This window comes from Phoxinus phoxinus, assembly GCF_949152265.1.
Source record: "Phoxinus phoxinus genome assembly, chromosome: 23".
NCBI lineage: Eukaryota > Metazoa > Chordata > Actinopteri > Cypriniformes > Leuciscidae > Phoxinus > Phoxinus phoxinus.
Window position 1 is genome coordinate 12,993,943 of NC_136898.1, and position 144,179 is coordinate 13,138,121.

At 37.2% G+C, this 144,179-nt stretch overlaps 8 protein-coding genes and 1 long non-coding RNA gene across 19 annotated transcripts; 2 read left to right on the forward strand and 7 right to left on the reverse strand.

Moving 5' to 3' along the window:
* Positions 1-6,595: 6,595 nt before the first annotated feature.
* tmtops3b (teleost multiple tissue opsin 3b) lies at positions 6,596-11,180 on the reverse strand. The gene is made up of 4 exons (XM_079599028.1): positions 10,631-11,180; positions 9,294-9,622; positions 8,052-8,282; positions 6,596-7,976 (listed from the first exon to the last, which is right to left on the reverse strand). The coding sequence occupies exons 1-4, from the start codon at positions 11,175-11,177 to the stop codon at positions 7,791-7,793; spliced, it is 1,293 nt and encodes a 430-aa protein (XP_079455154.1). The 5' UTR covers positions 11,178-11,180; the 3' UTR covers positions 6,596-7,790.
* A 2,131-nt stretch (positions 11,181-13,311) lies between these two features.
* Positions 13,312-19,819, reverse strand: LOC306991461 (uncharacterized protein). 2 transcript variants are annotated; one of them, XM_079599320.1, is made up of 4 exons: positions 19,557-19,686; positions 18,156-18,344; positions 17,670-18,068; positions 13,312-15,324 (listed from the first exon to the last, which is right to left on the reverse strand). In XM_079599320.1, exons 2-4 carry the CDS (start codon positions 18,337-18,339, stop codon positions 15,281-15,283), a joined length of 627 nt encoding a protein of 208 aa, XP_079455446.1. In that variant the 5' UTR covers positions 18,340-18,344; positions 19,557-19,686; the 3' UTR covers positions 13,312-15,280. The 2 variants fall into 2 exon arrangements, with proteins under 2 accessions (XP_079455446.1, XP_079455445.1); XM_079599319.1 differs by having other exon boundaries at positions 13,313-15,324; positions 18,156-18,340; positions 19,557-19,819.
* A 2-nt stretch (positions 19,820-19,821) lies between these two features.
* htatsf1 (HIV-1 Tat specific factor 1) lies at positions 19,822-26,314 on the reverse strand. Its single transcript, XM_079599318.1, has 10 exons — positions 26,180-26,314; positions 24,544-24,708; positions 24,259-24,442; positions 23,944-23,991; positions 23,598-23,752; positions 23,080-23,243; positions 22,860-22,956; positions 21,478-21,567; positions 21,204-21,341; positions 19,822-20,344 (listed from the first exon to the last, which is right to left on the reverse strand). The coding sequence occupies exons 2-10, from the start codon at positions 24,706-24,708 to the stop codon at positions 20,078-20,080; spliced, it is 1,308 nt and encodes a 435-aa protein (XP_079455444.1). The 5' UTR covers positions 26,180-26,314; the 3' UTR covers positions 19,822-20,077.
* Positions 26,315-26,347: 33 nt separating this feature from the next.
* Positions 26,348-36,520, reverse strand: adgrg4b (adhesion G protein-coupled receptor G4b; the record flags this gene model as incomplete). The annotated part of the gene is made up of 24 exons (XM_079599076.1): positions 26,348-26,763; positions 26,850-27,014; positions 27,090-27,191; positions 27,274-27,554; positions 27,646-27,751; positions 27,834-28,102; positions 28,297-28,418; positions 28,584-28,687; positions 28,796-28,841; positions 28,920-29,045; positions 29,133-29,279; positions 30,498-30,666; positions 31,132-31,336; positions 31,661-31,770; positions 33,379-33,502; positions 33,595-33,743; positions 33,869-33,891; positions 35,118-35,151; positions 35,249-35,331; positions 35,433-35,506; positions 35,595-35,726; positions 35,816-36,013; positions 36,141-36,289; positions 36,486-36,520. 24 exons carry the CDS (start codon positions 36,518-36,520, stop codon positions 26,609-26,611), a joined length of 3,108 nt encoding a protein of 1,035 aa, XP_079455202.1. The 3' UTR covers positions 26,348-26,608.
* On the reverse strand, positions 36,506-49,432 carry fhl1b (four and a half LIM domains 1b). Of its 3 annotated transcripts, XM_079600137.1 has the most exons (9): positions 49,343-49,424; positions 45,722-45,907; positions 43,481-43,660; positions 42,389-42,563; positions 41,770-41,939; positions 41,435-41,621; positions 37,818-41,318; positions 36,893-36,990; positions 36,723-36,802 (listed from the first exon to the last, which is right to left on the reverse strand). In XM_079600137.1, the coding sequence occupies exons 3-7, from the start codon at positions 43,634-43,636 to the stop codon at positions 41,164-41,166; spliced, it is 843 nt and encodes a 280-aa protein (XP_079456263.1). In that variant the 5' UTR covers positions 43,637-43,660; positions 45,722-45,907; positions 49,343-49,424; the 3' UTR covers positions 36,723-36,802; positions 36,893-36,990; positions 37,818-41,163. The 3 variants fall into 3 exon arrangements, with proteins under 3 accessions (XP_079456264.1, XP_079456263.1, XP_079456262.1); XM_079600136.1 differs by lacking the exon at positions 45,722-45,907 and having other exon boundaries at positions 49,343-49,432; XM_079600138.1 differs by lacking the exons at positions 41,435-41,621; positions 41,770-41,939; positions 42,389-42,563; ... (1 more) ...; positions 45,722-45,907; positions 49,343-49,424 and adding an exon at positions 36,506-36,639 and having other exon boundaries at positions 37,818-38,421.
* Positions 49,433-49,893: 461 nt separating this feature from the next.
* slc9a6b (solute carrier family 9 member 6b) lies at positions 49,894-59,774 on the reverse strand. The gene is made up of 16 exons (XM_079600527.1): positions 59,329-59,774; positions 57,414-57,613; positions 57,226-57,303; positions 56,992-57,068; positions 56,580-56,692; positions 56,384-56,489; positions 54,214-54,355; positions 53,999-54,104; positions 52,688-52,776; positions 52,478-52,591; positions 52,272-52,383; positions 52,047-52,200; positions 51,917-51,947; positions 51,680-51,765; positions 50,869-50,974; positions 49,894-50,764 (listed from the first exon to the last, which is right to left on the reverse strand). Exons 1-16 carry the CDS (start codon positions 59,600-59,602, stop codon positions 50,435-50,437), a joined length of 2,118 nt encoding a protein of 705 aa, XP_079456653.1. The 5' UTR covers positions 59,603-59,774; the 3' UTR covers positions 49,894-50,434.
* A 660-nt stretch (positions 59,775-60,434) lies between these two features.
* synj1 (synaptojanin 1) lies at positions 60,435-92,915 on the reverse strand. Of its 7 annotated transcripts, none has more exons than XM_079600786.1 (34): positions 92,760-92,880; positions 91,743-91,890; positions 91,433-91,519; positions 90,761-91,028; positions 90,365-90,590; positions 89,549-89,632; positions 89,293-89,370; positions 87,450-87,511; positions 85,690-85,786; positions 85,359-85,534; positions 84,585-84,666; positions 84,346-84,498; positions 82,395-82,560; positions 81,778-81,801; positions 81,230-81,421; positions 80,665-80,749; positions 80,314-80,454; positions 80,030-80,222; positions 72,362-72,520; positions 72,111-72,267; positions 71,872-71,989; positions 71,381-71,593; positions 70,506-70,584; positions 70,211-70,379; positions 69,927-70,112; positions 69,375-69,413; positions 69,073-69,204; positions 68,837-68,872; positions 68,528-68,575; positions 68,093-68,131; positions 67,777-67,823; positions 67,511-67,700; positions 66,426-66,697; positions 60,435-63,948 (listed from the first exon to the last, which is right to left on the reverse strand). In XM_079600786.1, exons 2-34 carry the CDS (start codon positions 91,864-91,866, stop codon positions 63,049-63,051), a joined length of 5,022 nt encoding a protein of 1,673 aa, XP_079456912.1. In that variant the 5' UTR covers positions 91,867-91,890; positions 92,760-92,880; the 3' UTR covers positions 60,435-63,048. The 7 variants fall into 7 exon arrangements, with proteins under 7 accessions (XP_079456912.1, XP_079456913.1, XP_079456914.1 ...); XM_079600790.1 differs by lacking the exon at positions 89,293-89,370 and adding an exon at positions 65,819-65,842 and having other exon boundaries at positions 63,798-63,948; positions 82,395-82,551; positions 92,760-92,887; XM_079600787.1 differs by lacking the exons at positions 68,528-68,575; positions 69,375-69,413; positions 89,293-89,370 and having other exon boundaries at positions 92,760-92,887.
* Positions 92,916-96,358: 3,443 nt separating this feature from the next.
* On the forward strand, positions 96,359-105,161 carry LOC306991510 (lysosomal proton-coupled steroid conjugate and bile acid symporter SLC46A3). Of its 2 annotated transcripts, XM_079599419.1 has the most exons (6): positions 96,362-96,537; positions 96,715-96,920; positions 99,753-100,617; positions 101,831-101,914; positions 102,179-102,335; positions 103,790-105,161. In XM_079599419.1, the coding sequence occupies exons 2-6, from the start codon at positions 96,732-96,734 to the stop codon at positions 103,884-103,886; spliced, it is 1,392 nt and encodes a 463-aa protein (XP_079455545.1). In that variant the 5' UTR covers positions 96,362-96,537; positions 96,715-96,731; the 3' UTR covers positions 103,887-105,161. The 2 variants fall into 2 exon arrangements, with proteins under 2 accessions (XP_079455546.1, XP_079455545.1); XM_079599420.1 differs by having other exon boundaries at positions 96,359-96,920.
* A 25,488-nt stretch (positions 105,162-130,649) lies between these two features.
* Positions 130,650-136,722, forward strand: LOC306991847. Its single transcript, XR_013796172.1, has 3 exons — positions 130,650-131,075; positions 136,097-136,192; positions 136,267-136,722. It is a non-coding gene; the product is annotated as an uncharacterized lncRNA (long non-coding RNA).
* The last annotated feature ends 7,457 nt before the right edge of the window (positions 136,723-144,179 follow it).

A 144,179-nucleotide genomic window follows, 5' to 3' on the forward strand; every position in this document is an offset into this window, starting at 1 on the left:
GTAAAATAACAGAAAAAATACTGGCAGCTCATTACCCGGACTTTGTCATATTGGACAATTTCTGTAAAAATATATAGTAATACAACTGTTAATAAACAGATATTTCTAAGAGTGATATATATATATATATATTTATTTTTTTTGGTGATGAATGAGTGCATCTACGCTTTAGCTTAGTCATATTTTATTCTGTGTCATAAAAGCTTTGAGTCAGACCATCAGGAGAATCTGAAAGCTTAGGGCTTCTATCTTATAAATGGAGAGAGCAGGTTAAAAATGCATGTAAACTCTGTAAAAAAAAAAAAAAATCAAACCTTGCGTTGTTTGCTTTATGCATCTTTTAAAAGCTTGGCAATGTACAGCTTCTTGTCTCAAACTCTTATCTTGGGATTTCTACATGCGCACACATACTATCATGTACATATGCTGGAAAACACCTCAATAGCCCCGCCAGAATTTTTTTTCCCATTTTTTTTTTTTTTACTGAGGCACAGCCCCAAGGTGAAAAAAGCTTACAAATAGTTACACACGGACTATCAGTGCAAATATGACAACAATATTTTGTGCCAATTTAATATCTAAACAGTTGGGAATACTCTATCTCCATACAGGGTTTAAAGTAGACATGAAACAGACGTTGCAATAGTCTTTTCTTCCTTATTGTTATATTGTGAAGCGGCCTCACGAATGAGAAAAATGTAAGGCGAGACTTTATTTTGTCCATTGGGAATTGATTGGAAGGTTGTTTGCTTTTGCAGTGATCTGAAGTAAATGATGTCTTGTTGTCTTGTCCATGCACCAGTAAACAAGTCATCAGAGAAGAGTAAGTGAGTACTTATAGCACGCCACAATGAACACAGTGCAAGCCACGCTGTCTGATTCAAACGGCTCTTTTGAACTGGTTTCTTCTTAATGAGTCAGTCAAAATCAGGGGCGTTTTCAGTAGCAGAAATAACATTAAATGGCACATTAAACATTGCCACATGCCATTTTGTTTAGTGGCAAATCCGTTTTTCTGTGCCATATGCCACTAAAATTGTGTCATCATGACTCATGCATGAGCCCCAGTGAAATATCGATGCGCCCTAGCAAAAAACAATGGAGATTATCATATGCCGACCTGATAATGACTTTCCAAGATAATATTTTAGCAATCATGTCATGCAAGGCAATGAAGCAGCTCTTTATTGCGCATGCAGCTTGTTAACAAGCAACACATTTTGTACTGCTTGTAAAGAAAATTGATATCCATATATCCAAAACAGTATTAAAAATCGAAATGCGGGGACACTTTTTATGGGTTTCCTACTTATGAACGGCTAGAAACGCTTATTGTAAAAATGATTCACGTAAAAATCTCAAACTCGTTTAAAATAATGAGATTATTGTTTAAAATAGTGAGAATTAACACAACATCTGTAGTGATAAAAGCTAACCAAACACCCATGCACGCATAATTCACACATACAACACTTTTTACTGCATAGGCTTGTGTAATATCACCATATATTCCAAGGTAACCAAGGACACCTCCATAAGACTGGCAGTGATTTATAGATTTCTTGGACTCTGTGCTTGGCTCAAGGTTTGAGCGCTGTGTGTGTATGAGCTCGGCTTTGGCACTCATTTCACCTGATCGATCAGAAAACAGTGTGATTTCAAGGATAGACTGATCTCTAGAGCAAAAATGACAGCTTGATGATGCTATTTGATTTGATGATGTCATTCTATCGAAATTGGAATAGAGTGAACATGACCAAATGGAAAGCAGTTGAACATGAATACAAATGGGAGAATGCAAAAGCCAACTCCTTTTAAAGAAATATAGACAGGTACCTCCTATTCATTAAACCACAGGGTTGCGGATTGTAATTATAAGAGGTCCATGCATCATTTTTCTGCCGAAGCCGTGTTTACCACTGTGCTGAGATTGAAATACCGCCATAGATTATCTGACATGACAAGCCAAATGAATGTCTATCGGTAATCATGCATGTGAACCTTTGCCTTGCCCTGTATAATTAATGACAATGAGGTTCATGAGATTTGTGTCGGGATAATGACGTCCAGAGATGAATACAGAGGATATGCTTGATATAATACACAAATCACTCACATTATGGATTTAATTATGGCAAATACACCGATTGCTTTGTGATGTATTGAAAGTAGATGTTAGGGAAAAACCTAGGACCACCTAATTTTGCCATTAATTTGGTGCCCTGATTGCACTCGCTAAGTGCGAATACAATGCAGGCTCACTCTAGCTCGTATCCAAGGTAAATCATCAACAATATCCTCCCTTACGTGTGTTTTATTTAATTATGTTTTATTAATAAAGTTTGGGAGAAGCACGTTCAGATATTTTAACGCAAGTGGAGAGCACTCAGCAATCAATGGTAAGAGGTATATATACACTCTCAACTCTTCCCATTGACAGTTTTGCAGCATCCCTCCACCACCCCTTCTCCACGCTTCTAGTCCTAAGCACTTACATAGGGGGGAGTACTCTAGGTTCGGGCCGAACTCCGAGCTCGGAGCCCTCCCCCCGGACAGCACGCCAAATATGCATTAAACTTTATCCCCTCAAATTATATGTACTGTAAGTGTGAACTCGTGAAACTAAATACATCGTAATCGGCTAAAACGCATGTTACTTTGCTTCCTGAAAAAGCGTGCACGCGAGTCCGTGTTGCGTTCACATTTATGTGAATTGCGCCAAAGTTCGAGTGCAGCCGAACTCAGACCATCTCCTTCAGGAGGTCTCGGGGTTCAGTACCCGGGTCCGCATGACAGCTTTCACATAAGCAATGTTTTATGCGAACTGTACCCCGTTCCGAACTAAACTGCCAGTGTGAGAATGCCCTTATAGTTCACTTGTTAGTTTCCCTGGTTGTTTTCCCTCTCCCCCTCACAAATGGACCTGGCTGCTGTCCAACTACTATGTCTGGAGCAGAAGGACTGTTCTCTAGAGGACCACCCAAGAGATTTTTTTGGATTTGACGTGCCTAGCGGTCCAAGGCACACCTTCCAAGGACCGGTCCTCGAGAGGATTTTGACGCTTTTGTGGAGTGGGTGCTGGTGAATAATGGATTGGCTTTCACCATCTGCCCAGCGGAGGACATCACTCTGGACCCAGAGCCCAACCAACCATCACCCCATGCATGGCTAAAGACTGCAGCGGTGCACGAGCCAGCACCAGTAACGAGGACTGAGCCAACCATCGCCCCGGAGCCCGAGCCTCATGAAATGCCTGACCAGGTGTGTGAGCCGGCAACATCATGTGCTGCCGTGGAAGTATTAGTGGAGTACGAGGGAATGGAGGAGGGTGAGCTGAAGCTGACCTCTGTAATATATAATTTTGAAGACAATATTTGCATGAATCCCCCGTCCCCGCTGGTCCTGTCCAGCTCAAAAATCTCCTATACCACTGCTGGTTCCGGCTAGCCTCCATCTCCCACCTCCTCTTCCAATAACCGCCAGTTCCTCAGCCCCGCCTCTGCTTGTTTCCTTCAGCCTCTCGGCTTCTCCTCTGATGCCCCTTCCAGCCTTTCCAGAATTTCCTCTGGTCTTCCAGTCTCCAGCTCCTAGTAAAGAGGATCCCCCAGCTCCGTCTCTAGCCACTGATGCCGTCACTTCACCTTAGCCCGTTGCCTGGTCGCCTCCGCCTTGGCTCCTCCCTCCCTCGGCTCCACCTGGAACCATCGTCCTTACGGCTCCACAGGGTTCCCTCATCCCTCCGGCTCTACCTTGGTCAGATATCACCCTGTCTGCGCCACAGACTTAAAGACCTTAAGCTACGCTTTGTCCCTCCACCCCTTTGGCTCCATCTGGCTCCGCCTTCCCTCCAGCTCCGCCTCAGTCCTCTGGCAGTCTGGCTCCACCTCGGACTCTTGCAGTAGCACCTCACTGCAGTACACAAGATCCAGGGGGCGGAGTTGGATCCAGATCTAAGGGGTGGAGATTGGTAGGTTTAGGGATCAGGGGGTGGAGATTGGGAGATCTGGATCCAACTCCTCTCCCTGGATTTCGTGTTCTGCAGTGAGGACCATCTCAACTCTTGTCACCATGGCACACAGTCTCGCTGGCTCTTCGTTTGTGCCCAGGGCTCTACTTCCATCGGCCTGATCTCAATAAGTTGTCCCCTTGGAGTCCTCTGTCGAGTCTCCACCCTCCCTCAACTCCATCGTGGGCCATCATCCAGGCTGCACTTTGGGTCCCCCCTGGCTCCTCCCACCATCATCACCACCCTGGTCTCTCCTGTCATTTTCCCTGGTTTTCTGCCCTCCACCTACTCTGCATCCTCCTCCACAGTCCCCTCATTCCCCTTGGACTTTTATGGCGCAAGGACGCGTTTTTCTCCTACGATCTCCTGAGTATTCCTTGTGGATTTATTAAAGACTATTTTTGTCCTTGTCCGTGTGCTTCATTACAGCTACTCGTGACAATGTTATTCTCACAGTGGCAGTACATTTTTCATAATTCATAGATTCTCCCTACTACTTTTTTTATCTTTTAAATTTTCCTTTCTATAAAAAAAAGCCTCCTGCTTGTATACATTCAGAAGGTCATCCAGGTTTGTGAAATTGCACAAACAGATCAGCCACTAGACATGCACCTGTCACTGAAAACTGAGACCTACACAGAATTTGATCATTTGTCAGCAATTTTTTGTCAGCTTTACCTCTTTGATCTAATGTATTTACTTGAAGGAGCCCCCGAGATTTTAAAGGACAAGTTAGGTATTTTACACTTAAAGCTACCACAGAAACTGAAAATTCTCGGGCCAGCAGCATGTGTCCAAATTTCAGTCTTAACCGTTCTATTTCATCAGAAACGATCTGAAAACAGGACTTTAAGTGTAAAATACCGAACTTGTCCTTTAAGTTAATAAGTTTGATCAATAATACAATTAAGTCAATAACAACAACAACAATACAATTAAGTTCACCAAACCTTGTCAGCACAGATAGGGTTTTCCAGATCAACTTGCCATTCTCAGAGCTGAAGCTATTTTCTCATCAACTGGATTGCTGGCTAATTAGAGAGTGTGATATGCAGTTCTATCTCTGTCAGGTACAAGCCCATTTCAGAGCCAGTCATTCTGTGATGAGAACCAGGAGCACTATTAATGAAAGCCTTCCTCACATATATCCCGTGAACTTAATCAGCCAAGGCTAATCATAGAACCTGCACCATCTATCCTGACGAGCAGTTAAAAAAAGTTTGAACCTTTTAAAATAGTCTCGATTTCTGTCAGCAGGCTCTCAGCGTGTGATCTGATAGCTTCCATTTAAGTCAATATTAATTAAATTCTGTCATTTGACAATATTTTACAGTGCCACAAAAGTTTTATGTGAATATTACTTATATTTAGTACATTTAGGGACCCCAATTGCTGTCAAATTCATCCTATTGTTGACATGCACAGGAGGCATTTTGGTCCTTTCCTCTGCACAAGCTGTATCATAAATATTTTGGGATATCTTGCATATATTTGGGATGCCTCAAATGGCCTTGAACAGAAATCATGCCACAGAATATCAATGAGATTGAGGTCAGGACTCTGACCTGACCACTCTAATATATGGAATTTCCCCTGTTTGGACCAACTCTGATGGTGATTTATTCCTTTGTTTAGGAACAGACTCGTTGCATGACCCCCTTTCTTTAAAGTTTCAGATCACAAACATCCTGGCAATGTGCTATGTAAAACAATTATATTCAAATGCCTGCAGATTTATACATTTCTCTCTCGCGGTACATTGTCATTTAAAGAATCATTTGACATGTCTTTACACTGACCTTTGAAAGGACAGCCAAGGCACGACTGGTGCTAAATTTCTATTTGTGATCTATCTGCTTCAATTGGGACTGATGAAGCCCGAAGTCTTCAGACATCCTCTGGTAACCTTTTCCAGACTAATGAGCCTGTACAATTCTTCCTATGTGGTTTTCTGAAATCTCTTTAGGTCATGCCACATTTCACTTTAACAAAATTTAGTGGTAACCAACTCTTTCATGGGGCAGGATGAGCATGTGATAGGAACAACTGACTCAATTATCATTGTTCATGAGGCTGAGAAATTCACATTATCAATTAATTAGCTTGACTGATTTAACCTTTTGTTCAGTAATAATATGGACATTTTTTCAACATTTTCTCATAATTGTTAATATTTAAGTTCATGGGTCAGATTGACATTTATGGCCCTTTTACAAAGTATTGATTTTGTGTTTGAGGTGTAGCAGAATATGTTTACATGCTTGGTTGTTCAAAAAACACATTATTTTTCACACATTTTACATTATTACAGCACATATATCCCCAGTCTTGAACGTGCTGTATGGTTCTGGTTTCGATGAAGCCCCTCCTTCCGAAATACAAAATGAGCTGTGATTGGTTAGGTGGCCCAGTGTGTCGTGATTGGCACGATTGTTCAGGAAATATCCCACCCCTCCATAACTGAGTTCTGCTCAAGTGTAAATATTATGGATATGGAGTCAATTTCAAACCAATTCAAGCCTGATTCAGACCCTGACAATGTTAACGAACAAGAGGATCATGCAGAATGGCATACACTTCTTTTTTTTTACAGGACGTTTCAGAGTGGTATCCATTTTATACTTTTCTTATGCATTATAGATACGATGTTATCCACCATTTAATCGTGATTTTTGTCGGAAAACTAAGGTAATACAAAGAGTTATCGGTAATAAAACTATAGTTAGCCTACTTTTCCTAAGGAGCAGTGAACCATCTTAGAAATCTGAGAGCTTACAAAAGCAACAGAAAAGAAGCTCTACATAAAATGTGCAGCGCAGAGATAAATGTTAGGGTTATAAAGCTTAGGAACAGACAAATTCTATTTGAACCCCTCTAAGTTTGTCTGCCTTAAGAAAGCCAAACAAAGGTGTTTTGGAACCGGGGTGGGGTAAAGAAGGCGTCTCTTTGACATAGCGGCAGCAACACTCTTCATCTTTTCTAATCAGCTCAGCCAGGCCTCGCCCCCCTTTTTTTAGTGTATTCCGTGGGCGCGGATTATTTAAACGAGTAACATGGTGACTTCATAAGATTCGGAAAAAACCGCATTGTAGTCCAAACTGGAGGGCTGGAGGCTCTAGCAGTTCATTGTAATTCTTGAAAAGGGGATTCTGTTAAATTAAATATCTCCCTTTGGAGTGGGAGGATCCCTTTAAAAACATTGAGAAGTTGATGATAAGTGATCACTGAAAGCAATGGAACATAAAATGAAAGATTCAGACCTTTAGATCATTTGCCAAGTCAAAATACTCTGTTGAAATCTGTGAGAAAAACATCTCTGGTGTAACATTATGGGTACTAAATGGATTATAGTCACAATCCCTGTATTCAATAGGTAAGTGGGTTTAGTTGTTGACAAAAACAATATACTCAAAGAAGATTCCAGATAGTATGAACGATAGATTCTAATACTTATTTTTCATTCCTTTGCACACCATAGGCATGACCTTTAGATGCTGCCAAGCCCAAGTTACATTGTTTCACGTTTGAACAAATACTGACACCTGGTGGCAATACTTTCATGCAACATTTACAAGAAATTTAAACAAATTAAATAATATCAACATTTCACAAAAACAAAACTTTGATATAATATATTTCTTATAAAACACACATTGAGTTATGTATATGGCAGTAAAACCGCACACAATGTTATGTCTCTTAATATGGTTTTGCACGGAAAGTGCTTTCATATCCAGCACTTTCAGGGAGAACAGTGCACCACAGGAACCAAAGTCTTATTACCTCACTGTAGTGAAGCCCTTTGGGTCATTGTGGGGGTCCCAAACTTGTCTGGGCTATCAGGTGGAGAAGTAACACCATATGACCCCATAGGGATGCAGTCCTGTTGAGCACCTTCTTCTGTGTGAAGGGTGAGATGGGCTGGAGGCTCTGGACCGCATCTTACTAAAGCTATAAAGCACCTGTAGAACTGGCAATGAATTCAGAATTGATACAAGTCTATAAGCATAATGAGGACACAAATACACCTATAAGAAGCACATACCTGATTATTGAACAGAACGTAGACGATGGGATTCAAAACAGTGCTGCTCTTTGCTAGTATGGACGACACGACGCTGGCTGTGGGGCTGACAATGCCAACGCTGAATGTGCCAAGCAATGCCATGACCCCATACGGCATCCAACAGAGCAGGTAACAGGACACCATGGAAACCACCATCACCAGCACGTGTGTTTCCCTCCTCTGCGCAGCTGTCTGATTGATCTTAGCAACCTGTGGGGTGACGAGACATGCTTTGAGGTTTGCTTTTCAAGAACAACAGCATCAAGCTGTACATTTGCATCTGGTTTGAAACGCCACATGGTGTCTATGAATGTTTGACAGAATTTAAAGCATTTTATTTTTAACATGTATGTTTTGATTTTCAAAATGTTTTTGTTGCATTTGTTAAGGCCTACAAGAATCTGCTAAAATGCTCAAATCTGATTCTGCATAGCCATTTAAAGGGATAGTTCACCCAAAAGTGAGAATTCTGACATCATTTACTAACCCCCCATGCCATTCCAAACCCATAAACCTTTGGTTAATCCTCGAAACACAAATTAAGAGAGGTTTCTGTCCCACCATTTAAAGTCCAGGTAACTTAGAATATCCAAAAAAGTTCATAAAGGCATTGGAAAATGAATCTATATGGATCAAGTGGTTTAATCCAAGTGTTGTGATGATGATCACTTTATATGATGAACAGATTTAATTTAGGCTTTTATTTAGCCAACCTCTAAATAATGATCTACACAAACAACGCATGACACAGGCACAAGCTCCTGTTTACAATATGTGATGCACTGAATATAAGCCTAAATGAAATCTGTTCATCATATAAAGCAATCATATCTCCTCACAAGACTTTGATTAAACCGTTCAATTTAAATGGCTTTATTTTACGACACCTTTATGGCCTTTTTGGATCTTTTAGGTTTTGGTTATATAGACTTTCATTGGAGGGACAGAAACTTCTCAGTTTTCATTTAAAAAGTCTTGTGGGTTTGGAATGACATGAGGGTCAAGTCAATGATGACACAATTGTTTTATTTTTGGATGAACTAACCCTGTGAAAAAGACTTTGGTTCTGGACCGTAGCATGAAAAATGCTTCATTTATGGCAAACAAACATTTGGCTAGAAAGATCGATAAGTCTTACTCGAAGAGAGCTCTTTATCAAAATCACTGCTTCCACTCCCACTCTCTCTCTTTCAACCTTTTCCTCTTTCACTCTTCCCTCACCCCATGAATGGCAATGAGGATCTTCCCGTAGCAGTAGACCATGAGAAGAAGAGGCAGGAGCAGGCAAAAGACAAAGAGGCAGATGACGTAAGAAGTCGTTTCTGGGGAGCGATGGTTCCACTGGACTGAACAGATGGTGCCGGGACCCTCGGGACCGTAACTGCTCCAGCCGAAGAGAGGTGGCGATGTCCACGCGAGAGAGTACAGCCAGCAGCCTGTGATGAAGAGCCAGGCCTTCCTATAGTCAGACACGTCCACTTTCGTGCAGCAGAGGATGGTGCTGTAACGCTCGTATGACAGTACAGCGAGGGAGACCAGTGAAACAATACCTGTTGATGTTGGATAAAGGGTCACCGTGATTCTGCCAAGTAAGACATGTTCCTGCATCAACATATTATAACATTCCTGTCCCAAAATGTAGTCCTCACCCTACCCCTAAACCTGACCCTACCCATAACTTTCCCCTAAAATCAGAGGGAAACTATAGGTGAATAACACTGATGTTGAAGCACCTAACCCTGGTTCTAAGCCTAAACTTGACATAAACTGTAAACTTGTCCCTCAAATATGATTGGTTGATTGGAAAATTGTTCCAGGATCAACAAAGATGTTGATCCAGGAACATGTTGTACTTGGTGAAATCACGTTCACCTTGAATCAATTAGGCCTATTATCAACCTAAATTTTTATTTTACCTTAATTTACCTTGATAGTTGCTGCCAAATTCTCTTATACTTTTATTAAACCTTAAATCTTAATTTACTCGCCCTCATGTTATTTCAAACCTGCATAAATGTATTTCTTCTGCTGAACACAAAATAAAATATTTTTAAGAATATGGGTAACCAAACAGTTGAGGGGCACCATTTACTTCCTTAATGTTTTATTTTTATTGTATACCATTCTATGGAAGTCAATTGTGCCCCACAACTGTTTGGTTAACTTACAATCATTATTCAAAATATCTTATTTTGTGTTCAGCAGAAGAGAGACATTTATAGAGGTTTGGAACAACTTTATGATGAGTAAATTATGACAGAATTTTACATTGGGTGAAGTGCCATATATATATATAATATATAAATATAATTATTTTATTTTTTATTTGATAAAATACGGTTTTAAAACAACTTCACAGTAAAATAAACAGGATAATAACAACAATCAATGATGCAAACTCCAATTGTAGCCTAATAATTAACCAATCTGACACAACTGAACCGCATGCTAGCTGAAATGAACCAACAGTAATATTGCATATTTTCAATGTGATAATCCATTACGATTTTTTATTTATATCAGTATAATGTAGAATATATTAGTTAATTAAGTCTTACCGAACATTGCATTTGCAAAACCATACCACCTGCAGCCGTGAACTCCCGTCAGCCACCGGCCGTATACAGACGCGACGAAACTTAAAGGTGTGCCAAAAATACAAACAAGCATGTCGCTCACACAGATGTTCAGCAGTATCAAATTAATAGGAGTCCTCAGGACATGAAATCGGGCGAAGACCAAAAGAACAAGAAAGTTATTTAGGAAACCGAAAACGAAGATTATTCCCAAACACACTGCCACTACAGTGTGTCCCGTGCGGCTGAATCCGGGCTGATCTGGAGTCGGTGTGTCCAGCTGGCTGCCGTTCTCTGAGGACTCTCTGAGGAACATATAGCGGACAGTAACCATAATAGACTGGATAGAGCACCTGTATGCTGGAATGGAGAAGCTTAAGAATGGGGAAGTAAGTTGCACTCTCAGGCTGTTTAAATACCCCGTAGACCCACAGATCCCGTTCATTATGGTCCCTCTGCCCCCCTCCTCAGGAGAAGAACGCGACCATCCCGTCTTTAATCTATCAGAACGCCACTCAAGCGCGCACATCCTCAAAGTGGGCTATGGCAAGCCATTTATACCTTAAAAAGAATACATATTGTGTTATAGGCTACATTTAATTATTGGTAAGAAATCCAGTAGTGACCAGGCCTTTTATTGTTGAATTTCACTATTAAGTTCTACACTATAACATTTTGTAACGGAAAATGTAGCCTACTGGTAGGCCTTTCAAAATACAGGTAAAACACATGTAGGCCTATTTAAAAAAAAACTTCATATAGTAGCCTACATTGTGCCCTATTTTTACATACTTTTTTTTAACAGTGTAGTAAGATTTGCAGTTGAACTATAGGCAGCATTCAATCATTACACATAGCCTAAGTAAAAAGGCAAATAATGAGTGAGAAATGTGACTAACAAATGGGATATATATTAGTGTCATAAATACCTGCAGTGTTCAATAGGCTATTCATTTGGAGTAGATACTGGTAAGATATTTTGTAGGGAATATTTTGTTTTATTTGGTGAAACTGAAAAATATACAATTTACTACTGCATTTTATAAATTATTTAAAAAAATAAATACTAGTAGTATAAAAATATTCGAGGCAGTTTAAAGAAATAAAGGTAAAGATGGCTTGCCACAATACCCGTGCATGCACCTATATACAGTGCTATGCATAAGTTTAGGCACCCATGCTAAAGTTGACTAAAAAGAGGAATAAAAAATCATCTTTTGGAAATTGAACTTAATGCCTTAATTTAAAAAAATAGGAAAAATCCAACCTTTAAGGACACCAATTTTCTTTGTGAATGAATAATGTATCGTAAATAAATAAATGTTCTTCCTTAAAATACAGGGTGCATAAGTTTGGACACCCCTATGTTAAATTCCCATAGAGGCAGGCAGATTTTTATTTTTAAAGGCCAGTTACTTCATGGATCCAGGATACTCTGCATCCTGATCAAGTTCCCTTGGCCTTTGGGATTAAAATATCCCCACATCATCACACACCCTTCACCATACCTAGAGATTGGCATGGTTTTATTTCAGTTAGCCTAACAGCTAGTTTGATTTGCATTGAGAGATGATCTTATGGAAAGTACTCCATGCCAATCTCCAGGTATGGTGAAGGGTGTGTGATGATGTGGGGATATTTTAATTCCAAAGGCCAAGGGAACTTTATCAGGATGCAGAGTATCCTGGATCCATGAAGTAACTGGCCTTTAAAAATAAAAATCTGCCTGCCTCTATGGGAATTTAACATAGGGTTGTCCAAACTTATGCACCCTGTATTTTAAGGAAGAACATTTATTTATTTACGATACATTATTCATTCACAAAGAAAATTGGTGTCCTTAAAGGTTGGATTTTTCCTATTTTTTTAAATTAAGGCATTAAGTTCAATTTCCAAAAGATGATTTTTTATTCCTCTTTTTAGTCAACTTTAGCATGGGTGCCTAAACTTATGCATAGCACTGTAGGTCTAGGGCCTTTTGATATTGGTCTAAAAAGAGAACTATTAATAAGGACTGACATATATGAGAATGTCTCACGTCTCTAAAGGTTTCAGAAATTGTCATTGGGATATTTAGTTTCATAGTCCATTTATTAGAAAACAAACTATTTTAACGCACTGCTCATTTCCTGAATTAAACAGTTTAACAGTCAGTCTGTAATTCAGTAAACTGCAACAAAATTGTTTCTCAAATGTGTTGAATGTTACATGACAGATTTAGATTTAATGTGCCCCTGTTGTCCTCTTGGTTAGGCATCAGCCTGATTTATTTACTTCATAAGAGAGCAGAAAAATTAGGGCAGATGGGGGAGAACTTAAAATGTGTCAAGGCATCAATAATCGAATAGTGAGCATGCCGAAATGAAAAGTTCCACCATCTGGTCCACTATAATGTACCCATTTTTGCTGTGAGATGAGCATTGCTTTCCACATTGTTCAGTCAAAATGAAACTAATTTACTTTCTAAATCTAATTCCCATTGCTTAAATTTACATTCTGGCCTGCAGATTGAATCCTGTTTCATTTGTACTTACGTCACATTATGCTAGTAAAATGGGTTACAAATGTTGCATGCTTACTAAAATAAGAAAATAAACTGAGCATCCTATAGCATGGTTGAGATTACTGCTAACAGTTAAATCAAATAATAAGATCATTAATTTAGTGTTCATTTCAATCTTTATTAAACTAGGGTAAATGCTTTGAGAACATCTCAAATTGCATTTTCTCATTCATTAACACACTCTAGGGATGTGAGAGGATGATGGGAAAGAGAAAAGCACAATAAGAACATAGTATACTCACTGTAAAAAAATCCCATGTTGGGGTTATAAACCACTGATTGAACCCAAGAGAGTTAAAAAGCCTTCAGTTCTTAAAACGATTCTCATTCTCAAGTTACATGTACCGTAGGCCTAAGTGAATATTTCTGAATGATTTTACATTTATATTTATGTATAGTCACATATCTTAAAGTCTTGGTTACAAAATAAGCTATTTAACATTTCCACCACTTCTTGCTCAAAAAGAAATTAAGCATATACTTATTGAACACACTCCCATTCACACTATGAGAATGGTAACTTTTAAAAATTGCCTCTATAGTATCTAGTATTTTTGCTAGTATGTTTGCTAGTAGCTTTGCAAGTATTAAAGCAAATATGCTGACCTAAGATAAATTATTTATAATTTTGCTCTAATTTTTTTGAAAAATGAGCTAAAGTTGCAGTTAGTGGCTCTCTATATGTCCCTTTAAGGTTTGTGGACGGGCAAATGAATGACTCTGTTCTCCTAGAGAGAGTCTCCCACGGTCTTATTAGCAGTAATTGCAGTTTTGCGGAGATGTGGGAGTGAGCGTGAAAAGCTGTCCTCATGTGCATGTTCATACCCCACACCCCCTGAATACATGCAGGGCAGAGAGCACTACAGCCGTCTCCTGCTGAAGCTGGTGTATTTATGAATGAGTGGAAGACGAATCCCCCATTGGCACCTTTGCTCAGCAGACATTGTCTCCCACTTCAGGAGCAACAGAAACAGCAGCACGTGAGCTCGCAAAGATGTCTTTATCCTCAAAAAAAGATCTCTTAAACTGCAAATCAATGCTTTAAACAGGAGAGACGGAATGCAGTTGACTTTGAAAATCAGTAAATTGCCTATAAAAAAGTAAATATAAAGTAAACGTATAAGTCTAATTTACTAACAACAGACTGTCAAAAAATGTAAAGCATTCATAATTCTGACAGGTCATTCTGTCAGTACAAAAAGTATGTAAATGTGTAAAGTAGGTACAAAAGGACTATATTTTTGTGGGATTTATTAAACAAAGGGTCACATGATCATTCTGAAAATAGACTACTGTATACTATTCTTGGAAATAATTGAGGAAATTCATCATAATTGTGCAAAGGCTTTAGCTGTTTTGTCATACTCGTATATCAAAAGTGAGGGACTGTGGCAGGGAAATACATCATTGCCTGAGGGAAAAAAAGTGTGAAACGGGTTTTGAGAAAACAGGTTTGTAAAGATGATATTCAACAACATTTGAGCAATTTAGAGGAAATTTATTTTTGGTTTGCTCATGTCACTTTCAACATTGCATGAATTATGCTTTGCTTTCTGTGTAACCTGCTCTAAAGAGTCGTAACAATTGTACATTAAGTTTTTAAAGGTCCCCCAAAGTATGAGGAACTTTTTTTAGAGAGAAAAGTAACTACATTAAATATATTTTTTTTTGTCAAATGACAACAGTTTTTTTTACGACTTACAGTAAAAATATGAACTTTCAAAACAGCATATAATACAAAAATAAAGTTTAGTAAAACTATGATTGTATTACAAATCATATTAATAGACTTTACTTCCTCATTCATCCAGCTAAGAGAGAAGTGAACTATTTCCAATCAGGTTTTCTCACGTATGCCCTATTCTAAGATAGCGTATTTACATGCTCACGGCTAAAAGAAGTAATTAACTGCCAGATTTATGAGGAATGTCTGACACCATGAATATAATGGTTTGAGTCACTGTACAGAATGTCCAAAAGCATTTTTAAGCTAACATAATAATGTAAACACAGGCAGTCTTATGCTGAAAATGTATTTTCTTCATAGTGTAAAACCAGAAATCTCTTCTTCAATACCAGTACAAATCCTTATTGATTTCTGAGACGGGCACACCTGAAAAACACAAAATAATACAAATAATTTATGCACATAAACAGACAGTAAACAAATACACTGCATGTTAAGCTGTATCCGAATATGCATAAATCCCTACTAAATAGCTGGCAGTAGTGTTTCCAAAGTGACATCGCCAACTACTGGCCTGGCATACAGTCAAATAGTATGCGTAATATATAGAACATACTTTTTTAACAGTCATGAAATTAGAATAAATAATTACTTATTCAAAGAAGCTACTCAGAGATTCAGAAGTGACAATCACATTTAAAGCAACTGTATATTTTTCATCATAATATATCAGTTTCAAAATCATTCTTATGGTGGCACTGACTTCTTTCCCACGCTACCCCCCAAAAGTCTGTTCTCGGAGTAAGTCTAGTGAGAGGGTACGAAATTCTGCGAAAAGGGGGGATTGATTTACGGCAGTACCTCACACACAATATGTCACACCAACATATCAATACGGACATCATGGCAGAGACTTAAGGGCACGTTTACACGACAACTATGTATAAAAACGGAAAGGTTTTTCCTTTGCGTCCTTCACATACAGACGACAACATTGTCAAAACGATCCTCTTTCACACGGATCCACGAAAACGACAAAAAATGCTGTATTATGTATGCCAGGCCAGTAGTTGGTGATGTCACTCTGTAGAGAAACACTATGCACCTAAAGAGCCCTATCTTGCACCCAGCGCAATTGACTTTGTACCGACGCATGTATCATTCATATTTTGCACCCGCGCACAGCGGACTTTTCCCTCCACAGACGTACGTTGGTAAATTAGGGAATGAATGAACTTGCTCTCCCGGGGGTGGTTCAGCGAAAAGAGGTGGCGTGTTCCGGTGCAAACGTTGGTTATTTTGCAGTTTTAGAAAACAATTCCGCCACTGACCAGGAAAAACCCAGTCTAAAGTCAGTGGCGCGTTGCGCGTTAGTCATATGGTATTTTAAGGGCGCATGCTTGGCCAATATGTACCGTGCACAACGCGCATACACTTTGTTTCTCTAATCTAAACAGACGCAGCAGTTTTCATTTTCGCAAGTCATACTTTTTTACAAGGAAAAATATTAACACACGAGGCAAATCATTGTTGTGTCCATAAGGATGTGAAAAAAGAGCCATATATCTAGCTTAGGCTACACATTTACCCAAATTATTATACGCCTGTTTAACCAAAGCTAATTTGGGTGGGTTTCTCCCATACAATGTCACTTCTCTGTCTTTTACGGCCCTGACGAGAACGTCGGTCTCCTCGGCTGTGAACCGCTCCTGGCGTGAGCTGGCAAATCCGTCATTATAATAGCAATCCGCCATGGAACAAGCGCGCCTGCTAAGGGAATGTGAGAGGACGCTCTGATTGGTTTATTTCACGTTACGCCCAAACCACAGTAATGAAGCTACTTCAGACCAACCCATTTTAGATTTGCGTCGGGTGCAAGAGTAATTTATCCCGCCGGTATAATAGCAACAGCACCCACAAAGTTACTTGCGTTTCGCGTTTGATACTTGCGTTTCAGATCGTTAAAATAGGGCCCATTGACTGAATACGCAATACAAATGTGCATGGTGTCACCGTTTTTGCAAATTCGCATTTTTGTAGTTTACACAGAGACGCTAACTGAATAGTTTTTAAAAACTTGCACTTTGAAACCCATTTTGAAACTCTAAGGGGTTAAACTACAGTTCTCAACTAAAAACTAAAACATTTTTGTGCGTTTTGGCCATTCATTTACACGACAATAGCGTTTTGGGTCCTGAAAACACAAACTTTTGAAAACGGGTTTCAAAGTGCAAGTTTTTGAAAACGATACTGTTATCGTTTACCTGTAAACTACAAAAACACAAATTTGTGAAAACGGTGACGTCATGCGCATGCCTATTAGGTGTTCAGTATATATATACGCGTAGTGTTTTATAAAGTGACATCGCCAACTTCTGGCCTAGCATACATATGCAGCTGCAGCATTTTTAGTCGCTTTCACAGATCCGTGTGAACAGGGATCTTTACTTTACTGTTTATTTTTACAAGGACAATGCACTTTATAATAGGCCTAAAAAATCCATTAAAAATAAATCAATATTTCGTGCCTATGTAGGCAGGCCTATTTATTAATTTTTGGTGAGTAGCCATTTAATACTGATAATGTACATTTAGCATTGCATTATCACAAAACAAACCCCTTCAGGGTTCTAAAGGCTCATCTAATCACATGTCTTAGCTTATTTTGCGATCAAGAACGGCAGACTGTTCATTATCCCTTAATTTAACGATGTATACCCTATTAGATGCATCTGTGAACGAACGGTTAGCAATGGCATAAGTTGCAGTACCTGAATCTAGGCCGATCCTGCTTCCAGAAACGTCTTTAAAGCCCGTCCCAGAATTCCACTCCGGTCTGGTCTCTGATTTTGAGAAGGGCGGCGAGATCATGATGCCCCCTGTAGGCCGATCCATTTGTAAAAGATTCAGGTAAGAGCTGCCCTCAGCAGCCACGGGCGGTTGGTAGAGTATTTGAGGCAGTTCAAAGGCTGTGCTCTGTCTGGGTGGACAGTGCCAGAGGGAGGATGAGGATGATAGTCCTGAGGGATTCACGATAACTCCCTGGGATGGAGGTGTGGCTTCCATGGATGTCAATTGGGTCAACTTTGAGGAGCCAGAAGAGTGTGTGGACTTGGACCATGTTAGACCAGGAAACACCCATGGTGATGATGATGATGATAGGGGGGCATCTGGGATAAGAAAAGCATTTATTTAGATGATTGATTGATATAGATAGATAGATTGATAGATAGATAGATTTGCTGGCATTAACACACCAGATTTGGGAGTCCTATTGCTCTCCTTGGCTTTAGTGCTGAGGTCTTTTGGTATGTTGGCTCTGTTCAGGGCACGGAAGAAGTGCTCATCCACGGCAGTGTTGATATCACCCTGATAGTATGTAAACAGCTGTGGAGAATCTTTACACTCCTCTGAGTGCTCTAACAGTCTGTCCTCCATCATCCTGACTTAGGGATACAATATATATTATTTTACAAAATGGGTTTCATTTGTGTCCCCCATGTACATATGTGTAAAGAGTACTTAACATTGAAATAAATCTAGCATTTTGTCTTTATTCTCACTAATTTAATCATCATAAAAAGAATGAAGTTGTGCATCCACCCTATTATATGTCCCCCTTTTAAAGCAATGCATACATTAAAATAAACAAAATGGTAAACACTGTAATAACACCAATCTTTCAAAAATGATCTCTCCAGTTAAAATCTTACGACGTCAACCCTGTTACAATGATTTTGTATTGGAAAATTAAGTGGATATTAATATCAGCATTTAACTTTTCTTCTCTACCTTGAGCACAAAGCTTGTACTGTTAAATCAAACTGTAAATCTGTCAACCCTGGTACCTTTCTAAAGGCATGACTTTGATCCAATATTACCGTTTGAAAGTTTGGAGTCAGTGAGAGTTTTTTTTTATAATCATCAAAAGTGATGGTAAAAACATTTACAATGTTACACAAGATTTCTATTTTATATAAATGCTGATTCTTTTGAACATTCTATTCATCAAAAAATCCTGAAAAAAAATGTATCATGGTTTTGGACAAAAATAAAACCATGATCGCACAACTGATTTCAACATTGGAGCAAAGCAATGTTTTGTGAGCAGCAAATCAGCATATTAGAATGAATTCTGAAGGATCATGTGACACTGAAGACTGGAGGAATGATGCTGAAAATTCAGCTTAGCCAGAATAAATTAAAATTTTAATTTATTAAAATCAAAAAGTTATTTTAAATTGTACCATTTCATGACAATTTTTACTTTGAATTTAATTAAATAAATGCAGCCTTGGTGAGCATAAAGCCTTCTTTCAACAACATAAAAAAAAAAACTACCAACCCCAAACTTTTGAAAGGTAGTGTATATTAAAATGTATGAATGTAGCTTGAGATGGCAAAGTACAGTTTATTAATATTTAAACATTACTTATTTGATAGAAAACTGGACAGTGCAACAAAATAGTTTAGGAAAAACAAACGAATAATAATCTCTTATTTAGACTAGTTATTATAAACAGAGAACAGCAAAAGACTTGCAAAGATGAAAGCCACATTTCTAAATCCTCTAAAGCACTCCTTCCTCAAACTGAAACAGGACTTCAACTGCATTCACAAAAAACCCAAATCCCTGAAACAATCAACACGCTGCTTACCGAACTGAATCCAGCGCACATCCAGCCACCGATCGCACTAAAACAAAACCAATGTGATACTTTGTGCGGGAGGTTGTGCACTGAGAAATGTGCCCGAGCGAGTTGAACAAGGTCATCTCAAACAGATAACATCACAGCTGTCATTACGCTTACACGGAATTACACTGGGCTTGTTTTTTTTTGTTCCCATTTAAACCAAAAATCTTTTCTGTGACAAAGTTGATAAGAAACGTCTTTTTCATGAAAGCAAGAAACAATGAAGAGGTCACAAAATGTGTTTTTACTATAAAACTATTAACAGAAGTTCAAAATGATTCAGACAGTGACACACATTAGCATAAAAGGAAGTGATGATCACACAAATTATTATTTGCAGTTAAATTTCCATCATTGTCCCCCAAATTTTGAAATGGTGAAATGCACTGGCATGTCGTGGGAACGATAAAAAAGAAAACCACTGTATATTGGTGTTGAGATGTTTGAGCAAGAGACATTAAACAAGTTCTGTTTTCTCTCCACATCTACGCATCTTCCTCATCACTTCCTGCTAAACTGCTATCGGTCGACAGCATTCCTCCTTCCTCCTTGTCCTCCTCTTCATCTTTCGCCTCCTGTGGTTTTGCGGTGCTTTCGTTTGTACCCTCCTCCTGTGGAGTCGGTTCTGCTGCTTCTGGTGTGCTGGGATTCTGTTGTTCTGCTGCTTTTGAAGGGTCCGCTTTAGATCCGTCACCCAGGAAAGAGGACCAGCTTTTCAGTCTCTCTTCTCGTTCTCGTGAGGTTTCCTCAACCTGTGTAACCAGAGCCAAAAAGTGAGCCCAAAAAGCAGAACCGATTTTAAAGTTTACAATTTTTTAAATAATTATATTTCATTTAACATTTATTTGATCTCAAGTAAAAATGTACAGTTCAAGTTTTCATTAGCATTTATTCATATTTTGTACTACTTTATTTTAAATGTAAAGTTTTAGTATTTTTGTTATTTTTATTAGATTTTCTGTCTATAGTTTTTAATAAATTTTAGTTTTGGTAATTTTAGTACATTAAAATAAATGTCATTGTCATTAAAATAAATGACAATTAAAAACATTGCCTTGGCAACTAGCTGAAATAAAACAAGTTGTATTTTATTTCTAGTAACATTTGTTGTAGTTTTAGTTTTCATTAATATTTTAAACTAATTTTAAAGTTTTAGTGATTTTGTATTATAATATGTCTGTATAGTTTTTAATAACTTTTATTTCAGTTTTAGTTTGAGTAATTTTAGCGCATGCAGTTAAACTAAATTACACTTTTTTATTGTTTATTTTATTTCAAGAAACTTAACTTTAGTCAACTATACTGACCCTTTTAACGTTCTTAATATACATCTCTAGTCTAATTGTGCATTTGATTACAAAATAAAAAATGTTTGTGTTGGTTTAGTTTCCTTTTCTGATGACATCATGTAGGTTTTAGCAAACCCACATTCGGTTTGTATGCAACGCCCACTTCTCGTGATTCAGCAAATTCCTGATGGATAAACTAATGTCCCTCGCTATATTTTTTTTCTCTTCAAATATCCTGATTCATTCAGAAAAAATTTGATCGAGGAACTACTCTGTAGCAAATTACAATTCTTCATAACTTAAAACAGGCTGAGTATTGTACCTGGTAGTCAGTTACACCGTCCCACGGCTCTGCTGATAGTTTCCTCCCTCCAAACCAGCGTCCATTCAGAGCCGCCTGACACATGTCCGCCTCGTCAGGTTCCTTAAAAGCCACAGATGCCACTCCATCAGGGTGCCTCTGTTTCCAATGGAAGAAAGCAAACAGTTGAGCATAAGAAATAGCAAAAAAAAAAGAAGATACATTTGAATGCAGACTTGTGTAAACACAATTAAGTTATCATCATAATTGTGGACAGAAGTAAAAAAGGACTTACATCAAAGATAATGACCTTCTTCACTATCCCGAATTTCTCACATTCTGTCCGCAGATCATCTCTGTACTCATTCAGAACCAAAGGATCCTCCTGCATGACACATAAGGTGCAGCTCTTCAACACATTTTCAGTTAAATGCTTGGACACATTTGATTACATTTATATTCTTCATTATCTTAAAAAAGTTTGATCTAAAGGCTTAAAAGATTGAAATGGGCTTAGTATACAAATATAAATGGTCCCTAACTGTTACTAAAATAACTGAATAATGAAGGACAGCAGCCAAATAAGTTTCTAAAATACATGTGACCCTTTTCAAATGTTTCAAAAGCATCCCAGGATGCACTTCATGATGTTTGTTGAAGTTTTAAATGTCCAGAGTATGCGCAGAGCTGGAATCTAGTACACTCTTGAAGAAGCTACAGTATAACATGGCTTTGATTTGTTTAACTTTTGCAGTCAATTCCTATTACTCCTATTAGTGTTACTTCACACGTTTTAATCATTTGCTATTATTTTCTAAATGTTTAATTGGTAGTATAAACTACTGTTCAAAAGTTTGGGGTTGTAAGATTTTAATGTTTTTGAAGGAAGTCTCTTGCTCTTGCTCACAAAGGCTGCATTTATTTGATAAAATACAGTAAGACAGTAGTATTGAAATAATATTACAATTTAAAATAACCTAATTAAAATGTTTTAATTAATTTAAAATGTAATGTATTCCTGTGATGGCAAATCTGAATTTTCAGCATCATTACAGAAATTAAATTGCTTTGAAATACAAATATTTTGTAACAATGTAACAGTATTCACTGAGACTTTAAACTAATATCCATTTCTTTAAAAAACAAAAAAAACTTAAACTTTTGAATGGTAGCTAGTTAAACTAGCCATATTAAGTTGAATCACAACATAGTTTTAGTTCAATCTTAGTATCAGTCCCATATATTAAACAGTTAATAGATGTAGAAAGCATGAGGATCCTAGATTTGCGGATCCACACCTTCATTCCTGCTCTTCTCCGAGCCTTTCGGCTGCACCTACTTCAGGAATGCAGACAGACCTGCCTTGAGCTCTGACTCAAAGGTACAGAGAAACTAAACTGTTACTAATCAAAAGCATTTCTGTAATTAACTTTACACATCTTGAATACCAGTGCCAGGCTAAACATATTCTGAGCTGTGAAAAGAAAATTCTGTGGATCTGGTTTTTAGCTGCAGCAAAAGACATTTGACAAATGCTCTGTCACAAAACAGGAGGTACTTTTTCATGCAGATGTCACTCAAAGTAAAGTGTTGCCAACAAAATGTTCTATTCAATAACATCTACAATATGAAGTTTTTCTTCTGGGCGTGTCGGTATGTTCTGAGATTGACTCTTACCTCAAAGTCACTGGGATGAAACATGTTTTGAATGATGAGAACTTTTTCATGCCTTTTGCGAGCGTCCATGGCCTTCTCCGGCCTCCAGTCCAGCTGCCTGACAATCATAAATGACAGAAGTGTCAGTCATGTCACAAAAGATATTATGCTGAATAAGCAGAGCATTGTTGCACTATAAGTCAGAATTGAGCCACAGGATTCAGCTAGAAAAGGTTTGTACTTTTGTTGCATCTGGAGCTTTTTGCGGTACTCTTTGTTCTTTTTCTTCTTCTTGTTGGCGTCATATTGTCCTTTGAGCTCGAATCGCGCCGCCTCCACGTGCAGTCGGTAGCCCCGAATCTCACTCTCATCCAAGAGCCGCTCGGCAAGAGCTACAGACTCTTTCTGCAGGGAATAATCTAATTAAAATGTTTCTCTACAAATTATATAAATACACATGTAGAGCATGCTATACAGTTTTAAAACTAAAACTGTTCAAAATAGTATTTGTTCATTGAAATCAAGCTGAGATAAAATGAAATATAAATATTAGATGAAAAACTAACTAAAGCAATATAGGTTGAAGATGAAGTGAATGACAAAAGCACATAACAAAATTGCTTAAACTTTAATTTATAAAAATAAAGGCTAACTATAAATAATACTAAAATAACTGCACGTCAAACATGTATGTGTTTTTATTTTGAAATATATATCGAATATTTACATGTACATGATCATAATGTTATAATGACCGACCTTCAAGTAGCAGCAAAGTCCGTCTCCTTTTTGGTTTCCATCCTTGTCCCTGTAGAGCTTGATTTTATATTCTTCTGTGACAGGATCACGCATGATAATTCCACATTTGGACATAATCTCCACAAACTCATCAGGAGTTATGTCTAGAGGAAGACCTAGCAGAAAGACACATGCACTGAAAAACACTTCATGAACTGAATTGTTGATGATCAGTTCTTGGATCAGACCAACCGACTGATTTAAAAACTAGATACGGCCTCTAGAGGGAGTCATACCAGTATTTACAACATGATATTAATATTAAAGACATATAGTAATCTAATCTAATAATGAGGAAATTATTTACCTGTCACATAAACATTTGTGTTTTTGTCCTGTTCAACTTCAAACCAGCCTGTAAAATACAATAAATATTTTTTTATTTGTTCATATAGTTAGAATACAAAACATTTATGTCAAGTCACCTTGTTTTATTTAGAGCTTTATACAATACAGATTGTGTCAAAGCATCTTAACAGTGATAACAGGAAAGTTATGCATTTCGACTGACCAGCTGAAGTAAATTCAGTGTTGACTCAGTTCCATTGTAAAGATCATCAATTATTAAACTAGTTAATCTATACAGCAGTTATTAGGTAAATAATCATGAATATCTTCTAACCTGGGTCTGCTTTTCTTTTCTCTCCTTTCTGAGCGCCCTCCTTAGTTTTGTCCTGGTCCGAGCTCTCCTCCGTCTTCTTGGGCTCCTCTGGATCGGCGGGAGGGGCCGCAGCAGAAGGATCAGGGGCCCCTTCCTCATTGAATCCATAGTTTGCTTGATATGCTGCGATGAAATCATCATTTATCTATAAAGAAAATAAAAACATTTAATGCAGAACTGACAGCGAATCAGCTCCATTAAAACAGACATTGTGTAAATGTAGTATTTTGTTTGGTAATGGGAGACCTTTGGAAACCACGCTCTCTTTTCATGGTCCCAGTCGTACGCAGTGCCGTCTTCGGGGTCGACGTACGTGAATGGATCATCTCCACCCTCTTTCTTCTGTTCATAAAGCTGCTGCAAACGGAGCTGCTCGTGAAACTCTTTATTACCATCCGAGTCCCCGCTCATCTACAGAAACACAGATAAGGCAGAGATACTTTACTGAAGTGTGTCATTTGGGACAGGGCCATTCTGATGGGTTCATTCAAGGATTGCTTTGCTTTGAACTTAAAAACTGACAAAATGCACAATAGTTCACCATGTTTTCCCTTCTAAAGAGATGCATTTTGTAGCTTTAGTTTCACCAAGTCATCCTAAAGTTTTTAATTTGATGAAACTCCAAATAAGAAATCATTCAGTTTTTAGTTGATGCGCGAAACAAAACTTCACTAAACATTTTGTAGCGGCTGACATCCGATAATCACTATAACTTTGCACTTTTACTATTCAATGACCATAACTAGTTGGTTAAGAGAGGAGCATTTTAATAAATATATGCATTAGATTACTTTTTACTTAACCTGTTCATTATATTTTTACATATTTATCATTCATCATTTGATTATTTAATGTAGGTTATTTTTAAATAGGCCTAAATCTGTCATGAAAATAAGTTAGGCTAAATACTGCCGTCGTTGAAATCACCAACAAATTGTAGAAACATAATTCTGTTATTAAAAAGTTGATATAAAAAAATGCCTTACGTGTCATTATAATGTTTATACAACTCTGTATTATTTGAGTGTTGATTATTAAATACATTTGATGTATTAATTGATTATTATTAAAACTTTATTTTCATTTTTGGTGTTGGTTTTCAGACATCTGCATCCTGAATATTAATTTCGGTGGATCACTCGTATAAATGTATTTATACAGGAATTTATAAATGTATTTTACAGTTCATTGCTAAACATGTGATTTATATGCATACTACCTAGTTTTATGAATATAATTCAATCTGCATATCAACCTGACAAATGACATAAAATACATTTTAAAGAAAAATAGATATTGAAATAAATTAATGCAGGTTACCACTTTTCCCCCGTTGTTTTAGTTTGCCACTGCCACCCTATGATTTTACTGCCCCCCTCTGGCCAGTGGCCACCCCATTAAAAATGTCCTGGAGGGATCACTGTCCACTACTCGAGCCCTCGCAATCGCATTGATTACTCTGATCGAAACCGTTTGACGGAGGCACAAAGGCGGACGTGAGCCGAACCGTAGCGTTGCCAATAGAGACTAGCAGATTCATGATTTATTATCGAATGCCGGATTCGCTGTGGTACAATGAGCAGGCATATAAAATAATAATAATTTGAATAATAATATTAAATAAATACAGGGCAGCGGGCCAAATCAGTCGCCAGACCACCGGGAATTCTCCCGGTACTCGCGGTGGCTAGTCCGGGCCTGGACGAGACAGAACTAGCTAACCCCACATAAATCCGTAAATGCCGATCTGACGGGTGAACAACACAACTGTTCCTAGGCTTATTTAGAAAAACAGCACGGTCTACATTTAATATAAGAGGCTAACAGCAAAAATGCACACTGCTTTAATGTTTAAATTAAGAAAATATTAAAGACAACCCACCTTTTCAAATGCCGAGACTCCAAAACATAAATGTTGCACTTCCGAGGGTAACGCGCATGTCCAACACTGCGCGTCTTCCGGAATGCAACTGTCGCGCTTGTGTGTAGTTCCCTATGGTAGTTCCGCCTTAAGGTTTCTCACTTAGTTCTCAAGCTTACGATTTTCATTCAAATCCACTTGTTGACTTTATTGCAGATTTATTATGGAAACTTACAGGTCATTTCACATTTTTACAAACAAATCATACATTTACATAATTTCCGTTTAAGCTACAACATATGATATAATTTGAGGAATCTGTTTTCAACACGTTTAGCCTATTTGTTTATTTATTTTTCTGAAGAGCCAAATGTCATTTTAAAACTGATAGTTTCTAGAAAAACACGTGCTTTAGTACAGAGCAACAAACAAACCAAAAAACAGTTACATTTATTTGGAATAGATATCTGTGTTGAATCCATTCTTCCATGGCCTTGAAGGAAACTCAAGCCCACTTCCTGTGGCAGGAGAAGATGCATCACGGGGAAGAACTGACAGTCCTGCCCTGGCTCTTGGTATTACCAAACTGTTTTCATATACAAATCCTACCACAGGAAAGGTTAAGACTAGTAAATGTAAAAGATTTGTACATTATAGCATCAACAATATATCTAACATGGTAACATCTTACCCAGGTCAGGTCTTGTGATAGTCACCTGACGTTGGCTGGATTCCGAGGAAACAGTTGAGCTCTGAGTTGAATTAGACTTGATGGATCTCACAGATGCCATGAAGGGAAACGTATTTGGTGGATTGGGTTTGTGTTTGGGAACCACAGTTGCAGTTTGGCTCCATTCTGAAAACAATCACAAATTTAGTGCTTGTGCTTTCCATGATGATTAATATTGCGAGGAAGAAATTGGTGATGTACCAGAGTATTCCTGCAGCTTGAAAGCTCCACAACATAAATGTATTCTCCATTGCTTCCGTACGTTTTCCTTCATGAGACAGTGGAACACAAAAATGAAGAATCCTGGAACAAATCACAACATAGAATATTAATAGATTGGATCGTAAAGCTGAATCTAAATTAACCTAAATTAACTCTTTCTCACCTTGAAGGCTGTTCAGTATGGAGAACAGGTAGAGGAGGAACACTTTGGCAGGACCCCAAGCGAGAAAAGCCACAGACCAGGTGAGACCCAATAAAAAGGTAAGGCTCACCACAGCCCGCAGGTCTTTCCAGATCCCACTTCGGGTGCCAGCAGGTTGATTGACTTGCATGTTTCGGATCTGGATCAAAACCACTAAGAAGATGGAGCCATTGCACAGTAGTATGAAGGCTATGTAGCTCACTACTGACATGTAAAAAACCACATCATTTTGTACCCAGCAGCTGAAAAAGAAAGGCATGACACATATTAACTTACATTTGACATGCTGTTCTGTTACGATTTTCATGCTAAAAACCATCCAACTTCACTTACAACATTTCAGAATCATCCAGTGTCATTTGGGAATCATTCATGGTGTTCATGCCATATGCATCTTTTTTTATAGCGAGCACCGTGCCACATATAATAAGTGGAATCCCTGTGCAAAGAGATAATGTTTGTTAAATGAATTAATTAAAAATATCTGTCTCTGAATGTTGTAATACGCTTAAATCTCTCACCCCAGCCAAGCAGGCAGAATTTCAAGATGTATGAGGGCACATACACATTGAAAACTTTGACCAAAGCAAAGTACATATTCACAGCCCCCAAGCCCATCCAGGTAAAGGAAGTCAGTAAGAAATAGTGTAAGGTCACCGCCACAGCAATGCATAGGCCATAAATGCCAAAAGAAGAAATCCAGGAATTCAGTAGGAACACCAGGTTCAGTCCCAGTAATGCAATGGACAGGTTCAGCAGAATTTTGGATGGGTAGTCTCTTCTTAACTTCCTGTATTAAGATGCAGTGCATCCAAAGTCAATGGCAAAGAAATGTAACATGAAAAATTAATTTTAAAATATAAATGTTATTGTAAAACTGTTTGAATAGACATGACAATATGGCATACCCATTGTGGCAAATATTATAGCAATGCATGTATGCTGTTATGCCATTTATTAACAGAAAATATGAAATCATCTTACTCTAAGAGGGTGTATGTTAGCACTGTGATCCCAAGAAAGCATGAAGACACTCCACAGCCCATGTATGTAATAATAGTGAGGATTCTTTCATTATTTTCATCAATAGGAGTTCTGGACACGTCCTTAAAAAAATACAAAAAAAAAATCTTGGCTTTATACATATAATATTCAAATGCATTATTATTATTATTTATAAAGCCAACATATTTTATATATTTATTGTATTATTATTATTGTATTTATATATGATTTTTCAAACTAATAAAGTAATTGTAATTGTGTTGTACCAGCAGCACTCCAAAGTGGGTCATGTGGTCACAAAGACAGGTTGTGTAATCTTTGCTGATATTATACGTCCAGCATCCATTTGGACTCCATCCTCCATATCCATCTAAAATAGTACATGCATAAATCCACCGACACAAATACACTTACGAGACATATCACCTAATGTGTGAAGAATTATAATGTATTCATTCATTTAGTACAAGTGACTTGCCATTCTTATTGAAATCCCAGTAGACACACTGGACATTCTGGTCCTTCTGTCAATGTTAAAGACAGTTTAATTATTTCTGCCAGTGTTTTTTTAATTCCTGGACATTTCTAAGAACTCCACTTACTTTCTTAGTTGTTAGATGTCGCAGAGTGACTGCAACATATTCTTTTAGGTTTTCAATGGGTCCTGTGGCATTAGTCACACTTGCAGACACCACATACGTGTTCAGTTTTTTCCTATCTGGGTCATTCTGAGGCAAATTCACAAAAAGAAGCGTGTCAAAATAGTGTCACAAACAAACTGTAAAATGAACATCTGCCTCAGCAACTGAACTCACCTTTGTTTGAAAGAGAGTTGAAACACCATAAAATTGAAACTGAATACGGGGGCTGGTATCGTTTACGATTGGGAATCTGTCTTGTATTTCAGAGGGAAGAGAAATAAAGGCCACTGTACCATCAAAAGGCTCCTGGTTGAAATAAATCTATAGAAGAAAAGCATAAGATTTGATCATTGTGTGACTTTTAAAATGCCTTACATACAGTACAGTGCTATGCATAAGTTTAGACACCCATGCTAAAGTTGCCTAAAAAGAGGAATAAAAAATCATCTTTTGGAAATTTATCTTAATGCCTTAATTTAAAAAATGAGGAAAACTCCAACCTTTAAGGACACCAATTTTCTTTGTGAATGAATAATGTATCGTAAAAAAATAAATGTTCTTCCTTAAAATACAGGGTGCATAAGTTTGGACACCCCTATGTTAAATTCCCATAGAGGCCGACAGATTTTTATTTTTAAAGGCCAGTTATTTCATGGATCCAGGATACTATGCATCCTGATAAAGTTCCCTTGGCCTTTGGAATTAAAATAGCCCCACATCATCACATAACCTTCACCACACCTAGAGATTGGCATGGGGTACTTTCCATAAGATCATATCTCAATGCAAATTAAACCAGCTTTTAAGCTAACTGAAATAAAACCATGCCAATCTCTAGGTATGGTGAAGGGTGTGTGATGATGTGGGGATATTTTAATTCCAAAGGCCAAGGGAACTTTATCAGGATGCAGAGTATCCTGGATCCATGAAATAACTGGCCTCTAAAAATAAAAATCTGCCTGCCTCTATGGGAATTTAACATAGGGGTGTCCAAACTTATGCACCCTGTATTTTAAGGAAGAACATTTATTTTTTTAAGATACATTATTCATTCACAAAGAAAATTGGTGTCCTTAAAGGTTGGAGTTTTCCTCATTTTTTAAATTAAGGCATTAAGATAAATTTCCAAAAGATGATTTTTTATTCCTCTTTTTAGGCAACTTTAGCATGGGTGTCTAAACTTATGCATAGCACTGTATATCATTCATTATATTTTTATAGGTAGGAAAAATTATCAAATAGAAATGTAGAAGCATTCAAAGCTCAATGCTTGTGATGATAATTAATATATTATTTTATACTGTATTATATTATTTAATTTAATGTATAATATAATAAAAGCTGATTTTTCAGCATCATTGCTCCAGTTTTTAGTGTCTATTTATTAGTATTATTATTAATGTTAAAAGCAGTTGTGCTGCTTAATATTTTTGGGGAAGGTTCTAAAGTTTAAATGCACCCCTGCTAACTAAAAGTATTCATTTATTTTGTTTAAAAAATGTATACTGACCTCCAACTATTAAACGTAATTGTGCTCACCTCAGGGTTAAAGCCTTTGTTAGTGGATGAGACTCCAAAGGTGAGGTTATGAAAATTTTCTTGGTCAATATTGACCACAGATATTGCCAGGGCCGAAGCTTTTAAACTGACTGAGTTTCCATTGAGCCCTACCATCTGGTCTCCAACAGCCTCTATGATGTTCAGAATACTACACAAAGACAGGAAAGGATTTTCTGTTTACATGGAAAGTATAAAATCTCCCTGTAAAACCCTCACATAAAACATCAGACCTAATTTAATATGTAGTTACGCACAACGCATTTCACGGCCAACCACATCAATGAAATAATTCACTATATTTGTTTTATTACTTTTACTGTGTAATAAAAATCAAGCAAATATATTAAATAAACATTCAATGTCACACACACCCACTCATTTTTATAATATACAAATTGTATATTCTATCTTACACTAACCCTACCCCTAAACCCAACCTTTTGCTTTTCAAAAAACATCACTTAGTATGATTTATAAGCTGTTATCTTCATGGGGACCAAACAATGTCCCAACAAGGACAAGGATTTCAGATATTGCAATCTTTGTGGGGACATTTTGTCCCTATAATGGAGAGTTTACCAGGACACACACACAAACACACACACACACACACCTGTTGGTAAAAGGTAGCAGGTCGCTTTTAGACTCCATGATGTCAGATGTGATGTTGAGGATGACCCCTCCCAGCGGAGGTGTGATCACGCTAACGTTAATCACATCGGCTAGTTTATTCAGTATCGTTGAGAGCTCGTACTCATCCAGATATTTGTTCTCATGTATCAAGTCCTTAATAATAATCAGAATATCTTCTGCATTGTCTAATAGGGAAAATCATAAGAGAGTGTTTTGAAGAAATGTCCATATAACAATATATCAGGATGATATATAGAGGCTAATGTGTTAAAAGAGATTTCTACACTCTTAAAATTTACTTATTGGCATTATTGGTTCCATGATGAACATTTAACAGCAACAGAACCTTTCCAGTGCACAGAAGGTGCTTTATAGTGGAAACTTCACACATTTTGGTTCTGGAAATGGTTCTTTTAAAAATTGGGGAACCAAAAATGGTTCTTCTTCTTCCTTCTGTTTACTTTAAGGGAAAGCTTGTGTATCCAATATGAATTCTAAGAAGGGTTTACCATTAGTGACTATAATGTCCTCCAGATCTGACACACTCTTGACCACAAACTGGCACTGGCCCAGGTCCGGAGACTTCCAATGAGCATTGTTAGAGTTTGCATCCAGAAAACTACGGGAGACGGGTGAAACAGTCACAATCAATAAACACATCAAACCATGAATTATTTGGATCAACTTCCTCTAATAATTAGTTCAGAGCTGCCCGACTCCAAGATACACAACATTATATAATGCTCTTCAGGTTCAGGGTACCTGTCTATCCGTTTTATGGCTGTAAATAAACCTGAAACGACTGGAACATTCTTGAAATGCAAGAGATTGTTTAACCTCTGCAATGAAATCGATCATACAAACAGTTCTGACATTAATGATACCACCATATGGGTACATACATGTGATTAATTGGTTTACAACAGCCCCTGTAAATATTAAATCAAACGACTTCCTCTTTTTAGAGTTGGTGATTAGGAGCAACAACCCTGACAGTGGATTTATGGGCAGATAATATTCTGTTATCAAGGTCTCATTAAGCAAAACAGAAAGGCAACTATGAACTGGCAATGTTAAAATGATTTAATGCAATTATTGCAATATGATCAAAGATTGATGCAAGTATACAATTTCTGTGCCTCTAGTGGCACCAAATGAAACGCATTCGGTTGTTAGAGACAATGGGCCCTATTTTAATGATCTAAGCGCATGGTCTAAAGCGCACAGCGCAAGTGCACTTAGGGTGTGTCCGAATCCACTTTTGCGAGTTAAACGATGGGAAAAATGGTCGGCGGTCTAAAAGGGTTGTCTCTATTCTCTTAATGAGTAATGGGTGTGTTTTGGGCGTAATGTAAAAAATAAATACAAATCAGAGTGTAATTTCCCATTCCCTTTAAAAGCCAGTTGCTCTCGCGCCATGGCGGATTCGCTATTTACATGGCGCATTTTACAAACGGAAAGACTGAACGCGTCTCCAGAGAGCAACCGGATCTGCTCGTGCGTGAGGTTAAGCGCGCAAGCAGACCATCTACGGGACAAGCCGGATTCCACCATACCTTTATGTAGCCTACACAATATTAATGTTTTACATTAGAAACCTTTTATTTGGTATGTTTGTGTGCTGCTGCGCGTCCCTGTGTTTGTAATTAGCAGTGTGTAAGCATGTTTTGGACCCGTCTATAGGCGCACATTACTATAGACGGCACTTTAAATAACAAAAAAATAGCGCAGTCTATTTCAGTTGATAAATAGCAACACGCCAACAATGCGCCTGAACACACCACTTTTTTAGACCAGAGATGTGACGTGGAAATGATAACTGCGTCAGGCGGAAACTAGCAAAAAACACTTGCGTTGTGTTTGGCGCTGCATTGCGCCAGGTGTATGAATAGGGCCCATTGGCCCAACAGTTCCTCAAAGAACAAATTTAATATTCTGCTTAAAGTTTACATAATTAATGTTCGTATAAGCAAGGAAAATAATTCTTAAAACTTCCCAGAACTTAAAAAATATAATGTTTCATAACCAAATGGGAATGTTGGGAAAACAATACTTAGCTGGGAATGGCATGAATTATTCTAAATTATGTTTGGTGCTGTAGTGCTGCAGATATTACACACTTTACCATTAAGCTTCATGTTCTTTTGGGTTGGGAAGCAATTTATAACATCAATTTTGTTGTAGTAAAATGGAATATTTTCAAGAGATTTACAAGAGAGGCTCTTACCATTCCCTATATGCTGTCTTTTCAGGGTTTCCTTTACAGGGGAGTGAGGTGATGCGCTGAACCCCGACTTGGGGCCATTTAAAAAGCCCTTGTCTGGTGTGATGGTTGTGTTTAGGACATGGCTCTGTTTTTGGAGATGAAGAGAGTTGTACTGAGAATGAATCATGATCTGATCCCCTCATCATCAGATTTTTCTTCTTCAGATGTGGCACATACCAATATAAGAAATGACAATTTCCTGAGGTTGGGCATTCAAGCATACTGATCCACTGGTGTATGGTTGCTCCAGAAGCCCCTGAATCTGGTTTTGTGTGTCTACGATGTTTGAGGAAGTTTTTACCTGAGCATGAAAGACACAGCTATGGCTGGGAACAAGCCATATCAGATAACCACATTAAATCATGTTGTACGTTTACGTTCATAACGATTATTATTCACTATTGTTTACTTTTCTTCAATTGCTGTTGAGATCTTGTAATAAAGATCTCACCTTGTTTCTGAGAGCTGGGGATGCTGCGAAACAAATGAAGATAATAGGAATTATAGTTATTTTGTGTATCTAAGAGAGACATTTTCAATTTTCATTTATTTGCATAGTGTGTATATACATACAGTGCTTAGAATAAGTGAGGCATTAATAAATTAATAAAATACTGTAAATTAAGGCATTAAGATCAATTTCCAAAAGAAATGTTTCCACAAACATCGCTGCAAAAGATGCTTTCCAACAGGTTTTATCGTAGTTTTTCAACACCCCTGACCACTCGGTGAGTTTCGCGTCTGCTACCACAGAAACCAAAAATTCTCGGGCCAGCAGTATGTGTCCAAATTTCAATCTGAACCGTTCTATTTCACGAGAAACGATCTGAAAACAGGGCTTTAAGTGTAAAATACAGAACTTGTCCTTTAATGCCTTAATTAAAAAAATGAGGATAACTCCAACCTTTAAGGACACCAATTTTCTTTGTGAATGAATAATGTATCGTAAATAAATACATGTTGTTCCTTAAAATACAGGGTGCATAAGTCAGAACATCCCTATGTTAAATTCCCATAGAGGCAGGCATATTTTTATTTTTAAAGGCCAGTTATTTCATGGATCCAGGATATGCATCCTGATAAAGTTCCCTTGGCCTTTGGAATTAAAATAGCCCCACATCATCACATACCCTTCACCATACCTAGAGATTGCCATGGTTTTATTTCAGTTAGCCTAATAGCTGGTTTGATTTGCATTGAGAGATGATCTTATGGAAAGTACCCCATGCCAATCTCCAGATGTGGGGATATTTTAATTCCAAAGGCCAAGGGAACTTTATCAGGATGCATATTATCCTGGATCCATGAAATAACTGGCCTTTAAAAATAAAAATATGCCTGCCTCTATGGGAATTTAAGGGTGTCCTGACTTATGCACCCTGTATTTTAAGGAACAACATTTATTTATTTACTTACGATACATTATTCATTCACAAAGAAAATTGGTGTCCTTAAAGGTTGGAGTTTTCCTCATTTTTCTAATTAAGGCATTAAGATCAATTTCCAAAAGATTATTTTTTTATTCCTCTTTTTAGTCAACTTTAGCATGGGTGTGCTCACTTATTCTGCACTGTGTGTGTATATATATATATATATATATATATATATATATATATATATATATATATATATATATATATATATATATATATAGATAGATAGATAGATAGATAGATAGACAGACATACAGTAGCATGTACCTTTCCAACCACTTTGTATGATTTTGTTTCCACACTGCAAACACAAATCAGACATGCATGTTTAAAATAAAATCTATAGTGTGTCTTGGGATTGGGTCTGTTCTCTGCAATATATAACAAGACTGACTAACCTTCGTTTTCGTGCATGTGTTGAGGAGGTCACGAGTTTGAAGTGCAACACAGATATTCTTTCTCTAGAAAGAGTTTCATTAAGCTGTAATGATGATAAAAAACACAACCGGGATGTGATACCTATTTCCAGTTGTGCATGCAACACGTCTGAATAAATTCAGGTTTACTTTGTTGAGATCTTACCCAGGTTTCAATTATATTCTTAGGGTCACCAGAGCCGTTTATAGTCACATTGACGTTGACATTGAAGTAACTATCTATTTACAGGACAGAGACATTATTAAATATGCCACACTTGAAAAGAGCAGTATTGTAAAAAAAATGAATATTGTAATTCTTATATACCCTCAGGTGAAACTGTAGAAGAGCATGTAGTTGTATTTAATGTAAGGCTTGTGGAGGATAAAACTGTTGTGTCTTTAATTGTCGAGGAACTTTTTGCCAGCGTTGTTTCCGTGAATGGTGTGGAGATAGTGACTGTTGAAGACATGTAGTGAAAAACAGTCAGAGAATCCTGTGTGTATCTAGAATTGCACATATGTATATTACTCTGTTTCTGTACAGACTTGTTTCAGTGGAGGATGAAACAACTGCTGCTGTTGTTGTTTCCATTTGTATAGGTGTTGTGCGTATTGTTTTTGCAGTAGTCGAGATTTGAGTAGTCACAGGCATCGGCTGAGGAGTTGTGGTTGCTAGTGTTTCAGTTGTACGAGGCAAAGACGCCGTCGCTGTTATTGGTGGAGTTGTGTCTGGTGAGAGATCCTCTAAAGAGAGATCAGATCATTGAAAACATGCATACCTGCACTGGTACTTGTTAGCCACATCAGAAACATGCTTGACTATGGGAAATTGTTGATTTGGATGGAGATTATGCTTTATTTTCTGATTTACCAAGAGGGTATATGAAGATGGCTTCAGGCTTTGTAATTATTTCGTAGTGGTCTATTTTGTGACGCTTGGCAAGGATCTCAGAGAGTTCATCCTGAATTTTTCCTACATCAGCACTAGGAATCACATTCAGGTGAGCCAAACAGTCAAACCTATGAAGAAACACAAGAATGACATTATCAGTAGTCAGTCCGCTTGTGCTTGTGTTTTTAAAGATAATTTGTAAATACGTGATCATTTCAATATACCAAAATCAATGTACGAAAAGCACAAATGGTATTTAAAAAACTCTTTCAGATTGTGAAAATCATTTAGAGGTGAAAAAAATTAAATAGAAAATATCCTCACTGGCTGGCGCCAGGACTTGTCGCAAACAAGTTCATGGTTCCCTCCTGAAGAGAGAAATCGTGTTAGTTTGATGAGCATGCAGATTTTTATTTTGTACAGATAGTCTTAATGCTACTGACGCACCTCTGCATTTCTACTGGAGGGTGTGTGTAAGCTGTAGAAAGACAACAAGAGTATATTTAGATTCAGGCCTGAAAACTTTTGTACTGTGTTTACAGAGATATTGCAAGATCTTACCCTCCTAAAGGTTGCACCATGACTTTGTGCAAATATATGTATGTCTCCCACAAGTGTACCTCTCCCATTACATGTGTCAACTTGGAGAGAGAATGATATACAAATATTATTGACTTTTTGTCTTGTACTAATAGCAGTAAAAATTCAATATGCGTTTTGTTGTAGCTCACCCACTGATGTGCAACTTCTCTAGCATCCTGAGTGCTTGTTTTGTTTCCGTCTTCACGAAAGATGATAAACACTAATTTTACTTCATAATAACACCAGTCTGAAACGAGGAAATTGTGTGAGGCATAAAAAAGACCAATAAAGGTGGCATGGCATATATACTACTGTACATATTGAATAGGACACAATTTAGCAAACATAATTTAACATGATTTAAATGGACATCATTTCATTACTTCAGCATATACATAGCACTTTTCATAAATAGGGAACTCTGTTGTACTCCATTACTTTTGAAAACATTAGAAACAAAAACCTTTTTTGTGGCCCTATTATATTTGATAATCTTTAACATAAAACTAACCTACTATCATAAAAAAGTAGCGAAGAGACAAGCAAGTTATTAAAATTTTCTCATTTTACACAAACTGGACTGTTGATTTCATAATACACAAGCGTTCAACCTCAATTACCAAACGCTCCACATTAGGGACCTCAAGGTCACCTCATCAGCCTGTCATTATCCTGCTTATTCAAGCAAATTATTAAATATTACATGGACATTTAAAATGTAACTCTTGGTCTCTAGCGGTTAAAGAATAAAACTTCCCGAGTCTTGCGGAAGAACATTGTTTTGGTGCTGACTGCGCGCCTGCGCGCATGAATGTGACATCTTACACAGATACAGGGCATCTTATCAGAGCGGGCGGACAAATAAATGACAATTTCTTTGTTTTTACGACCAGTAGAGTAAAAACATAGTCTGGAAGATTTCTTTTTTGGACATTCCCATAAATTATTATTTTATTTCATATATATTTCAATACTGTCTTTTTTTTTTTTTTTTTTTTCAGGGTACCCTATTTGTGGAAAGGGCCATTATGTCCTATCAATAACAATTTTGGTGTGTGCATTTTTGCCCCTTACCACACTGTTGCGTACTGTCTCGTATAGGCTTGCAGTGCATATCATTGTCCCAGATTTGTTCCTCCCAATGCAGAACATCCCCATCAGTGCAGGTCAACCCTGAAATTTCCTCAGCGCTGCGTTCACGTTTCCACACCCGGAACAAACTTAAACTTCCCTTCAGTTCTCTTCCAGTTTCAATGTTCATCTCGCCATTGGAAAAATTGTGGGCCACAGCTAAAGTCAAAGTGCCACCTGTGGCCACACTGTCAGGGTACAGAGCCGTTTCTCTAGACTCTGCCTTTATGTCCACATTGGATCCATTAACATAGACTTTTGGCTCAGTCATAGACTTGGACCAGGTCATGCAAACTGAATGCCAGTTTTCCAAGGACACCACGGAAGATTTGGTCCAGACTCTTCCAAACATTATGATATGTAGGTTTGGTCCAGAGCCCTTCATCCCTAGCTCTATGCGTGTCTTATCAGGGTGCAGGTACGTGAATACGGTCCATTGTGAGTTACTGATCTTCCTCTTTATGTTCACACACACAGTGAGCTCTTTCAGGTCAGGGATTTTGTGTTCCTTTTTCAGCAGCCAGTATTTACAGTCCTTCTGCATGAAATCCACCTTCTTTCCCCACAGACTGTCATCTTTGACTGAACCTCAGGTGTAAAAATGAAATGATGTAAATCATAACAAAACAACAAAACATAACAGATTGTGAATGTTAAAATATATTTTGCGCAACAATAATACCTCCATTCTTCAATGTTATTAGAATGAGGACGACAAATAAAGCCTTAACCTGTCTATTGCGTTTTTCCATTCTCCACCTGACAAAAGGCGAGAAATAAAATTACACATAAAGATAAAACAAGGAAGCAAAAAATGGTTTATTTCTAACTAAGATAGTATCAAACTCCACTCCAAACAGTTTAAAAGAGATTTGTCAGCATACAATCCATTTATACTTTATTGAACATATTGCAATTAGATAGATTGATACATAGATACGGTAGATATATCAGTTACAAATATAAATTATTCAATCATTCTTGTTTCTTTATGAAGGCAAAACAAAATTTAGATGTAACAGAATGCAAGCAAAATGAAACAATAGTTACTCACCACATTCAATATGTGCTAGTGTCAAATTTCCATGTAGGTAATTTCTTCATTCAAGAGAGTAACTGTACATCAACGAATGTTGATTGATGTGAAAGGAATGACCATGAGAGAGATCTCGGTTTCATCTTTACAAGTTCCCCTGTCGTCCTATTGAGTTATTCATTAAGCTCATCGATCATCATTCAGATTAGCATGACATTGCGTACATATGCACTGAACACCCTCTTCATAAAGCCAAGTGCAGCTAAATTATCAGTCCGTATAGTTTGTTATATGATTAGCAAACAATAGTTGCAACTTTGAGGTTAAGTCAATTTGTACAATTTCTCTCTCATATTTGCAAAATGTCATAGCATCAATGTAAACATATGCAATAAACCTAGAAGCACTTGTTTTTGAATGCTTTAAATCACTCATGATAACGTCAAAATTACAAATTGCAATTACTCGTTACATTTTGCATGGCTTTTTGGAGTAGCATCTACCTGCAATTATACCGGAGGCTGCATTTCCGCATTTCTAAGACCCATATGTTATTAGTGACAACGCCACCGACCTACCGAATTAGAGGGCCAGCGACCGCATGTTTTTCTAGAAGATGCTGGACAACAATCAGAGTGTGAGTATCAAATGTCAATCAATTTGTATTTGTTTGAAGGATATCGGTTTACTTATGGATAGTTCACCCCACAAATGAAAATTCTGTCATCATTTACTCACCCTCAAGTTTTTCTAAACCTGTATGAATTTCTCTCTTCTGCTGAACACAAAAGAAGATATTAATTTTTTTGAAGAATGTCAGTAACCAAGCAGTTGATGGACCCCATTGACTTCCATAGTATTTTTTTTTTCATACTATGGACCTCAATGGGAAGTCATACAGGGTTAGAACAACTTGGGTGAGTAAATGATGACATAATTTTCATTTTTGGGCGAACTATCCATTTAACTGAGACTTGCGTTTGCAGACGTTGAGGCTGTTGTGTCGACCTTGAATCATTGCGATTTTGAGGTGTTCAGTTTTATTTCAGCTTAAAAAGATAAACACGTGATTGATCTCCTCACACACTCCTCGCTTTCATTCACTGGCATGTCTCTTATACTGTAGGTGTTGAGGATTAGTGCGTATGTCAGTGCAAGTTGCTTTCAGTTAAGACAGCTCAAACAAGCATTTTAGTCTAGGGCTAGGCTTAAACCCTGTCTGTAAAACCGGGCATAATACTTTTATTGGATTTTGAGACTTGTAACGAGTAATGGAGGCATTTTCAGGTACAAGGCTAACATCTAACAGCACTGAAACCATGATGTCGTATCTTGATATTTTGACACCATTAATATAACTTAATATAATTTATTTTCCTAAACTGGTAACATTGGTATTCTATTTTAAAAGGTACAGTTAAATTAACAATAGACTGTTATTTAAAAACAAAGCATATTTTGAGGGTTTTAAAGCATGCATAGGGCCTACTGATTTGAAATAATCAAACATTTACTCATTCTGAGCTACATAAATAATTCCGCTAGATGTCGCTGTTTTATGAAAAAAGAAAAACGACATGGCAAATACAAATGACATAAGCAGTTTTGTCCGAATCTCAACTTTATTTATTTTTTCTCAGATCATACAAAGGTAAAATACGTATTTTTTGAATGTTAGTCTACAGTAAGGATAATGTGTAATTAAAGAGAGCGACAAAAGCTACGCATTTTAATTTTTCCAGTATTTTGTTTTTTATGACAATTACAACATTTTTTACAATTAGTATTTCAAATTACAAGGAAGCAATCTAAAAGATACAGAAACACTTATTACTGACAAGTTCTGCAGCCACGATTACAAGCTGTTACAGATTTAAAAGTTATCAACACAAAGCTTCATTTGATACAATGAAACAAGTCGTTCTGAAACACAGATGTACCGGTCACATGTCTCAAACAACACACACACCTCTCTTTATTATCCATCTGTCATCCTGTTTCACTATCTTTCCTGAGACAAATGGGCCTTTGGAAAGAGAGAGGATAAGTTTTCCCATCAAAGCCTCTAGGTAAACGTAACATTTCTCACAGGAAATATCAAACTCCCCTCATAAAGAAGCCAGAACCAACATAACAGAAGCCTTTGTCAATACTTCCACATATTTATGTGGGATTTCTGTATAAATTCAAATGAACGCTGACATTTTTTTCTGAATTAATCTCACTCTTTTTGTCTCCACACTGAGCAGGCGCTTACAGTTTCTTGGAGCAGTCAGAGCAGTAAATGTCTCCATTGCGAGCTACAAAGCGCTTGTCTGCCAGATTGACAGAGCACTTCTTACAGTTAAAGCAGTAATCGTGCCAAGAGCCGCCTTCATAGTTCACTACGTTCGTAGCCTTGGCAAATCCTGTGGGATGAGAAAAAGTAGATTTATTTGTCACTTTAGCTCAAGTCAAATACACATTGTTCAAGAAGAATGCATAACGTGGAGAATTGTGTGTCTGTGTGTGTGTGGATTCAAACCTGTAATGGGATTCTGGCAGCTGCTGCATTTTTTGGCCACAGTGCTTTTGTAGCAGTCCACACAGAAGACCTTTTCCTCGTGGGAGGTGAAGCGGGTGCCAGCCAGAGGCTTTCGGCAGGAGGAGCACACAAAACACTCCGAATGCCACGGCTGGTCCTGGTAATTCACACCTCCTGTGGTAATGGGCTGGCGGACAAAACATGTGGAAGCAATACGATTATCATCATAAAACATCTTTATTTTATAAAAGAACATGTTTTGTGTTTACAGAATGGTAAGAAACCACTTTAAAAGTAATCCTTAAAAATCCATTCATTTCTACTATATCTTTCACCTTCTTGCAGCAAGCACACTGTTTGGCAAATTTCTTCTCGTGGCAAGGGCTGCAGTAGATGTTGCTGTTCTTTGTTATGAAACTTTTGGAGCCGATTGGCTTTTGACACTGATAGCAGGTGAAACACTCATCATGCCAGGAGTTGCCTTTGTATTCCACATTCTCAGTGCCTGTATCAAACACGTTAGAAAGAAAAATGTCAAAAATACAGTCGGTTACACATGAAGGGAGATATTATACATACAAACAAGGAAATTAATTAAACAAGAAATGTCAATTTATGTCTTTATTTTATGTTTCAGTTTATTTAATGATTTTTACATCGTATTTTTTTTTCTTTCTTTTTTGAATTTATGCAAAAAGAACATCTGACAAGAAAATAAAATCAAGTTAAACATAAAAAATAATAATAATTAACAATAGTTACAGCCAGAACTTTTTTTTTTTAACCATTGTCAATGTCCATTGCATATTCGAAAAGGAGTGGGAAGAAGAACAAAAACAAATCCCACCTTAATGTTAAATGTGTGCTGAGGCCCTGTCTTTCAATTTGCCACAGTGAAAATAAATGTATATATATATATATATATAATTTCATATAAAAAAAATAGACTTATACCTGCCAGTATGGGCTTGTAGCAGCCATGGCAGCGAGGAGCATCCTCACGTGAGCTACACGTCCCACACAGGATCCTGTCATCCTTGGAGGTGAAAGACTCCTTGGCCAGGTTCTTATAGCACTTGGCACATCGGAAACAGTCTGAGTGCCAGTACCGCCCTTTATGGTGAAGCTCCTACACGGAAAGGAACCAAGACTGAGAGATGTACACACATCTAATATAACATGAAAGTAATATATTTATATATAAATATACATTACCGTTCAAAAGTTTGGGGTCAGTATGTTTTTTTGTTTTTTTTTTCCAGCAAGGATGCAGTAAATACATTTATCATTTTTCAAAATATGTCTATTTCAAATAGATGCTGGTCTTATTCATCAAATCAAAGGATCCGGAAAAAGTTTCACAAAAAATATTAAGCAGCTCAACTGCTTCCAACATTGTGAGAAGGATCATGTGACAGTGAAGACTGGAGTAATGATGCTGAAAATTCAGCTTTGCCATCACAGAAATAAATTACATTTTAAGATATACTAAAAAAAGAAAAAAAGATTGTAATATTATTTCAATGTTACTGATTTTACTGTATTTTCTTAAATCAAATAAATGCAGCCAAAAAATTCAAACATCTTACCAACACCAACATTTTATAACGGAAAAGCATATCATTATTTTCATTTGATTAATAAAAAATATTATTCAAAATTATTTATAAAGGACCATGAGAAATACAATGAAATACAGGTATATGTATACAGTAGCCTATTTCTACTTTTATCTTGACTTCAAAACCTAATTTATATATATTATTGAAGTTGTAAAACTTTTTCTAAACTATTACATTAGTAGCCTATGATAAGTGCTCCTATCCGACATTGACAGATATGGGTCAGAGCTATAAAGCATGTCAAGTTTAATGTCAAGGGCACAAAAAACATCAGACCAAGATTTCAGCCTGGGTTTTTGTGGCATTTCAACAACAGAATCACACACACACACACACACACACACACACACACACACACACACACACACACACACACACACACACACACACACACACACACACACACACACACACACACACACACCTTGGACTCGGTGCTGATTGGCCGTCGACACTCTATGCAGGTGTTGGCGCAGAACTTGTCAAAGCATCGCACGCAAACTGGTTTCTCGTCTTTCCTCACAAACTTCTTTCCACTGAGGTCCTCGCGACAGTAAAAACAGCTGGAACGATCTGCCATAGTCCCCAATAAACCCACGAGTAACTGTGAGAAATAATAACAGCGATTACCTCATCGTGATAATAAAATTTGGTCATAAAAATACATCATGATGTATAGCCGTAGAAAAAAGAAAAGGTTTGAACAAGTCCCACAGCCCCTCATGTAGGCCTAACTAACAGTGTGCAGAGTTTCCTCAGGAAACTGAGGTAATTTATTGATAAGATAGTGTTTGTTCCGTTTTCCCTTAGGTGGAGGGGCCAAATTGCTTTGAGCTGTTATGTAACCATAGGCAACAGCACATGTTTTTTATTGTCCTCAGCTCTTATCTTGATCTGATAGCGGGTTCAGTTCAGCTGTAAAGCAGGATAGCAGACTGGCAGAAAGTAATGTCAGATCCTTCTTTCAGTATGATAGGCCTACATCTCTTCTGTATAAGAAGCAGTGCACTCATTACACACACATTCATGCCTAAATCAAATTATGTCCTGAACCAGCCAAGGAAATACAATAAAAATGTAATTTGTTATGAGATATTCGATTATAAACGAATGCCTGGTTTGAATTACATTTTGTTTCACTCGCCAAAACAAACGTCATTGGGAACTTTCCCATGTAGTCATTAAAAATGAGGGCAGAACACTTCCTGGTAATGAAATATTAACTTTTGTGCAAATGCTTCAAGCGAATATATGCATGTTTTAGTATGCGGGCACACATTTGATCGCTTTGGTTTATACGTGCTGAAGTATGTCTGGTATGCATGTGGTGAGATGAGGAATGTTAACAGTTCTTTAACAAAGTTTAAAGAGGGAACCTCTCATTCACTTTGCAGTGAGCTCACATGTCTGGTTAATTATTTAGCATGCATCAGATATGAATAACTAGGTGGGTTGTCTGAACCAAAAAAATAACACGTTTCCTACTTTCCTGTCTCCTTCGCAAATGTAAACTCTAACTAACACCCTTAATGAGTATGGAGCTGGAAAATCCCAAAGTTTTAAATTAAACTAGGCAAATTGTACTGCAGTCCATAAATATGTTTCGCTCAAGTTCTAACATCACTGCCAAGACCCGAATAAACTATCTTTCTATTTCACTGACTTATTTTTCTAGTGTTTCGTCCCCTGTGTGAACCAGTGGTCCTGCTAACACACATATCTGAAACCAAATCTCCCGTCCATGTCTGTTTTAGACAAGCAGACGTATTTTTTAATGGACACAGGAGAAGTATCTGAACTGTAATGAGGCTTAAATATGTGGGATACTGTTTACAGGACTTGGCAAAAGTGACCTTGTTTTTCCAGAAATTTCGAAGACTTCCGAAATCTGCTGTTCTTCATGATACCTTTTCCAGTTCTGTGTTTTCTGGTCAGTTAACTTTAATGACAGACCAGATAGGCATTTGGAGATCACATTTTAGCTCAGTTCCAACACAGCCACTCAGCAATGTTCAAAGATCACTGGCTCGTACGTTTTCAAATGGGATTTATGGTGTTTTTTTGGGAGAGTCAAGTGAAGACAGAAAAGAGGAGGAGAACAATGTGAACCAGGGGCTGGATCCACAAAACATTTTAAGGATAACATTTCTCAACTATTATTTTCATTGTATCCTCTAGTTTAGAATTAAGAACATTAAAGACTTTAACATATTCCTATCTTAATTTTTTTTTTTTTTTATTGTTTTTAGACATAATTTTTTAGATTATATTTTTTTATTATTATTTTATTATAAAATATGTATTTTTATTTTTTAAATGTTCTTCATAATTTTTTTGTAACACTGTTATTATTTTTTAGAATGGTTTATTATTAAAAATAACAACTTTCATTATTTTTCCTTCAGATTTGAATAAAATCCACCCCAGATCTGAACTCACACCGCTCACATAAGAACACCACAGCAGATGTGCTAACCACTAGGCCACAGATTCATTTATTTGGTTAAAATATCAAAGCAAACAGCTCAATTCAAACAAATAATGAGCAAATAAGGGAACCCACTAAATGGGTCACAGATAAGTGTGAAAGGGGGCATTTTTACAGACGCTGATGTAATGGCGAGCGGACAGACTCTTGTTTTAGTCAAATATTTAATGTGATCACCAGGGAGATGGCAGACTGTTGAGACTGGAATCTGGTTTCAGGATGACCTCATGCGCCTGCATCTGGAACACAGTCGGGCGAGCGTAGCAGCCAAAGCAAACGAGGGGAAGAATTGGAACAGTCACGCTGCTCGCGACCCATTGGTTGATGCGATATGAGGGAACTTGAGAGCCTGCGAGACTTCAGCTGAAGAGAAAAATAATATGGTGATATACGGACCATGTCTTTTCCTCCTTTATGCTGCTTTTGCATGCATTTAACGAGTTATTTTTCTTTGCAGGCCCACGACGGGGTGCGGTGCATATGATGAAGGCGACCAAATTAGAAGTTGGGCAATGACATCACCTGCTGGTTAGCTCAAAAATATCACTTTTACAATAATTACTGCATTCGCAAACCACACATGAGCGCACTTGTGCATATGCTCTGACCCAAACAGAGAAACATATGTTGGATGAATTGTTTTTTAAAATGGATTTTAAGGCACAAATGGTCCTGATTAGCAAATGTTGGTCATCTGAAATATGGCAATGGAATCAACACTGTTTTACAGCTGGTAAAATTGAGGGGGTGTTGGTAGAGTGTTATTGTGTTGGCATGATCTACTCGCTGAAGAATGTGGCAAACGCTTGGAAACAGGAAGCCAGTGAAGTGGCGGTAAGAAGAACAGGCGAGACGGCTGGCCAACTGTGTAACCCTAGTCCTCTTGATCTGCCGTCCTAAATACACTAAGAGGAAACTCAAACAAGACTACCGTTCCTCTATAGGGTTAATCTGGGGCCACATGTAAACCACCATATAATTACACTGATGCCTTCATAAATTCAGTATAATTTATAATGTTTCTCTTAAAGGGACCTGGCTGTAACAATAGGCTATTTATTACATGGCGTTCTGGAATACTTCATTCTGATTGGTCAGTCACTGGATTTTGCAGTCAAAAGTACAATATAGTACAACAGTCGTGTTCGGGAAGTAAAAATTCCATTCATTTTCTAAGGGGAATTGATTTTTTAACAATAATGTATAAACCGTTAAAGACAGACCTACTGTGAGCTATGAGGTTATTAATATGAATCAATTGTAAATGCTTTTGTTGAAGGAAGCCATCAGTGCACATTATATCAAGTTATTTTTTGAAATATTCATGTTTAACAGTGGAACTCTGGGTAAAAACTACATTAGCCTACCCATGATTCTGCAAAGAAATCTCCACCAATCAGAGAATCAAAAGCAAATTTCTCTGAAATATTTGTATATATACAGTAACAGGACATAATCAACATCTTTAAATCAGTTGTTTTATATTTCTCCATTGTTTTTGATTCGATTGCAATGCTTCATGGGATTGTAGTTCTTTCCCCCACTCAAGCCGTTAAAGGGATGGTTCACCCAAAAATGAAAACTAACCCATGATTTACTCACCCTCAAGTCAAGTTCTTCTTTCAGACGAATACAATCAGAGTTATATAAAAAAATTCCTGGCTCTTTCAAGCTTTATAATGGCAATAAATGGCTGTTTCTGATTTTGAAGTCCATAAAAGTGCATCTATCCATCATAAAAGTACTCCACACGGCTCCCGGGGCTAATAAACTCCTTCTGAAGCAAAGCGATGCACTTGTGTGAGAAAAATATTCATATCTTAAACTTTGTAAAGTAACTAGCTTCCGGCCAAACGAACATACGGATTCCACTTAAACCTAATTGTTATTTTACGTTTCCAGAGGACAATAATACAAGCCGTTTCTTATCAGCTTTAAAATCAGCCCTATGGTGTAAATATCACCATTTACACTCTACGCAAACAGTTTGTAATATTTGTTGTAGGCAGCGCTTACTGATATTCATCTGCCTTTATATGCATAGTGAAATACCTACACAGAATATCAGAGTATCAATCCACTGTTCTTACCTAAACGTTTCGACATATGCTTTTACCAACAAGCAAAAATGGGGAGGAAATGTATCACTTTTCATCTGACATTAAAGGGATAGTTCACCAAAAAAAAAAAAAAATCCTTATTTACAGTAGGCTACTCACCCTCAAGTTGTTCCAAACCTGTATGAATTTATTTCTTCTGCTGAACACAAAAGAAGATATTTTGAAGAATGTCGGTAATCAAACAGTTTTGACGGTAGCCATTGACTTCCATAGTATCTTTTTTCCATACTAGTCAATGGGGTCCATCAACTGTTTGATTACCGACACTCTTCAAAATATCTTCTTTTGTGTTCAGCAGAAGAAAGAAATCCATACAGGTTTGGAACAACATGAGGGTGACAGAATTGTCATTTTTGGGCGAACTATCCCTTTAAGGGAATGTCAAATGCTTTACAGGTCCCCGCTGTGTTCTTAGTAGCAGGAGAACACGAGATCATTTCACGGACGTTAAACTGGATCTGCATGGATCAGACGTAAACGAGGAACAGACAGATCTGTTGATGGTCCTTGTCAAATGTTTTTGATTATCATTTTTAAGAAAATCCTTTGTTTTACAGTCCGTAATCAATAATAATAATCCGCAAAGGTTTTATTAATTTTTTTAGGAAGTTTGTTGCAACTGGCTGATTCATAATCAGTCATGAGGCAGTGACTCAAAAACATGAGATCGTCCATGCACCCTTGATACAATACAATACTTGTCTTGGGATGAACAGGGAGTTTGGCTCCAATTTTAATGTAAGTTATGTCAATACTTATTGTTATTCATCTATGGACTTGGACTATTCATAAGGTATGCGACAACACTTTTGTATATTAATTACCTTAGTAATAACACGCTTAATTCAGTGTCTCTCAGGGCACATCATTTCAGCCAGCATTAAGGTGTCCGAATGGGAACATGGTATGATATGATAGCCTAATAATTTTCCTGTGCATTTTACTTCTTTGGAATGTGCAAAAGATAATGATAGAATTATGGACATCAAAGACAGATATCAGATATTAATATCATCCTCATGGGGTGAATTTCTTTCTGCAGACAATTTAGACAAACTGGCCGGCAGAGTCTCTCAGCCCATCAGTCCATACCTTAGACATGTGGCTAGATCTCTGGAGTGAAAATCTTTAATAAGAAACAGATTTCAGAGGCTGAAAGAACATGCAGAAAATCCCAGCAGCCAACGCCCCATTACTGTACTTACATTAGTGCATTTCATATTCAGACTCACTAGATCATAGAGGTTAATCAAAACAGCATACTGCACATGTAAGGTTAGGTTTTGTATTGGACAGGTTAAATATTAAACAGCGAAACCATTTTGAAAATGTGAACTTTTTTTCAAGAGTATATTGATGGATGTTTGTTAAAAGTCTTGGTGGCAGGTGAAATAAATTCCTGTTGATCAACAACACTAAACTGATTAAAATATATTTTTTTAAATAACGAAAAATATATTTTTACATTAGGCCTATATATTGAAAATATATTTGTATTATTTATTTATTTAAATATGAAAACATTATTTTGCTCAAATTTCTGCCTCTATTATTTGATGTTTTGTTTATTTGCATGTAACGTTATGCAGCACGTTGTGACTCCGTGGCCTATTAAGAAAACGTAAATTTTGCTGTTTTGTTATCCTCAGTTTTTAATCGTTGAGAAAGTTAAACTTACCTCTTTCTGCGGGACACGGTGCTCTAAGTGTCCTGTCCACTGCAGCCACAGCAAAGTTTCAATGTGTTTTGCACTTGGTTCGGTTTTGCTTTGGTGGGTTGTCGAGAAGTCTTAGCTCATAAATATTAATTAGGCAATGCTAACGTTCATTGGTAGACGTTCAATGGCGAAAGTTTTCTTCTTAATATTAATTAGGTAATACGAGCGCTGCGCAATTACCATGTAATGACGAAGATTTGGCTCATGAATATATATATTTTTTTTTTTTACCATCTTAAGATTCGTAAATCACAGGGTGCGCGGTTTTTATTTATTCGCTTCTAAAACAATCAAATTAAGATCCAACAGTTACATTCTATGAAAAAGGAGCCTTCCAATTTGCAAAAATGGACTTTAAAGCCAAATTCTGAAATATCTTCGAAATTCCATCAGGCAGTAGCTATGTCTAGCAATTTCTAGAAAGCTACGTTAAGCAATATTTACCTACCTGTAAAAATACGAAATCGATGGCAGTAGGCCTATATCTTTTTAGTAAATTAATCAATAAAGATGACTGCACTCAAATAATTTTCAACACTGGCTTAAAAAGTACATCAATCCTCATTTATTTATTATAGGGTCAAAGGGTATGGAAACACTTTGAAATAAATCACTTTTTCACAAATATGAACCTCTTTTTTGTAAATGTTAATGAGGTAATGATGAGTCAACAGTACAAACACAAGGAAAACAGGACGGAGGCACTTATTAAAATAGATTTATCCACAAGTTGTGTATGGCTGGCTTTGAAATGATCAATCAAGACACATCAATGCATTCACAATAGAAGCAGACATTCAGTCTGAGCTACACACTACTAAACACAAAATTTATTTAGAATCTTTTATGGCACATTATTCTTGAGAAATTAGGAATAAAACAGAAGGATTAGCCAACACAACCATAGTAGAACAGTGTCTAGACAAATAAATAAATATTAATGGCACAAAATAATAAACCAATAAAAGCATAAATAAACATTTAACGTAATATCTCTGAAAAAAAGAAGAAGCATCACTTAGAGAGCAAGAGGTCAGCAGCTGTCCGGCAGGCTCAGACTCTGTGGCGCAGAGGGTCCGACAGAGGCGGGGATGGTGGAGGAGGAGGAAATGATGTCAGCGGAGGAAATGATGTTAGCGGAGGAAATGATGTCAGCGGGTCTGGATGCTCTTCTGTGGGGAGGACCAGACGGGTGCCTCCGAACGCAAGCTCCCTGTCGAGAGGATCATCTGACGTTCCTGCTAGTGAGTAAAGACCAGCCTGGCCCGTGGAGGTGGTGGGCATGCCGTGGGCATCCGTGCTGATCGTCATGTCACTGTACATAAAACCATCTCCGTCATTTAGAATCAGCTCGGTGTCCTCATCATGCAATTGACCGGCGTTCTAGAGGGGGGGAGGAGGGAAGAAAATCCATGATGTGCTCATATGATTTTACACATTTCTACACTGTAGTATGAGCCAAAAGCAGCTATGGCTAAATGGGTTACCTCATAGGCTTGTGAGCTGGTAAGACAGCGCGCCATTGGCCCACAGCAGGCTGGCAGAGTGGTAGTGAGAGGAGGCCCGCTGTGTGTGAGGAAGGGTTTTAAATAACTGCACCACTTCCTTAAGGATTAAACATGATTTAAAATGACTTAAATAATTATAATACTACTAGTTTTTATTAGTTATACTGTTACATATACAGGCTGCAATCATTTGATAAAAAATACAGTAAAAACAGAAATATTGTGAAATTTAAGTATTTAAACTTAAAGTACCGGTAAATGTTTTCTATTTTAATAAACGGCAAAATGTAATTTATTCCTGTAATGGCAAAGCTGAATTTTTCTTCAAATGTGAAGTTATTAGTGAATCCCAGATGAAAAAATCTAATAATTTTTTTACAGTTGATCATGAGCGCCCTCTACTGTTTAACAAGCTGTACTAAGGATATTCCCTTTCACAAGAAAATTGCCATAGATTTGTTAAAGCACCTTCCGTGTAAACGCAAACAAACACGTCCAAGTAACATTACTGGGATCAGCCCCAGAATGCGCCCTGTGTGAACAAAAGCCAGGACCAATGCCATAAGGGGTGTAGTAGTGATGACGCGTGTGTTGTCGCAATGACGTAGTTATCCCAAGACACATTATCAGTGTATTTTCTGGACTTTCTGTGTGAAAGGGGCTATATACTATTGGAGATTTACAATGCATTACGGTTACCAAAGATTGTCGAATCCAATATGTAGGGTGCAAGGTTGTAAATAAGAACAATTAAACGTTGATAGAACTCGGCCGAACAACTGAAGGATACTTGTGGTCAAAAGTGTACCACAGTCTGAACGGCCAGGCGCTTTCATGCTTGGTACTTCTTTGTGTCATCCCATCTGGTGCTGTGACCTGTATGAGCAAAGAGAAAAAGACAAGAAAGTTAATATAGCCTGTTATATTACCCTTATGGTACAGATTTGTACAGTAAATATTTGAATGTTAAACAGTGTTTTTTCTGATATCAGCAGTTGCATTTCCAGCAGACATGAGTAGAACTTACAGGATTATCTTGATCTGTGTCCACTCCCACTCTGTGGAAAGATAATGTTATTTAAGCAAAAAATAAAATAAAATAAAAATTTAAAAATGAAAGAAATACAGTTTGCTTGCAAAATGCAAGTAAGACTCACCGAATATGCATGAGTGACAGCATGGGGGTCGTCCCGCCCCCACAGACCCAGACGGTGAAGAAAACGATCAGCAGGGTGGTAGAAAACATCATCTTCCTGGCGTATGTCGCAGTGTCTCTAATTGAGAGGGCAAAGGTCATAGCCCCTCGGAGACCTGTGAGGTCAGCATGACATCATGAACAACAGAAAACAGGAAAGTATGCGCATTAAAAAGTAAGGTATTACCTGAAAACATCATGACGTGTTGGAAATTGGAGGCGATTTTGTTCTTGCGGCCCAAGTTTACCAGAAAAGACAAGGGGTAGATGTTGGCCGCCCTGCCAAGTAATATAGCCAACTAGCAATGAAAGCCACGGTCAAGGATAATGTGTGAATGTTTATCCGTACACAATTCATGAGTACAGCACAAATACACCGCTTCAAAAGGATACAAATGCACCTATGATGAACAAGGGATTGAACACATGGTACTGGAAGGAGAAAAGGGTCAAGCCCATGTAAGAAAAGATGAAGTTTTCAGCCAGGAAATTCAGCAGCTCAAACAACTATTGGGGGAAATGGAGGACAATACTATCAGTACACCGATCTTCAAAGATGCAAACCGTTTGTACAGTTGTTGAGGGCTTTTAAACGCATGTTACCTGTTTGGTTCTAGTTTTGGACTCAGCAGAAAGGTTGTTGTATGTATAGTGAGCCTGAGTCATTCCACAGAAGAGCACTGAAACCACACCTAAACACAGAAACAAAGAAGATTATTTTAGTATTATTAATATTATCTACTTTTTTAGTATTTAACATATATTTTTTAGTTTTAGGTTTAGTCATTTTAGTACTCTAGTTTAAGTCTTTATCAAACATTTATATATATATATTTATATATATATTTTTTAACAATAACACCATATATATATATATTTTTTTTTTACAATAACAACAACAACACCATTGATAAAAAATATAGGTAACACTTTAGTTAGGGTCCAATTCTCACTGGTATAATGCCCTTTTTACAAGATGTAAAATAAGTCTCTGATGTCCCCAGAGTGTGTATGTGAAGTTTTAGCTCAAAATACCCCACAGATCATGTTAAATTGCCACTTTTTAAGGGGAAAGCGAAAACGCACCGCTTTTGTGTCTGTCCGTTTAAATGCAAATGAGCTGCTGCTCCCGCACAGGGGGCGGAGCTACAACAGCAGCTTTAATTACCTCACGCAGACATGCACTGAAAATTTCAGACAAACATGGAGAGACTCAAGAAGAAGTGACAACATGTAGACAAGATTTCTGAATGGTTAGTTGGTGAATTTATGTAGCTTATGTGTAGTTATCTTCTAGTCATTGATTAATATTCTGTCTTGATAATCTATAAATCGCGTTCCCAGGGGCGGGGTTTGTGTAAATTTAAGGTTTGTGATGTCACTAACCCGGGAGGAATGTCGTGTAGTCCCTACCAGCCTAAAGCTATTTCTTTAAAAGAAAATATCTCCTTTTGCTTTAAACTTTGAGCGTTGTAACTTTGCAGATGTTGTTTATGCTCAAACAGCAACATTACACACTAAAGTTAGAAAATTGAAATCATAATCAACCACCCCTTTAATATGCATTATTAACGCTTATTACCATGCATATTACTAGGATATTGGCTGTTTATTAGTACTTATAAACGTAGTTTATAGTTAGTTAATAGTGCGAATTGGACCCTGATCTAAAGTGTGACCAAAATATTGTTTATGATGTTGTATAAATGATAATGTATAGTCAGCCGATCATTATATTGCAAAACAGAAATATTAGAGCACTGAGGCCACGATCGATTGGAATCAAGCATTCCTGTAACAAAGCAATTTTAGAGAAGTCACCTATCTGCATAAACCCACAGTATTCACTTTCCATTATGTCATATGCAGCATGAGGCTAAACAAAGATTTCTATCATGGGGTTGCCATAGTTACCTGTGAAGCCGCAGGCTTCGGCCAATAGGAACGTACTCCATGACATCAGGAAGAAAAGGGCCGTTTCCAGCAAGGGGAAATCTCTCAGTCTGGTGAACTTTGTGACCTAAATAACAGCACATATTAATACATCAACTACCTTAGATGGGTTTAGACTGATTATTTTGGGTACCGGTAGTTATGTAAATGAAAAAAAAGAAAAGGATTCCAGATACCAGAGCAGTCATGACTCCAGTTGCAGCCCCCATTGCAAAAGATCCACTGAAAAACCCTAGAAAGACACCCAGAGACTTGAGCAGGGCACTGCCATCAAATGTGTGACGATTGTCTCCTTCAGGCTGGTATGCCACTATAGATCTGTTAGAAGGTGAGAAAGATACTTTTTCATATTAAAGCAAGACATAGCCTATCATGATTGACTGAACATGTTTACAATACATAGAAAAGCCAGTGTGCTTGACATAACTCAAAACATGGAAGTTAATACTTTTATTTAGCAAGGAAGCATTAAACTGATTTAAAGAGACAGTAAAACATTTATAATGTTACAAAAGAATGCTATTTTAAAAAATTCGGTTCGTTTGAAAATAGTGTTCATCAAACAATCCTGAAAAAATGTATCATGATTTCCATGAAAATATTAAGCAGCAACTCTTTTTAACATTGGAAATAATGATAAACATTTTTTAAGCAGCAACTCAGCATATTAGAATGATTTCTGAAGGATCAAGTGACACTGAAGACTGAAGTAATGATGCTGAAAATTCAGATTTGCCGTCTCATTTCTGAATATATTTAAATAGGACACACTTATTTAAAATTTCACAATATTACTGTTTTTACCAAACAGGACATCTTTCAAAAACATAAAAAATCGTACCAACCCAAAACCTCTGAACGGTGGTGCAAACAACCTGTTTAATCTTGATCTATTAAAATTGAATAATTTACCTCAAAGAAACAGAAGTAGGCTACGTTCAGAGTCAGACTGCAGCCAAAAGTGGCCCATTTTTTGCTCATATGCGATTTGAATCTGTTTTTTTCATGACAGTGTGAAGAGCACAAACCACATAGAATCTGATCTTTTCGATTCTGATTTGGGTCACTTCCATACGTGGTCCTAAATCAGATACAGGTCTAATGTTTTGTCACAGTCATATCGGATTTCATGCGACTTTTATGTCAATCTAGATTCGTCACGCTGATGAGAGTCACTCCAAAGATTTTACAAACCAGTTCTTCTTTGCTCACTCAATGAATATGGAAGACGTCAGTGGAGGGATGATGAGCTGTTACACTCATAAGTATTACGGTGACAGCTCTATACGCAAAACTTGAGGAAAAACTGTACGAAAAAAAAAAAACGTTGCTCCCTTTCTCCTCATACTCATCTGCATCCTTCTTATTACCACAAATTCTCTGGCTTCCGCTGCACATCACCTCATAAATGAACGTGTAAACGCTGACTTCAGTAGCCTCCGTGCTTACTTCCATATGACAGCGTACTGCGTGCATCTTTGTTATTGTTCTTTTGCGCATGCGAGTCAGTTCAGGAACGTGATCTGTTCACATTCAAATCTGATATTGGCCACATTTAAAATTTAATGTGAATAGCCAAACAAACAAAAAAAACGGATCTGAGCAATAAATCAGAATTGAGCACTAAAGGTCCTTGCACACTGAGTCCGAAATTTTCGCATGTGTTTTTTCTTATTTGTGATTTGGTGGCTCTGAATTGTTTGCTACGGATGCGAAAAACGCAAAAAAAAATCTAACCCGTTTCTACTTTTTTTATGACGGACGAAAGTGTGCAAGCGTGATTGACATAACGTGAGGTCGTATTTATTTTTTAATGTGCAAAAATTTCGGACGCGAATTTCGCACTCAGTGTGCAAGGGCCTTAAGGCTTGCAGTGTGAACGTAGCGGTAGTAGTAGCTTGACAGACATAAACTTTTTTGCTCATCAGCCACTGTGGGGCTAGTGGTTTTCCAAAGCTACTAGCCACTCAGCATTTTCACTGGCCACAATTTTGACATCTATACCATGGGGAAAACCTACCATATAGATATTTTTAATATTATCTCATAATTTGGCAGCAGGTATATTACGCTGCTGTCACTTTAAGACCTGACACACAGATCCATTATCCTGTTACACGTGCGTTTTCTTTATATTTCAGTATCGATATGTATTGAAAAATCTACATTTTTGACAACACTACATGTTGCACTTGCACTTAGTTTATTCTTTCAGATGCCTTTTTAAAAGACCACAATTGAAAAACATATATAATATATAAAATTCAACCCGCCAAAGTGGAGTGTTAACGTCAAGCCCTGGTTGTAGTAACTAACTTATATCTGTGTAATGTAGATTGCACTCACGACGACAGGACGATGGCCACAGCATCATTGAGGACGCTCTCGCCGAACATCAGCGCATAGAGATCCACGTCAACTTTCAGCTCGTTGAAAATGGCCAGAACAGTCACTGTAAGAAATCATTCGAAGTGAATTTTAATATAGCTAAATATATTAAAGATAAGAGCTCAGTGTACTAATTTTAAAGCAAAACCAATACCTGGATCTGTAGCAGATACAATAGCACCGAAGAAAAGGCAGTCAGTGAAAAAGAAATCCCCTCCAAGCTGACCGATGGCTTTCATGAACACCACACAGCCGTACATCACCAACCTGCACAGAGGACAGAGGACAAAACCAAAATGAATGATATAATATTATCTTTTTTCGGTCACACTTTAGTTTAGGGTCCACTTCTCACTATTAACTATGACTTTTGCCTCAATTAATATGGTTAATGCAGAATAAGGCATAACTATGTGTTTTATAAGTACTAATAAACAGCCAATATCCGAGTCATACTGTATGCATGTTAATAAGCAACTGGTTAATAGTGATAATTGGACCCTAAACTAGTGTTACCCTTTTTTTCCATAACAAAGCTCTTTTCTTTTTAAAATATCATCACTCACCCTGTTACAAAGCATGATGTCAGTGTGCCCACAAAGGCATAGCAGAGGATAGACCCCAAATTTCTGAAAAAATGCCTCTGATAGTTAAAATGAATAAAAAAAAAAAAGATTACTAAAAATGAAACAAGCTAATCCACATCAGTCATTGATACAAGAGACAGAATTACTGATTTTTTTTCCCCCAATTAGTTATGTATTTTGTGAATTTTTTCATTAGGATAATCATATTCTTACTCGTTTGAGACTGTATCCCGCATGAAAGATGATGGGCGGAAGCAAAATGTTGAAGAAAACCTCAGGATCAAAAGTAACCTAGAAGCGTGAAAACAAAATCCCGCATGCAATATTATACATTCACATCCAGTAGAAGGCACAAACAATATTACAAATATTTGTTATTTTAGAGGATTTAACAGCAGTACCTTCCTGAGCATCTCTGCATTTGGCACATCATGGCCCTTGCTGTCCTGCACCTCTCCTTTCAGGCTGTACTCGTATAATCGGCCACTCACGTTCACCAGGATGGTGGTGGGACTGCTGTTCACGGCACAACTCAAGGTGACGTCATTGAAGTCCTGTGGAGAATGGACCGCAAAGCGCAGAATCACACCCACAAGCAAACCTGGAGATGAAAAACATATACATCAAATAGTGTTTTAATACTCATTATGTTAAAGGGGAACTCCGGTCAATTTTAACATTGAGCTAAATTTTTAGTAAGTGCTTTTACTCTGTATGGAGTGCTGTCAATACAGAGAACAACGACAAAAATCGGTGTTGCCTACACCGTGTTATCCTATTTTTAAAATTTGCACCCTATTGACTTGAATGGGGCAAATTTTAAACCTGCTTTTATTTCTCTTATCATCCTTGATGTGTCATTACAAGTGCCCAGCCATGTTGAGTGATTCCTTCAGAGTGAACACGGTGAATCTGACTGCAGTAGATGTGAAAGATATGAATAAAAATGATGTTATATCAGCCAGTGCAAATACCTGTATTTACATCCTGTTTTCGGTCGAAGTCCAAAGTAGTCGATTGTCGAGTTCACGTGCATAGGTTTAGTTACCTATGATCACGCGCGTGAACACGACAATCGACTACTTTGGACTTCCACCGAAAACAGGAACTAAATACAGGTATGTGCGCTTGTTGAATTAACATCATTTTTATTCATATCTTTCACATCTACTGCAGTCAGATTCACCGTGTTCACTCTGAAGGAATCACTTAACATGGCTGGGCACTTGTATGACACATCAAGGATGATAAGAGAAATAAAAGCAGGTTTAAAATTTGCCCCATTCAAGTCAATAGGGTGCAAATTTTAAAAATAGGATAACACAGTGTAGGCAACACCGATTTTTGTCGATGTTCTCTGTATTGACAGCACTCCAAATTTACTAAAAATTGAGCTCAATGTTAAAATTGACCGGAGTTCTCCTTTAAGCAAAGCACACAGAGAAATAACAAAAGCAATTATTTATCATGGTAATTATATTTTCTACAAGAATACCAATTATTGCCATTACAGTAAAACGGCGACAATCAGAAAAATTCTGAAAGCTTTAATGTATTAAATTTATTAAAATATAGAAATTAATACTTATATTTTAGATTTAAATATGAATTAAACAATAATTGTATTAAAATAGACTATTATAGACTATTATTACTTTTATAAATGAATTAAGACTTACATTTAAGATTTAAGTGTTAAGTAAACAATAATTGAATAAAAAATGTATTACATTAATACTTAGGCTATATTTAAGATTTCAATTTAGATCAAAGTATTTATTACACAATAAATGCATTAAAATGACTTAAAAGTATTACATTTATTAAAATATAGCAAATTAAGACTTAATTTGAATCTTAAATATATTACGCAACTGCTTTAAAATAGATTTACAATATGTAATTATTAAAAATATAATTATTAACAATTACAATAAGATTTATATTTAATAATTCAATTTAGATTTTTAAGTATTTACTACGCAATGATTATTAAAAACAGTCAAAATCTGTATAAAAACAGCTTAATATAAATATATAAATCTGGCTAAATTGCGCAGTTTTGTAAATCTGTCAAAACTGGGACATTCTTTATTTTACATTTGCCCCATATTAGTGATTTACAGCATACGATTATACTATGGTTGTCATTGAAAGTAAAAAAAATGTTTTAGCTGCATTGCAAAATAATTTATAGAACAGATTGACAAGTACTTTGAGAACATTAATGAGCTCATATGCACAAGATTCCTGGTGCCCTCCTACACAAGGTTCATGAATGTGAACTTGAATATGAATACATTAACTAAATCTCACCATAAATCATGGCCAAGCCCGTCTCATGCAGGAACCTGAAGCGGCGGTGTTTGAAGAGCCATATCGTGAGAATAGTGAGTGTGAGTAACATGATGAATATGAGCAGGTTGGCGCTGTCCTGCCTGTGGCTCTCCTCCGCTTTCCTCTCCGTCACCACATTTACCATGTCCGTGTTCTCAGCCAGACTAATGACAGCAAAGCACATCAGGCAGAGTAAACGGGGAAGCATAAAAGCCCCTGACACGGAGGTGCGTCTTCTTTGACATCCCATCATGGCTGTTTATTATGAGAGACTGGTCTGCCGTTCAGTTCAGCGCTGTGTTGATGCGATACCTCCACATAGCGGTTTGAACGGTGTGAAGACAGCAGCAATAACAACCGTGACTGAACCTGCCCCGTTTGACCGGAAGTATTTTATTACAAAATAAAGGACCCTTAAAGTCTAGTATGTGTCATGCAGAACAACCTCTTATATACTGTCTATGAGAACAACTGTATGAAAATGTAATACCAGATCTGGGTAAACAAAATACTAATATTGCATGTAAACCTTATTTAAAAACAACAAAAAGTAATAAAAATGACAAAAGCACATAACAAACATGCTAAAACAAATTAAAAATATAAAAATAAAAGCTATTCCAAATATAAAGATTAATACATAATACTACAATAGTATTTAAATAATATAGAATAAATAACTGGCCTATAACACCTAAAAAGGAAAGTTTTTCATTTTAACAAACGGTCAACCCTCAGCAAAAATTTAAACGTCAACTTCGGGAGGTCAAATAAATAATAAGAGCTTGATTTAAAAAAAAAATAATTTTCGAATTGTTGCAACGGTTATTAAACGTTTATCTACAAGTTACAACCTTGATTTGTGTGATTTTGCACATTTCTAATAACCAACATTAAATAAACACCCAATATATATATATATATATATATATATCCAAAATATTTCACAAGAAAACATATACTCATAAAAGCTTTGCAGTAATATTGCATTATATGTATATATATATATATATATTCTATTGAAATATTTTTTCATGTAATAAGATCTGATGCATCAAATAATAAATACCAGTACGATTCATGTTGAATTACATTTATTATTGCATACATACAACATCAATTGCTCCATACATAAATGTGCACTTTTGATATGCACTTAAATTACAGATCGAGAACTCGTTACTGAATTGCAGTTTTGTGGTTTGTGTATACATACATTTAAGGTTAATACCACAGACTTTTGTTCACTACTGGGCTAAAAGCTACAATGGAACGTTAACTTCACAAAAGGAGTTAATTAATTCCTATAAAATCTTGCTTCTTTTTAATAACTAGCACTGGCAATGTCAGGTTCAACGCTTCCATTACATACAGAACACCTGAACAAATCACTTCTAATGCCTTTGAAATGTTAAGTGGTTACATTGTGTTTATCAGGCATCAAAAGAAAAATAGATATAGTTTATTATCCATAACCTGATACTTCTCTGTATTCCGGAGATGTTCACAGTTAGTGCTTTGGAATGCATTTTGGAATGGATTTCTCATGCATTAGTACACATAATCTTGCTGGCTGGCTTTCTTCTGACCCCTTCCTCAACCAAACCACAAATGGAGACAAACTTTTCAGTGCTTTCCAGGTTCAAAAATATATCTGTAAGCTCAAAGCCAAAATATGTTGCTCAACACATCCCAGGAGAGCATTTGAACAACTGTGCAGATGTTAAATTTGTACCTAAAATGTAAACAAGGAACAAAAGTACAAGTAAAATACTGCTTTCCTGAAATACCTACACTTTAACCAAGACTGAATCATTTCACAATGCCCTTGAAGGACATTTAAAAACCTGCATAATATGAGTAAACCAACTGCACACATAAAATGCCAGTGCCTGAAGGCTGACCATTCACCCATAATGCATCATTACACAGTCCAGAATGCTATACAATCAACAAAAAACAACTGAGGCTGAACCATTAATCCAATAAGAATCCAATAAACACTCTCGGGCACTCAAACACATTTGAACTTCTTCAAAATGTCTAAGGCATTATTAAACATCATAACTTTAAATATTATGGCATTCATAATCAATCTGTGTGTTCATTTAACAGTCTTGTCTTCCCCTCAAGATTATACCACACTTCATACCATAACAAATATATTTCTCTAAAACAGTTCGGAGACATAATGCTATAATGACTTATAACAAAGATATCAGAATCCCTCAACATGACGACGCAAACACTCAAGCGCACTCACACGAACAGCTAAAGTACACAGAAACAGACGTCACACTCCAAAATACAGCACAGTATTCCTCCACACAACAATAAATAGATTTATCCACAACCTGTTCACCGAAAATAAAAAATAATATATCATGGAGCGAATAAGTACACACATTGCACAAAAGAAAGCATGACCGACATCCTGAAGGAAGGAGGAACCCACCAAATCAAACACACACACTACACATTTGTTTAATACAGCATTTCTGTCAAGAGCTTTGGATCCGATGAGACTGAAAGCACATGTATATACATTGTCGCTGAATGAGAGGACCACTGTGACCCTCATTCGACCTCTCCGCACACACGTAACATCTCAAACTTTGAAAGCCTAGAGGACCGAGCTCTTCAGTGCACTTTAGATATGGCATGTATATGCTGCAAATATAAACACAATTCAGACCTACTTTACATTTTTTTTCCCCCACTAGGAAGACATATAATCACTATGAATATGTATAGAAGATATATTTTGACAAGCTAAGCACATTGGTCGTGCTACACGATACGCGGGGTGGGAGGGGGTCTTTTGTGTGAACACTCGTAAAAATTAGACCCTTGATTTGAGTATGCAGAAAAGCAGAGCAACTGTACTGCGCACACCGCACTCTGAGTCGTAACATAGGCAATAGAAACTGGTGAGAGATACATTCATAAAGAGATAAACAACAACAAAATATCTTGGCTCAATGAAAAGCCCATTTAACGGATATGATGGCGTAGAACAGGTCGGACACAGCCAGGCATTTTAAATGTGCGTTTGATGATACGTTTTTCTTATTTGAATTGGAATAAAGGGATATTTCACCAAAAAGTGAAAGATCTCTCATCATTTACTCCCCTTATGTCTTTACAATGCTGTTTGACTTGCTTTCTTCTGCAGAACATATTTAGAAAAATGGTTTTGTGCGTATAATGCAAGTCATTGGGGCTCAAAACAACCCCATTGAGATCCATTGAATGGACAAATTATTTTTTCCAAAACATCTTTTTTTGTGTTCTGACATGAAGGCGAGTAAACAATGAAATTGATATATAATTTTATATTTGTACATTTTTTACATCTGATTAATATGTAGCTTGATGCTGAATGATTTTGCGGTCTAAATGTTTAATATCTGGCCATTGAATAGTAAAGTTTTACACACGTGTGTGTACGTCTATGCAGGTTCATATGCAAATGACAGGTTCTCCGCCCATTATTTTAAAATCTAAAAAACATACCGAGATACATCTGCTTGAATTCTTCTTGGTTTCCTATCTGCATTGGGCTAAAAGAAACAGCCAGATTTCTTTCTTTCGTACAAACAGCTCAACATTTCCACCACCGCACTTTTATACAAACCATACACGTATAGATACACAATAATATTTTCTCCATATTTTACATACATGTTCTCCACTGTATCATCTCTCTGTAAATTCGTTTCTGGAAGGGATGTGGGTGTTTTTGATGCTGGTATTAGTCCTGGTTGGGATCGGAGGGGGGATTGTGGGGAACGTAGAGGTGGGAAGCGACACCCAGTTGCTGTCCATTTCAAAGCCTGAGCTGGGGAAGCTGCTCTGGGGTTGTGGGAAGGGAAGGGATAAGGTTGCGGGTATAAGTGGTGGGCCGGTCCCAACTGCAGATGGAGCCTTTCTTGAAAGGAAGTCAAAGCCTGAGTTGGGGAAGCTCCTCGGGGGTTGAGGGAAGGAAAGGGATGAGGCTGCAGGTATAAGTGGCGGGCCGGTCCCAACTGCGGACGGAGCATTTCTTAAAAAGTCTGAATCGTCATCAAAGGTGACCCACTTTTGGCTCTGTTTGGTTGGGGCTGCTGCTGTAGCAGGAACTAAGGATTGTTGTCTGGAAAAAGATGTTGTAAGAGTGGAACTGTGAACAGCTGACATGGCCCTGTCCAGGCCAGGCTTGGCCGCTTGGGCCTGATGCTGGGTGTAGAAATCGGGTGTGAGTGATCGGCGAGGGGAGGACAGCAGGTTGCCGGTGAAGGGGTTTGTGCTGTTGGGTCTGGGTTGGGCGTCTGCGAGGAACGGACTGGGGGATGAACGGAGGGACTCCTGGGATTTGCTGCGTGAGGTGACGGGTGGGGACAGGAGACATGGAGCGTTGCCGGCGTCCGGAGACGGGAATAGGGAGAGGGAGCTGGGTAACGTAGAGGAAGAAGAAGAAGGGGAGGTGGTGGATGAGGATGAGGAGCGAGGGAGGGAAGCGGAGAACGGTGTGTTCTGGAAGAGGGACTGGTTGTTAAACATGTCGAAGGGGTCTAGTTTCCATTGTGCTTCTCTTTGGACTCCATTCATGTCCTTGGCCTGGGGAAATAAAAACACATAAATCAAACTTATGACATGATGAGAAGCTAGAACATATTGGAGTTTTAAAGTCAACATGAAATCAGATTCGAATGTTTTAAATATGTTGGGAAAAATGTATTGTTTTTGTAACCCTTCTAAGTTATTTTTTTTAAAATTGGTCACACTTTGGCTGTTTGAACAGTAAGAGTGTATCTTTGTGTGTTTTATGAAATATCATAACACTAACTTCACTGAAATAGTAACAATGGGGGGGCTTTAGCACTGGAGGAACCTTTTCATAGTTCCTAGAACTAACGGCAGCAGTATCCGCTTTTTGGCGTGTTCGCACTGCAGGAACTGGGAATGATTTTAGTTCCAGGAATGCCTTTTGGAGGAACTCAATTAGCTCCTACTTCAGAGTAGGGTCTAACCCAGAACAATAGGAACTATCAGTGACATTAGTGTACACTGATTGGCCGAACGCACGCGAAACAACAGCACCCGCCATTTTAAAAAAAAGCTGTACAGTCACAGATTATAGCCTATATATTTACTCCACAAACTAACTCTATGAAAACACAGTGCAGAACAACAGTGATAGATGGACCTCTTAACCTTTACGCTAGGGATAAAATCCAACGCAACTTTGAGGGGAACAAGAGAAACATGATTATGTATTTCTGCTCAGCTAGTGACATTGCGCATCAACCACACGGCAAATGCTTATACTTTTTCATGTACTGTCTACTTGCTTTGTATAACAGTTCTATCTAATAACGTATTAGACAGAACTGTTAAACAAATCGTAAACAAATGAAGACAGAGAATGGGAGTGCTGTGTGCTCAGGCTCTGGCGTTCTCAGTGCTGTCAAAATAAAAGTCACAACAACAAGCGTGGTATACATCACCTCAGAGTTCCTATTGGCGGTGCGAATGCAACCAGGAACCCTAGGGGAACATTTAGTTCTCCGGGAAACACACTGGTGGCTAGTTCTTAGAACTACCCAATGCAAAAGGGGATAATAACTTTGGGGGACTTTAGATTATTTAGATCTTATTTACCCCTCCTAAGGTCCTAAATAACACCCCCCATTTGGCTGTTGGGGGTCATTTATTACCCAGAACAGTAAAAATGTAACTTCTTTTTATTTAAATTATATAACTCTAATTTCCCTCAAGTAGTAAAAACAATCAGATAGTAATTCATTAAATTAGTACCAAATTACTGAATGCACCTTTAAATATCCTGTTTCATTATTACAGATGTAAAAAAAGTTGAAAACCCATGTAGTTTCATGTTGACTTTTCATTTTAAACAATGTGTTTGTTACAAGTTTTGATAAAAATCATGATGGCTTGTTGGTTAAAACATAAATGGTGCAATGACAGACATCAACATAAATAAGAAACTGAAAGATCCGAATACGGTTTTATTAAACCGTCTATTATAAAACAAAAAACAGCATTATAAAACATCAAAAAGACTAATATGATTAGTGTGCAAGTCTAATAGAGCTATTAGAATTGCTTATCCTTGTCCAAGAAACATTGAAAACAATTATAACAGATATCACAGATTAAAAACAAACAATACCCACAACAAATACTGGATGACACTTTCCTTGAACCCCCCTGTTGGAAAAACTTGATAAACCTCATAACCAGGTCATTTTTGATATATATACAATATTATCAAGGGGTTCAAGTTAAGTTTTACAATATAATCTTCTGATATTCAAAATAAAAAAAGGGTCAAATTAAAGATGGAAAGGGGGAAAACCAACTTTAACATGGAGGATCCTATATGTATGAGCACCCCATACATCGTGACTACAGGCTATGGTGCCATGAAGACAACGTACATACTAGAAATTACTTAATCCAGTACCTGTCAACCTGAGGATTGCTCCTGCTAGTGAAAGAGAAAGACACATGCATCAAGAAGAGCGAAACATGACTATGAGAACCACCTGAACAGAGTCGTTATAACTAGAAAAGTAAAAAAGAAAGAGGAAGAGGCCTTGGATTATCTGGAAGAGGCCTTATTAACCCCAGGATGGGATCTTGTGGGTCCTTAGAAAGGAAAAAATTATGTCTGCACACTCAAGTTACAGCTCCATACACACACACACACACACACACATATATATATATATATATATACACCGGTAAACAGCGCAATGTTCCGACTGATCACCAATGTGCCTGAAGAAGACCTGATTGGTTGAAACTTTGCCCCGCCCGTTCGTTCGTTAATAAATAAATAAATAAATATATATTATGGATCTGTAACTTCAGTGTGCGGCCATTTTTTTTCTTTCTATTTATCGTTATCTTTTTTGTCTTGCACCTGAGCCCGGCTTGGGTTTAGGATGCAAACACGTTTTTGTAATTTTTTTATCTTGTGGGTCCCTAGCATCTTTGAAAGAGTGTTGATTTTTATCACAATTAATTATAGGGCTCCATGCAAAAGTGAACAGAGAAAGAGGACTAACCTGGGTTGTAGGAGGAGCAGACTCAGGTGGCAGTGCTTGAGCGGACCGGCTCCGGGGTGGAGGCTTGGGAGATGCCAGTCCTGGCTGAGGGGCGGCAGCGGCTCCAGCAGGTGCCTGGGGGACAGGCTGAGGCATCAGAGGGGCAGGGAAAGTGGGCTGCATTGGTATAGGGAGCTGGGCTTGGACAGGATGCTGCACTGGTGACATAGACTGAGGCTGCATGGGTGATATCATCTGAGGTCTCATGGGACCTGGCAGTGTGGGGGGTGGACCTGAAAGACAGACACACAGTAGATGGTTTAAGATTGGTTCAACTTTTAAAACATACATATATTACACATCTCAATTTTGTATAAAATCTCATATAAAATTATATATAAAGTTTTAAATACTAAATTAAAGTGCTCCTAAAGGTCAAAGACACTTTAATTTTCTCATAATATTCACTGGACATCACCTCATTTCTCAAAGAGTCTGGAAACGGTTAGAGGAATCAGTCTCTCTAAACCCCTACTTTCCGCGAGCCTACTCTGCTCTTATTGGTCAGATGGCTCAGTCTGTTGTTCTACAGCTTACATGGCGTCGGTTTTTCCGTATCAATTCCAGTGCGAGCCCTCGTCCTTTTGAAGCGCATACAATGTGGATTCCCACCACAGAAAACAGCGGCTTCTCAACATGTCGACAACAAAAACCAAACTCTTTCAGGCTGCAGCAACAACAACAGTGTTTGAGGGCGGGTCAAAGTAGACATTATTCGTGGACAGCCAATGAAAACCATAGGTTGGCATTATGCCAATTTGTTGGATTGTTACGTAGGCATGTAACAGGAAGTGAGACTGGAATTGCTGACGACTCGTTACGCAATTCAGAATCGGTTCTTTCTTTTAGGAGACGATAACTTTATTTGTCGTGCACTTTAATCTTTGATACTTTGCAGACCTTTTACATACACAAACAGCTATTACACACTGCATGAAAGGTAGCCTAATATTCAAGAAAGCATAATAGAACTTCAATAAGAAATGTATAAACAAAATTATAATATACAAGTAAAATTAATAGGTAATTAGAAGAGTTTAACGAACCCAGAGGCAGGTCGGATGGCTTGCTTTGGGGTTCAGCAGTGGGTCTTGGTGCTCCGGGGTGATTATCAGGTGAAGGTCGAGGGGCCCCAGGATGCACCTCTGCTATGGGTCTGGGGGCCCCGGGATGAGCAGGAGGAGGAGGAGGTCTAGCCTGAGGAGGGACACTGATAACTCCTGCTCGAGGCTGAATCTAAAGCAAAATCATAATATTTAACATGATATACATCTTATTTTTTTATAATATTCATGTCAATTAGCCCACCCACCGGCCTTGGGGCGCCTCCAGGGGCTGATCCAGTTGCCTGACCTCGACCTGAAAAACAGCCGATGCCATAATCAAACATTCAGTAATAGTTATAGAAAATACTTTTGTGAAAATATCAGAAAACCTATATTTTGAACTTCAGGTCCAATTCAAATGCCAGTCAAATAGTCTATACTACGAATCTGATGATGGAAGAAACTTTTTTTTTAGCTCTATTTTGTGTTAAAACTAGCCGGAGACTTGCAAAATCATGGCATGATGAAGGCCCAAATATGTCCGTCACTGAAATGTCACAGATGAGCGAGACAAGAACTCACCAGCTGCATCTGCACGTGCTAAGGCTGGGCTTTTTTGTCCTTTTGTCAGCATGAGGGGAAAAGTTATTAACAAATGCGGAATTATTCAAAATGAGTTTTGTAACACATTAAAGCCTTCAGCTATGGAGAAAATATATCTGACCAAACAGACTCCTTACCTGATGGAGAGATCATTTCGTTCTTTCTCTATTCAATTACAAAAGCTAATTCACCTAATTTCAGCACTTCACACTCGGAAACTAAATCAAAATCATTGGAGCAACTGAGACTTCATGCACTGCAAGATGGTTGACTTGAACACCCCTGCCCCACATACTGTAAATTAGTCTATTTCTGTTAGCAAGTGCAGGAGGTCTCAACTGACCAGGAGGTCACCATACACAAGGACGAACACTGCAAGAATCTTCTAAAATCTAAATTTCTTTCAGAAATTACCTTCATAATCAGTCAGATCAAACTCTAGTATGAGAGGCTCAGCAAAGCCTTTGAAAGAAAATTCAAATTGTTTCCAAAAAAATACATTGTGAACAAAAATACAGTTGCAAAAACATTTATAGTGCAAACTTGATTTTTACAAACAACAAAAAGCCTAAATTACAATGAGGCTCAAGAAAAGCATATGAAAGACTATCAAACAGAACACAGAACTGCATCATAGTGCATTCAATTCGAAAAAGTTAGCCAGACACTTTTAATATCTAAGCCAACTAACTAACTATATCACAACATTATGTACAGCATTACCTGCTGAATCTTTCCTAACAGGTGTAGTAGAACCTCCTTTAGAACCATTGTAAAATGTCAATAAAAAACAAAACAAAAAACAAGAGAAAACATAGTATTTAATGTAGTGAACACATTTGTTTGGAACGTTTCAATCCCAGGTAAAACTTGTGTCATTTGGGTTTTAACTTCTGGTGAGAACAGATCAGAAAATTGTCATGCCTGTGTAAAAATGAACATAGACTTCATAGCTGTACCTGAGGGTGGCGGTGGGCGCTGTGGAGGTGCAGGTCGGGCTGGTGGGGCATTGGGGCGTGGAGGAGGGGCACGTTTTGGCTCTAGCCCTTGTGATGAAGGAGCTCCAGCTGGCTGACCATCAACCGGAGAACCTGAGCAAAGAAAAAAATATCTCATCATCAAAAGCATCAAAACAACAGCCTGACAGATTTAGCTCAACCCACAGCACTGCAAACCACATCGAAGCCTTGAGACACACATACACACTCTAAGAGCTCAGGAACCATTGAAGCACATCAGCAACACATCTGAAACTCTTTACCTGCCAGTTCCCTTCTAATGGATGCTGGGCTTAATCCTCCTTTTCGCAGTGTAAAAACAAAGGGAAATTAATGTACTGGAATTTTTGGTCTTCTGGAAAGAAATTTAATTATTAAGATATCATTTTCTCTTCTATAGTTAACATGGTTTGCGGTCATGAGATTGAAAAAAGTCTCTTATGCTCACCAAGGCTGCATTTGCTTGATCTAAAATACATTGTAGATATAATAATATTGTTGCATATAATACTATTTAAAATAACAGTTTTCTTTTTAATATATTTTAAAATGTTATTTATTCCTGTGATGCCAAATCTGAATTTTCAGCATCATTACTCCAGTTTTCAGTGTCACATTTCAGTGTCACTTTTGATCAATTTAATGCATCCTTAATGAATAAAAGTATCAATTTATCTCACTGACCCCAAAATTCTGAACTGTGATGTATAAATGAAATGTTGTAAAATGTAGGAAAGGACAAAGCTAAAAAAAAAACCCTGATATAAATACATATGGGTTGTTCAATGTTGAGTAGAGTCAAATATTCGCACTACCCTGTGGTGGTCCAGCTGTGCGTGGGGGGGCTCTGCTGGGCCGGATGGGGGGCGCAGGCTCTCCATGGGTAGGAGAGGGGCAGGGGCTGCTGCGTGGGGATGGGTTGGGGGACGAGCCTAGATCCATGCCGGCTCCAGGCTGCAGGTGCTGGGGTAAGATATCCTCAACCTCCTCGTCCACATCACCTGTCAACACAGCAGTAAAAATAGAACTCCACAATGTCCCGTATTTCCATAGGTTCATGTTGCATTTTGGACCCATGTAACCCAAACAGATGCCATACCTTCCATATCATACTCTTCTCCCATGACATGAGTTGAGTTTTCTGCCAGCAGAGTGGAGCTGGTGGACGTTGGGATGCTTCCGCAGATTCTCTCCACACTCATTTCTTCCTCTAGACTCTTTATCCAACCAGGACTCCTCAGACGGATGTCTATGGTCTTTCCATTCACCTGCATATGGACATAATGAGGGATGATTAGATTACCTGTCATTACGATACAGTATAATGCATTTCTGCATGTAAATGTTAATTCAAAAAAAAAATAATGAACCTATTGTACAGTAGAGTCACTTACAGTAGAGGCACTCAAAGACAGAGCTGCCAGTGCTGAGTATCCCTCCAAAAATGTCACCCACATTTTCTCTTCAACAAACCTGTTCAGGAAAAAAAAAAAATTGCTCTAAAATTTGGGGTCGGTTTCTTATGCTCACCAAGGTGACATTTATTTAATCAAAAATAGTAAAAACAGAATTTAAAATAACTGTTTCTATATATTATATTTCAATATATAAAAAAATATATAATTTATTCCTGTAATGGCAAAGCTGAATTTTCAGCAGCCATTACGTCAGTGTCACATGATCCTTCAGAAATCAGAATAATCTGCTGATTTAGTGCTCACGAAACATTTCTTATTATTATCAATTTTGAAAATTTTGCCATGGTTCACCCAAAAATAAAACTTCTTGTCATAATTTACTCACCGTCAAGTTTTTCCAAACCTGTATGAGTATCTTTTCTTCTGTTGAACACAAAATAAGATATTTTAAAGAATGGTGGTAATCAGACTGTTGACAGTTGATGGACCCCATTGAATTCTATGATAAATACTATGGAAGTCAATGGCTACCGTCAGCTGTCTGGTTGACGGTAGCCAACAGAAGTAAGAAAATCATACCGTTTGGAACAACTTGAGGGTGAGTAAATGATGACAGAATTTTAATTTTTGGGTAAACTATCCCTTTAATATTTTTGTGGATGGACAGAAATTCAAAAGAACAGAATTTATTTGAAATAAATCTTTTGACATTATAAACGTCTTTTCACTTTTCATCAAATTAATGAGTCATTGTCCTTTGGTAGTGGTACATGGTAGTGTATAAATAAAGTTATATAACAATCAAATATAATAATAATACTAATTAAATTATATATGCAAACAATTCATACCTGATAAGAATAACCTCGCCAAAATTAGCAAATTTGTCCAACAGGTCGTCGATCAAAGCATCATCAAAGTAGTCATCGGGACCAGAAGAGCAGAGAGAGACGAGGATGGTTCCATCAGGTGGACCCTGTAGGGCGATCACGTCCTTATACACCTGATGTCTGGCCTCTGGGTCCACCTCAAGTACGTCCATGTCTATGATGGCCACCACAGGCCTTTTGAGAGACTAATGTTAATGGCAATTGGCAATAGAACTGGGGTCCCTAACACAAAAAGCTTATGCGGTCCACAATGTGATTTTACTGTCCAATCCTGATCATAGTGGTATTAAGAACAAAGATAGACTTGAATTTTAATATTTTAACAATTACTTACAATAAAAAAAACATGAATGGACAGCCTCCTGCTGTACCTCTGAGGCCCACTGGATGGCACTAAGAATGTTGTCAGTGTAAATCCTGAAAGGTGTTTTTCTGGCTTTAGTCTCTCTCACCTGTGATCAGAGGTTTTGAGCTCTGCTCTACCATAGTACTTGAGCTCTCCAGGGCTCCATGGGTACTGATCTTCCTCAGTCACTGGGGCTCCTACTACATTCAACTCCAATTCTTCCGCTGTAACACACACACAGCCAGATTTAGTGAAAATTTTAACTTTGAGGGAAGCGCAAGCTGTTTTATACTGCATTTATAATGTGGCTGTTGGTTAAGGATGTATTTGTAATTAAATTCTCACCAGTTTTATCAAAGTTCCACTTTCTTCTCTTCCACAGCACACGGTCAGTCCAGGCCGGTGTGCGGCACTTCTCACTGGTGTCGTAGTCCTCCGAAAACAGGTCATATTTGTAAGTGGGGGCAAAATCCAGCTTCCCTTCAATAAAGCCTTTGAAAACCTGGAATATGAATAAAGTAATACACGTTTTTTTTAAGAAGTCTTAAAAAAGAAGACGATTTGTTCTGCTGATATAGCTGCCCCCCCTAAAATACCTGTCCAGCATTCTTCTGCTCCACCAGTTGATCTCCACCGATCAGTGAATCCCAATTCTGCTGTCTGATCAGCTCCTTCACGTCTTCATTAGGAATATTTATTCGGTAGTTGAAATCTCCACACCAGAATACATAATCATGGGAGTAAAGGAGACGACCCTAAAACATAATATAAATAAAACATATTCATAATTAAATAATACTACTATATTATAATCATTTATTAATGATAAATATATATTTGTATATTATATAAAAAATACATATAAATAATAAATGTATATTTATATTAATATTATGTATCTAATATTGCTAATAACAGCAATATTGCTAATAACAGCAATATTACTGTATAATAAACAATATTATATTTGTTTTTATTTATATTATATCAATAATATATTGTTAAAGGGTAACTAAACCCCTGGTCAGAGCCTGACTCCACCCACTGGCAATATTTGAAAAATGCTGGAAAAGTGGGCAGAGCCCAACGGACGAACCGAGGGCGGGGCTGAGCGCGTGATTGACAGACCCGCAGTGACGCAGTGATTGACAGCTGCTGTCAGACTCTTTTTTTTTTTTTTTTTTTTTTTTTTTTTTATTGAATAAACATAACAGCAAGAACAGTTTCACCTACAAGAATAACACAAAGATAGAGTTATAAAGTAATAAAAAAATAAAGCAATGCAAAAATAAAGTAATAATAACAAAATATTAAAATAATAAAAATAAATAAATAAATAAAATGAGCCAGGGGTAATATATAATTTAAAATAAATTCAAGAGAAAAAGAAATGCACTTATATTTTCATTATAAAAAAGCATAAATATTATACATTGTGCACAATGTAACTGACTTTAAAGCTTTGGCATTGTTGGAAGAAGAGATAGTACCCAAATAATATTTTAGGTCATTGCAAAAAATAATAAAAAGTGGTTTGACAGACAAAAATTTACACTTGTGTACAAAAAACTTGGCTAGAAAAATAAATAGATTTACAAGAAAATACTTGTCTTTTAGACTTTTTTCAAAGTTATAAAAACCAAATAAGACATCCTTAAACCCTAAAGAAAAATTAACTAACAAAGAAGCACGTACAAAGAGACAAAATTTCTTCCAAAAAGTAGCTACATGAACACAATCCCAAAAGAGGTGAGGTACAGACTCGTCTTCCACTCCACAGAAGGAGCATAGGGGATCCAACTCAGGAAACATTTTTTTGATAAAAAGATTGACTGGGTAAAACCGATGTAACAGCTTAAAAGATACCTCTTTAACCTTATTTGTGATTAAATATTTGTTGGATAGAGCCCACACTTTCTGCCAAGGAATATCATTAAAACAATTACTCCAATATGATACTATAGAAGGGACAGTAATAATATCATTCTGAAAAAGTTGTCTAATCTTTCTATTCCTAAGAGAGGGACTAGATAAAAAACAGATCTTCCCTATTGCCGTCTCACAAGGGTGTATCCAAGAGGTAGATGAGAGTAAAGAATCACCTGAGTTTTTCAAAAGTGCAATAGCTCCACTGGGGATGGCATCCATCACTATGGCAAAGTCTCGTGGGGTGACAGGAATACAGTATTTAGATAAGAATTCAGAATAAGAAAACAAATGACCGTTTGAATTTACAAGTTGAGAAACCAAAATAATATTATTATTAAACCAATCTGAAAAGAAGAGTGTTTTATTTTTGTATCGGATATCATGGTTATTCCAAATAAAATACCTGTGGGGGCTAAAATTGTGTTTGTAAATCAAGTGCCAGGCCAAAAGTACCTGCTTATGGAAATTTGATAATTTGATGGGCAATTTAGAGATATTATAATTACATACTAACAGAAAGGGGAGACCACCAACTTTAGAAAAAATATAATTGGGAATAGCATTCCAAAAGGAATCAGAATCGTTCAAGAACTGCCTTAACCAATTTATCTTAAACGTATTGTTTAAAGAAGCAAAATCAAGAAAGTTAAAACCGCCATGGTCAAAGCTATTTATGACAACAGATTTTTTGATGTAATGTCTTTTGTGTTTCCATAAAAAATCAAAAAGCATTCTATCAACCTCTACTGAAAATGTCTTATCCACATGCAAAGAAAGAGCAGGGTAGGTCAATCTAGAAATACCCTCTGCTTTAGCAAGGAGAGCCCTTCCTCGTAAAGACAAGTCTCTTTGGAGCCAGGAATTGAATTTTTTTTTAGCTTTAGTAATTACTGGATCAAAGTTTAATTTTCCTCTCGTTTTGACATCTTTACAAATTGTAACACCCAAATAATTCACTTGAGACTTAACAGGAATATTGTGCAGGAATGGAGCAGAACAGGACTTTAAGGGAAGAAGTTCACATTTATCTAAATTCAAAGAAAGGCCAGAGGCTTTCGAGAACACTTTAATAAGATCAAGAGCGATAGGGATCTGCAAGTCGTTTTTTAAAAAGAGTGTGGTATCATCAGCTAATTGAGTAATAATAATATGTTTATCTGCTATATTAACCCCTTGTAATTGACTATTCAACAGGGAAGTAGTTAGGAGTTGAGCGGCCATCAAGAACAAATAAGGCGATACTGGGCAACCCTGGCGCACCCCTCTAAGCACATTAAACCTGGGAGAAGTGCCAGATTTCAGATTAATTGAACAGTTTCCATTTTTGTATAACGTACAGACAGTTTTGCAAAAGAAATCACCAAAACCAAATTTATGCAGGGATTGCAAAATAAATTCATGTTCAAGGGAATCAAAAGCTTTATAAAAATCTAAAAAAAGAATAAAACTTTCATCTCTAATCAGTTCATCATAGTCCAACAAATCTAAAACAAGGCGTATATTGTTAGCAATATGCCTCTTTGTGATGAAACCTGATTGAGTCTCGTCTATTATTGTACTCAGAACCGGTTTAAGTCTTTTGGCCAGTAACAAAGCTAATATCTTATAATCACAATTTAATAAACAAATTGGACGCCAGTTATCAATCAAAAGAATGTCTTTCTTAGGTTTAGGTATTAATGTAAGTAATCCCTGTGATAAAGTAGACGGAAGTGTCTCAGACGCAATACTCTCCAAATAGGTTTCCAGCAAGAAAGGTGCTAACTCTAGAGCAAATTTTTTGTACAATTCGGCTGTCAGCCCATCTGTGCCCGGCGACTTATTGTTCTTAAGAGCTTCAATAGACTCAATTATTTCACCAATGGATATATCACTATCGCAAGCGCTCTTATCTTCATTAGATATTGTCCTAACATCTTTCAGAGACTGGAAAAAAGACAAAGCTGAGTCTTTGCAATATTTTGAGTTGTAAAGATTTGAGTAGAAGTTCGCACAAAATGTGCTGATTTCCTTAGGATCAGAACTAACCTTACCGTTTAAATTTAAAGAGTTAATAGTTAAATTTCTACAATTATTCTTTTCCATTCTGAAGAAATATGCTGTACTTTGTTCTCCTTGTTCTAGCCACCTTCTTCTCGAGCGAATAAAAGCCCCCTCTGCCTTATTTTTATACATTGAGTCTAACTGAGTTTGCAGATCAATATATTCTGCCAATTCAGCTTCTGACAAACCATCCTGCATTTTACCAGAGAGAGTCATTATTTTGGAAATTACTGTCTCCTCATCAAGTCTTTTACGTTTAGCTAGAAGGCTGCCAAAATTCCTAGCACACTTGCTAATTTCATGTTTAAGTAGTTCCCAATTGAGGCCGTATTTATTTTCCTTTTGTGCTTTGATCCAGTAATATTCAATCAAATATAAAATGTTTTCCCTTAATTGGTCATGCTTAAGCAAAGAAGAGTTAAACTTCCAATAAGAGGCTCTAGGTTTTGAAGAAGAGATAACTGAAGATAGAGGGGATTGAATAAGAGTTGCTTTATGATCAGTCATGGGTGAAGGGAGAATGCTAACAGAAACATTAAAGTCCCTAACAGATTGTGAAACAAGCCAGTAGTCTATTCGGGACTGTCTAGAACAATTTTTGTTACTCCAAGTATAGGATTTAATATTCGGAAATGTTTCCCTCCAAATATCAATAATATCAAATTTATCCATTAATATTTTTAATTTAGAATTGGTAGAGGCAATCTGTTTAGGTGGCAGTCTATCGAGATTATTATCAGGTACAATATTAAAGTCCCCACCAATGAAAACTAAAGCATTTGGGTATGCATTAAGCCACAGCAGAATTTTCCTTTCTATCGCATCAATCAGTAGATCATTCTCACGAGAACTATTATATCCATATATATTAATTAGTATTACCACAGTGTTGTTTAAAGAAATTACCATAAGCAGGAAATGTCCATTCGGGTCGCTAAAGTAGTGCAAAACGTCCCCAGCAAAAAGGTTTTTCAAAGTCAGAACTCCAGCTGAACGCTCCGAACCGTGAGCCATCCAAACATCATTGTTCCACTGATTTTTCCAAAACGCAGTATCACTGGCAACGGAGTGGGACTCTTGAAAAAAACAAAAATCAGTTTTGAACGATTTGGCATATAGAAACAAAGCCTTCCGTTTAGTAATGTCTCTTAGACCCCTGGCATTGAGAGAAAAAACTGAAATAGACATACAAAAATAACTCTTTTAACAAAGAACAGCAAAAAACAGCAAAAAAGAAAAAGTCGCGCTAACTGAGGTTGACAACGCACAAGCAGCTGACATAGCCAGGTCAAGTGCGGTTACAGCCATCAATAATTCCGCTCCATAACGAAAAGAAGCTCAAAAAGTTCACTTGGAATGAGAACAGTCTGAACAGGCTTACATAGGATTAATTTCAGAGCCCTCTATGAATGCACGGTGTCCGACAAAATGCGCTCTTTTCCCCTCCTTGCGGGCCTTTTCCACGGCCGGCCAAAGCAACTGCCTCCTTTCTCGGTCAAAGGCAGTGAGATCTTCAGTAAATCGAAACCCGTTCGCCCGCAGGAACTCTGACGATTTCGCCGCCCTCCACACACCATCTCTCATCACACGTGAGGAAAACTGAATGATGATCGCGCGCGGTTTTGAAATATTCGGAAGCCTCTTCCCAATGCGGTGAACAGTGTCAATCTTATCAGGAAGAGTTTTGCTCTCCTCTGGAAAGGTGGCCAGACAAATGCGGATAGATTCGGCTCTGGCATTTTCATTTTCCTTTTCAGGTACCCCATGTAAGCGCAGGTTCCAGCGGCGAGAGTATCTCTCCAAGTCAGCAATTCTTGTTTCGCAGAGCTCCATTTTCTTTTCTTCAGTATTTAGTCTAGCTTCGACGTGGCCGACTTTCCCCTTAATATCATTCAACTCAGCACATACAAAGTCCACCGTCTTTTTTAGCCCTTCAATTTTAAGAGCGTTATCACCCACCATTTTCTCCAGGGCATCTGAGCGATTATTAATCAGCTGTGAGAGAGAAGAAATCACGGCGTCGTCCTCTGCTTTGCCTTTCTTTGAAGGGGGTTTACCTGGGCTCTCCGGGAACGGAGCAGATAAGAGGATCTCACTGGGAGACGAATAGCTGTGGAGGCTCATATCCGACCCACGTGAAGCGCGCGACATTTCTTTTTCTTTCCTTTTGTCTGCTGCAGATTTCATCTTTAAGTTGTCGAGGGACAAGTATGAAGTAGTTATGTAAACAAATACACGGAACGGGATTGTAAATAGTGTAGTTTGGCTGTTAAAAGTGGATTAGTCAGCGGAGCTCGATGAAGGCAAACTTAGCAGGACGCCATCTTGGCGGGACCTCTGCTGTCAGACTCGCTAAGATAGAGAGTGACTGGAGTGACGCAAGTAGCTTTGCAATTGCAACAGAGCGGTCATTTGAAGTCGAGGACTTTTCTTCCCCACCTTCCCCTGAAGTGGAGGAATTGTCTGTGGACACAGAGCTAAAACCATATCAATTCGAGCCGCGAGCTCAAACTGCGGTGTCGCATCGCATTAACTCCCGCATCGCGATCGGCATCCGACGATGCTAGCGAAGCAGCCGCGCAAGAGAGAATGGGGCCAGTATCTGAGTGGATTATTATTACTATTGACCTACGTTAAGCATATTTTGCCGCTATGTGAAAAAAAATATCCAGCAAAACGCGCCGGCGGTTGTGGAGTCCATGCAGGAAGAGCAGCGTTTGGCACACAAGTGCATGTAAACACTGGCGCTAATTTCCAAGTCTGGGGGAAAGTTATGCAACCAGCAACACTACACCTAACAGTTATACCAGCCTAACCACTGTACTAAACACAGACAAAACTAATGCTAAAAATCTACACTATTCTAACTGATGCAATACTATGCTACTAACTAACTATGCTTCTAACAACACTAACAACTATGCTAAATAACTACCTAGGCTACACGAAATAATCTAAATAACTATATAAATGCTATGCTAACTAGATGCTAAAATACGCTATCCTGATCGTTTTCAATACTCGTAATTCCAATTTCCAACTCCTGACTCCTACAGTGCTTTTGACGGAAGCAGATGCTTTTATACCAGGGGCTGCCAGGGGCGTGGCAGAGTAGCGTCACAGAGTACCCTACGTCAGAGAGTACCCCTACTTCACGAGATTCCGTTTAACCTGAAGAGGGCAGCACTCAGACGTTTTTACACCATATATTTGAAAATTAAAACACTTTATACTCAAATGTTAAAAAAAGTACTCGAATCAATGAACAGCATTTATGAAGCTCCATTCTTACAGATCATTAACTAAAAAAAGTTGGTTTAGTGTTTAGTTACCCTTTAATAGTTCATTATTATGTAGGCCTACTTAAATGTTAATACTACAACAACTAATTAGAGCTGTCAATCGATTAACACATTTAATTAACTGTACATTATTTTTGTAATTAATCGCACCTAACCATTTAAAGTTTTTAATATATTTTTATATTGTAATAATTTCACATTTAATCTCCAAATTAATGTAGAAACAAAAAAAAGTCTATTTTAAATATTTGATTAACAGGTAGGAAATATCCAGAAATTAAATTAAGTTATCAAACACAAACACTTAATAAATTAAATATAGATTAATTTTTATTAAAGCTACAAAAGTTATTCAGTTGAAAGTAGTGAGGGATTTTCTATTATTCTTTTGTTCTTTGATTAACATGATAGAGAGCGGCAAGTTTATTAGGCTACTGTCACTTTAAAACCGGACGCGTCACGCACATGGGATGAATCTGACACATCCATTTTCTGACAACCCTTTATGTTCATTTAATACTTTATTCAACTAATTTAAGACTGTGCTTATGAGGATCCTCGACAAAACGGCCATTTTGGCACAAGTTTGTGTTGATGTTTTTACAAGCATGCAAGAGAACAGGCAAACTATCTGAGCTTTCTGTGCGCGTGAGTGGAGTGTGAATCTCCACAGAAAGGAGATTCAAAGACAGGACGCCTGTACCGCACTTAGTTCTCTTCTGTGTTTTGTCGTGCTGGAATGGTTTAAAAGCATTTGCATGAAGAAGAGCGTGATCACATAATGTAATACTATCCAAAGGATGACGAAAAAGAGGATACTGAGTTAATTGCATTAAATATTTTAACGTGTTAAACTAAAAAAATTAATTATCTCATGCATTATTGTGTTCATTTTGACAGCCCTACTACTAATATTATTATTATTATAAAAAGAAGAAGGTGATCATAACCTGAACAGAAGTAACACATTTTTACATCATAAATGATTACCATAGGGAAGGTCAGTTTGCGTGCAATTTCATTGTAGTCGTCGTTCCTCTCTTTGACTTGTGACTGGCCGGCGGCAAAATGTGAGCACACGAAGCAGATGCTAGTTGTGTGGAAGAGCATGCGGATAGCCACACCTCCTTTATTACCAGTGGCCCCACCCATGCCAGTCTTCACTGTATCAACAGCAACGTCCCTATTATAGAACAGCAACACATAATGTGAGAACAGAGAAGTCATCTAAATCCTCGAAACGATCATACTAATTTGCAAGCCGTTAAATATACCTGATGAACGGTGCATGCTGAGGGCGTATGTAGACGAACAGACACACACCCACCAGCTGCTCTGAGGCCAGCAGCACGTATCTCTGGTCTCGTGAGATGTTCTTCTGCAGTTCTGCAGCCCACAGCTTCTGATTAGTGGTGCTGCCAGGGAAGAAAGAAAAGTTCAACAGTTCTCACAGGAACGAGAGCACGACGATATCACAAAGAAATATTTAACCTTAAATGCCGATTGAAACAAATGATTACTGTGTAGCACATTCCAACCACGGACCACAGGAAATGTTGTTTCCCGCTTATTATGCAAGCAAAACAAGTGAACTTTGAAATCTCTAACGTCAGGTTAGTTCTTACCTTGCGCTGACAATATTGCCAGCGTTCAGCTCCACCATTTCCTCAAAGCCGATAGCAAAGATGTCCACGGGGTTGGATTTGCTATCTGCATGACAAAAAAAGTCTGAGACTAAAGGCCACTAAATTATTTTCACTAGTTTCATTAGTCATTAAACTGACATATATTAAAGAGGACCTATTATGCTTTTTTTTGTGTGTAATGTTGCTGTTTGAGCATGAAAAAGGTAAGGGGCGTGGAATTTACGAAAGCTGCGCGAAGCAGTTGACCAATCATAACACACTGATTCAGCCAACCAATCAGAGCACATTGCGCTTTTCCGAAAGAGGGGCTTCATAGAGACAGGAACTAAACAGAGCATTACTGACAGACTGGGAAGAGAGGTGCTGCAACAATGCAAAATATGTGAAAAATAAGGTGTTTTTTGAACATTCAAGGATACAAAACAATTCTAGTAGACCCCAAATACAAGACTTTGTAAAAGGGCATAATAGGTCCTCTCTAAATACACAGCAACCTCATTTCCCTTTGAAGTATCATTTGCATTGACTTTGCATCAACACATACCCTGGAATTCTGGATGTCCGGCCTTCTTTGGAGCATCCAACAACCAATCATTAAGTGTGTGGTTACGAAACGCAATGCTGCGGAATTGCTTGCCCCCGTTCACGTTCCATGTACCCACACACACTCTGATCTTCTTGGGTCGTGTGTACTTGTAGTAGTTCTGACACATGCCCAGAAGCACTCTGGGAGATGCTAGAAACAGTAAGGGAGACAAATTCTTATCAAAACCTTCATTAAAATGATTAATGAGTACTACAGTTGGATATGAAATAATATCTTAGACATGGAACTAATGGCCAGAGCGCACAAAAGAAAATATAATGCATATGACATTGACCAAACCACTATGAGACATATTAAATTCTGTCCTTGAAAGTTGGACAAAATGATATATTGTATTTAAAACAAGACTAGACAGAAAATTAAAAGGATGATAAAAAGATAAAAACACGTAGTACAATGTCAGAGGCGCCAAAATAAACACAGAGTTTATGACACATGGAAACATAAACAGTTATGGATTTATGGCTGGTCTGTGTATACTGTACCTGACTGTAAAATGGGCTCAGTGACTTAAATCGTAAGCATTAAGGAGAAAAAGAAAAAGAAAGGGAGAGGGGGAAGAGAGAGGTTAACAGTTAGCCGTTAGACAGATAACAGCATTAGTCCTCTTGTTCAGAGCTAATCTCACACCCAAAGCAGACGGGAGCCGCAGATTAGCACGCTAGCATGAGGAAACTCATTCAGATCCACATTCACACGATGAAATCAGTCCACTAGAGCAGACGGATCCCATAAACCATGTCCACAAACACAAAAAAAATGGTGCAGAGCATGTTTGAATGTAACCAACTGTACCTGAAACAGTGAAGTCTAATAAGCATTTACCAGGTATTTTAAATATTGAATATATTTATATATATAAAAAATGGTCAATCCTAAAATAAAAATAAAGTAAAATAGTCATAAAATACAAAATAACAACATATTATAATACCATGTGTCCATAATTATTAATGGTACTTATGTTCACTACATGGGCATTTTTTTATCCCCGTATTCCAAAAAAAATTTATAATATTATTTTTTTGTTATATTCACAGGCATTTTTCCCCCAGAGCCCTGGTTTATTTCCGACTCTAGAGTGTGGTGTTGTAAATCGTACCATACAGGCTGCTGGTTGTGAGAAGGGCTCGTGCTTTATCTGCCAGGTCACTGTTGAGGGTGCTGCCCAGTCTCAGGATGTCAATGGCTTCCTGTTTAGAGCTGTCAAAGAAGTTGTTCTGAATGGTTCTGGTGACCGAGCGAGCGCCGTCTTTTAGCTTTCCACCCTACAGGGAAAAAACAAACAAACAAAATAGTTAATATAAAACAGTTAAGGGCTGGAACCACAAAACAAAACTAAATGTCCTGCTGGTGTGACTAAATTTTAAAATGAGTTGCACCACGTTTCACCAACTGATAAGAGCTGCCATTTCTGTTGCATATGAAAAACATCAAATGGCAAACGAAATGAAAGCGGAACGAAACCCCACTTTCTGATTGAGCTCGGACCAATATTAGACAGCGCAGCACAAGCTCAGAACAGGTTTACTTGCGGGCCGATCTCGATCAAGTGATACCGTTACTACACAGCGCTGGGAGATCTAGTGGGAAGCATTCCAATCCGGTGCAGAATTATCTGTTATAAACCATATCAGATCAAACAACACTGATGTGGAAACCAAGAGAAGCATTGAGCCATGAACGAACAAGTTAAAGAAGGCTTTTCAGTCCACAAATCACCAACATTCACCATGGATTAAATGTACTAACGCTAACTGTAACCATGGTATTGTGGCAGAAACAGTCGAATGTTTCTAAACTATTCATTTCAGGGTTCATACCACCTTTTGAGAGTGAAATTCAAGCACTTTTTTCAAGGACTTTCAAGTGCTTCAAACTTTTTCCAGCAAAGCTCTACGTGTTATCCAATTTAAACGTTATTTTTAATGTGATGACCAAAAATAAAAAATATTAAAATTTTAGCAGTATCTCAACTCAAGCTCAGCACTTTACTGTCAAATGTGCATTTCCTAGAAATAAGCATGCAATATTCTTAGTTACTGCACTTATTAACGCAAAATAATAGTAATTTTATGATTAAATTATCTTTATGATGAAAAATCCCCCCACTGCTACCAAATTAGGTGCTGGTGCCATCATCTGTAGTGGCACCGGTGCTCATGCTCTCAAATGTTACACTGGAGCCCTGTTAAATATTTTTTTTTCTGTTTTTAGCTAGATAAAGCCTGAGGTTTGAGGCCTAGCTGGGAGAGGTTTACAAGCTTTTATGGTTTACGGTCTGTAAAGAGGCCTAATTAAAGTTGACAGCACTGCCAGCTTCAGTAATCTCTCTCTATTAACACAACCGACACAAAACAAAACAGAGCAGACAAGATAAATACAGCATCACAACTCAAATCGACACAACTGGCTACAGATAACTTACCGAACAGGAAGAGGAACAGCCATAGGAAAGCAAGAAAAAACAGCAGACACATGAGTTAAGACAACCTTAACTTAGACAAAACTTGGAAGTCCCTCTGAGGTGAAAATCAAGCTTTTAATGTTGTTTATATGTCTGTGCATCTATTGTGTTGTTTTAATTACAAACCATGTGCAAATTCATGTGTCAACACCATTGCTGAGTATTTTCTCCTTAAAACTGCAGTGAACCAAAGACAAAAATGTTTGAAATCTCTGATGTTTCTGACGTCACAAGCTACCTTGTAACCGATCACGTCAACGTGTGATCGTCAACGAGTGGATCTCTGAGCTGGTGTGAGTGAGTGGGGGCGGGGCTAATTTGCATATTCATAGAACCGCGTATACTAAATTAAGCAAGGGTGTGTGGAGTTACATTCAAGCTTTTTTTAAAGCATGACTTAAAAAAAATTCTAGGAAAAAAACTTTTAAATATGTCAGGTGGGTAATCAAAGATGAGTTTTAAGGGATAAAATGATTGACTACATGGGGACTTTAAGGGGCGAAGATCGCAGAGAAACGACCATTTTCAGCTCTCCGTTGCCTTTTGTGCTGCATTCTTTGCATGTGTGTTACAAGCTGACACGCACCTTAGCCTTGCCATCCAGAGCACCAGTGCCTGCGTAGATTTTGCTGACGGAGTCTCCATTGGTGGACCACATAGAGCGGAAGACCTCCTGAAAGCGAGCCACCAGCTGAGGCTTCTCCGTCAGACCCATGTCTTCCAACTGTTTTGGAAGCATCTAAAAAAAAGAGACATACTATATAATATAATAAATGAAAGATAAGAAAAATTTAAAAGACAACTGTAACTGTGTTACAAATATACCTCAAGTGCAATGAAGGCCTGGACACTGTTTGTTCGGTCTAAGCAATCCAGGCAATTGGAACGAATGGTTCCAGTTTGACATCTGTAGTGAACACAATTGTGGTAGACGATTTATTCAGATATTTTTGGTTAACACCTTAGCCAATTACTTTGTAGACCCAGAATCTTGAGAGCGTTTTTACTTGAATATTGTGTAAATCAAAATGTAAATTATTTCATCATTTAAATTGAATGAATATCAATTTTCAGAATGATCAATTGTATTATATTCACACATTTTTTTGTCAGCCAAACCATATTTACTTGAAGTTCTCCCTGAGATTTTAAGTTAATATTTCAGTAATTTAACAACAATTTATTCACAGTTCTTTGATGTCAGTTAATGGTCACACAACAGGCAAGGAAATTAAATAAAATATTTCATATTTTTTCATTAAGTGTTTTACTTTGATTTTGTTGTTTTAAATTGTTTTTATTTTTAATTAATTATTAGCATTACATCAACTCACAAAGCCCCCTGTAGTTTCCTCAAGAAGCTGTTTCCCTGTATTATATAATTTATTATACCATATTATAAAGAAACTGTAATACAATTATTTTACATTATATTGTGCATAGATAAAAACGTCACTTTATTTCTGCTAAAAGAACAAAAATATATCCTGCACTAGATATTTCCAGTAGTAAACACAACAACAAATTAAATAACCCGGTGAAGAAAATGTTTTGCTATTCTTCCACAACCAGCAGTGTTGGGACGGTATATAACCCCACCTCTGGATGCCGGCCTCCCCTGAGTAGTAGAAGAAACCACATTCCTCCAGAAACTTGCTGATCTGAGGCTTCAGGTTAGTGTTGAGCTTGTCAGTCTTCCCACCTTTAACCATCTGATGATAGTCAAAGTTCAACATTCGCACGGCGTTTGCATGCTCCGAAGCTTTCAGGTGACTCTGTGGGCGAAGACAAAGAGTCTTTACACAGTAAAGAAAGCGGAACAACCACTATGGTTTAGTCATACTCTAGAGTATTGAAATACATCAGAAATACAGTACTGTAGCCCGCCAAACCGGATTATTTAAAAAAAAAATCAAAAAAAATAAATCACCTGGAATGCTTTACTGAGCATGTTTTCCCCCTCCTTCATACCCAGCAGGTTGATGATCACCTGTTTGCCATACAGCCTCCTCAGAGCACTAAAGTGTCTGGACAGGAAACATCACACAGGGTTAATACACGTTCATTCACATTAATCGTATTGAAGCGGAATAAATAACAAATGTATATCTACTCCAGCAATCCAATGCTTCAAGAAAATTCAAAGAAAGCTATGGAAACAAGTGATCAATAGTTCATTCGTGACGGAGGTTGAGAAATGAAAGCCTCACGCATCTACTTCCTCTCATCACGACCTGACTCAGCACTCCAGGGAACAGAGCAGTGACTCATGATGAATAAAGAATGTCCATGATGCTCAGCGTGAGGAGCCAGGGCTGGATTTATTTCATAAATAACAAATGTAGCATTTTTAAACCTATGATTTGTTTTGAAAATACTTAAATATTGTGTAAATAAGTGTTTAAATGAAATATCAATTGTTTATTTATTTAAATGTAATTAATTGTAATTTTTCACATTCTTATAGGCAATTCATCTATTATATTATATTACAGAGAAATTGTAATAGAATTAGTTGAAAAACAAACATTTGCACTCAACAAGAAACCTTACACATAAATAAGATAAATTTGGTTACCTGTATTTTGTTTATTATTATTTAACTTTGCTAAAACTTCTATTTTTTTCATTAAGTTTAATAAGTTTAAGATTTGTATGTAATTATATATATATATATATATATATATATATTAAGCTTAATATATATATATATATTAAGCTTAATTTTAGTTAATTAAAATCCTTTCTTATATTTTAATATATTTATTTTTACATTTTTTAATTGTTAAAATATTTTTCATAAAACACTGAATATTTATTAAATACACAAATAATAAATTATTAGTTTGATGTTTTTATGTGTGATATTTTCTACATCATGTTTTTTGGTCCCATTTTGTATTAGATGTCTTTAACCACTCAGTAATTACGTCAAAAAAACAACAAAAAACCTATGTACATATTGTCTTCGTGTTGTATTGCAAAACACTTTTGCTGCTATTGAGGTGGGATATGGGTACTTCTTCTCATGGTATGGTTAGGTTTTGGGGTGGGTTATGCAGGTATTTTACAGTACAATATAAAAACATGAACACAATAAGTGCATTTTATTAAATTATTAATTTACTGTTAATGTTTAGTACAAAGTAGTTACTTAATCTAATGTGCATTACAGGTATTTTTTAGATATGATTTTTATGGTCAAAGTATTATTTTACAGTTGGGTTTACTTTATAGAATGGGTTTCGAGATGTTTATATAAGGACGAGTAAGGGGCTAGACATCTTATGCTTGTATTCAGCATTTCATGCTATCAATGCTGATGCCATGAGCGGTTTGCATTTATGCGACAGCAATAAGTCTTGTTGAAAAAGTTCAACTTTTAAATTGCGCCTTGAGACCCCCTGTAGCACTTCATCCATCTGTCGTGTGTGTAAACGCTGCCTAAGAAACCCATCTGATCGGGGTCTGGTAGACCATAATTGCACATCGACTAGTTAAAAATACATCCTTAGGCATGACTGAACATTCCCATCCAAGCCGTGGTAAATAACAGGACTGATTGAAGCAGGGCCCGCACTCCGCAAATGTGTGCTGGATTGCTTTCATCACGCACTAATGTTTGGGCTGGAGCCAGAACAGCTGGACACTGGCTCATGCAGCACCAGAAAGCAGCGGAATCTTAATTACCTCTCAAAAGCAGGTGCGTTTGCTTCAAAACCTCGGGACAGCTTAACACGGTGGGATCCCACCTTTGTGAAAAAAGAAAACACAAAAAAGGAAGACCTGTGAATGGTTTGAATATGGGTTCATATTTGGTGCAAGAGGAAATTAAGGTGGCAGAGGGAAGGAAGATGAGAGAAAAAGACAACACAGGCCTGTCCCACCTGCTGAGTAGAGCTGCATTTGAAGATATGAAAAACATTTGCCACAGAACACAGTGGAGCCATCAGTTATGATTTCAAATGACATTTGACCAACTGCTCTCACATCTTTCAGCGTAACGCATTACGTTCACACCTACAACCATAATAGGTAAGCAATACAGAGGACTTTTCCATCTCTAGGCTATGACTGGCTTCTCATTTCCTGGCTTCTCATATAAGGTTACAACTTTGAATACAACTGGTTTCTCTTCCTGCTATTTGATTGGTTCATGGTGTCTTCTAACTAGGGTGACTGAAATACTGTCCTTTCATTGTTTGAATTTTATGCCTTTTGTATCGTTTATTTTCACCCTATTTATTACAAAATTTGCAACTAGGGGTCTTCAACAAGTGACCTGTGATGGTGCTGCAGTTGGTCTGTCAATTATTGTTTGATCTCAAACTACCAGTAATCTTTGTGATTTTTTTTTAAACATGTTAAACAAAAATTCATTTAAAAAAAGTTAACAAAGCTAAAACAAGCAAAGCTTAAATATAAAGTGAAATATGTGTCTCCATCACATTAAACAGTGTTATTTTAGCATTATTTATATACTATCATAGTATGTATATTTACATAGTATAATGTTTTTAATTAGCTTTTATTTGACTATTTAATATTCATATTTACAGTTTTCATTTTAATTTTATGTCATTTTTCCTATTTTAGGTTTTTATGTTTCTTTAATTTCTTTTATTTTTCTAGTTTTAGTACTTCAACTTAACATTTCTAATATTTCTTTGAAAAGTTTTTCATCTAATATTTATATTACATTTTTTCAGCTTTATTCTAATTATTGAAAATAATTTAATAGTTTAAGTTATGTTAATAACACTGAAACGGTGTTATTAATGTACAAAAAAACCCTGTTGATTATTGGTAACTATTTTTAATCAATGTAATTTACATTTGTAATATATTGAAATATGCTAATTTGTATTCCCCCCCCCCCCCCCCATCAAGATGTGAGAGATGGTCCCTGTTTCACCTCCAACAAGAGGTCCTTATAGGCTGAAGACCCCCGTTTAAGAGCTGGTGCGGGACATTCATGCTTTAGATTCAGTCAGTCTGTGCAGAGTCCCACCCAATTCTGTTTGTTGCCTCTGCAGGTCCCTGCCATTAATATTTCATACATTCAGAATGGCAGCAGAGATGAGCTCACATTACCCTGAGCTTTCTGAGAGAAAAGAAAAAAGTATCATGTGGCGATACTACTTCCATTATTTTGCTCTTAGGTTGGCAGACAGTGAAGATAATGGACTCCCTTAACCAATACCACCATGGGCTGAAATGACACAAAACACCTGTCATTCAGGTTCAGTGCAAAGCTTTGAAAAAACAGCTCAAGAAGGGTCACCTCACCAGCTTCCCACTAAAAGCAGAGATGATAACATCTATGCAATGTCAGAGGAAAGACACGGGCATTTCCAGACCTGCTTCCTGGCATCTTAACTTGATTTCGCAAGAAGGCAATACATTTATCCGAATCTGGCTCCTTTCCAAAATGAATCTCGGTTTAGGTGCAACTTTCACCGACTGACATTGCACAAACTCTTTGCAGTAAAGAACAGATCATCCACCAGACAGAACTAAACCTTCAATGTACCAGCTCCTGGTTCCCAAGTAGTCCTTTTGGCTCTCGACTTTGATTCAGCTGCAACACAATCCCCTGAAACGAGTGTTTCTGATAATATGAATAAAGGGGGTCAGCACTGGTGTGGTGTGGTGAAGTGGAAACACAAGAAAATAAGTTTGTTATGATGACTCAGCAGGGGTTTGGAACTCCTAAAAGCTCAGCGCAGTAGAGCCCAATGCAAATATTTTGCAAGCATGCGTCATATTGATTCAAAGCTTTATTGTACCTGAATTCCTGGCTGCTCCCAGAACAGAGGTATTGACCCTCGGATTTGAATGAAGGAGGATACTTTGTCGTCAAGGAAAACGACCTGTAGGGAACACAGAATTAGATTTTTTTAAAATATTATTTTCAATGAATACAGTGTTTAAGTTAAAAAGCAAAGGTATTTAAAATCCAATGCATGGAAGGTAGACTGATGGGAGAAATTAAGAAAATCATAATTAATACTATGGTGTATATATATACAGTGGTCAATATTTGAAGTGGATCAAAACCTTTCATCAAAGTTATACATGAATTACAACAATACCGTTCTTGTCTTAGGACAACTTAGATTCACTTTTTTGATCCACTTAAAATGTTGACTACTGTCTGTGTGTATGCACACACACACACACACACACACACACACACACACACACACACACACACACACACGGCTGGGTATCCCCTAGTTGCTCATAGGAATATTTTCAGATGCAATTACAAACTTTTATTAGGTTTTGCATTTGGATGTACATTTAGACATTATCAAAGACTACTTAATTGTGGCTGAAATGTAGACTGTAGATATATTTCCTATGGTGGTTATTTCTGACCACAAAGATCTCAAGTGAGACAATTTTTTTTGTATTTGTGTTTATATAGCTAGTGCCACAAAAGTAACCAAGATTTATGCCATTCTGATGAAGTAAAAATAAAAATTCAACTCAAAATGTATTTATTTTTTGGGCGTGGCCAAAATGACCAAAGGCCACCAGAGGGTTAAGGAAGTGTGTGTTCATTAGTCATTCACAGGTAACTCATATTGTTGGCATACCTGCTCTGTCTCCACAAAATTGGCCACCTGGCCGTCGTCATTTGTGCCTCGGACATTGAAACGTGTGCCTGCTCTCTCCGAGCTGAGCCGAGAGATCACGCAGGCTTTGGCCTGTTTGTGCCCAGCGTAGATGGTGCGGATCTCCACACCGCCACACATCAACCTCAGCAGCCAGTCATCACAGTTCACCCCATAATGCTTGAGATGGAGATGGAGGGACTGATTCCTGTGAAGATTACTTTTCCATTATAACCATTTTTTGTCTACTGATTGAGTTCAACAGTCCAAATAACTGGAAATATTTTGCACACATAAAACACTAAAAATAAATATTTGGAATTTTTCTTTATATTAGATCAAACGGACCTTTGAGGTTACAATCTGAAAAATACCCACCAGAAAAAACGATTGTCAGATATGTCTTCTCTGATCCTGCGGTGTGCGTTCAAGCTGAGGTCCAGACTTACTCCAGTGGAGGACCAGGCAAAATAGAAGTTCCCAGAGTTTAAGATTTTCCTGACGTCAGCGATCCGGTCCTCATCTGAGGGGTCATTCTTCAGAGAGACGAAGTCTGTGCCCGTTACCCGAAAAACTTCTGAATCCTGGACTTTTCCAACTGAACTGCAGCCTGTTGCGACCACCAGGCTGTGCAGCATAGAATCTCCTGTGGGAGAAGAGTGAAGCGGATTCAGAGTTCAGTTCGAAGCACCTTCACATATTCAGAATGTGAAGAATCAGACACTATGTATCATCAACTTAGTTGAATACTGGGGTGGATGAGTCTCAATGTCAATGTTGTATTCTTTAAGAAATCTTTCAATACATATTTCTAAGAGATGACAGTGAAATATATTACACTTGCAAACTCTTGACCTTGTAGTTACACTGTAATTAGTGACTATATTTGTATAAAAACTGCTTAATAATATGTTGTGCATTTTTCTTCCATAAATCTTGGTTTTGCAGTGGTGAGATTTACACCTAATCTGGCGACAGGGCGGATTTGTATTTGTTGTGATGACAAACACAACTGAGAAAGAAGAAGAAAAAAAGGCTGAGAAACTGTACCAAGGTTAAGACGAAGAACTCCCAGTATCCCATAAGCATCGAGCATCTTGGTGTACGACGCTTTGATGGTCTCCTTCTCTGCCGCCGCTGTGGATGACATCAAAACATTTACTTAAAAAACACATATTTGCAGATGATTTATAGACTCCAAAACAGTTATATGCAAATATACAATATTTAAGGCATTTTTTCTCTTGCATCTAGGAAATTCTGGGAATCAATGGAAATCAACGTTTTAAACAGGTTTAACATTTTTTGATTTAAAATAAATAAAAAGTAAGTATTATAAAGGGTGTGAGGACAGTCTTACACAGTACAGCCACGGCTCCAGACTCAAACATCAGGCATTCCTCTCGATTCCTGGTCTCCACGATCACACTGTATGGAGGTGGATCCAGCTTATGATAAATACGATAACCTTTACTGAATGCCATGGCTCGACACAACCTGTTTCAGTCCTGAATAAGAAAAGAAATTACATTTTCTTTGACATGAAGGAAACACCGCAGGGGTCTGGTAAACATTCGAACCCTCAAACCGCCTGCAGGTGCATCAAATGTCGCATCATGCAACCACAAAAACACACAATTCAAAGTGTTTTATGACTGCATCCTGTCATAAATCATTATAATATGAGGAAGGAAATAAACTGAGAGGGCTGCACAGTTCGTGCTTTCGACATTCGTCTTGCTAAAACACACAAGCATGCTATAAAGATCATGCATTTTCAGCGCACTATAGGGAAGAAAGACAACACGATACTAACAGAAACATGTTAGTTCTGCTGTCATCACGACAGCAAGGGATGTAACATGAACACAAATCCCTTCAAAGCCGAAGCAACGAGCTAAAATGTCCGACTCAAATGAAACAAACCGTGCAGAAACAGAGGATGACAGGTGCTCATCACAATGCCACGCCACATACAATCAGATTTGAAAACGAAATATATGTTTACAATTCCTGCACATACAGACTCTCTAACCTTGGGCCACTGTCTCAGTATGTAGCTGAAGGTTAGTGCACAAGATATTAATAATCATCCGTATGATAACTAGACTGAAGAAGATCAGTTCCCGCCGGCCCTGGGTCTGTCAAAATCAACAGTTAAGACAAACTGACAGCGCGAAAAGCCTTTATCACGACCAGCCCTAACGGCTAACATTAGCCGGCTAGCTCTCCATCGCGTTTTTTAAACCATATAAACTGACATTTTACTGATCACAGCGCGGTAATGTGTTCGTTTCTACGTTAAATGTACAGATGTAATATGTCAGCATTTATTATGCATTTATGAGGATGCTTGATAAAGAAGAGGTTTGTGTACCTGTCAGAGTTGTGTCTGTCTTCCCCCGGTTGGTGGTGATAGTATACGGCTAGAAACAAAATGATTAGCGGGGCAGGTAGTTCATGCGCAGAAATACAACCGCAACCTAGAAAGGACAACCGGAGAACGGTAGTAACGCCCCAACCCGTTTCCGGGGCCTCAAGCTGGCCGCTGATTGGTCACATTTGTGTCATGTGATGTAGGAAACAGCATAGGCTGGTTCCTTCGATGGCTGCAGCCTCTGAATTTGTACACAGCTCATGTCCTATCAAATATATTTTTTTGTGATGATTAAAGTCATAATGAAATAAAAACTGACCATTCTTGTTTAAAAAGAAAAAAAAAGAACATGACTCATGTTTCCCACCCCTCTTGCAACGTTTCTTTAAATGCAACGAGAGAAAAAAAGAACCTGCTATCAGTTTGTAGTTATAAATCACTTGCATACAGCCCTCCCTTAACCCCCCACCCCACACACACACAATCATGTATATGATATACACATAGACAGTATATAAAGGATATACATGATGTGTGTGTGTGGGGGGTGGGAAGTATAATATGTAATGTATACAAAAATATGTCAACATACTGTACATTACTTATTATTAGCTCTTTTGTTACCAATAAACACCGATCCGGTTGCATGGAAAATAAAAGATTGCTTTTCAAAAGTGACAAAACCAAACAAATCATTTTTAAAATAAAGCTCCAAGTTTATAAGAAATCGTTTATTTAGCTTCTAATTTTGTTATTTCTTATTTTATAAATGTTCTTTTAGCCTTAGCTTATGTTATGTTTGGTCATGGATGAAGCTTTATAAATTACAACCCATATTTGTCTACAATTGTCGAATAAAAATACTACAATAAGATTTCTCGTTATAACGTTTGCTTTGCATATATACTTATCTTGAGTAAAAACAGAGGCAGTGATTTTCATTTTTGACTATACACAAAAAAATCGGTCATTTTGAGCCTTGAGGCAGGGGTGCCGCCAGGAATTTTGGGCCCCATGACAAAAAAATAACATTGGGCCCCCCCTGCACAGCTGTTGTCACCAGATCTCTAGGACGTACCTATCCCATCAGATGCGTTACATAACTCTAATCAAATGCTTGCAACTGTCTTGCTTCTTAGTTCAATACTAGTACTAGCACAATATTTACTGCTGGTGATTTGTACATGCAAGTCTGCATACAGTATGCAATTCATTATTTGATGCAAGATTAAAAGCCACCATAAAAATGTCCTTAAAGCAATCCTTTACAGTCTCAATGTATTTTTATTGTAAAATTAATGACAGATTAAAAAATAAATAAAAAATGAAAAAACCTAAATATATATTAAATTTTTAATCAAAATAAATGAACATCATCATCTCAAAAGAATAAAAACATCAGATTTTTTAACATATATGTTAAAATAATAACACATATAATCACATATATGCCAACAACAAAATAAAGTTGACGTGTAAAACGGAATTTCCACATCATGGTTATTATAGTGCTAATTCTTTTGTCTTATGAATTTAATAAACAACTCGTCTCGTATTCTGTCCGAACACACCGCACCATCTACATCATGTGAGTGTAAATGCGCAAAAAACGTTTCCATTGCAGTTTTGCGAAATACTTATTTTTCAAAATTGCCTGAAAAACCATCTCATTTCAATTTGCGCAATTTGAAGGGTAATTGAAACACGGATGACGGTGTTTAGTTGCCAGAAACACCAGAAACCACAAAGTTGCATAGTAAAAGAAAATCTGGTTTTCAAAAAAACGAAAGAGAGAAAATAGAGAGAGGAAAGACAAAACAAAGGGTGTCAATCTGTTAACGAATTACAGGAATACTGGATTCTAAACCTCAAAGAAATGATATTTAGATATTTAGAAAATAAATCGCAAAAGTTCTGCGCAAATCTGTAATAGAAACGCGGCTACTGATGAGTGCGCTAAGGCAGGACCAAACCATTTCATGCAGATACAGGGGGGTGGATGTTTATTTTTTGGTCAATGGGGATATTTAACTTTTATTGCCAAAATAAGTACAATCAAAGACATCATTAATTTTATTATTATTTGAAATATACTCAATGATGATGGTTTATATAGTGTATAATATAATAAAAATTTAAATAACTTTTTACGTATTTGTTGGGGCCCCTGTCAGCCAGGGGCCCTTGGAATCGTCCTAACTTTCCCCCCCTATACAGCGCCCATGCCTTGAGGCGCCCTCTTCAGATTAGACATAATTAAAGCATTTATAAAAAATAAAAAAAAATATAAAAAAATAAACTCCCATTACGTACGCGTACTCAATGTTACCATAACACTTACAAAATGGGAATACAAATGACTATAATGCAGTGGTTCTTTCAGAAAAATATCATGTAATATATAATGTAAATAATAATTTCTTTTTTTTATTGCTTTATTTTGACGACTGTGACGCAAACAATGCTTGTGCATGAACAAGAATCATTCGAATGCCTAAGGTTTGTAATAACACAACAAATAGGCCTATGCAAATCTGTGAAAATATCAAGATCCTGATAAATAAATAAAGCAAAAACATAAATAAGTGAGTACATTAGCCTACCTTACAAAAGCATTCAGAAAATATTATATTAAAATAAATTTTGGTTCCAGCAGTTGTTTGTTCGCTTTAAATTATAATATACCAAAAGGTGCAAAACAAAAATGCACATTTAAAAGGTTAAAGGGTCCAAAATTCCATGTTTTTTTTTTTTTTTTTTTTTTTTTTATTTTTTTTTTTTTTATTGAATTTTAATAATAACAAAACAGTTTACACACAAGAACAAGAGTACATATAACCATACATGTCAGGGGTAGAGAAGAAATGAAAAGAAAAATAAATAAATAAAAATAAATAATAAATAGGCTACTGAAAGGTTTTTTACAAAAAAAGCTTGTACTTGTCAAACAGCTGTTTAGTTTTCATAGCTTTCAGGTTTTTACTTTTGGAAATAGTTTCTAAATATATCTTAACATCAATTTTAAAATGTTCAAAATTTGGTATTTTTCCATTCCATTTGACCTTATGAATGTAGTAACGGGAAATTATAACAATTAAATCAAAAATAAACAAAATGTTTTTTTCACCCTCAAATGAGAAACATTTTAACATTACATCAATTTCTTCAAAGTTAACAGGAGTCATAACTTTACTTTGCAAGTACTTACTAAGTTCTTTCCAAAACATTTGGGTCTTGGGACATTCCCAAAATAAATGCTTAATAGTCTCAGGGGTGGTTTTACAAAAAGCACAAATATCTTCAATGTTCACTTTAAAACGTTGTACCACAAGTGATTTAACTGGGTAAACTCGATGGAGAATTTTATATGAAACCTCTTTTACTTTGTTTGTAATGCAATACTTGTGAGGTGTCATCCAAACTTTACTCCACTCAATATGTTTCTTAAATAAAGAATTCCAGTGAATAGTAACAGCTCCAAAATTCCATGTAACCCCCTCGCATTTTCACGACTGTTCCCGCCCATTGGGCGTGATTGGCAGCTTCGCCAACCAATGACTTGGAGTCCATAATTTCAACTGACCAATCAAAATCTCAAGGGCAGGAAACCGGCGTTTCATAATGTATTCTTGCGAATGCGATCAGTCATGTTTCATAAACAAAACAGAGAACATTGTATAACTGTCACAACGCTTGCAAAGAGTCTCAGCAGAAGAGAGGAACTTCTGTTGCATTTATATCAATGAAGATATACGTCCTAAATCTGTTTGCATTGTTCGTAAGTAAACTAGACTGGTGACAGTCCAGTGTTCAGCAGTTGACAGTTTTATTTGAGCTGTCATGATGCTAGGAGGTTGATGGTTAACCAGTTTAAGAGGTTTAACCAATTATGTTGGGCTACAATTAGTCTGATCATGTGGACTGATGATTGTCTGTGTTCATCTTGGCTTTGCAGCACACATCCTCGACACTATGAAGAGACTGTACTTTATCGAGCCGATCGTCGCGATTTACGCGTTTGCCAGTTTTATGCTGTATCCTCTCATACAACAGTACGTGTATCGCAGACTGTGGCTGGAGATCACAAACTCTTCTTACCCAGTGTCCAACGACACTTCCCGATGCGCCGCCAACAGCAGCAACCACACCAGCCAGCAAGAGGTAAGGAGTAAACTATTACACATGTCCCATGAAAATCTGACACAATTAAAACATTTTGGATCTTAAGCCACGCTTATAAATGTCATTGCATTATATATCAACATTTCAAAGCAAGAGTTGCTAGAGCTTTTCTAATAACTTACATTCTTTAGTTACTTTTAACGAACTGGTCCCTATATATTTTGGTAAAACTTCATTTTAATGTGTCCTTGTTACATGTAATGTGTACTATTTATTATAGAAATAACTATAAATGAGGCATAATCACATGCATCTAGTCCTACACCAAACCACAATCCTACCCTAAGTACGTGTAGTTAATTATTATTACTTCTTAAATGTGTAATTACACTGTAACAGGGACACATTAAAATAAAATGTAACTGATATTTTTAGTCAACAAATACATAAATTCCCCTCAGGTGTCTAGTGGAGCAACCACAGGTTCGCCGCATTATCTGAATTGGCGTTGTCATGTAATTTTAGGCTTTTAAAAAATATATAAAATAAATATAAATATGGGGTATATTTAAATAAATATTTATTTATAATTTATAAATATATAAATACAAATTCGTTTTAGGCTCACTATAGGCAAGACACTTATTTTAGGCAGTATTGGGTAAGTTACTCTGAAAAAGTAATTAATTATTATCCATTAATTACATTTTCAACAGTAGAATTAGATGTACCAAATAAATTACCTCCTCTAAAAAGTATTGTATTAATTATTAGTAATTACTTTTTAAATCCCATATAAACCTCAACAATACAAGGACACAAAATACTCTTTTAATTATTTTAAATAAATAATATAAAATTGCATCAATTATTTTTGAACTGATCAAAGTATTTAAAGGGTGAAATTACATTAAAAACATAGGCCTACATTTTAACATTAGACGTTAAATTAATGTTAAATCCACTATAGTTTTATGTAGAATTATTTTATAGTCTAAGCCTATACAGTATGTAATGCATTTACATCAGAAGTAACTGTAATAAATTACAGAAAAATGAAGAGTAATCCTTCACTTTACTTTTTCAAGAGAAAACTAATTCAACTACAGTAGCTGCAATGCATTACACCTAACTCTGATTTTGGGCTTGTTTTGTCAGACTCGATTAATATTTTTTATCTTTTCTTGGAGGATCTGGCAACGCAGGTTCTATGTTTTGTTTTAAAATAATAATGATAATAATAAACTATAGTAAATGTATTTTTTTTGTGAAATGTATATCTTAAAAAATATGCTATCTTTCTTTTAAATAAATGCCTCTTGATTTGGTATTATCTGATTGTTACTGTTTTTATCCATTCTTATCCTATGACATCCATGGGACCAAAAATATATATTTTTTTAATTCATTATCTTTTGTGTTTAAATGTTTTTATTTGGTGTTTTAGCAGAAGATAATTTGTAATTACAATTTTTAATGCAAACAAATAACACACATTCTAACAAATATGCATAAAAAAAGACAAAGGTAATAATAATTTAACAGAAAATTTAAATAAATGAGTCTACAAAACCAGACAGAAAATCAATAAAATGCAGCTTGCAGAAAATCTAACTTTTTCAATCAACAAAATCTTGTTCTTCTTGAACAGCAAAATCGTGTTCTTCTTGTTCTTCTACCTAATTTTTTCTAAATGTAGTGTACCAGTCAACTCTGTCAGCCATATTTTAAGAGTTGGGACTTCCTTTTTCTTCCAAAATAAAATAATATGTATTTTGGCAGATACCCATATGAAACAAACTGTTGTTGTACCAATGTAAGTCTCAAAAATTCTTCAGAAACTCAAAATATAATTAATATAGGATCCAGCTCAAAACACATGTCCAAAGTATCTAAAAAAAAAAAAAAAACTGGAACATTTTGTTCCAAAAACGTAATTTTGAAAACGTTTTTTTTTTTTTTTTGCTATGAGACAGGCTGACATCAAAAAAATTCACATACATAATGGATACACTTCTGGAAATAATTTATTCAATTTACACTTGGAATAATGAACCCTAAGAAGCACTTTAAACTGAATGAGACCGTGTCTTGCATTAATGGAACACCTGTGAAACACCAAGTTCTAGACTGCGTTCCCATATTTCAATAGGAATTTCCACCGAAGTTCCTCTTCCCAGGCAGATTTCGTTTCCCCATTAAAGGACTTTTCACCTGTTCTAAAGCCTTGTATAGAAGGTACTACCATCTCTATGATGTCTTTCCAAAAATGCATCCAGATAGGAGTAGACTTCACAAAGTCTCAGATTTGAAGGTACCTAAAGATATTATTAGAGAAGGGTTAAATTCATTATCTTGTGTAAATATGTGTGCACAATTTTGCTCTCTGCCATTCGGTTCATTGTTGAACATTCTGAATCTTGACTGTTGACTGTTCTTCATGGCAACACTGTTTAACAGACCGGAAAACATCCGGTAAATGTTTAATTTCTTTCCATAGAAAGACAGAACCCTAATAAGTTAGTGAATAAGAAGTAAACTAATAACTTAAAATTAATATTTTATGTCCATTATCGCAAAATAAAAAAGTATTGATCACCCTGTCAGGGTTTATTTTATTATATCCCTTATAGTGTACTGTGAGTAACACGTGTTATTGTTTTAGATAACCGCCTGTTGTAGTATAGTTTTGGTCATCGATACCTAAGCACACACATCTGCGTTTCATTTCCTCTTTCTTTCTTTATTTTTTATATAGCTGTTCTTTTTTGGACCAGGAATTGCATCAGAAGTCATAAGATACATAAGCAGCAACTGAGTTTTGTATGGACATCTGTTGTATTTATTTTGCTCTTCTTCTTTTTTTTCCAGGAGGTGCAGAAAGCAGCTTCTCTGTTCTCTATGTTCAGTGAATTGTCTTCCTTGATCCCCAGTCTCATAGTGACCCTCCTCCTGGTGGCCTACAGTGACCAGCGCGGGCGAAGGATCACCATTATTATGCCCCTCGTTGGGTCTCTGATCTACACGCTTTCGTTCCTGGCCGTCTCCTTCTTCGAGCTAAACCTCTATCTCCTCATTGCCGCCTCTTTTGTAAGTGCCCTCTTTGGTGGGATCAGCACCATGCTAGGTGGCTGCTTCGCCTACGTGGCCGATTTGTGCGTGGACGACAAGCAGAAAACCATTCGCATGGCGGTGGTGGACATGATGATTGGCTTGTTGGCGGGTGTGGCGTCAATCTCCACTGGGTACTTCCTGCATGCGACCGGTTTCAACTGGCCTTTCTTTACGTCAGCCATATTTCAGGTGGTTAACTTGCTGTACGCTATCTTCCTTCTGGAGGAAACCAGGGTGATTGACAGTTCGGAGACTGTGGCTTGTTGCCAGGCCCTGAAGAAACTAACATGTGGTATCTACTACTTGTTTTCAGGAGGAAGTAGTCGAAAAAAATGGGTTCTTGTGCTGCTGATTGTTACATTTTCCTCCTTATCTTTTGTCAATACCGGGGGTTTGTCCATGATCACGCTTTATGAACTCAATAAGCCGCTGTGCTGGAGCGAGATCCTCGTGGGCTATGGCTCTGCGGCCAGCACCTCCATTTTCATCACTAGTTTTCTTGGTTTGTACTTGTTCTCCCTCTGCCTGCCTAACACAGTCATCGTCCTCATCGGGATGCTGTCAATCGCTATAAGCATGTTGATGACGGCTTTCGCAAAGACTACGCTTATGATGTTCCTCGGTGAGCATGCACGTTTACACTAAACATTTTTTGGGGTATATTATAAAATTAATTGATTATGGCAAGTATATAATATATATATATATATATATATATATATATATATATATATATATATATATATATATATATATATATATATATATATATATACACACACAGTTGTCAACATTTGAAGTGGATCAAAAAAGTTAATCAAAGTTGTCCTAAAACAAGAACAGGTATTGTTCAAAATGCATGTATAACTTTTATGAAAGGTTTTGATCCACTTCGAATGTTGACTATTATATATATGACTACAATATATATATATATATATATATATATATATATATATATATATATATTAATTGTTTTGCTAGCAGCACTAATATATATACTGTATATATGTGTGTATTCCTTACAGTCTATGGTATATTCCTTTCCCATTTTCAATTTGAAAAGCACTAATAATTTAGTACCTAATAATTACTAAATAAAATAGCACAAATAATTTAGTAAGTAAGTGAATATCCATTTTTCATGTTCTACATGAAAATGCTGTGATGCCTAATTTCAATTAAAACAATTGACTTTATTTTATTTTATTTTTTTACACAAAATAATATAACATTTTAATATCTATTTTATTTATCGGACTTAACATGACAATAATTTAGTGCCGAGAATGACTAAATCTTGAACAAATATAAATCACATAATTACAATTTTATAAGACGTCAGAGTCAAATAAATAATTGTGTATGTGTGTCCTATCTCACAGCTCAATTTTGCTCTTAATATACTGACTGTAAAAGTGGTATATATATGGTGCACTGCATACGTGACATTATGGTGAGGATTTATAAAATTAATTAAGAGCAAACAGCAGCTGTTCCTCGATTACAGCGACCTCGCATATCATATCACATTTTATGCAATTATTATATGTACAGTAATACGAAAGTTTGCTCAATTAACTTATTTGATAACTGCCTGAACTTTAGTAACTGCACTAAAGTGTTAATGAATATCATTATCAAATATTATCAGTGTACTATATTTTTTATCTGTACTTAAATATTTTTTGGGGTGGTAAATTAACTACGGTACACACATGAACCCAATATGAAGTAAAAGTCAATGTGAGCTGTAAATTTGTAGGTGAAACATTCTGTAATATTGGAGGCCTTGTTTGTTTAGTTCATGTGAGTATTGATGTGTTTGCTTACAGTGAGGATTCCTGCTATGTTTGCCATCATGCCGTTCCCCATCCTGCGTTCGATGATGTCAAAGGTCGTCTCAGAGTTCGAGCAGGGTGAGTGTCTCTCTGAAAATCACTGTTCCAAAGCAAAACTCCTTATTCAGCTTGTTCATGCTGATCATAAGAGCTCTTCTCTGCTCAAGAGATGTGTTTTTGTGTGACTATGCACCGCAAAGGCTTTTAAAAGGCAAGTGGTATTAAATTTAAGAATCCTTACGTGAAATGTAAATTAAAAGAAGTTTTGTTTGCACTTTTACCCTGTATGCATTCTTCCTTTGAAAAGACAATCATGCCTTTTCCTTGTATATTCCCTCTCAGGAGCGCTCTTTGCCTGTGTGGCTTTTATGGAAAACCTGAGCAGCAACGTGTCCGCTGCGGTTTTTAACAAAATCTATGCGGACACTGTAGCATGGTGTCCTGGCTTTGTCTTCCTATTGTGTACTGGACTCTGTATCATTCCCATAAGTCTACTGGGGTAAGAGCTGCTCTGAATTTAACCAGTTACTCTTTATAGAATGCTGAAATGTCTAAACCGTGCACTTTAAAATGAGTGCTGATTATAGCACTTTGGGTATGAGAAAAGCGTGTTATTAATACATGTTATTATTATATCAAATTAAAGCATTTTAGAGAGGCTTCATAAATAGGAATAAAATGTGTTGTGAAAAAACAAACAAAAAAACAAGTAAGATCCAGAGATTACTTGGTTATCCTGTTACTGGCAGATGCCAGATCTTCTTTAGTCACTATGTTTGTAAAATATCTGGTAACTTTTTAGTACTGATATTACAATTCTACCCAATACCACTTTCACTTTAGGGCTGATACATGTCTGATATTAAAACTCTACTCTTTTATGAAATTCTATAATTGTATCTAAATAAATTCAATATAAAACACTAAAAACTAAACTCAATCCATTTTAAAGTGCCACTATTATGCTTTTTCGAATATGACCTTTCTTGCGTAGTATAATATAGCAGTTTGTGAACGTAAAGTGTCTGCAAAGTTTGTAGCTGAGGCCTGGAATAGTTTGGTTTGTGTTTTCATCATGTAGATAAGGCGCTGTTTTCTGCGATGCAAATTCATTTCGCATGCACTTCCAAAGAATGATGACTTGCACTGGAATTGATGAGGAAAATCTGACGTAACATTCGTAACACTGTGTATCAAGCACTGATCTGATGAAGCCTCCGGAGCTGAAATTCAGATATGGTTAAAAAAGGCATTTTGTTTCCGACACGCAACAACAGACTGGGCCGTCTGACCAATCAGATCAGAGTAGGTTTGCGGAAAGGAGGGAAATTGAGGAGAGAAATTGTTTTCAGAGTCTTTGAGAAATGAGGTGATGTGCAATGCATAAGTGTGAGAAAATGACGGTGTTTTTTGACCTTATGCATGTAAACCTAAGGTAGGAGACCGCCAAAACAAAATTAGGAACCTTTAAAATGGCAAAATAGGGGCACTTTAAATGCTACAAGTGATATAGGCATCACATCATATACAATATGATGAATTATTTTGAGATTTGCTAAAGATTACATTTGACATTGTTATTCAATTATTAGTGTTTGTTACCTTTATGTGAATGTTAGATGGCTGCAAGGATAATATAGGAAATTGGCATACGCAATTAAATATCCAATTTCAGCCGATACCAATACATTAAAAATAAATACTGCTATACTGTGCATTCCTTATGCTCAGGTTTGTTTTGTTTCATATGATATGATTTTAGGTCAGGAAAACACCTCGTTGGACCCGTAGGTCTGAACTTTTAAGCATGGTTCTGTACTTCTGAGAACATAGGCTATAGTTCCTCATTTACATTTCCTCTTTCACATTTTTGCATCTGCTGCTTGTATTTATAATGCATGAGGGTGTGTAGTTAACAATGCTGATTCATTCTGACTCTGTGTCTCACTCCAGCATCCTGAGGTTTTTCCATCCGTTGGATTCTAATGACACTCAAGCACTCTTATCAGAAGATGGGACTGAAGCTTCAGACGACCCACCTGTAGCTTAAATCCAAAGGGAGTTCAAATACCTCAGTCATTCACCTCGATTCCCCTGTTGGTTTCTTTGCTTTCCTCATACTGACACAGGGTGATAAACTAAGAACTGGATATAACTATGCACATGTGCAACAGAGCACTCTGTTTAAGCCAAAACTCTATTATTTGTATTTTTATGTTTTTTTTCCTGAAATGCAGTATATGAAAATGGTGGTTTTAGGGAGGACCACATTAGAAGGGAACATTATATTTCTAAAGGGAAATATATTTTATTATAATAATGTAATAATAATTTCAGCAAAAACTAGGTTTGCATTTCTTAAAGGAAATATTGGTAGCTTGCAAGGCTACAACAAAATATGATTAAAGTTTAAGGTACGGTAAGTTGAGGTTTAAGGCTTTGGTTCTGTGTCGCCCGCAAACAAGAATCAATGCGTATTAACTGTGAAAGGTTTCTATAAATCATTAAATCTATGCAATGAAGATAATACCAATCACAATTCAGTATGCAAATAAAAGTAAGAAAGAAGACCAGTCACATTTAGTATACAAATATAACAATGAAATCGTCACTGGCAATTTTCTTTAAAGAAATGTACAATTTAGTAATGAAAATCAAGTTATTATGTTATTGAATTCGTTAGTTGTATGTACTGAATTTATTGCAGAAGTGTATTACTTGGAGATTTAATGTTTAAGAAATATCAGTACATTGCTGCCTAAGTACAGTAATTATCTAAAGTTTGGACTGATGTGCAATACGTTCTTGTTCTGTTTAGAGCAAAAGATTTATACATTTTATAAGACATACAATTTAGGATGATTTTAAAAAGATATCTCTGCTTTTCTTAAGTGTGGGAGGTTTTCAATAGTCTCATATTTTTATGAGCCTGTTGTCCTGTGTGGTGTGGTGGTAAATTGCTGTGTTGTGATAAACATTCTATACTCCCAAAAAATGTAGAAAAATAAATCGATTGGTGTAGATCTGTTTACTTTGTTTGGAGGCTTAGCAGTGGAAAAAATTGATTTTTGAGGACTGGCTAGATCATTCAATTGATTTTTGTACGTATTTTTGGTACGTATACAGTACATACTTGTGCTCCTACGCACTGATTGTTCAGCATGCGTGATAGGAAAGCATAATGAACTATTACTACCAGTTCTCCTAATGTATTTACACAAACATGCTCAAACCCTACTAAGTATGGAAAAAAAGTTTTTGTAATAAAATGTAATTTTATTTTATATGTAATAAAATTGCTCTAAATAAAATGGCTTCTGCTTTGAGTTGGTCTGTCAATTTTACAGGCTTTTACAGACTGATGTGTTATTAGCAACATACTAATTCTGCTTTCCAGGCCTGGATGGAAAAGGTGATAGAAATTATTATTATTATTATTTGTTATGATCAGCTAATTCATTGGCTAATTTAGTGTCTGTCTGCCAATTTAATTAAAATAAAATGACTAGAAAAAGCTTTTTAGGAGCCCAATCTTTAAAAAATCCTGAACAATTATCCTCAAATCACAAACTGGAAAAGTAAATTCAGTAGTTAGAGGATGTGGACACCCCGCATGTATACCACTATTGTCTTAATTTAACATTTTTGTTAGATAAATGTTTGTATTATTTTACATTTTCTGTGCGCTTTTTCATCGTGGCCTGAAGGTGGCAGTATAGGTACATATATAAATACGGCAGACAGAAGGTAGACTATTACTGAATTCGGAATCTTGTATTAGCGTAGGCTACTACTCTTGCTACTTTTATTTACCTTATCTTTCTATGGCAAAAATAGTAAGAGTATGCGGTTCCAAATTTAGCATTTATATGTTTAAGCAAAGTTTGAATGTTTTGCAAAAATTAAAAGAAGAAGAAAATTTCAGACTTTTATTTAGCCTACACTCATGTGATTTTATTGACAAAATATTTTTTAAAGATTAAAAAAAACAATTTGATTTTTTATAAAAAGTAACAGTGGAATAAATGATTTAATACATTTTTGTTCTGAGAAAAATAAACAGTGTGAATACACAATGGAAATTTGAAGTGCCCAAAAGTGGTGATCAAAAACACAACCATTCCAAAGAAAAATAGTGTGATCCTGTGTATAAATGCAGAAATCCACTGACGTCTGTCCTGTCACTCCTCCCTGTGGATTTGATTTCCAAGCCCCCTCGTGATGAGAGGTCATAGATCTGCAGATCTTCGTAATTGTGCAGTCAGAGTGTCTGCCGGGTGAAAGTATGATAAATCTGAAGTGGAGGGGCGGTGGGCTTCTCTGGTTTCCAAACTGAGACTCCACACCGCTGACTCCACATGATCTACCTTACCACAGACTGCCGTCTCCCCCACACCCTCTGTTTATCTCCCTCTCTCATTTCTCTCTTTTAATCTATGTATTTCTCATTTTGCTTTCTCCCCTTTCTATGCACTCTCACCATCCATATACAGACATGTTTTGTATTATTTCATCTTTATTCAGATGCACACACACATCCCTGATTCACAACCCCCTGAACTTCTTGTGGCTGGCTTAGCCAGATAACACTCGCACCCACACGCCACCCAGGGATGAAAAGCATCCACCCTCCTAACAAACAGTTGGACCCTTCCCTTAACGGACACATCTGGGGCTTGTTGGACACAGATGTTTCTGCAGGCCCACGCCCCACAACAGGGGTTAAAGGCTCATGCTTGTGTCACATAAGGTAATGTGAACACTTTTTGCAAGCACTGCAACATACATTTAAAGGGACAGTTCGCCCCAAAATGAAAATTCACCTTCACACTTAACCTCACAAACTTGTGAGGTCACGTCTTTCTTCTGTAGAACATAAAAGAAGATATTTTAAGAAATGTTTTTGTTTCTGTTGTCCTTAGAATTGAAATCAATTGTCATCAAAACTGTGGTTACCAACATTTTTGAAAAAAAAAATCTTCTTTTGTGTTTCACAGACATCATACAGGTTTGGAACCACATGAGGATGAGTAAATGATGACTGAAATTAAATTTTTCCGGTCAACTATCCTTTTAAAAAGCATAATTGTGTTAAAACAGTCTAAACAGGCTAAAAACAGTCTGTGAAAAGAGTAGAATCACAGAAAAGTACTCTAAAAGTTGCCTACACGGATGACTTACTACTTCGGGTGAGATTCTGAATTGCACATCTAATGGACACTTTAATAACCTATGAGGCCAGGAGAGGTTTTGTGAAGCAACAACTGACACCTTTAAAGTCACATGACAACAAGGCAGATGTAAACTGGTTTGTTCAGATTACATACAGCTACCAGTGACATCAATTTTGTGATCTGCAAAATGTGTTGTTTCAGTATTAGTAAATAATTTTTCACATTTTTCTTTGCTATACTGAAAAACAATGATAAGCATTTCATAAGTTTGAAAGGCTTTTATTGGCAAAAGCATTCAATATATGCGAAGAGTGATACGTTACAGTGTTGACCGTTCTTCTTCATAATCTCTGCAATTCGGGATGGTGGACATCAGCTTCTGGGCCAAATCCTGACTGATGGCGATCCATTCTTGCCTTATCAGTGCTTGGAGTTGATAAAAATTTGTGGGCTGCTTGTCCAATCGCTTTTTGAGGGCCGACCCGCAGGTTCTCTTATGGGAATACGATTCGGGGAGTTGCCAGGCCATGGGTCCAAAATTTAGATGTAATGATCTCCCAGGCACTTCATTATCACTCTTGCCTTGTGACATGGGGCTCCATCATGCTGGAAAATGTACACATCATCAACAAATAGGATCGTGTTGGATCGTGCAGGATGTTTTGATATCATTCTTTCGTAATTGTGAGAGAGCCCATTCCCTTGGATGAAAAGCAACCCACACATAGATGGTCTCAGGATGCTTTATTGTGGGCGCAACACAGGACTTTTCTTCTCCAGACAATCGTTTTTCCAGATATGCCAAAGAGTTGTAAGGGGGCTTCACCAGAACAAATAGCGCCAGTCTTTTGCTGTCCAGTCCTTGTACTTCCTGCAGAATTCCAGTCTGTCCTTGATGTTTTTCTTGGAGAGAAGTGGCTTCTTTGCTCCCATTCTTGACACCAGGCCATTGTCCAAATGTCTTTGCTAACTGTGGGGCACAAAAGAAGCTGTCAGGACAGCGTGAAATGGCTTCATAAGCTCCATATACCTCAAACTCCAATCCCTTAAAACCAGCAACGCACTACTGTAGGCTACCTTATGCAAGAGAGAATATAGAATTTTAACATAAAAAATAAAAAAAAACTAACAAAATTAAGTAGAAGTCAAGAGGCGCTGAGTAAACCCAAAGAAGATAGACTGATATTCTGCAGTGGTGCGTGTGTGGAGCTATAGTCTGTGGAACTGTTGGATTCTGGCAGCCGCATCGGTCTTGGACACTTCACATGCTCTGCTGGCCAAAGGATTAAGTGTAAATACATATTCTGAGTAATGACTAGATAACTGCCATAGCGTGTTTGCAGTATTTTACTATTGTGATTTATATCTCTCCATTGGCTGGCTTCATCCACTACACCTAGATCAGAACCAGGACAGCTATGGAGAGTGTCTCGGGTCACTGAGAGCGTGCCAGCGCAATTCACAGAGAAATTATCCTCTGCTATCAGAGGCCGTCATGAGAAGAATGCATTTTAAACCTCGTTGGTTTGAACATTATAGCCAACAGAATGAATTTTGGATACTGTGGTACAGTCGAATATTAAATGTCTGTTAAAATGACATTTTTTAATGAAAACATATTATCATTGTTATTATGTTGTAAATGTTAAAATTATTCAAAGATTCAGCTGACAGTATATACACTTGCCGGCCATACAACTTGCAAGTACTGGGTTGTTGGACCCACTTTTGCCTTCAGAACACTCTTAATTCTTTGTGGTGTAGATTCAACAAGGTGCTGGAAACATTCCTCAAAGATTTTGGTCCATATTGACATGAAAGCATCACGTAGTTGCTGCAGATTTGTTGGCTGCACATCTGTGATGTGATTTTCCTGTTCCACCTCATCCTAAAGGTGCTCAATTGGACTGAGATCTGGTGACTGTGAAGACTATTTGAGTATAGTGAACTCATTGCCATGCTCAAGAAACCAGATTTGAGCTTTGTGACACTGCACGTTACCCTACTGGAAGAAGCCATCAGAAGATGGACGCACTGTGGTCATAAAGGGATGGACATGTCATGGAAAAGATCCCACACACCATTACACCAGCAGCCTGAACCATGTGATAGGATGGATCCATGCTTTCATATTGCTTATGCCAAACCGTCTGAATGTTGCAGCAGAAATTGAGACTCATCAGACCAGGCAACGTTTTTCCAATCTTCTATTATCCAATTTTGGTGAGCCTGTGCGAATTGTAGCCTCAGTTTCCTGTTCTTCGCCAACAGGAGTGGCACCCAGTGGTCTTCCTCTTCTGTCCATCTGCTTCAAGGTTTGACATGTTACGTGTTCAGAGACACTCTTCTGCAGACCTCGGTTGTAACCAGTGGTTATTTGAGTTACATTTCTATCAGCTCGAACCAGTGTGGCCATTCTCCTCTGAGCTCTGGCATCAACAAGGCAGCATAGAACTGCCGCTCACTGGAAATTTTCACTTTTTCGGACCATTCTCTATAAACCTATATGCGTGAAAACCCAAGTAGTTTAGCAGTTTCTAAAATAGGCTACTCAGCCCATCTGGCACCAACAACCATACATTCAAAATCACTTGAATCACCTTTCTTGCCGATTCTGAGGCTCAGTTTGAACTTCAGCAGATCGTCTTGACCATGTCTACATGCCTAAATGCATAGAATTGCTGTCATGTGATTAGATATATGATCATCTAATTAGATATGCATTAATGAGCAGCTGAATAAGTGTAAATAAAGTGGCTGGTGATTGTGTATACAGTATATATATTGGCATTGTTGCCATTGTTTTTGCATCATCTCTTTTTTCCTTTTGTTTCCCTTTAACTGAAAGGTCAAAACTTTGTGTTTTAGTTCTCCTGTCGCTTGCTCTCCCCATGTAATTTCTTACAGGCTTGTTTGTATTTAGCTGACGCTCTAGCAGTGGGTGAATGCTTTGTGCCTCACCCATAATTACAATGTTTCAATGCCCTGCAGCTTTGCTCTGTGGGAGGGTGAGCTTCACTTACTGTAGCTCACTATATCACTGCAAAAACAGAGAGGATACTACGTCTGTGTCTAATAATTGTGTAATTGTGTGTTCTCAGTATACATCTGTTGCATATTTATCTTTCTTACTGTAATTACGTATAATATTAGTTAAACATGCGCTTATATACGACCATTGTGACACTGAAGACTGGAGTAATTGTGCTGAACATTCAGAGTTGATCACAGGAAAAAATTACATTTAGCAGACGTTTTTATCCAAAGTGGCTTACATTACATTTCAAGATACACATTTACATTCTTATCAGTTCTTTTTTCCTGGGAATCAAACCCATGACCTTGGTGTTGCAAGCACCAATGCTCTACTGTTTAAGCTACAGGAAAGTACTAAATTAAAGTTACCTTTTAAAAATATTAAAACTGAAAACATACTATTTAAAAAAATGTTTTTAATAATATTTCACAATATTGTTGTTTTACTGTATTTTTGAGCAAATAAATGCAGCCTTGGTGAGCATGAGACTACTTAAAAAAAAACATTAAAGGGGTGGTATAATGCCCTTTTCATAAGATGTAAAATAAGTCTTTGATGTCCCCAGAGTGTGTATGTGAAGTTTTAGCTCAAAATACTCCACAGAAATGTTTATATAGCATGTTAAAGTTGTGCCGTTAACGCACCGTTTTTGTGTATGTCCCTTTAAATGCAAATGAGCTGCTGCTCCCAGCACAGGGGGCGGAGCTTCAAAAGCTTGTGTTCTTTTACCTCACACAGACATGCACTGAAAATGTCAATGTTTATGTTCAAGCCTAAGTGCTAAGTCAGACAATAATGGAGAGACTCAAGAAGAAGTGACAACATGTAGAATGCGATAGGATGTTTCTGAATGGTTAGTTGATGAATATATGTAGTTTATGTGTAGTTATCTTCAAGTCATTGATTAGCATATTCTTCATGATAATCTATAAATCCCGTTCCCGGGATATAAATTTTAGGGTCGGTGTTGTCACTAACGCGAGAGGAATGTCGTGTAGTCCCTACCAGCCGTTTGTTGTAGTTCATAAAAAACTATTTCTTTAAAAGCAAATATCTCCCTTTGCTTTGAACTTGCGTTGTAACTTTGTAGATGTTGTTTATGCTCAAACAGCAACATTACACACTAACTAAAGTTAGAAAAATGAATCATAATCAACCACCCTTTTAAAAAAATCTTAAAGACTTGAAGAAATTCTCCAACATTTCCCCTTTTGTGTTCACGGAAAAAAGAAAGTCCAACAGGTTTGGAACAACATGACGGTAAGGAGTAAATAAGGAGAGAGAATTTCCATTTTTGGGTGAACTGTCCCTTAACCTAACCATTTTGTCCAGATTTTATTTATGCAGCTCATGTTTCAATGCCAGCAATAAGCTCACCATGAAAACCAGTACCATCTCACATTGCCAGGATATGTGGAGGGTCCTGTTCCTTGCTTCTGTCTCCCATCTCCTCTCTAACCACATGGTGTTACAAATTGACAGACTATTTATTTTCAATCTCAAATATAGATCAGCACGCTACGTTTCAAAACCACAGGCCCGGTCCACCATAGGCCCGGCTGTCTCTACCACTCAAACCCAATCTGAGGCATCTCAAGGCCAGCCCACCTCTGCCGTTCTGCCCCAGGAGGAGTGAGTCTCATGTGGACCTCAGGTCAGTCCAGGCACAGCTGCTTCATCTCCTCTGACAGGCGACATTGTGCTGCCAATCGAGTCCTTTTAATAACACAGAGGAGGAAACCATCCAAGGAAACCTTTCGTGTTTTGAGAGCATTACTTTCTTGATGTCTCAGTTGTGGTTTATATTTAGGAGACTGATGAAATATTTTGTATGCGCTGTGCTGTGCAAATAGACATAGGCCTAAATGTAAAATCTGAATCATAATAAGCAATGCAGAGGTGCAGGATGGAATAGTAGAAAGCAATAGAAACCACTGACAAATTATGTTTATTTAGGTGAACGTGACTTCAAGTACAACATAACTCAATGACACTTATCTACATTACAATGCTGATTATGTGCAGTAGGCCTATATATATTTAGATCTGCAATATTATGATTTACAGCACTCTTCATGAACAACAGTCATAAAAAGGTTAGTGTCAATCAATCAATATTTAATTCCTATCCCGTCTGTGGGACCCTTCATGCTATGTGCAATGATTTCCATCTGCATCCATACAGTTCAATTCCTGCTCATCCACAGGAATCAGGACATTTCATTGTCTATTGATTCCTGTGTTGTAGGCTAGCCATTAAAGAAAACGTATTTAGTGTCATATTTGTTTAAATAATGTTATTTTTTAAATTGCATCTGTTGATTATAGTGAACATCATGAGTACATTAACATAAGATGTGTAGTAGCAATTTTAATCTTTTCTTTTGTTTCTGTGTTTTCTCAATGATAATATATGAATGCCATATGTTCTGTATTTTGAGCTTTATGCTGGAACGTTGATACAGCTGTGATTGTGACACTGAGACAGAAGACCCTAGGCTAGGGAGGGGTTGAGGCAACCATGGGGGTTCCTCAGGTCCTGCCCTCTGGGGTGGGTGTTTATAGAATGCTTTGATGAGAACATTATAAGACTACCAGAAAAACACCTATCTTGGTCTCACTCTGCCTGCATACTGGGCTGTTAGGGTTGGTGGGTTTTACCCTCACCCTGCAGCTGGCCTGTGTGGCTAGACTGGGAACTATTCTGCAGAATAAATGTATATTTTCTTTTAAATACAATTTGAATATTGACGTCTCTTTTGCCTGAGAATGCTGCGTTTGTTAAATATTGTTTTGCCACAACAATTGGTGTCAGAAGTGAGGATTCCTTGGAAGTGACCGCTGGCCCTGAAGAGCAGATGGAAGACTGATCATCCTAAAGCACCAGGCTTTAGTCTTACCTCGCCGAATTGAGAGAGAAAGAGCCAAACTGTTATCAGGGCCAGTGGCACTCCACTGGAATTAAGAAAAGAACGGTGGCAGATGCTTCTCAGGTAAAAAAAGACAATCAAATTATTTTTGTTTTGTGGGGGTAATTTTTGGTATAACTGTGAATGAACCAGGGCGGCTGAAGTCTATTTCCATGGTACGAGTGCTATAACCTAATTTGTATGTGGGCTTAGAACACTCGTTTTGTGAAACTAACTGAGATCTGCAGATCAGATCAAGAAGTGGTTTCAAGTTGATTGGTTGAACTATTTTGGGCAAGACCGGTGCAGATTACCAGTCGGGATTAATCAGATATTAATCTAAAAAGCCATAATTGTTTCAGCATCTGTAGAGAGACGTCTCACAGATTATTAGACGCGCGTCGATTTTGTAAATCCTGGGAAATAGAAATCAGTCGGCACGGGGTCATCTCACAGTAAACTGAATAATACTTTTTAATACACCGGTTGGTTTGTTCTGTAAAATGGGAAAATAATTATGGCCAGAAAAGCATGCAAGAAATTGGGGAACGGATAAATTGTAACTAAAGGGTTTTTGTGATCGTGTTCAGCGTGTGTGTAAAACTGTGAACAGACAGAATTGTTGAACTGAAGATGAAAGAGAAGGAACTGAAAAGTAGCAAAGGATAGTAAGATAGAATGTTTGTTTTTTTCTGATGGAAAATTACAAAAGAGTGAGTTGTTGAACTGAATTGTTGGATTGCAGATAAAGAGAACAGATGTAGAAAGAAACTGAAATGTTGGATTGAGAATTGTTGGATTGTGAGCAAACAGTGTTGCTTGAACTGGTTAGATGAAGCAGAGCGAAAAGAAAGTCAAATTAAGTTGAAATGGTCTGAAAAGTGAGTTTTTTAGATAAAAATAAGGCATTGAATATGATTAACAGGAATTAACATGATATACAAAGGGAATGTTTCATTAAGCAGAATGGGCAAAATTCTATATGTCAGTGTTAATTATGATGTGAATGTGCTTTATTGTATTAATGTTAGGAAAACAAGGATATTGAAGAATAGATTTCCATATGTTTATAACAGAGTTTATAAAAGATTTGAAGGTGCGAGTGGCTATGGTAGCTGTCTGTAATTTAGGGACTGAGGAATAATGATGCTATTAAATTGAGCAGTCTGCAGATTAACTATTTGATAAAAGAAAAAAGCTTCCAAACAGTGTTAATGAAATTGATGACATGCTAAATGTCTTTATACTGTATGAACAGTTCTGATAAATAATGTGAGACAAAAGAGAGCAAATGTTGTAACCAGCTGAAGCTCTGACCTTAAAGAGATTTGCAAATGATGGTTTTGTAAAAGTTTGATTCTGATTGTAAAGAAACAATAAACATAGACTGGTTTCAAACAAAGAAATGCTAAAATGATACAAATTTGAAGAAAGCTTCTGTGTTAACATGGATTAGTAAAATAGAGTAATGTTACTATGATTTGGCTATGTAATTGAATTTGCAACTGAGATTGCATTATAGCTCTGTTTTGCATTGCTGAATGGGATGTTGCAGTGAATGGGGGAATTTAGAATTTTATTCTATTTCATTCCAGTTAGATCTAGTTTACGGGAACTGAGATTGTAAAATAATATAGAGAACTGCTTACCAGTGGCTCTGTGAATATGCGGGGGGTGCATTCACAGGCTCTGTGTGAATTCATGAATGGGACACTGGTTCAAGGAGGGGCAGTAAAGCGGGGGTGAATTCAGAAGATGATAGGGATCAGACAGTATGAAACTCAAAAAGTAAAACAGATGGTCAGAAAGAGGCTTTGAACTCTTTAGTGTGGTTGACTTGTAAAGAAAAGACCCTGGGGGGTTTTCGACGGTCCTTTTCTGTAAAACAGCTTGATCTGGTCATACAGGGGTGACGGAAATTTACAGAGAGATCTGAAGAAGATTAAATGATTGTCTTTTAATGAAACGCTTAAAAAAGGTTCTAGATGATCATAATTGCAGCTTGATAAACTCATAGGAGAAAATATGGAAGTAAGATATTAAAACTATGGTAATTTGAGAACATGACAACTAAAATTTAGATGAAATTTGAAACGTTATTGAGACTCAATAATAATTATTTGTTCTCTAAAGAATCAAATAGGCTAAGTATAGAAGCAGCGTTGAGGGAGTAACAGTTGTTAAATGCGTAAAAGGCATTTGATTAAACAAAAGTTTGTTAGTGTTGACTATGAAAGACCTACAAGCTGATGTGCTGTTTGTAAATAAGATAAAGTTTATGATTTGGTTGAAAACAATTTGATTATCTGAATTTGATGTGTGCTGAAACAGTTTCAGTGCAACAGAGGCTGCTTGAGGAAGGATTGACATGTTTTCTTTCTGTTATGGTCAGCTAGGAAGAAAGCTGAAGCAAAGTAATGATAATAAAATAAAAAACAACACAGCTGATGTTTGTAAAAGCAAATGAATAGACATGTTTTGAAAATGGTTAAGAGGCCATGTAAAAATTAGGTAAAAGCTACAGCAAAATGATAAAATTTTGATTTAAATGTAAATCTTTTTGAAGAAAAGACAAGAAATATGAACGGTTAATAGTCAGGTGTGTTTGATGATGACTGCAGTGTATGTCTTGATAAGAGTGAGTTAGGTATTAGGTAGTGAAAGCTATTCATAGTCTGAATAGTGTGCATAGATGTGTCATTAAATGTTTTATCAATTACAGATGGGTGAATGAAAATTTGAGAGAAGTTGATAATTCTGAATCGATTTGGTCATTTATGATATACAGTAGATTTGAATGAATTTCTAGATCGGTTTAAATTCTGATGGAAGTTGGAATTGTGGAGTTGTAGATCACCATCCATGGATTGAAATAAAATAGGTTATAGATTTGACGGCAACAATACAGTAAAAATTGGCTAGATCAATATCAAATTATTGAGAGAGCCTTTAACATTTGTGTAAACAAAGGGCAAGAATGTTGTTCGACTGACAAAAGAAAGGCTGTAAAGAAAGATCTGTAAAGAAATGTTTGTAGATGACTAAGGGCCATTTGAATCTTCAGGGTATGTAGGCCTATGTATGATTCTGCAAAGTTCAAACCAAGCATCCTGCCAGGCAGGAAAAGACAGGGGTTATCAAACCAGAGGGGGTCAAGGATCATTATCTTCAGAGGACAGAGGGGTCATTTTGACCATAAGATAATACCTTTGATCTTACAGATGCAGGGACAGTGAAGCCCACGGAGGAGGGGAAATAGAGTGACAGTTGTATTCAGTTGTTGCAGATGACTGAGAATTGAGATTGAGTTGAGAGACAAACTGTTGAGAGCAGTCTTGAAAAGCAGGATAAGCAAAGAGTGCATTTGCATTTCAAATAATTTGATAAGAAGATGAGATTGTGGCTTGGAGTGAAGAATATAACATTTTAAGAGACTTAAGACAAGAGTTAAGGTTAAGGTTAAGAGACAGAGAAAGATGTCTACAGAACAGTGTTTAGTTTAATAAATCCAAACACAATTATGTTAAATTGATGCACAAGTAAAATTGTGCATAAAAAAGGGGGAAATTGTTTAGAATTTGCTGAAAGCCATCGCACAGGTGGACAAAAGTGTGCTAACAAGAAATGTTTTCAACAGGAAACAGGGAAGATGCAGCAGCACAACAACAAAAGAATTAACTATTTGACATTTGTTTTTCTTTACAGAGGATGCAGACTGTGCCCAATGAAATAATGGCTATGAATGAATTTAACTAGATATCCTGGCTTATTATTGTGACAGAAAGGATGTCAGGATGGATTGGATCAAACAGAATTGATTCTGTTCCAAATGTATAAATATTGTTTTGTTAACATGAGTGCTTTTTCAGGGGAAAAGAGAAAGAAATTATCTGGTGATAATGTTTCAGGTTGATGATTCCACAGGTCGAATCAAGAGGGACGACCGACTAGATAAGCAGTCACTAACAAAATCACTTGAGGTTTTCGTTCGCAGGTGACAGCAGAAAGTAAATGTTTTATTCCAGTGGGGGTACGGTCATGATCTAAGGGAAAATCTTGTTAGAATCAGAAAATGATTGGAGAGTGTGAGACCTGAGTCCAAACTTCTCACCTTAGACTAAACGAACAAACACATGCCAACGAAGTATAAAGTGAGGGATAAAAGGCTTGTGTTAGTAACAGCATCCATTACGTACGAGGGAGAAAGACGATTCGACCAACTAATGGTTTAGCAGAAGAATCTGTTTTGTGATGATGTTGATGATTTTATTTGATTGATTCAAACTAGGAACTAGGTATTGATTTGATTGGTGAAAATGTAGAAAATCTATTAATTGATGTGTAATAAGCAAAAAAGACGGTCCATAATGGAAATATTAGAGTACATTTTGAAAAACTACATTGGTTAGAAGGATGAACAAAATTATGCAGACGATTCGAGTAGCGGAAGTTACAGTGAAATGTATTAATTGAGTTAAGATATGTTTTTGTTTTTCTTTGTTTTGTTTTGTTCTGTTTTTGTTCTGGGTTTTGTTATAATTTGTATTATTTTGTATGTTTATTCAAATCAACCAGGGGTGTTGAATTGATATGGTTTTCATACTATGACAAAGCGGTGACAGTGCATATCCATTTAACCCTGATTACGGAAAATTGTTTGTTTTGTTTTTCTTTGGATTTACTTTATCACTTAAGTAATCATTTGTCTCAGTTATTTTAAAATGTATGTCAGTATTTCTCATTTTAACCGAAGTATAACTATTTGTATTCTCATTGATGATTTTGAAACTTTTCTGAAACTTATTTGATTTTTGTTTATTTGTATTTTGTCCATTTGACTTGCAACAATATTTTTGGACATGAATTGAATCTCTGTGTTTGATTACACTGAATATTTTGCTGATACTCTTCATGAAATGATGTTTTAAACTAGCAGTTGTTGTTTTGTTGTAATGAAATTTATTTGAGTGTTTCCCGAAACAGTGTAAGAACTTGTAAGATCTTTCTTTTATCATTTCTTGACCATATTTTTTTTAAGTACATCAATTTAAGGGCCTTTTTCCAGAGACTAATTTCAATCTGACCATATCAATCCTCTGACCAATGACAAATGACATGTGTCTGCTTTTGTGTCGTGGTGCTAGATGTTCTTTTAAATCACAGGATCACTGCTACCGAAGTTCATATCCTGTGTTCTGGTTCAGAAAGAGACAGCTGAGAGACTGCTGTCCCACTCGTTTGCTCCCAGATTCAGTGACTGTTCTTGTGCAGGTATTCGATGGATGATTTGCATAACGGTGCAACCCAATTTGATAGAGCCTACTCCTGCAGGGCTGGATGGTGAACAAAGACTGAACAACTGACAAACTGTTAGTGAAACAAGCTTGGACGAAAAGTCTGAAGATTAAACTGTACAAAAAAGAAAGATGGACTGTGTCACCTTTGGACTCCATGTGTGTGGCCGACGGGACCAATGGGGAATTGTAGGATTGAAAATAATCCAAGATATTTGAAATGAACAAAGACATCTGCTTTACTGTTTTTGACAACCTATTTCCATGATGACCATTTGGAGTTTGTAAAGGCACCGAGGTGCTGATAGTGATCGAGGCCTGTAGGCCTAAGATGTGTGTATTTTGGGGGTATGAAATTGTCCCAACTTTGATACAATGAGGGAAGTTGTAATTATTTGATTGGTCAGTTTTGAATGTCTCACATTTGGGTTTTAGTCACATGGTCAAGGAAGGGATAAAAAAAGGAAGATTGAAATGAAAAATGTAAATATGATGAAATGACTTAAAATTGTTGCATTGATTTAGTTTTCAGATAATGAAAAACAGGGAGAAATTGTAGTAGCAATTTTAATCTTTTCTTTTGTTTCTGTGTTTTCTCAATGATAATATATGAATGCCATATGTTCTGTATTTTGAGCTTTATGCTGGAACGTTGATACAGCTGTGATTGTGACACTGAGACAGAAGACCCTAGGCTAGGGAGGGGTTGAGGCAACCATGGGGGTTCCTCAGGTCCTGCCCTCTGGGGTGGGTGTTTATAGAATGCTTTGATGAGAACATTATAAGACTACCAGAAAAACACCTATCTTGGTCTCACTCTGCCTGCATACTGGGCTGTTAGGGTTGGTGGGTTTTACCCTCACCCTGCAGCTGGCCTGTGTGGCTAGACTGGGAACTATTCTGCAGAATAAATGTATATTTTCTTTTAAATACAATTTGAATATTGACGTCTCTTTTGCCTGAGAATGCTGCGTTTGTTAAATATTGTTTTGCCACAACAGATGTTAATAATAATGCGCAAATCATAAGAAATAAAAAGAGGCTGCAGCACAAACACAAGCATAGTTGGTGTTGCTGTTAGTCGACACGTGGGGTGATGACATCATCGTTTCTCAAAATATGCGGATTGGCTGTGTACACACGAAAACGCAAGCGTGCCGGTTTCACATTTATTATATTAATATATTCACATTTATTCACATTAATATACCGGTTTAAAAAAAATAGTGGTTTCAGTCTCTCAAAACGCCGGATCCGTATGGACGAAACGCCGATACGATACAAAATTTGTACGTAGGCTATAGGCTACAGCTAAACCTCTTATATAGGCTACTGTCTATGAGCTAAACGCGTCTCCGTGTGGACAGGGCCTGGGGACATGAAGGGAAGAGACAACAGCTGAAGACCGTGATGACTGGCAGGTGCAGGGAATGGTAGAGGAGGTGCAGGTGTGGGCCAAGGAGGATCATGGGAACTGTAGTGCAGACAATGACGATGACATGACAGTGACAGTGAATGCGATGATAATAGGCTTGTTTGAGATGCGCCTTGGCTCGCCTGAAATGTATGCGAGAGTAGGCGGCTGCAGTGATGGGAGGAGTGAAAAAAGCGCAGGCAAGCCGGACAGTTCTCTCTTCTCGTAGTGGATCTGACACCTGTGAGATCAAAGATGGATATCGCGGGATTCACGGTATTCACGCTCGTGCACAGTGTTGCTAATAAACTGGATGTAATTTAAGTTCTGTTGCTTTTATATGAAAATAAATATAATGAACAAGACACCCAGGGACGTGCACAGGAATTTTGAGGGGCAGTTGCTCTGACATGAAAAAAGGGCCAACCCCCCCCCCCCCCCCCCCCAAGAAAAAAATAACTCACAGGCTATATGAGGGACTGAGAATAACAGGGTCTTTATTATACACAAAGTAAAACACTGAAATACGCCACTCAGTCACCTTAACTACTACTAATAATAACAGAAAAACATGACTTGAGTCATGAAAATCCCTACATCAATATCCCTATCGCGCATATTAATCAAAATCAATTGATACGATGGTATCGAGAGAGAAAAAACGTACAGTTACGTTAGCTAGCTGTCGGCTATAGCTTGTCAAAAGTCCCTCCCATTCATGCAAGCTGTATGTGTATAGTATTACAGTCGAAATTCACAAATTCTACAATTCGAAATTCTAGTGAAATTCATCGTTATCTAAGGGATTATGTCAGCCAAATACAGGATATTTACCATTCAGATATATGTGCCAAATGTCTTTCAGATTTAGCGCTCCTAGCTCTTCTTCTGTTTGGTTTTTTCCTAACTCACTGACGGTGCACGAGCTACTAAAGGTAATGGGAAAACATGACATGGATTTCAGGAGAAATAGGTTTTTGTTAATGTATAGTAGGCTACATGAACAAAAACCTATTTCTCCTGAAATCCACGTCATGTTTTCCCTATACCTTTAGTAGCTCGTGCACCGTCAGTGAGTTAGGAGAAACCAAACAGAAGAAGAGTTAGGAGCGCGAAAGCTGTAAGTAAGGCCAGTCGAATGGATTTGGGAAATAGACCGGCCGGGATTTTATATTTTCGGACATCGATATTGCCCGCATAATCAATTATACAGTATGATCAAATATTGGGGGGGACAAATTGTCCTTCTTTGAATATTGGGGGGGGGGAACGTGTCCCCCTGTCCCCCCATACAATTACGCCTATGCAAAAATATAGTAGACTAGCTAGGCTGCTTGTCTGCAAGCTATCTGTCTGACTCTGATTATTTAGGCTAAACGTGGCAAACGCAGCCTGCTGGATTTATGAAGATTTTAATTAATTTCATAAAACTTGATGATGATGAATGATGATCATTCGTTTGTTATATATCACAAACTCACCTTTTCCGACAACGCTGAAACGCCTCACACCGACAACCGCGACAATCTCCTACTAGGGAGCGCCCACGCTCATTCATGACATGCAGCTCAGGTGCCGGTCACGTGCAGCGCTGCAGCCACGTAAACAGAGTTTGTCCCCTACTGACTTTCACTTTCGGTGCCCGAATGGAAGTGAATGAGGCTTTGCGATTTTTTTATTTGTATTATTTTTTTAAAATCTATGTCCACGTGAAATTCTGCATCCATCGAACACATTTTTTTTTTTCTCTTTCTCGGAAGGGCAACGTGAGTCGAAAAGGGCATTTGGGCAGTTGCCCGGGCAACCTGAGCAACCCCCCTGTGCACGTCCCTGAAGACACCCAAAGCACTTGTTATTTAATCACATTCCAAATACGTGTTTATCAATAATTTTTTTCTTTAATGCAGACATGTTTTTTTTATATATTTTTTTATAAAAATTACATTAGCACATAATCTATATAGAGATCTTACTGTCAGAGAGTTTGGGAATACTCACACATAATTTATACACATGAAAACACGAAATCAGAGTTTTAAATTCAAACATTTTAAAAGAGAACAATACATCACAGTTGTTTAAACCAATAAGCATTAAGCTGTGTCGTTTCCCATCATGCTTTTGATCAGCGCAGTCGGTGGAGACGGAGAGCAACTGCGCGCAACTGCAGAATCCACGTGCGCCTGGCGATCGCGAGATTTTTTTTTTGACATACGTCAGCATGATATCAGAGCCAGGCGGACCGCACTCGGACACTTTTCTAACCGGCATGCATCTCGCGCTGATCACCGGTGATCGGTTCTGCGCAGATTTTGCTCATCTCAAACAAGCCTATTGACAATGAACGTGACGGTGACACATTACCCTATTTAAAATGTAATAAGTAGGCTAGTGTAACTATTTCATTACTTTGTTAAAGATGACATTTGATCATTTGTTTTCTACTGATCATTTTCAAACATTTAGGCCTAAACCAGGCATGGTTAACCTAGTAGCCTATATTCAATGTCAGACTTGAATATAATAATTTTATTTTAAAGCACAGCCATAACAAAATCAGACTTTAGCACCTCTTTTTGCTTTGAGATCATTCTGAGGTTAAATACAGATTTATGGATGAAATGATTTTTAAATTTCCAGCACTTATAAACATTTTTATCACTCGCAACTCTCAGACAATGTTTTTCTCCAATGTTTAAATGTTTTCCTCCAATTCATGTTGGCCACAATTATTGGCACCCCTAGAATTTTTTTATGAGTAAAATGTCTCTGAAGTATATTTCTATTAAAATTTTAATTTCTTAGCACACCAGGGTGACTAACATGAACTTGTCCAACTATGACTTCTTGTTTCACAGGCGCTTAAATAGCGATGAGGAAACACAATAGCCAAATTCCCTTAATCATTCATCACAATGAGTAAAAACCAATGAATAGTTCTGATGTAAAAAAATAAAACACAAACTAAATATTTTAAATACTACAAGTGAATTAGAAAGCACACACAAATACCATTGGAGAAATGAAGAGTTTTAATTAGTTTTTTTGTTAACTATATATGCCACTATTAAAAAGTTTGTTATATAAAAAATGCTTCTTTTCAAGATAAACCAGTTTTTCTTTACTGCAACAATGGTATTCCTTGAAGAACATATAGTTATGCTTTTCATCATCTTTTATCACAATTTCATTGCATAGGCATGTTGGCCGAAAATTGCCCTACACGTTGTCATAAACTTTTTGGATCCGTTCAACCCATGACACTCTCTCCCTCCCATCCTCCATAGATCTAATGTGTATGACATTTTAAACCATGTAAAGTCTGTTTAGCTTATGTAAAGTGATTACCGAGGAATTCTACATGGAATAATGTCATGACTTTAGTTCCAGCATTACTGTACATGATGATGAATAGTCAGGTTTAAGTGAAGCAGCTGACTGTATACAGACACGATAAGGGCTTTACTCCTATAAAAGCATTATCGCACTGCAAAATCCTCCCTAAACATATTTCTGATGGCTCCACTGTCTTAGTCCCACGCTCTGATTTGTAAAAACTTTGATGTGTAACAATAACAGGTGTTATTACTTGATTATGAGAGAACGTATAAGAGCTTGTGTGATTGACTGTTTACAAATCTTTTCAACATTGAAACCCACTCTTGCTTTTCTTGTTTTGAGGATGGTTAACCTGACCTAAACCTCTTCAACAGCTGTCTGATTCACTTCCTACATCGGACAAACTCCAAGGATGTGTCAGCCTCTGAGTAAAGACTGTCTTTGAGTGAAACAGAGGAGTTACCAGCTTTGATATCTGATACATTGCACAGCAGAAGAATCTGTCCCCCGCCCTTTAGTTACCAGCGTTTCGCTTTATATTTTATTCCTGCTGGTGTGTTGAAGGAATGTGACGAGGAGAGAAATGATAAATGATGAGATTTGCTTCCTCCGCCTCGCTAAACTAAAAGTCATCTATGCATAGAACGGAAATGTTTTGCTCGTGTTCAACATGTGGACTTGACTCGTATGGCACACATACTTTGTCGAAACATATGCCACCTAAAAAACAACACTACCAGATTGGACCCTTTTAAAATATCAATATGCGTTGTAATGTCAAACTCAGATGAGAAAACTTTATTCATTATACTTATACAAAGGAGAGAAAATTATTGAAATAAATAACTAAATTGCTTGACTGAGACAAATTTAGTTTTTACTATATAGTACTTTTTAATGTTTTTATTTTACTATGGTACATTTTTCATGTCGTGTTAGCTGACACCTTCGTCTTGTTGTATTGTGTTGGTTTAGCAAAATCATTTTCTGAAGTCTATTGGAGATATAGAGTGTTCACAGACCGGTTTTGACAGTTCCAACATGGCCAGCGGCTTAGCGACCCATTGAAACAGGGTCTATGTATATATATGGTTCCAACCTTGTAACTTTGCAATGCTGTTTGCGAGTGTTCGTTTGAACTATAGGTTTCGGGATACGGCAAACCATTGAACTATGTTGGTAATGATTGAACTTGCGTCCAGTTGGCAAACAATGCTTTCGGGAAACGCACCCCAGATTTGTTTAACTGTCCATGATCACAATACATACTTTTAAGCCACAATCTAAAGCCAAAAATATGAAGTCTGTGTTTTCCTATAATGATGCCACTTTTTGAAAGATGAATGCCATTGAGGAACTGGCATTGTCAAATTAATATTTGACCTACCTTTTTGTGCTTTATTGTCTCAGATTTACATTGTTTATATGATGTTATTTAATAAAAACAATTCAATTAAATAAAAAAGGAGATATTAGGCTACACAATTTTTTTTAATGGCAATGTCTAATCAAATCAAAATTTTAAGTTTTTGTGTGTCCGATAAACAAGTCCCCTTTCTTATTTATGTTGTTTGCATTATAAACCGTTGGCAGTGAAGGGCACGTGGAGGAAGAGCTCGATGGTAAACTTTGTGGATACTTAGTTTCCTGTTGTTTATAGTAGCCAGGCCAGGCTCAATAGAAAATCACCACTCAAACCACACATCCATCTAATTTCGGATGAATATGGGTGGATCTAACAAAGACATGGATTGCGTGATGCTTTCATATACGCCTTTCCACCATGTGATGTGTTTTCATTGCCTGACAATCAGGCCTAAACGGCTGTCTCACAAGCGCAAACCAAACAATGCGCCCCGCTCAGAAAATCACTGCACCACAGCAGGGCACTGCGATGTTTCCTGCTCTTCCAGAGCGACTGTGGCCACATCATCAATGCCAACTTGCCGTTTCGGTACTGTGGGGTTTGACCGGGACAAACTCGGTTCCACATAGTCAAAGTATTGTGGTTTCTGATGGCCCTCCGTTCCTGATACTGTTCCTGGTTCCACCCAAAGTGGAAAACTATCAACCACACCCTGAACTGACCCAAACAACACAGCACGGCATCATGGGAACCACCCCGGTGCACATGGCCCCGCTTCCGTAAATGCCTCCCACAACTTCCCAAACACACTCACACAGATATTAATAACTTTTACCCGTTTTCCTGGTGTCAGAGGAGCGAGATGTTCCCTCTCAAACACATTTCCTCCTTTCCAAGACGCCAAAATCCTCCCCCCTTCTTTTGTTGCCTCCTGCCTCTGTCTGTGGTTTCCTTCCAGTAGTGCAATAATAATAAGCTCAGCATTTCCCTTGATGCACCTGGAGCTCAACTGTTTTACTGACATGCTCTGCAGGATGGGCTTATACGAATAAAAGAAGAATTACACAGGTGGCGATCACTTTAGGCTGTCCAGTCAGCCAAATCTTTGTGTTTTGATGTATTTATTGGTGTTCGTGTGAATCTATCATGTCAGCATGAATCGAGCACTCAATCACAAAGGACCATATCAGGAGCAGATGAGGTTTTCATCTCACCATCAGCCTCTGTTTGATGTTTATCGGACAGCTGTGAGTGAGGACACCTTAACCTCCTGCCAGATCCCTCTCTGGGTTTTAGCAGTTCATTCTAATAGAGAAGTGAATAAATATTGACACTTGCTGCGAATTCCAGGGGTTCCCCAACTGATGTAATGTTAACACTATAAGAATAACACAAGATTCATTAGTTTTTCTTTATTTTGGCGTCATTTTTCAGTGCAAGATGCAATGACTCTAATGGTATATTGGCTTTGATATTATCTATAATGGTTCTAAAATGATCATGCTATCATTTTTCCAGAAAGATTATGTTTCTTTTTTGCTGATTACATAGATTTTCATTATATAACTTACTTCAGTTTCTTACAGGGTTGTGTGCAATTGAGAATTGAATTAAGAATTCTTTGTACATCAATTTCAATTTCTTTTGTTTTTAAATCAAGGTTTCAAACAGTATTCAGAATTGCAATTTGAATTTGAATAGAATTTCAAAATGAATTGAAATTCAAAGATATTCATATAACTAATTTTCAACTAGAAAAAAGCTTTAACATTGTTTGAAAATTAAAAACATCCTTGAACTTGGATGGATGGATGAAAACTTCTCCCCATTTCCCAGAATGCAACTGCAATCTGATCTGTCCCAGAACAAAAAAGCACCCACACTGTAAACAAATGATCAATAATTTAACAACATGTGTTTTTACATTGCTTTAACAATGTTATTTAAGCAATTTTTTTATAAGCAAGTTATAAAATATTCAACTTTTTTTTTTCTTTTTACATCACATCAGTTTAATGCAATTTAACTTGAAATGATTTAAACATCCAAGTTGATTGTACTTAAAATATAAGGCAGCACCTTTTTTTTTTACAGTGTATAAGCTCATCAGGAACAATATTCTCACAAAAAAATAGAAAAGAGTATAATATCAAAGCCTCATTCAGATATTAAAATAAAACAATATGTAATGTTCCTACTTGTACCAATTTGTTGGCTGCACTAAACGCAAAAAGTGTCAAACCTTTTTAACAAGTCTCAAACTGACAAGGGACCCATGCGATCAGCAGTGTGTGTGTCTCTGCCAAAACGACAAATAAAAGAGAAGAGGAAGGGTGGGCTTTGAACGAAGAGAGAAAATAAACTTGCACTGGACAACAATAGCTGAATATTTTTACATTTCGGTGAGGAAAGCATTGAACTTATTTGCTTATTAACACATGAAAAGCATGTACAAAGGATGAAGTGTTTCTTGATTCTTTTCTAAAATAATATTGTTGACATTTTGTTGGCATTTCAATTTTTTTTGTCTGGCTAGATGTCGCATTCTTTCCTTGCACTGAAACTCATGGTCTCAAAATGAGTTTCACAGTAAAATCAGTCAATTAGAAGTGAAGCCTTCACAGTTTACTGACTTTATGCAGCCATTTGTCGGTGTGTGCAGTGTCCCAAAATATTTTCAGCTGATATTTTTAGTTTGTCAGCATGAGTGCGTAACCCAGGAGCGGTCAGCTTCTGATGTGTGCATGGCCTGTTGCCGTATTTAGAGTGAAAACACCATACAGCATTTTACCAGATCATCGCACACTATCCCCACTGCAAATTAGAGCCTGTGCTGTGCCCCGGCTTTTTAAACTTTCTTTCTCCGGTGCTGTTAAATGGAAACATGTGGCAAATCCATATACAAACACACAGTGCACATACAAACTCATGCATGCACACAAATGAAGTCTCATGATTGCATAAACAGAGACGCAAACATCATGCCTCAGTAATGAGTACAATCTTTTATTTGTCTTGTTAAATATGGTTTCTGCTGGACGTGGATGCAATGTCTGTCATATCAAAGATTTGGAAAGATGCCAGACCATGAGAGTTGCTGTGAAATCAAATTCGGTACATTTTCCAAAAAGGTAACAGTGCACAGCCACCCACTCTGAAGTGTTAATCAATTTTAATGCTTGGCTGCTGCATTTTATGTCAATTAACAGTTGCCTTATGGAAATATAAATCATTACTCTGAAGTATGACTGAACATACAGTCATATATATGTAAACTTTCTCTTTAAGATTTTAAAGGGCAATTAGCACCAATGTAACAGGGTGGATTGGAGTTTGAGGGACAAAAGTTTATTGGTTTCACACATTCATTTATTTTTATTTTTAATATATATGTACATTTATTTTGAAGTGAAGTTGATTGGAGACATGGGAATTTGTCAGGTGCTTCTATTTTTTTTTCCAAACAATTCTTAGGTACGGTACTAATCATTATGAATTTGTGCTAGTTGGGGTATATCAATGCATGGAAAATCATGTGGCACGAAAGTTGGTTAAATACTCAATATTGTTTCATGGGGACATTAAGTCCCCCAAACTACACAGGAATGACCTGAATGTGTGCACAAGTTGCACGCACACAACTTTTAAAGTACTTTTTATTGTACTTTTTGACATTTTGGAGCTAAACTGCAATCATCATTTGCATTCTTGCACATAGTGTCCATTTGTGTTGTCACAGGAAAAAGTCATTCAGGTTTGGAATGACATGAGGGTTGACAGAAAGTTCATTTTTGGGTGAACTATCCCTTTAAATATCACATTTTGTTCTAGCCAATGTTGTTTATATATTTGAATAATGACCAAATTATCACAAAAAAAAACTTATCATAAAAAGAAACAAAAATCCAAGTTTCGTCAAAAACCTCAGGTGTAATTAGGCATTGCAAAGGAAAAAACAAGTCCTAATTTTTAATTGTCTTATTGGTGTTAATTCAATTTCCAGTAACACTATGTTCAATTCTAGCTCAGTAACCTTAGAGTAAAATGCAATTCATATGTGAAAATGAAGAAAATATGATAGTCCTGTAATGAGGCTGCAAAAAACACTGTAAAATGACGGCTGGGATAAAGTAGGTGTTAATGACAATGGAAAGGTTACCTGGTCCAATTAATGTGCTTTTATGGGGCTGAGAGAAGCTTCTTTTACTGATGTTAACGTCTTTGAGTGTGTGCGATCTCATTTGGTGGTGTGCTAAAGAAACACCTTCAGTTCTGCCAGACTGAAGTTCACTCGTTCTTCAGAATCAAAGGACTCGGTTTTGGCAAGGTGGCTGCGCTCCCTACTGTGTGCTGGTTCTTTAGTCCTCTCACTCGAGCTGCAGACAGGCATCAATCAAACCTCAGCCCGGGGCTCTTGCCATGAGAGAGAGAGAGACTGAAAGAGAAAGCGAGAGGAAGAATGAGAGATGTGGGAGAGAGTATAGAGCGGAGGTGATTGAGAGCTGGCTTTCCTCGCAGACTTTTCTGGCATCTCTTAAACATATCAGGCGAAACACTCTCAGTCATGCCAAGATTCTCCCCATTTCCCATGCTGGTGTCCTTCACAACCTCCTTTTGCAGTCTCCCTCACTCGCTCTCTGCTGGGTATGGGGCCAGGTCAGTGCTCTTGTCAGAGCCAACTCACAAACACTTCATGCAACACTCGGAGTGCCTTTAAAAATGTATGCTTTCTGTTGAGTAATTGCAGTTCAGCACATGTTGTGAGGTCATTTAAACCTGTTCAAGCAGTAAATTTGCAGGGGTGCTGTGAATGATTTTACAGTGGTGACAGATACTGTATTGTTGTTCAGAACCACTGTAACACCTCAGATAGTTTGTTTGCTGTTGTGTTTACTGACCTCTAAATTATAAATAAAAAAATAAATAAAAACATTTTTAATTATGATTTAATTATAAATTGTAAATATGATATATATAAAAAAATCTAAATTATGATATTAAAAGGTTAATTAAGACAACATTTTGGCATTTTGTATTATAATTATAACTCATGCTATAATTTTGACTTTTTATATCACACTTATTAGATTTGATTTCGCCCTGCAGCTCAGGCTGGAAACCTGTACATTTATCTATCCTGCTTCCTTTCCAAATTTGCGGGAACCAATCACAAACTGGCTTATCCACCTGGCGCGCAATTGGTGGGTTTAACACGATGACGATAGAGAAGCGACAAATCCAATTCCTTTTAACCTCTCGATGATGCTCATATCATAGATATACATAATAAAGGCTAGATAGAAGTCTTATGGCGGAGTCTCTAACGTCATCACCCGGTGGCCATCTTGTCACAGGCAAGCTTTCTGGCGGGCTCTGTGTTACCTGATGTAAGGTGAGTGATCTGCACGAACACAAATACTCTTATCTCACTGAAATCTTGACGGATTTACAAACGGTTTGGTTTCTTACGAACGTTATTAACGTGGCTATAATTTTGGATGCTTGAACATGTTGAAATATATAATATTATAATTATTCATAAGTATGCAGTGTCATAACTACATCTCTCACATTTATAACAAACCAACCCGTTTGAAAATCGAGCAAGTTATGGTTATTTAAAAAGTACATGCACCATTAAAACACAATGTTACGAGTGAGCGTGACAAGATGGCTGCCAGGTGCGGACGTCGACCTCCATTGGCCAGCAGCAATGCAAGACCTGGCTTGGTTTTTGCTCTGATATGCATTTCCAGCTTTTAGACCTTTTATTGAGAGGTTTGTGCCTTTCCAAATCATAGGTAACTCCACTCGATATCTAGTAACAAATTGGAATGCTTCTGAGCTAAATTTCAGGTGTCCCAGAAAAGGGTATGAATACTTGAGCAATGTAATTATTTCAGTTATTTTTTAAATAAATTTGCAAAGTAGTCACAAATCTTTTTGTGTGTGTGTGGCTTTGTCATTATGGTGTATTGAGTGTAGATGATGTGGTGGGGAAAAGTAACCTAAAGTAGTTTAACTTAAAGGGGTCATATAATGGTACATGCACTTTTACAAGTTGATTGTACTGAAAAATGTGTTGGCAGTGCCTGTACACAACAATCATATAATGATAAAAATCCATTCAGTGTTTTTTTTTTTTAAATCTCCTTTTATGTTTTCCCCAGTCTGACGGTGTGACGTCGGACGCCCCTCCCACGATTGTTAATTGACAGCAGCGTTTCAACACAAACCCGCCCTGAGCGAGCTGTCATCATCATAGTCCGCCATTGTTGATACGCTGGAGCTCTTGGGTGTAATAACGAACACAGCAGTAATTTTGATGTTCCCAAATCCGAACCGCTGAAGACGCAGTGGCTGAGTTTTGTTTTCGAAGGGAATATTCCCCACGATCAACGTCAATGCTTTCATGTTTGTGCGAACCATTTCTCACCAGACTGCTTTACATCGTATGTTTCTCCGGAATCAGTCAGCGCGAAGGACGTCTATATTGGTTACTGGCGTTTTGCCGCTGCTTGCCGCTGAACCGCATCATAGCTCATTACCATAAAGTTGAGCTACTTTCAACTTTCTGATTGACGCTCTGCTCGTTCATCGATCTCCTTGCAGCTGAGAGAAGCCAGCTTCCATTGACAATGAATGACTTCCGGTATTTTTGGAAGCTCAAGTCGGCGGCGGTGTGTACGTACAGTTATAAACGAGGGTCAGTAAGTTAACGTTATAAAGCTAGTTTTGCTAAGAAGCTGCTCCTGAAAAAAAAATCGGTAATGTTACCAACTATTCGTGTTCCTGCTGCACCTCCAGAAGAAGTGAGTGTAAAGTTTTATTCATCACTGACGAGCCTACATTTACCGAAAAAAAGTGTTTTATGACCATTAGCTGTAACACCAATCTGTCAATGAACTAACGTATAAGTTACATCAGTAAACACATAAAGTTAGCGTTCGTATCTCACTACTCTAACTTAAGTTACCCTGCCAGTACATACAAAGATAGATCAAAGTGACATTACGTTAACCAACCATTCAGAAACGTCCTGTTCGAGCCTTAATTGTCGAACTTCTTCGGGGTCGTCATCTTGTTCTGGGTCCGACTCCGGTTCAAATTGATACGATTGCACAGATGTGTCCTCAGAGACTCCCGCTGCCATTCTTCCTCCAAAATATACCCTCAACTGTTGTCAAGGCAACACTCCACGTGTGTTGTGTCAAAAAATGCCCCACAGAACAGAGGGGCGGGGTGAGCTAAGCTCATTATCATTTAAAGACACATGCACTTAAATGGCGTGCTGAAAACAGAGCTGTTTTTGACCAGGTAAAATGAGTGTTTTCTTACAATACTAATGAGAATTTTTAATTAAAGTATATTACAAACTTTTCATTTAGACCCTAAAGAATCATATTATAATGCCATTATATGACCCCTTTAAGGCAGCAGCATGCAACAAAATGCAAGAAAATTAATGCGTATGAATACTGTTGGATGTATACAAAAGATCTAAACATTTCCCTAAATTACCCTTTGGCTGTGTACTTAAGGTTTTTTTTTTTGTTGTTATACCATTGACATCAATTTACTCATCAATCCACATCACTGCTCTTAATCTCTCTGAAAACATGATGGCATTAGAGGAGAGATTGGCAAATGAAAGGAGTGGAAGGGACCGGAGAGTCAGCTGAACGGATGATCTAGACACTAAAATGGGAACCACCTGTGGGTCGCTGTGGTAATTTCTCACACTGTACACTGAGATGAAACATGGGATTGATTACTTAAACTACCCCTCTGAACTTGCAGTCCTTGGGGTGTTTTTATTTTTCAACCCAAAATGATCTCAAAATTAAGAGTTTCAACCACAGACACTTTTTAGTAGAGCCAAAGAGATTATACTCCAGATTTTGGCTCAATACATAAATGCTTTTTGGCTTCCTCTCTCGGCTTTTCCTGCCCCTCACTAAAAACTGCAGCCCCCCACCACAAACAAGCGACCACAGAACCACGCAAACAGATCAAATGCTTATTTAGAGTTTATTCTCCACTTTTTATGTTTAAAGACGAGTATAAGTTTACAAAATCAATTTTTTAAGTTCTTAATAATAGTTTAAAGGAACAAGTTAAACTCTACTGACAGCATCTGTGACGTCATTCATCACAGAAAATAATAATTGGCTCATTCCTTCATATATGATCAAAACAAAACAAAAACCTACAATATAGGTTTATAGATAAGTGTTATTTGCAATATGTAGTTTAAAAAAAAGCACATATATATAATTAATTATTTCATATAAAATGTTAATTATACCATGAAGTTGAATATTCTGCAGATGAAATTCTGATGATGTGTTCTCAATATTGTAACATCACAGCTAGCCTAGTTCTGATTGGCTGTTTATTTTGCAAACCATTATCAGTGTGTAGTTCATAGGGTGTAGTTCTGTTGTGCCTTTAATGGAGTGATTTTTGGATGCAAGTATTTTCTCTCTATGTTTCAAAATTAAAGCTTGACTTTTCAAATTGTAATCTGATGAGAAGATCGGATCATTTTTACTGACTTTATTCAGTCTCGCTCAGGAAGTGAACTAATCTGGGGTGCGTTTCCGTTTATATACTGTATGTGCGTTTCCCATACAACTATATAGCTCGCTGCTTAACTACCATAGTAGGCTACGATGCATCGTTGGAGAAATCAACTAGCTAGTCACGACGGTTTCCCGAAACCGTATGTCGCAAAGTATCGTTCAACCACGTTGGTTTATGACGTCTCGCACGTGGTGGACTAATAACTTATTTTAATTAATCTGTGTGAGATCGAATTAACGCTAGATTTTGTCATATAAGTTATAGACATGGCATCTGAAGACCATTTCTAATTTTTCTCAGTTATTTTGCTTTATGACTCAATATTTGGCTCGTTCTTACATTGTAGTAGAGCGCGTTCGCACATGCGCAGGCTTCAAAAACGGTGCTTTAAATCTCTTGACAAACTAAAAGACGTAAATGACATTTATGTAGGCTATTCTAAATAAATAACACGGGTTTTACTGAATGTCAGCTTGCTTATTTAGCTAAATATAAGGATGTATTCAGTCTACGTCTCATGTAAACTATGCTTCTAACCACTGTCGTTCCAACCACCCAAGTTTGCTGTTTGCGAACGTTCGTTGGAACGATGGTTTCAGGAAACACCAAATCGTTGAACTATGCTGATAACGACGGAACTTGCTTTCGGGAAACGCACATGACTGTATTCAAGTAATTTCATTCATAGCTCCAAATTCCAAACTCCCCATACACATTCACATGCAATTTGATCATTAAAATTAGGAAATCATATGATGAAGCCATAATTATGGGAAACGCAAAAGATTAGATATTACTTCCTGCGTTTTTTGTTTACTTGTTGTCACATGACGGATGTAGGCTAATGATCGAATCATGAATTCATGAATGATCGCCCAGCTAAAAGGGAATGTACTCCGAACTTATACGCTATAGCAAAGGTTCTCTCAAAGTAATTTTTTTTTGCATTCTTGAGTGTATTGTGGGAGTGGGATAATTTTCCGGGTTTTAGAGCCCTTTCCACAGAACGTGAGATGCAGCGCAATGAAAAACAACATCGGTTCTCTAGACCTGTTTCAGCAAGCATTCCCAGCAGTCAAAGAAAAACATGTGAGAAAATGGTAATTTAACAGGTTACTAATTATTTTTTATTTTTTATTTTTTTTGGTAAGCAAATGCGGTCAATTAGGCGTTTCTGTAATAAGAAAAACATAATTAAAGAACAGATATCTCTAAATGAACATTCTATTAACTTTACTGGAAAACGTACAGAAATATACATCTACATATTATGAAGCATTTTTAAAGTTATGTGGTAGATTTGAAATTGTATTCAGAACTGCTTACATAGGGGTTTTATGTTAAATGTGGTCTGTGTGAAAGTGTGTGGTGTTTTATGCCTTTGTTGTCTCACACACACACAACATGGATAAATGACCAGGTGGGCCAATCTGTGTGTTCTATATTTTATGTCTTGTTGCCACATCATAAGACTGTGAGACCTCTTACCACAACAAGCTCACTTGGAGTTTGTGATCATTAGATGTTTTTTGGAGAGTGTGTCTACCAGCTCTACGTCTGTTGAATGTCCCATCATGCTCAGTAAATTGACAGGGCTCAACACATGCCTCTCTCTCTCTCTCTCTCTCTCTCTCTCTCTCTCTCTCTCTCTCTCTCTCTCTCTCTCTCTCTCTCTCTCTCTCTCTCTCTCTCTCTCTCTCTCTCTCTCTCCTCTCTCACTCTCTCACTCGCTCACTCGCTCGCACGCACGCACGCACGCACACACACACACACACACACACACACAATTACAGCAGAAACAGAGAGACCCACATCAGAGGAGCCCAATGTGCGGAACCAAAACTGGGAACAATTCACTGTGATTTAGGAAAAAAAAAGAATGAAACCATGGGCCACCTTTATGTTTTTTATGGGATCTGTGGTGATCACCCAAAAAATCTGAATATTTTCATGCGGAAATTGCAGTTTTGTGTAGGCTAATATTAAAAAATGGTATGAAATTTATTCTGAAATACAAATCATAATAAATGACTGGGTACAGAGGAAATACTTATCTGTGTTTCGTTTCATACTGGCTTGTGGGTTTAATTCATGATTCAAGAGCGGATATCAGCGTCAGATCCAAGTTCTACATCTCGAACCTTTTATCTGACAGCTGTGAGCCATTACGTTTAAATCAAACATGTCGAAACATTTTTCAGCTATTATTTCCGGCACATGAATTCAAGAAAAACACCCCCACAGACTGCCTCATGGCGTACCACGGACCAGCTATTCGTCTGTTCTGGGCCCGGCAGAAGAGGTGCACCCTCGTCGAAGCAAGCACTGGGTAGTTGACACCATTGCTGAGTCGTATCGTTTCACAGATCATACTATAACCTGCGTCTGTTGGGTGTCATTTGACTCGGGCTGATAGATATCAGAGATATGTGCGGCAGCCACGTGGACATCACTACAGTTTTATAGGCTTAATGTTGCCTATGCCTTTGATTGGCTCAGATGTGCTGCCAGATAACGTTTAAGCGATTTTATCCTCGTGACTTGGCTGTATTCATCTTCCACCATGCACTGACCATCTCTGGCAGTCTGGAACAGTGAAATGGAACGCTTGTTACTTGTGTAACCATAGTTCTATGAATGGTGTAAGTCACTCGGATTTAGTGATTTAGAGACCGACCATGACGTTGTTTTATGACTGAATTAATACGAGATTCTCAATATGATGCACGAGACGTGACTTCTTCCACCATGTACTGACCGTCTCTGGTGGTCTTCCATCATTCATAGAACCAATATTTTTTTTGTGCTGTTTTTGCAAAATTCAGTGAAATGCTTTGTAAGGTGTTGAAAGTTGCCAAAATAGTACTACATTCTTATTAGTAGCTTAACCTAATATTCAATAAATGAACATGCAGAGGGCAGGAGATGTGTAAAACTTTGCGAATAATAGGCGTTCTATGTCCTTATTATAACATTACAGAAACAACATTACAGAACATCCAGATGAATGAAAGTTCTGCACAGCCCCGTTCATCCACATGCTGCCCATATTTAATTACACAGCGTGTGAATATACAGCACAACTTCCTCATTCCATGTTTCTAACAATTTTCTATCTTTTGTTCTATGCTCCTTTCACAGAGGGAGAGGAAATGAAGAGATATAGAGCTGAGAGGTGATCTTTCCTGACCTACACAACTTTAGCTATCCAGCAGGAGAATAATAGCAGAACGTCAGGTCAGTTCAAGGTAATGTGGTCAATGTCCTTCACACCTGCTATGATGAAAAAATAAGTTATTGGCATATTGCAGGAATCTCTTGCAGCAACTTCTCTTCTCTGATGACGTGTTTACTGGCACGATGGTGGGACAACCTGTCACTCACACGAGACCACAGCAATAGCAAGCCACAACCATCCAATCAATTCCCGAAGTACAAAATCATGTCCCGTCCTTCTTTTTTTCTTGTTCAAGAAGCCGTTTCTCTGGGATAGAAGAAAATATAGTGAATAGGGAAGAAAAGACTATCGCAACTTCCCTGTCATGTCAATTTTAAAGCAGACAACCATTTCAAAATTCACATTTTAGGTATGAATCTTCAGAGATAATGTCTGTTATAGAATTGAATTCCTTTATTTATTAATCAATTTAAAAATGCTATTCTAATTTTACATCTGCAAACTGAACAGCTTTAAAATAAGGCTTTTCAATCACTTTCAGTGGACCTCTTTTTTACACTAAGTGACAGACGGACACCAGATGTTAGAAACCTCCATCTATGGAGTTGATAATGCTGTGAATATTATTAAAAAGGATATTTTAACACGCATTATTGGTTCTTCTTTCACGGCCAGAGGCATCTGCTGCTTAGCAATGAAGTAGGATTGATCTTGCATGTTGACCGCATTAAATAATTCAGCTTGCTGCTCTTTGCTCACAATGAGAAACATTCAAGAGAATCTCATAGTGTTTGTATTGGTTTAGTCATGTTCTGTGGCAATGAGTTTTGAAATTTGATTTAAAACCCTGACGACATTGAGAGTTTGACCAGGGGCGTCATGCACCTATTTTTAGACATGACCATGAAAAAAAATGACCGATGACCAAATTTTGAAACAAGTAAAACATGTTAGTCTCATATAGGCAGATAATTTTAACATATACATATATGTATACATATATAATTAAAGGGGACATATAATGAAAATCAGACTTTTTCCGTGTTTAATCGGGTCTCCGGTGCGTCTACCAATCCAGAAAAAGTGAAAAGTAACTTTTTCAACCCAGTAACTTTGTTTTGGTAAGCATTTCTCTGCAAGCATGTCAAAAAATAAGCAGATAAGATTTTGCTCACCTTCTGATGTAGGAAGGGGATCTTATTATAATATCACCGCCCCTTAATCTGCACATTTCCACCCACGGCGCCACCATCTGGTTTTCACAAGCAACAACAGTGTAACCAGTTCTTCTAACGCAATGGCAGAAGTTTAAGTAAAGCATGCAAACTGTTCTGTCGTGTGCTGCACAGATGAGCACAGAACACTATTTGACCAAAAATGTCACAGCTGTCTTATAAAGACCTCAGGGAACTGTGATAACTTGTGTAAAAGTTAAACATGACGATACGTCATGAGACTTGAGACCGTCTCGGGTTGCCATCTTAATCAGGTAGTTATGGCATGAGCGCAGCATGTGGTTGTTATTTTGGTTCTGGAGGAACTGTAAAAGGGGGCTGCTGTTTGTTTTTCGGCGCTCAGTGACTGTATATCTATAACTCTTCATAGCCTCTTGGAATGCGCTGATGACATGTGATGTCTGCGCGAGAAGGTATGCAAATACATATGTTAACAGGCAGGTAGGACATCCTATTATTTCATTCGGACCGAATGCAATGATTGGACAAAAATTTTTGGCCCTGAGACTTCCACTGAAGATATATGTACATATTTTTAATATTTAGACCACTTCTGTTATTGATTGCAGGATGTGAAGAGAGTTTTATCCAGTATAACAAAATAGTGTTTATGAAAAACATTGCCAACCTTACCATTCATTCATATTTATTTATTTATTAATATTGAATTTATGAATTGCAAGAATTATATTTATTATAAGTTTTCATGCTAGTTATTTCTTCTCAGTCATATTTTAAAAAGCACCTATTTATGTTGAACCAATTTATAGTTCTCATACCATTTACAGTTTGACAATGAACATCCAAAGCTGAAAATAAAACCAGGGTGTGCTTCTGTTACAGGATGCTGGCAGTCAGTATCTACTTCTCAGTCATTCCCAGAGTGCACTGCTTGACCAAACTCTTATGAGCCTCAACGTTGCCATGGGTCTCCAACAGTCACGTTTAATCTTGATCGAGCTCTCTTTGTTTGTTATTTTTTGCCAGGGACTTCCAGCCTTGCCATAGAAACCCGATCTTACGTGGTTTCTGGTCTAATACATAGTCGAATATCACTGAAATAGTCCATTGCATGATAATTACAGAGGCCGCAAATCAGAGGTCCCTGTGATGTGGACGGCTAGCCAACCTCTAAGTGGTACAGCAGATCTCCCAAATATTAAACCACTACCTTGCTTTTCCATCCTGGGCTATCTGTGTCTTGTGATGGGAAACGCAGTGGTGTATCAATGCGACTCTCGCCTGCTCACGAAGAAGCCAACAAGCAGACTCACACTCTTCCACAGTTTAGCTCACCAAACACTCTTCATCTTCACTGATGTGGGAACAAAGATTATAATTATTAGACTTATTGAAATATAATGGCCGGTTGTATTTGTTCCATGGATGCCAAGAACGGGGACCAAAATGTACTGTAACCTCGAACAATCATAGAGAAGCACAGCCAACCAGTGGTTGCATTTGAACTGAATTTAACGGCTGCGTGTTCACAGATGTTAGCTGCAATATTAGGTTCTGTTGAGGACAAACTGTGACAGGAAAATTAATTTTGAATCTGTTGTGAGAATTTCCAGGCTAATGTTAATAGCTTTGTTGCTATTTTGCTTCCATTTTATACATTTTCCCAGAGTTTGCGAAGATGCATTGGTAAACGAAAGAATCTGTTTCCCAGAGCTACAAGTTTTCCAAATGAGTAAAATAACTGAACACATGTTTCTAGATTCGTCTACGTAGTCAAGTAGATATAGGGCCTTATTTAAAATATATATTCTGAGGTCAAAGCTTGAGCATTATTAGCTAATGCATTTGTCCAAATATTTGGTCTGATTGTTCTGAATGAGGCAGAAAATTCCATTGACATACAGTAACTGAGGAGATCTTACTGTATCTACAACGGATGGCCTATTTACATTCCTTTCCATCCACCCTGCTTTACTGTCTTACAAATCTTCTCTGTCAAGGGTGTACTTGAATGATGAAACAAAAGTAAACATCTGTTGGAGTCTGAGCACTTTAACTGGATCTCACAGTACAATCTGAAGAGACATTTCTTTTTTTTACTTCTTTTCGGCTGATTGCACCTGTTTTACTGTAAACTTACCATGCATAACATGGTATTTTGATCTTAAATTTCTGGTGTAGGTTGTGTCATAGCTTTAGACCTTTTTCTTCTGTGTAAAGAACCACTACTATGACATGTATGTTATATAGAATGTTCCCAGATTTATAAATATATTTCATTTTAAATAAGGAAAAAACACATTTGTAGATTTGGCAAACAAAAAGCAGTTCCAGTGCATTCATGGTACATGTTATCAGTAGTGTGTTCCCTGTAAATCAGACTGCTTTGGACAATTGCTCAATTTCTTGCATTCTAATTCTTAAAAAAACAGATGAGCAATCTCAAAATTGATGTGTCCTTATATTTGACCTGTTTTGGGAGCCAAGTCACTCTGCAGTCCAGCAGACGGGTGAGTTATCACATTTTCAAAATTGTTCTTGACCCAAATCCAGCACCATTTCAAGTTTCACATTGTTTTGGCATGCGGTTCTTTTTAATGCACTTTTGATTGTTCCCACAATAATGCCTATCCCAAAATACTGATTTATTTTTATTTTTTTAAATAATTGGTCATTGTCATTACACATTTACTTAATTAGTTGTTGTTCCATTTAGTGGTGCAATAGACTTGTAAATGAGTTGTTGGGTTGGGATTTTGATTTGTTTCAGTGACTCAAAAACTTGACTTGCCTTTTATTAATATGAAATGGACAAAAATAATAGCCTAAATAGTTTTAATAGCGCGCTTGTTTTTACAGCCACATTTCAATTGCCTATGGTTTTTACACATTCTTTCACAAATTATTGTAAATACAAGGTTTCTAGTTAAAAACTGGACATATAGAGTACCACTGGGAAGCTCAGGGATAATTTTGATACCAATTTGGGCGGGCCATAAGCTTTAAACATGGCGGAGAGGAGAATGATTGCTGCTGTGACTCATATTGTACATATCATCATGTATGAATAATAATTTGAAGCGTATTATGTTTTACACAGCAAAAATAACCTGTATTTGACCAAAATGAAAAGGTTTTAAATGAAAAGATTTCTGTCCCTCCATAGACTACGCAAATACCACTTTGACACTTCAAAAAATGATTGAAGAGATCGTAAAACTAATCCATATGGATTGAGCGGTTTAGTCCTAATTTTCTGAAAAGACTCGATTGCTTTATATGATGAACAGATTTAATTAAGGCTTTTATTCACATTATAAACATTGATCAGCGCACATAAACAGAAGCACTTGCTTGACGCGTGAGAACAAACCTCATTGGTTTTTCCTGAAGCTCAAACGTGCTGCGTAACACACAAGAATGAACCTCATTGGTTCTTGCAGGTCAAGCGAACCTGCTTGAGCTTCTGTTTAACACAACTGATTCGTGCGTTGATGAATGTTTATATGTGAATGAAAGCCTAAATTAAATCTGTTCACCATATAAAGCAATTGTGTGTGTCTATTCAGAAATTGGACTAAACCATTCATGGATTCGTTTTATGATCTTTTTTAAGCATCAAAGTGGTGGTTGCTTTGACTGTCAAATCTTTCAGATTTCAGAAAAAAATATCTTCATCTGTGTTCCAAAGATGAATTAAAGTCTTACGGATTTGGAACAACATGAGGATGGGTAAATTATGACATAATTTTTATTTATATAACATTCTTGGTTGAACTAACCATTTAAGAATGGTACTATAAAAGCATCCTTAGAATCACTAGTCGATAAGAATTTTAATCTAACAAGTGTCCATGTGCAGGATAGACAAAACCCTCCATGTGCTCTCCAACACAAACGTTCTTCGCAAACTGTGTTTCAAGTTTTCCGGCCGAACAGATACTCTCACTGAGACCTCCGTGTGCTTCACACATCCTTCCTGAAGTTCAAAGGCCAGGCACTACTGTCGGAAATGGATGAGCTGAATGATTTGGCCTCCTGCACGAACGGAAGCTGTAGCAGAATAATTTCCACCATTCTTGGGGTCGAAGGACAAACATCTTTATCACCGAGGCACAACAATCTGCATAACAATAAACAGGAAGCAGGTGAGATAGCCATTTGCGTATTTTTCTTGCACTTGACCTTCCCATCCTTCCCTTTTTTAGTCACTCGTCATTTTTAACGTGCCGAAGCTGAGAGAATGGCTGAGGTGGAGGGTGACTTTACCATTGATTTTTCAGTAGATATTAAAATTTCATGCCATAATGGAAAGAATAGGCTCATAAAAGGGGGGAAATAAGGGCCCTTGGAAATGACCCCTGCGTGTGACCTTGCAGGACCTTGTAGAGTTTGGATCTGCTTCTTGCAGTGTTCTGTTTCACTCTTGGACTGATAAGAAGCGATTAATGCTGATAAGAAAACAGCAACACAATACTGGAAGGGTGAACTTTTAGCATATGATGCCAAAACTGCATGCAGTCTTTGTGTTCATGATACACACATCCACTTCTTTGCTCACACACAATCCATAATCATGCCACGCCATCAACACACACATTTCTCACGCACATACTACTGAACTTGCACAAACGTACACTCATACAGAATAATTTGCTAGTCTAAAGCTGCGGTGCTTGTTTTAGCATAATGTTGAGTGATAGGCACAATGCAGAGGAAAGGCCAAGTGTTGTCAAGAGTTTCTTTCTTTCCCACGATGCTTTTCACAGTCAGGGCACCACAAGGAAGGAAGCTGACGGTGAGGTTTGTCGCCTTGGCAGAGGCGGCCATGTTGCTCTCCCCATGCACACTGTTGGACATAAAGAAAAATAACTCATAGGAAGTTCTCAGGATTATGCACTTCCTGTTTTCAAAAAGGCAGTTTTGACATACAATACAGGGCAGTACAGTGATTTCAAAGACTTGCTTCTTTAATTTAACACCGTTACACAATTGTCTTTCAATATTATGATTCCATTATATGTATATATTACCATTCCAAATTCCTTTTTTTTTTAAGAAATACTTTTATTTAGCAAGGATGCATTAAATGGATGAAAAATGACATTAAAGACTTATATTATATATATATTTAAAAAAAAAATCAGTTTCAAATAAATTGTTTTTTTGTTGCTTTCTATTAATCAAAGGATCCTAAAAAAATGTATCAAGGTTTTCACAAAATATTAAGCAGCGCAACTGTTTTCAATATTGATAATAATAATAAGTGTTTCTTGAGCACCAAATCATATTAGATTAGCATATCAGAAAGATTTTGTAAAGACACTGAAGACTTCAGCTTTGCCATCACAGAAATAAATTACATTTTAGAATATGTGAAAATATAAACAGTTATTTTAAATTGTTATAATATTTCACAATATATATATATATATATATATATATATATATATACACAGAGAGAGATAAAGATAAATGGAGTCAGGGAGATATCAGATGTTTATAATTTAGATATTATGTAATATACATCAGTTATTCTTTCGCCACATGTGAAAAAATCTCATATTATTCAATCCTCAAACCAAAAATACCATTAAAATATGAATGGATAATCACAACCATATACAGCAGTTTACTTATCCATCAATATGTCTGCACAGGAGTGAGAAACGGATATAAATGAAATCCAAAGTCAATGCATAAATATCCGCAGTGTAGTGTATCTTGGACTGACAGAATCTCCCATGAGTTTCTCTTCAAGAGATCTGTGATTTGAAAGCGGCTGCTTAATAAAATCTGTCAGTATCTGAACAATGGAACAAATATCTTTACATTTCTTCAACCCAGCCAATTTGATCGACATTGTACATGTCTATAAAAAGCCTATTGAATAACATTTAACTGCTACAGTATTATTACTGGATTCTGAACATGATCCTTTGCATGCTTCAACTCTGTATGCTTTTTGTAGTCTCTATTATATCAGTTTCCTTCGCTCCCTTCAGACCTTGAACATCTTCTCATGCTTAAACACACAGCCCAGGCCTAATTACATCAAAAAAACACCAACGAAGATCTCATTGCTTTGAATTTGATTCTTTTTACACACACACACACACACACACACACACACACACACACACACACACACACACACACACACACACACACACACACACACACACACACACACACACACACACACACACACACACACACACACACATACATACACACACCATTTGCACAAAGGCTAGAAAGCTGTTTTCAGTGTGAGATGATTTAGTATTAGCAAAACCTATTAGATTTGACAGATAAGACAGAAATGTTTTCCTGATTTCCTGCCCGACATACAGTATAGGCGTGAAGTTTTCATGATGTTGTGTTGAAATAAATCTTTCAGGATTTGATGAAGTCAACAGTCAAGCCAACTGAATTTATTGAACTTGTCAAAAACCGTGAAGCTGGTGAAATTCCAAGGTTTCAAAAACACTCTAAATGTGCGTATTAAATTCATTAATAGATTATGAGAAGTAAATGAATACATGTGTGGTGAGGCTACAGTAAAGGCCTTGAGTTTGCTATATTTTGCCATTCAATAATAAACGTACTCTGACTTGAGCTTAATGGTGCATTCAATTACTTCTGGAAACTTCGTATTCATGAGTTGGGAAGTCTCTTTTGGTAGAAGCAAGACGGCAGTGTACCGTTTCTCTACTATTTACTTCTACTAAAGAATGTGCATCAGGTGTGTTTTTATTCAATTTACGAAGTGTCTGTAAATTGAATCATTATATATTGTACAATACTATGTGTTTTGTACATGTAACTTTCGGGCCGTTTACACAAC

What these genes read in the sequence shown, in the direction of transcription:
- htatsf1 (XM_079599318.1), bottom strand. Translation starts at nt 24,708, where the DNA reads ATGAGCGGGGACTCGGATGGTAATAAAGAGTTTCACGAGCAGCTCCGT. An exon ending in GAAAAGAAAAGCAGACCCAG is followed by an intron (nt 23,992 to 24,258) that starts GTTAGAAGATAT and finishes TGTATTTTACAG; the next exon opens with GCTGGTTTGAAGTTGAACAG. An exon ending in CACAAATGTTTATGTGACAG is followed by an intron (nt 23,753 to 23,943) that starts GTAAATAATTTC and finishes TCTTTCTGCTAG; the next exon opens with GTCTTCCTCTAGACATAACT.
- tmtops3b (XM_079599028.1), bottom strand. Translation starts at nt 11,177, where the DNA reads ATGTGCGCGCTTGAGTGGCGTTCTGATAGATTAAAGACGGGATGGTCG. An exon ending in TTTTGCAAATGCAATGTTCG is followed by an intron (nt 9,623 to 10,630) that starts GTAAGACTTAAT and finishes CAACATCAACAG; the next exon opens with GTATTGTTTCACTGGTCTCC. An exon ending in TCCTCATTGCCATTCATGGG is followed by an intron (nt 8,283 to 9,293) that starts GTGAGGGAAGAG and finishes GTCACCCCACAG; the next exon opens with GTTGCTAAGATCAATCAGAC.
- LOC306991510 (XM_079599420.1), top strand. Translation starts at nt 96,684, where the DNA reads ATGATTGTCTGTGTTCATCTTGGCTTTGCAGCACACATCCTCGACACT. An exon ending in ACCACACCAGCCAGCAAGAG is followed by an intron (nt 96,921 to 99,752) that starts GTAAGGAGTAAA and finishes TTTTTTTTCCAG; the next exon opens with GAGGTGCAGAAAGCAGCTTC. An exon ending in CGTCTCAGAGTTCGAGCAGG is followed by an intron (nt 101,915 to 102,178) that starts GTGAGTGTCTCT and finishes ATTCCCTCTCAG; the next exon opens with GAGCGCTCTTTGCCTGTGTG.
- slc9a6b (XM_079600527.1), bottom strand. Translation starts at nt 59,602, where the DNA reads ATGATGGGATGTCAAAGAAGACGCACCTCCGTGTCAGGGGCTTTTATG. An exon ending in CGGGATACAGTCTCAAACGA is followed by an intron (nt 57,069 to 57,225) that starts GTAAGAATATGA and finishes TTTAACTATCAG; the next exon opens with AGGCATTTTTTCAGAAATTT. An exon ending in ACACAGATCAAGATAATCCT is followed by an intron (nt 51,766 to 51,916) that starts GTAAGTTCTACT and finishes TTGCTCATACAG; the next exon opens with GTCACAGCACCAGATGGGAT.
- fhl1b (XM_079600136.1), bottom strand. Translation starts at nt 43,636, where the DNA reads ATGGCAGATCGTTCCAGCTGTTTTTACTGTCGCGAGGACCTCAGTGGA. An exon ending in CAATCAGCACCGAGTCCAAG is followed by an intron (nt 42,564 to 43,480) that starts GTGTGTGTGTGT and finishes CTTTCCGTGTAG; the next exon opens with GAGCTTCACCATAAAGGGCG. An exon ending in CTGCCAGAATCCCATTACAG is followed by an intron (nt 41,319 to 41,434) that starts GTTTGAATCCAC and finishes CTCATCCCACAG; the next exon opens with GATTTGCCAAGGCTACGAAC.
- synj1 (XM_079600786.1), bottom strand. Translation starts at nt 91,866, where the DNA reads ATGGCATTCAGTAAAGGTTATCGTATTTATCATAAGCTGGATCCACCT. An exon ending in ATTTTGTGGAGACAGAGCAG is followed by an intron (nt 89,633 to 90,364) that starts GTATGCCAACAA and finishes TGTTCCCTACAG; the next exon opens with GTCGTTTTCCTTGACGACAA. An exon ending in TGTTAGGAAAGATTCAGCAG is followed by an intron (nt 68,576 to 68,836) that starts GTAATGCTGTAC and finishes TTTCTTTCAAAG; the next exon opens with GCTTTGCTGAGCCTCTCATA.
- LOC306991461 (XM_079599319.1), bottom strand. Translation starts at nt 19,672, where the DNA reads ATGACCTTGTTCAACTCGCTCGGGCACATTTCTCAGTGCACAACCTCC. An exon ending in CAATAGGACTCCCAAATCTG is followed by an intron (nt 18,069 to 18,155) that starts GTGTGTTAATGC and finishes TTCTTATCCCAG; the next exon opens with ATGCCCCCCTATCATCATCA. An exon ending in CAGGATCGGCCTAGATTCAG is followed by an intron (nt 15,325 to 17,669) that starts GTACTGCAACTT and finishes TGTGTTTTTCAG; the next exon opens with GTGTGCCCGTCTCAGAAATC.